The 114042-nt window shown below is 33.8% G+C and overlaps 5 protein-coding genes and 1 long non-coding RNA gene across 17 annotated transcripts; 5 read left to right on the top strand and 1 right to left on the bottom strand.

Moving 5' to 3' along the window:
• The first annotated feature begins 6636 nt into the window (after positions 1-6636).
• On the top strand, positions 6637-9404 carry LOC111429354 (zinc finger MYM-type protein 1-like). Its single transcript, XM_071197501.1, has 3 exons — positions 6637-7330; positions 9214-9304; positions 9365-9404. The coding sequence occupies exons 1-3, from the start codon at positions 6637-6639 to the stop codon at positions 9402-9404; spliced, it is 825 nt and encodes a 274-aa protein (XP_071053602.1).
• A 5163-nt stretch (positions 9405-14567) lies between these two features.
• Positions 14568-22140, top strand: LOC111419069 (protein Nazo-like). 3 transcript variants are annotated; one of them, XR_011641201.1, is made up of 4 exons: positions 14568-14688; positions 21343-21369; positions 21428-21612; positions 21688-22140. XR_011641201.1 is itself a non-coding variant. In XM_071198205.1 (4 exons), exons 1-4 carry the CDS (start codon positions 21237-21239, stop codon positions 21861-21863), a joined length of 393 nt encoding a protein of 130 aa, XP_071054306.1. In that variant the 5' UTR covers positions 20941-21236; the 3' UTR covers positions 21864-22140. The 3 variants fall into 3 exon arrangements, 1 of the variants encoding a protein (XP_071054306.1); XM_071198205.1 differs by lacking the exon at positions 14568-14688 and adding an exon at positions 20941-21241; XR_011641202.1 differs by lacking the exon at positions 14568-14688 and adding an exon at positions 21223-21241 and having other exon boundaries at positions 21297-21369.
• Positions 22141-37457: 15317 nt separating this feature from the next.
• On the bottom strand, positions 37458-86923 carry LOC111419067 (uncharacterized). 5 transcript variants are annotated; one of them, XM_071198154.1, is made up of 9 exons: positions 86812-86923; positions 86231-86762; positions 60718-60964; positions 59556-60014; positions 46502-47009; positions 46183-46256; positions 41360-41597; positions 41100-41205; positions 37458-37837 (listed from the first exon to the last, which is right to left on the bottom strand). In XM_071198154.1, exons 1-5 carry the CDS (start codon positions 86812-86814, stop codon positions 46943-46945), a joined length of 1308 nt encoding a protein of 435 aa, XP_071054255.1. In that variant the 5' UTR covers positions 86815-86923; the 3' UTR covers positions 37458-37837; positions 41100-41205; positions 41360-41597; positions 46183-46256; positions 46502-46942. The 5 variants fall into 5 exon arrangements, with proteins under 5 accessions (XP_071054255.1, XP_071054253.1, XP_022907587.1 ...); XM_071198152.1 differs by having other exon boundaries at positions 41272-41597; XM_023051819.2 differs by having other exon boundaries at positions 41096-41205; positions 41272-41597.
• On the top strand, positions 69657-73867 carry LOC111419068 (uncharacterized). Of its 6 annotated transcripts, none has more exons than XR_011641190.1 (5): positions 69657-70082; positions 70171-70342; positions 70403-70602; positions 70664-73465; positions 73627-73867. It is a non-coding gene; the product is annotated as an uncharacterized lncRNA (long non-coding RNA). The 6 variants fall into 6 exon arrangements; XR_011641194.1 differs by lacking the exon at positions 73627-73867 and having other exon boundaries at positions 69763-70082; positions 70664-70987; positions 71042-73618; XR_011641191.1 differs by having other exon boundaries at positions 69764-70082; positions 70664-71000; positions 73627-73852.
• A 219-nt stretch (positions 86924-87142) lies between the features above and the next one.
• On the top strand, positions 87143-99208 carry LOC111419070 (uncharacterized). The gene is made up of 7 exons (XM_071198156.1): positions 87143-87231; positions 87315-87452; positions 87540-87691; positions 87747-88049; positions 88109-88304; positions 98723-98926; positions 98994-99208. The coding sequence occupies exons 2-6, from the start codon at positions 87356-87358 to the stop codon at positions 98728-98730; spliced, it is 756 nt and encodes a 251-aa protein (XP_071054257.1). The 5' UTR covers positions 87143-87231; positions 87315-87355; the 3' UTR covers positions 98731-98926; positions 98994-99208.
• A 7000-nt stretch (positions 99209-106208) lies between these two features.
• Positions 106209-107526, top strand: LOC111416577 (mitochondrial GTPase 1). The gene has a single exon (XM_023048638.2). The coding sequence runs from the start codon at positions 106493-106495 to the stop codon at positions 107504-107506; it is 1014 nt and encodes a 337-aa protein (XP_022904406.2). The 5' UTR covers positions 106209-106492; the 3' UTR covers positions 107507-107526.
• The last annotated feature ends 6516 nt before the right edge of the window (positions 107527-114042 follow it).

Raw genomic sequence — 114042 nt, forward strand, 5'->3', positions numbered from 1 at the left:
TTGTAGTATAGAGATGTGAGGGATTTTTTTGTAAGCCACAATATAATAACAGTTCCATGTTTATATACAGGGTGTATCTGAATGACTGCAACAAACTTCAAGGGGTGATTCTTTAGTGAATTTTGGTTTAATTTTTTTTCTCAAAAACCATAAACGCTAGGAAAATGAAATTTGGGGAATATGTTTAACTCATAATAGGGCACGTTTTGACCCTATTTGTACTTTCAACCTACCCTTCTCAACTACTAAACGTAACCACCCCCTTTACATTTTTGCAAAATTTTTTTTTGTGCCGATGATAAATACATTAGAAAAATTTTATATAGATAGATGAAAGTATCCTAAAACCTTTTTGTCTTTCTAAAATTTTTCCAAAAACGACTAATTTTTGAGAAAAAAAATAATAAAGCAAACAGCCCGTTAAACTACGGGGTTGTCGATCAAAAGTTGGAATGAATTTTTAATGAAAAAATCTAGTAGGCTTTGTAATCTTTGTCAGAAATATTTTTGACGTTTAAATGTCAGTGTTTTTCTTACTATTATTATTGTTTTTCAAATTAATTGTTAAATAAAGTTCTATCGCATTTAGGCTCGTTCACTCGATGTTTCAAAATTTTAATATATGTATAACTCTTCTAACACTCGTAGTGGGGTCTCTGTCGAACTCACGCAAAATTCTTCTTCTAAAATTTCTTTGCAGTCTAACATTGTCATTAATAGGATCTACCCGATCATTATTCAGCCCTTGTTCAACTATTTGTCTATGCACTTTCACAAACACAGACGGATGGGGATGTCTTCTATTTGGATATGTATCTTCTCCTATACTCTCGGGCTGCTTCTGGTGAGTTTCCGTTTGCAAACCCATAAACAAAATGAATATCCGCTAACTCTTGGTTAGAAAAAATAAAGGGCATTTTATAAAGTTTTTATGCAAAAAACAAAAAGATTTAAAAATTAAAAAAAAAAGATAATTTTACACGTTAAGGAAAAAGAGTAATGAATTTAACACACTAATGAGCAAGAAAATTGAATTTAACACGTTAACGAATAAGAAAAATTAATTTAACACTCTGATGAACAACTACTGGTTATTTGACACTTGATACAATTAACTAAAACATTAGTGAACTTACTTTGTTTCCATGGCACAAATTATTATACCTATCGTTAAGTATCCGCTAATAAAATTGGTCTATATCGAATAATAAAAAGCGGACTATCTTGAAAATGAACAACTTTAGCGCATTTTGATAAGAGCACCTTTTTTGTTTAAAAAAGTAAACAGAATAAGAATTTTTAATCAAAAAGCCAAAAAGTATACCGTCAGAAAAGTTATTGTTATTTTAAAACGTAAAGCCCTCTGTCGGCTATAATAAAACGGACTCCATAGTCGTTTTTCTCATGCCAAAAAACCTCCGTATACCAAATTTGAAAAGAATTGGTTGAAATACACGAGTCAATCAATTTAAAAATTTAATTTGAACACCCTGTATCTCCAAAACAAAGCGTTTGTCGACCTATGTTTATATGAAGTTTTTGTGTTAATTTTAAAAGATCTATCGACTGTTAAAGTCCTGCTACAAAAACCTGAAACACCCTGTATTTAAAAAGTAATCTCTCAAGATACCAAACAGTTCAGAGTGTGCATAATCACGCCATACGATCGCACCAAAATATCTCCCTTTTACAAGAGTGGATAGAGGTCGAAATGCTGTCAACCATTTTAGGCCGTCACTTTATAATAAGTTGCCACAAGATGTAAAAGATCTTCCAGTGAAACATTTTAACACTAGAATAAAAGACTACTTGCTTAGACGTGCCTTTTATTCCGTAGAAGACTTTGACTTTACATAACTAATTAAGATGTGTTTAGCTTGTACAAACCCATTGTATTTTAATTTTAACTTTATTATACATATATGTATGTTACTGTTGTATATTTTGTTTGTATTTTATGTGACATGTGTAATGAATGTAATGTTCTGTGACACCAATAAATCTGAATCATTACTACGGTAACTGAGGATTTGTTGTGTGTGTGTTATGGTAACACGCGGATGATTTTGTGCTGGGTTTATCTGCTGCCAAATGATCCTGCCCTGTTCAATGCTTTTCTTTGGCAACTTCAGGATGTGCGCGATTGGTTTCTGGTCATCAATGATTTTAATAACCCAAGCGTTTCCAGGTCTATGGCTGCTGGGTAAGAGCTCATTCCTCTTGGGGAGTTGGATGCTTAGGTGAAGGAGTTCCTGCTTGTGTTCTATTATAATTTCTATTAATTCAATAACGTTTTAAATAGAAATGATAGAACATTAGATTTAATTGTATGTAATTCTGATGTAAGACATTCCGTAGTCTCCAGTGATAAACCGCTGGAGACTGTTAATTGGTGTGATCTGTTTAATTCCTTAAATGTTGATCAATGTGTTAATATTTTTTACTCTATTTTCAGCGGCTGCTTGGGCGAATTTATTCCGCGAGGCTCCCCTCGAAGCTGCCGCTTTCTCAACTAGTATTCTTTTTCTACCATAAAGCTATAAAAACTAAAATTTCACAAAAATGGAAGAAATGCAGAAATTTTAATGACTTTGTTTTTTAAATTATTACGTACGTGTACTAAGACCTGTGACCGTGTGGTCAGTGTTGACGTAATAAATAAGTCATTTGAGTCAGTCTGTTCCACGTTTGTTTGCTTTTTAATCGATATAGGATTATGGTTAAATGTAATTACGTGAAAAAGAGGAGAATAGATTAATTTCGAGATAAAGGGCAGCAGGCTAAGATACTGTCGAAGGGCAGTTAGATGCTGTTGTATTTGATTCAACCATCTTTTCTAAACGGCTGCCGTTTATTTCTAACTGTCCCATGCGAAATAAGCCGGTTTTCTTCGGTTTTTTGATAACTCTAAACAGGATATTTTATCAGAAAATGAAAATAAAATAGAATTCCAAATAGAACAAAATAGCATTCCATGTACAAAATCAAATCGTTTATATGACATTTACATTACAGTCTACATCCACTGCTGTACTTAATAAAGTACAGAGACTTGCGTGTTTGTATGTTACAGGAGCGCTGCGGATTACCCCTACTGCAGCCTGGAAAACATGTTGAACCTAACGCCACTTTATCTGTTCATCCAAGAGGTGGCATTAGTGACCATGATTCGACTGCGAGCAGCAAGAATTCTAATGGGTGACAAATATAGGACTACTCACCAATTCTGGAATGTGTAACGGATTTCACATCCCTACAACACATTTTCACGAAGAAATATCTCACTCACTCAAGTTCCACAGAAGTAGAGATAAAAAACAGCCTTAAAATTTACACTGATGGTTCAAGGAGACGTGAAGAAGCTGGAGCCAGAGTCTTCTCGTACGATCCCCGACTCTACGTATCTGAACCTCTAGGTAAAAGTACCACCGTCATACAGGCGGAGTTAATCGCCATACAACTTGCCGCTGGGGTTATTGTCAGATCCAACTTGGTAGGTAAGACTTTTACAATTTACACTGACAGTAGACAAGCCATTTTAGCCCTGAGTAGAATAACAATTACGTCAGGACTTGTAATGGATTGTCATCTGACATTGGAGAAGGCCGCAGTGCATAACTGTGTTATACTTCAATGGATAAAAGGACACTCGACTTGTTCAGGTAACAAGCACGCTGATAGGCTTGCCAAAAGGGCTGCCAAGCGAGCGCCATGTTCGCCTGAACCGATAATCGCTCCGCCCTTATCAACTCAGATTGAGATAATTAAAGATTTTATCCACAAAAAGTTTATGAACTGGTGGGATAGGGTTAAGGGCTGCCATCTGTCTAAGGAACTACTTCGTTATCCCTTAGCAGAGGTAGCCTTGTCTTTCGTAAAGCTTGGTAGAAACGCTCTACGAATTGTAACGGGACTCGTCACCGGTCACTGTAAGGATAACAAGCATCTTCATAACTTTAAGCTTGCTATTAGTCCTCTCTGTCGCTTTTGTGAAGAGAGTGAGGAGACTGTTAGACACATCTTGTGTGACCACTATGCAAGACCTCAGAATGAGAGACTTCGGAGAGGAATGGCCGAGCACGGATGGCATCAGGAACACACCTCTGAGCTGTATTCTAGCCCTCGGAAATTCCTTAGCCTGGTTGATATAGCCGGAGAAAGTGCAAGAGTATGTACAAGACTCTATCTGCTAAAAAAAAATTAAAAAAACCGATTTTTTAAAACCCACTTAGGTTCACAACGAGTTCTAAAGCTAAGCATGGTGATGACTCAATATTTTCTTAAGACTTCTATAGCCATATTCAATAATTTGTTACGTGGCTTTTTATCAAAACAAAAAAAAATCTAATTTACAATAAGCAAAATTCTATTCATGAAATTCTTAGTGTCTGGTGGTAAAATGTTTGCAAAATTGATGGCCGCTTGTGCAACAGTCGGCGGGGTATGAGTTCTTCAAAAAAAAATTTTATTGCCAATGAGCGCCACGTATATAGTTTCAGAATTAACATCAACCCGCAATAACTGAATAAAACTACGAAATTTTGACACCAAAATACTTTTAATGATAATAAAAAAATAATACTTGAAAGGTAAATGTAAAAAAATTATAATAATAAAGAGAAAAAAAAATAATATTTGAAAGGTAAGTTTATAAAAAAATAATAATGAGAAATAAGAAAATAATTACTAAATATGTTTCTTTCAGCGCGACGGCGTACAAGGAAGCGGTAAGTAAAATAAAGAAATTCAATAATCCGGAACCGAAATTTGGCCAAATATACGGTGAAAAAAAAAATGCGAGCTACTCTAAATTGAAAGTAAAAAAAATAATCCCGCTTCAGCGTGACAACCGGTACAAAAATATCGAATGTAAGTATAAAATAAAATTATAACCCTAAATTCTTTTCTTATGAACAAAATCCCTTTTTTTTTTTTAGAATCAACAAAGAAATAAAATTCAAATTCGAATCCAAATTCTTCTAACAAATCAGAGAAACCGGGCGTAAACGTAGATGTTATTTTATGAGGCAAACGAAATAATAAATTAAGAAATTGTTTAACCGACCTCTTTTCCTGTACTAGTTTTTTGTGTTTCGCGTCAATGTAGTTGAGATGACGCAGGATGAATATAGATGGCGAACGAAAGCGTGGTCAACATGGCTAAATAATTCGCTAATTATCTCCTCCTTCAATGAATCAATCCACCCATTTGAAACTAATTTCCAGATTTGAAATTTACTCAGGAAAAGTCGGCAACAAAAGGCAGGGCCGGCGCGACATAAGCGAAATTTAGGCGGTTGCCTAGGGCGCGCGAGTTTGGGGGGGCGCAAAATTTTGGCGCACGAGAAAAAAGCCAAAAGTTTTGCACTTTCTTAAATTAATCTTAATTGGGCTAAATTTTTAACAAAAGCGACCACTATATTAGGCAACCTTTAACAATTGTACGTATTACATACTCGACCGGACTATAAGGACTATGTATATTTTTAATTTTAACGTGGTTTTCAATTAGTGTATTGCCTGATCTTTTTTACATTCTCTAATGGTCTCTAATGTCTCTAAAGGAAGTAGACATAAATATAACCTTACTTCCTATTGCTTTCACGGGAACCCCGGAATACCAGTGTAATACGTCAATAATACCGTCAACGCAAGAAATGTCACTAGAATTAAATAGCTAACCTATAAAATTTAGCAGTAGTTTAGCGTGTAGTCGGATCGCATTTTTCCAAAAAACCTTTATTATTGTGTTGTGATTTAAAACATTTGGTAAGTGTGAAAATATTATGACGTTAAAATTAGTTAAAATATCGACGGATTTTTAAAACATCAGAACATCGTAAACAACACTGATAAAATTTCACAAAAATTGTTTTTTAATAACTGTCTTATTTCAATGAAAACTCATTAAACCTCTTGCCCACAAAAAAAACATGCTGTAAGATAAAGCAGTTAAAAAATCGATTCTTGCAAATTTTTCTCAATGTCGTTTCCGGTGTTCTGCGTTCTGTTAAAAACCTATCGATGTCTTCCTCCAAAAGTGTTCTATGAATATATAAGATGTTCGCTTTTCAAGAATAATCAAAATATTCTTTCAATAGAACTGTCATGGCTGATGCTAGTAAGCCTACGCGACCTTCTGGGTCGCAAAACCGAAAACGGAAAGCGAAAAAGAGAAAGAAAGTGCCAAATTAAAAAGATCTCTCCTTGTGTTTCTTCAAAGAGAAGGTAAAGAATATACGGATATTGAAAACTACGGAGCAGGGAACAGAAGCAGTACACGGTGAAAATTTAAAGGATGAAGGAGCATCAAATACATCGGCATACGTTTCCATTGATTATGACGATCCTGGCACCTGGCCTGATTCTATAAATGATCATTTGCGACAAATGATTGTCTCACGCGGCCCTCAACAAAATATTCCAAGTCAGTTTCCCAAAGATAAAAACAACCGTAGGTTTACCACGGTTCACTTCAATAGACAAATGTGTAATGGAGAAAAAATACCAAGGAAATGGTTAGTTTATTCTCCATCAAATAACACAGTTGTATGTTTTTGCTGCAAGTTATTCAAGAAAAAACAAAAATCTGCATATACCTCACTGTGCCGAGAAGGAAGTAACGACTGGAAAAACATGAGCACCATCCTCTTTTCCCATGAGCGCAATGTAAATCACATTGACAATTGTCAAGTTTGGCGAGAATTAGAAGTTCGTCTACGTGAAAATAAAACCATTGACGCCATGCACCAAAAGAAAATTAAACAACAGGAGAGCTATTGGAAACAAATTTTACATCGTTTAATAGCCTTGGTGAGAACTCTGGGTGGACAAAACTTGGCCTTTCGCGGTTCAAAGGATAAATTATATGACCATAATAACGGCAACTATTTAAAATTTATTGAATATCTTGCATTATTCGATCCAGTCATGAATGAACATTTGCAAAACGTTAAAGATGCTAAATTATTTGTTCATTATCTCGGCAAGGATATTCAGAATGAACTTATACAACTGCTATCACGAGCTATAAGAGCAAAAATTTTGAATAGTGCTAAATTAGCCAAATATTATTCAATCATATTGGATTGTACTCCTGACATCAGTCATACGGAACAAATGACAATTATAATAAGATTTGTTGATGTAATGGATGAAGAAACACAACAACCTGACGTGGTCATACGGGAGCATTTTCTTGGGTTTGTGCCACTACAAGAAACAACAGGTGCTTTTATATCAAAAACAATCGTGGATGAACTCGAACAAATGGGATTACAAATTGATAACTTACGAGGGCAAGGATACGATAACGGAAGCAACATGAAGGGCAAAATAAATGGAGTTCAACGAAAAATCATTGAAAAAAACCCACGCGCATTCTTTGTTCCATGCAATGCCCATTCCTTGAATTTAGTGGTGAATGATGCTGTGAGCTGTTCCCTAGAGGCTACAATTTTTTTTAACATTGTACAAAAAATTTATACTTTTTTCGCTGGTTCTACAAAACATTCTTCAAAAACATGCAGCAAATTTAACTATCAAACCCCTGAGTGATACACGTTGGGAAAGCCGTATCGATGCGTTGAAGCCGCTGCCATTTCAAATTTCGAAAATATATGACGCCGTTATGGATATTTATAATGACCCAAATCCAGCAGGTTACAGTGGAAACATCATGCGCGTAGAAGCAAAAGGAATTGCAGATGGTATAAATACAATAGATGGTATGGTACAATATTCTTTTCGAAATCAACATTACAAGCAAATTACTGCAAAATAAGAATGCAGACATATTTGTATGTACGAAACAGCTGGAAGTTACAGTTTGATTATGAAGCCGAAGGTGTATCAATACAAGATCCCAAACAAAACTATAAAATATCATTCTATTATATGATTATAGATAATGCAGTAAATGCAATACAGGAAAGATTTAATCAAATGCAAGAGTATTGTGCTTTATTTGAGTTTCTTTACGATATTATTAACTTAAAGGATAAAAACGAAGCTGATATTCTTATGCAATGCAAAAAGTTTGAAAGTGTCTTAACGCATAATTCCTGTAAAGACATGCTGGGAACTTCAAAGTGTGTCTCGAAGACTTCCAAAAGTAATGGGCCCATCTGAAGTTCTTTTCATTTTAAGGCATGATCTCCAGAATAGCGTTCCTAATATTTACGTCGCGTTAAGGATTTTATTAACTCTCCCTGTTTCTGTAGCAAGTGGAGAGCGCAGTTTTTCTAGATTGAAATTAATTAAAACGTACTTGCGCTTAACGATGACTGAAGAAAGATTAGTTGGATTAGCGACAATATCAATAGAGCAAGAACTGGCTTACAATCTGGACCTCTGTGAATTAATTTCATTATTTGCACAAGAGAAAGCACGAAAAGTAGCATTTTAATATTGTGGCCTGCCTTCAAAGGGAAATGTGCGGCATCTACAATGTTATGACGTAAATGTTAATATTGTTGGAAGTAACGATACGATTATGTTTTAGTATTAATAAAATATTAGACAATGTTATTCTTTATAAAGTTTTTAAATTTTTTTTCCTATTCATATTTTACCTATTCATTTATGCTATTAGTTCATTAAATTGGACTACATAGAAAATGATTCTGTATTCTGTGCTGTATATTGTACAAATCAAAGGGCGTGATAGGACAGTTTGGCCTAGGGCGTATAAAAGCCTCGCGCCGGCCCTGACAAAAGGAAAAGAAACTAAATAAAAATATAATTATCTGATTAGCGTCGAAATTCTATTAAAAAAAAAACTTGTTTCTTACGCCTAAGTTGTTGGGCGGCTTTAAATTTGTAAAACGAAGATTGGTGGCGTTTATACACCCCGAAGGTATTCCAAAAATTAATAAATCGGCTGATTAAAATCCACTAAATGTGTTTTTCCAAAATTTTAACCAAAATTACAAATTTCAAAAATAAACTCCAATATCATCCGATTCAATGCACTCACCAAACTCGACTGTTAACTCAACCCCGAAGATATTGTAAACGTCATCTAAATTGTAAATAAATTTATTTCAAAAATTCAACGCTGGTGTTAATCTTTATTCGCCTGATTTTATTTTAATTAAAAAATACAAACATTAAGTACAATCTCGCCGTAATAAATTCTAATACGTTTTTGCTTAAATCCCATTATTTACATTTACCATTCTTGAAATAAATTTTTAGTCTGAATATATGTAGGATTTGTCCTTGAAGGCTCTCAGGAGTGGGACGAGCCGACTTTCCTAGGCGGGAAGTCAGTAGTCGAAAAGCAATCGAACGAAAAAGATCGGTAAGATCAACGACGGGCGAAAAATTAAAACGCGAAAGTAAAAACTGTTTTCTATTGTAGATTCGATCAAAACGGTGACCAGTATAGTGAAATCAAATAATACCCTTATTTTGTTAAACTATTAAATAAAACTTAAGTTACAATTCCGATGTTTTGGTGAATAAATAAAAACATAACCCCTAGATTTAGAATAAAAGTGAGCACGAACCCACAAATTGGAGGCCCGTCCGGAATAAGAAAAACGGTAATGTGCGAATGTGTTAACAAACAGTAAAAGTGTATTGAAAATTGGAAAGCGAAGAGTAAAATTCCGAAGAAACAACAAAAACGGCAACGACGCGGGAGTTGTGAAGGTCGTGGGAGACACAGACAACGACGAAGCGACGCCATTACAGTAACGGCTTTCGAAGAGACGTGACACGCCAGAAGTCCACAAAAAAAAAAAAGATAAGTTGCATGCTTTTGTTCATCTACGAAAATTATTAAAAGAAATAAAATAAAAATGGATCGCTTAGCCGATAATTTAAATATTGAACGAAACATATCAAGAGCAAAAACGGCTGCTATAAGGGCATGTCATAAACTGGTTTTTGAAAATGACGGCGATCGTAACAATAGAAAAAGATTACGTGAGTTTACGGGTTTTGCTTTTGAAAATAATGACGAAAAACAAAAGAAGTTAGATTACGCGATAAAAAGTTTGACTTTGGGAGATTTAAACTCAATTTGTAACATCTTGGAAATTCCAAACGACGCGAATAATAAGGAGGATTTGGTGGGAGTTTTATGTACACGATTGTCGGATTTAAATTTGTTAACAAAAGACGACGAAGCAAATGACGACGAAAACCACAGCGACGAGGATAATTCCGACAATGACGTTAATAACGACGTAGAAAACGATGACGAAGGAAATGATGACGTACAAAAAATAGTTCCTGAATCGAAGAAGGCGCCACCAAAATTTGTACTAACGTTTAAGGACGTGGAGGACGCAGTTTCAACATTCAACGGACGTGATAATTGTTCGGTCGAGAAGTGGCTGGAAGAATTTGAAGAAACCGCAATATTGATGGGGTGGAACGACGTAGAAAAGTTGATTTACGGAAAAAGATTGCTTAAGGATGACGCACTTCTGTTTATCAAATCAGAACCGATGATTAAATCATGGAAAATATTGAAAAATAAGTTAAAAAAGGAATATGGTCAAACAATAAACAGCGCAGCATTACATAAAATGCTAACTACCAGAAAAAAACGAAAGGATGAGACGATTACGCAATACCTTTTAGAAATGCGACAAATTGCATCACGGGGTTACATAGAAGAAGACGCGTTGATCGACTATATTATTGACGGGATTACTGACGACGAAGTAAATAAAACCGTGCTATATGGTGCAAAATGTATGAACGATTTTAAAGCGAAATTAAAAATTTATGAGAAAATGAAATCCAAGCAATATAAAGATAAACGAGATTATAAAGAAAAAAATACCAAGGACACCGATTTGAGGCAGAAAAAGAATGAACGCGACGAAAAAGATTCTTTTCCAACATGTTTCAACTGTGGAAAGAAGGGTCACCTTTCGAAGAATTGCCGCGACAAGGCAAAAGGCATAAAATGTTTCAACTGCAATAACTTTGGTCATATTTCGAGGAATTGTCAGTCGCAAGAGAAAGAAAAGAGACAATCGTATGTGATAAGAGAGATTGAAGAAGTAATGCCCGGATACAAGCAATTGTACCTTAACAAAAGATTATTTAACGGATTTGTAGATACCGGAAGTGATCTTAACCTGATTAAGATTAGCAGTTATTTGAAGTTGGGTTCACCAAATTTTGAAAGCACATCGATTTCCCTGAAAGGACTAGGCAAAAACGCTGTTTCTACTTTAGGAAAATTTAACACTGATATAAGCATAGATAAGTGCGAATTTGAGACGACAATACATATTGTACCTGACGATGCCATTCCCATGGATTTGCTTATCGGAAAATCAATTTTAAAACAAGTTACCTTGATGATTTCCTCCGAAGAAATTAAAGTTTTTAGCCGTGGACAAAAAGAAGAACTAAATCTTTCCGAAGAAAATGATATATTGTTAATAAATACAGAAAATGTTTTAGATGTCGGAAGATATGAATATTATGACGAAGTTGAACGATTAATCGAAAATTACAAACCGGAAAAGTGTTCACCATCGGCAAACGTGCAAACTAAAATTATTTTACAGGACGAGATACCAGTTTACCAGACGCCGAGAAGATTGTCAATGCCAGAAAAACATGAGGTAAATAAACAAATCGAAGAATGGTTGAACAATGGAATAATTAGAGAAAGTACATCCGACTTTGCAAGCCCTATTGTACTCGTGAAGAAGAAGGATGGAAGTACTCGCATTTGCATCGATTACCGCAAATTGAATAGAAAAATAATAAAGGATCGTTATCCTCTTCCTGTGATAGAAGACCATATTGATTTATTGGTTGGTGCGACAATATTTACAACGTTAGATTTAAGAAATGGGTTCTTTCATGTTCCTGTCGCAGAAGAGAGCGTAAAGTATACATCTTTCGTAACGCCAAATGGACAATATGAGTTTTTGCGTACTCCGTTCGGCTTATGCAATTCACCTGCAGTTTTTCAACGTTATGTCAACAACGTGTTTAAAGATCTGATTCGAGAAAATGTAGTGATTTTATACATGGACGATATTATTATTCCTGCCAAAGACGTCAACGAAGCGTTTAAAAGGTTGAAAAGAGTTTTAATCACGGCAATGGAAAATGGATTAGAGTTTAAATGGTCGAAATGTCAGTTCCTTAAAGATTCTGTGGAATATTTGGGTCATGAAATAGAGAATGGCTTTGTCAAGCCAGCGAAACACAAAATCAAGGCCGTTATAAATTTTCCGAAACCAACGACGGTAAAGAAAGTTCAAAGTTTTCTGGGACTTACTGGATACTTTAGAAAATATATCGCTGATTACTCACTAATTGCGAAACCTTTAACGGATTTATTAAAACAAGGCAAAAGGTTTGTATTTGAAAAAGATGAAGAGCAAGCATTTGAACAGCTAAAAGAAAAATTAACTAGCGAACCAGTACTGAAAATTTTCAATTATGACAACGAAACGGAACTCCACGTAGATGCGAGTAAAGATGGCTTTGGAGCCGTATTATTGCAAACGAATCCAAATGACGGAAAATTATATCCAATCTATTACTGGAGTAGAAAAACTAGTGACGCTCAGAAAAAATATCATAGTTATGAGCTCGAGGTACTTGCCATAGTAGAGGCGTTGAAAAAATTTCGCGTTTATTTATTGGGCAACCATTTTAAAATCTTAACAGATTGTGCAGCTTTTGCAGCCACAATGCAAAAGAAAGATCTTTGCACAAGGGTCGCACGATGGGCGCTTTTGTTGGAAGAATTTGATTATACGATTGAGCATAGACCAGGACATAGAATGAAGCATTGCGATGCTCTAAGTCGAAATCCAATAACTATGATAATTGAATCCGGATTTTTGGAAAGGGTGGCGAAGGCGCAATCGGACGACGAACATCTACGAACAATTATGAAAATTTTGGAAAGTGGCGAGTATGAAAATTATGAGGTGGTGAAGAACATTTTGTATAAAAATATAGATGGGCAAAGACTCCTTGCGATTCCAATTAATATGCAACCGCACATAATACGAGAGGCGCATGAAAATGGCCACTTTGCTTTGAAAAAAACGAGTGAGTTGATCAAACGAGATTATTACATACCTAACTTAGACGAAAAAATTAAGAAGATTATACAAAATTGCATACGATGCATTTTAGTAGAAAGAAAATCAGGAAAAGCCGAAGGTTTATTAAATCCAATAGAGAAGGGTGATGTCCCCTTACACACATATCACATTGATCATCTGGGTCCGATGGCGAAAACCTGTAAAAGCTATAAATATTTGTTTGCTGTCATCGACGCCTTCACCAAATTTGTATGGATTTACCCTACAAAAACTACTTCAACAAAGGAAGTCTTAGACAAATTAGAAATACAAAAAACAACTTTTGGAAACCCAGCAGTAATAATTTCGGATCGAGGAACCGCTTTTACATCACGAGAATTCAATAATTATTGCACGCAAGAACGTATTAGACACGTAACAATTACAACGGGTGTTCCGCGTGGAAACGGACAAGTTGAGCGAATAAATCGAATAATCATCCCCGTACTCTCCAAATTAACGATTGAAAAACCAGAAAATTGGTACAAATACGTTAAGAAAGTACAAGAAGCTATAAATAGCACATTTCAAAGAAGTGTGAATAGCACACCTTTTCAGCTGATGTTTGGTGTACCAATGAAACGGCCTGAAGAACTCCGGTTAAGAGAGATAATTGAAGAGGAATACGTTCAGGAATTCAATGAGGAACGAGAGAATTTGAGAAGAGAGGCTAAAAAGCAGATCATTAAAATTCAACAAGAAAATCGACGAAATTATAATAAAAAAAGAAAACCTGCAAGAAACTATCGTATAGGCGATCTCGTGGCCATAAAGCGCACGCAATTTCAAAATGAATCTAAGTTGTTGCCAAAATTTCTAGGTCCGTATAGAGTAGTTAGAGGAACTGGTCTTGATCGCTACGAGGTGGAAAAAGTTGGTAACCACGAGGGTCCCGGAAAAACGTTCAGCAGCGCTGATTTCATGAAGCCCTGGTGTCTGGACAGTCCATTCGAGACGAATGCTTTGCAAGATGGCCGAGATGTAGGATTTGTCCTTGAAGGCTCTCAGGAGTGGGACGAGCCGACTTTCCTAGGCGGGAAGTCAGTAGTCGAAAAGCAATCGAACGAAAAAGATCGGTAAGATCAACGACGGGCGAAAAATTAAAACGCGAAAGTAAAAACTGTTTTCTATTGTAGATTCGATCAAAACGGTGACCAGTATAGTGAAATCAAATAATACCCTTATTTTGTTAAACTATTAAATAAAACTTAAGTTACAATTCCGATGTTTTGGTGAATAAATAAAAACATAACCCCTAGATTTAGAATAAAAGTGAGCACGAACCCACATATATGCAACTTACATTGGAGCGATTATTTGCTTCATAAATCCGTGTTTCCTCAAAGGCTGCATAGAATACTTTTTTGATTATTAGAAAATTGTTCTCATCTTTGAATTTATTCTTTTAATAAAAATGTAATAAATCAGAATTTGTTAAATTTTCTGGTTTTTGCGACATCTATCGATTTTTTAGATAGTTCTAGCTTTGACAGACCTCAAAGCAACGTTTCTTACCTTCGTATGGGCTTTTGTCCATATGAGACAAAATTAATTTATGAAATTAAACGACATTAAGGAATATTTATACCAAATTGCAAAAAAGGTGAGGGTAGACAATTTTTGAAACAACTCAAATAAATCATAAATTCGTTGCGTTTTTGGGGGGTTACCCATTGTTAGATTTTATATTACATTGGTTAATTTATATTAGATTTGATAGATTTATATTATATTAGTTCGTTCATATTAGATTTATTTGTATCGCCTCATTTGTTTAGTCTGGATTTGAAGTGTCTCCAGTCGCGAGATTAGGGTTTTTTATTGTATTATTTATTGGGTTGAGTTAAGTGTGGGAATGCGTTGAGGTGCATATTTCGGTGTTTAGGTAAGGGTTTTTAGTTATGACCTAAAATAAAGAAGGAGCCTGCGAGCTCAACTCGTATCAGTTATTCAGTCTTCGATTTAACACCCACCGAAACAGTACCCCTTCAATACACGCGGAGCAAGGCTCCCTATATAACTAATCGCAATTTATATGTATAGTTTAAGTGTAATTAATAATAAAGTTTATGGAAACGTAAAACCAAGATTTTGTTGTTAACCAGCGCCCACCAGATAAAAATAAATAATCAGAAATGGTCCTTCGAGCCGGATAGGGAAAATATAAGAAGATTTAAGTGTCTTCGGTTCCTTGATGCGGCGTGTAAAATTAAATTAAATTCGACAACGTTGGCCCGCCAGTTTCGCAGCTTTTTGGAGAACATTCGCCAGGAGTGTTCGAAGACCGAATTTCCACTTCATGCAACTCTCAACAAATTCGAGATAGAAGAAATTCGTCCATCACGTACTGGAAGCGACCAACGCCATTGAAACAAGTACCGTAAGTCCCTTTGCTTTCTCCTTTATCGTTCTCAATCTGAAACTTGTCAATCGCGATCATGAGTCAGTCAGAAAATTTAACTAAAAAACGAGGTATTGTCAAGGGCAAACTCACGAATTTTGCGAAATTTGTAATAAAATTTGAATCAAATATCAGAGAAAGCGGTATTAATCAGGAACTTTCGTTAGAGTTAGAACAAAGATACAATCGGGCAATTAATCTTATCGATGAGTTCGAGGAAATTCAGGGTGAAATAGATTTGTTAAGCGTTGATGGCGAGTCACAAAACGCGGAGAGGGAGACATTCGAGGCGAGTTTTTACGAGAATACGGCTAAAGCTAAGCGAATTTTGACAAATAGAAATATATGCGCCGATTCGTCGTTCATTGTAGGACCTTCCCCGGATCAACATGTAAAGCTACCGGTTATAGATTTACCAAAGTTTGACGGTGGTTACGACGCATGGCTAGGGTTTAGAGACATTTTCGAATCGTTAATTCATAACAACCCAATGATCAACGACATTCAAAAATTTCATTACTTACTGTCGGCACTGACCGGTAATGCTCGTCAGGTTATCGAAAGCTTAGAATTGACAAATTCTAACTATGAAGTCGCTTGGGGGTTGATTCGCGAGCGTTATGATAACCCGCGGATATTAATTCATAATCACGTTAAGGCATTGTTCGAAATTGAAGGGGTTTCGGGTGATAATCCACAGCAGATTCGAAGTTTTATTGACGACTTTCGTAAACATCTGCGCGCATTAGCTGCACTAAATGAACCTACGGATAATTGGGACACGCTACTTATTTATTTAGCCGTGTCGAAATTGGACGCTGATTCCAATCGGGAGTGGGAAAGAAAAAAGTCCGGTTTAAAGAAAGCGAATTTAGAAAATTTGTTAGGGTTTTTGAAAGAACGCGCTGATTTATTGGAAACTTTGGAAAACGGTTCGGGTAAGCGGATAATCGATAAATCAAAACCGAAATCAAAAATGTTTTTGGTTGCTAATTCGGGTGTTAAGCGTTGTGTAAACTGCAATGGGGAACATTACATACAGGAATGTTCAAATTTCACTAAACTTACAGTTCAGGGCCGTATAGACCGGGTCAAACAATTAAAGGTGTGTATGAATTGTCTTCGGTCGGGACATTTTGTTAAACAATGCCGTTCGAGCTCTTGTAAACGGTGTAATTCTCGTCATCATACCTTACTTCATTTGACGCACGATCGCTCAGATTCACCACCACAACCAACGACATCCACCCAAGCACACAGTCTAAATTTCGCACAGCATGCAAATCATTCAAACATCTTACTCTCCACCGTAACTGTTCACGCATTCGACAGACATAACAAAAAACATTCATTACGCGCACTCTTGGATCCGGGCAGTCAAAGTAGTTTTCTTTCGGTAGAAGCTTGCAAGCGGTTAAGATTGTCTAGAACAGCAACAAACGTTAATGTAGCAACAATAAATCAAACACAGTCAACAATAACGAGTTCTTGTTCATTGCGAATACATTCACACTGCACGGATTTTTCACTTAAGGTTAATTGTTTGGTTGTAACAACAATCGCGAATGATTTACCCAATTTTAAAATAAACGCAAACACTTTAAGAATACCTACACACATTCGCTTGGCGGATCCCTTGTTCAATAAATCCGATAAGATAGATATGCTGATCGGGGCTGATTATTTTTGGAATTTGTTATGCGTCGGGCAAATCAAACTTGCAAAAGGGCCTATCATGCAAAACACCCGTTTGGGGTGGATCGTTTCGGGGCCGATACAAGCGAGCGCGGCACATTCGGTGCGGTGCAATTTAATTTGTAAGGATGACAATTCCGTAATAAACAAGCAGTTGGCGCGGTTTTGGGAAATCGAGGAGATTGAAGGGTTAGTTCACTCATCGAAAAATGAAACATTTTGCGAAAATCATTTTAACAAAACCACTAAACGTGCAGAAGACGGACGATTCATTGTTTCGATACCGCTAAAGGAAAGTTTAGATCGGTTGGGCGAATCGTATAAAACCGCTGAAAATCGTTTAATGGGTATCGAGCGAAAATGCAAACGAAATCGCGAATTCGGTGAGCGATACCATGCATTTATGCGAGAGTATTTGGAGTTAGGTCATATGAAAAAGGTTGTCGACACGCGCGAGGGTTATTATATACCACACCACGGAGTATTAAATGAAAATAGTGCCACTACAAAGTTAAGGGTCGTCTTCGATGCATCATGTCCCACATCAACGGGATATTCACTTAATGATTGTCAGGTGGTGGGACCCATATTACAGCCTGACCTGTTTAGCGCCTTAATACGTTTTCGGAAGTACGCGTACGTGGTTACCGCGGATATTCAAAAAATGTACCGTGCCTGTCTAATCAATCCTGAGCAGACGAAATTTCAGCGCATATTATGGCGCGATTCGGAAGATTCACCCGTCGATACGTACGAGTTATTAACGATAACATATGGAACGTCTTCGGCTAGTTATCTAGCGACTCGGTGTTTAAAACAATTAAGTTCAGAATGCGCGGACCCGGTCATCGCGGATGTTATTAATTCACATTTTTACGTAGATGATTTGTTGACGGGAGCAAATTCGTTGACCGAAGTTACTCGTTTGGCGAAAATGTAAAAATTGTGTTGAACGGCGGAGGATTTAACTTACACAAGTGGATTTCGAACGATCCAGAGATATTACGCGATGTTCAGGGTACTCAGTCTACAGAGCTTTCAGAAGTGCTTGATTTGGGAAAAAATGAAAACACTCGGACGTTAGGTTTATTATGGGACCCCACTAAAGATTGTTTTCGTTATAAAATGAAGGAAAATTCAACCAGTCATATTACTAAGCGCACGGTTCTTTCGAAAATAGCCCAAATATTCGATCCGCTCGGTTTATTAAGCCCTGTGATTATTACGGCGAAAATAATCTTACAGGAAATTTGGGAGTCCGGGTTGGGGTGGGACGAAGCACTTCCCAATCACATTTACACAAGTTGGCTTCGGTTTAGCAACAGTTTGAAGGATTTACATTTAATCAATTGTCCGCGCCATATATCGCTGAAAAATCCCTCCACATTCGAAATGCACGGTTTCTCAGATTCGTCAACAAAGGCTTATGGAGCGTGCGTGTACCTTCGGACTATCGGAAACGACGGAGAGGTTTTGATAAGATTGACTTGTGCCAAATCCAGAGTGGCGCCGCTAAAACGGGTTACGGTTCCGCGTTTGGAATTAATGGGTGCATTGCTACTTACCGAATTGGTAGCTAAGGTAAAGACGGCATTGGGTATTGATATTACGCGAACAGTTTATTGGACCGACTCCAGTGTGGTCCTGGGGTGGTTGTCGACCGATTTAACCAAATTACAAATGTTCGTGGGTAACCGAATTTCGCGAATATTGGAGAAATCGCGAATTGGTGATTGGAGGTATGTACCCACGCGTGATAATCCCGCTGATCCGGTCTCGAGAGGGGTGAACGTCTCGGAATTGTCCGGTTTAGAATTGTATTGGACTGGGCCCCAATGGTTAAGAGAAACAGACAACGCGTGGCCTGTTAGAAATTTTCGTAACGAGTCGCTACCAGAAATGAGAAAACTGTTCTCAGCGGTTACGACGACGGATGATCATCTTTTATCCTTTTCTCGATTTTCATCGTTAATCCGTTTGCAGCGTGTGATCGCGTATGTATTTCGATTTGGTCATAATTGTTATAGGAAAGCAATACGTAACACGGAACCGCTAGATAAAACCGAATTGGAACAATCGCTTAAATTTATTGTTAAGATCAGTCAAAGAGACTCCTTCGCTGAGGAGATAAGGGCGTTAAAGAGTAATAAAGATATTCAAAAAAATAGTAAATTAGCGAAATTAAACGTATTTCTAGATAAAAATGAGATTATGCGTGTTGGCGGTAGATTGGGAAATGCGGATTACGAATTCGATAAGAAATTTCCCATGGTGATTTCTTGTAAACATGCGTTCGCAAGATTGCTATTTGAGATGGAACATAGACAGCTATTACATGTTGGTCCGCAGCATTTGTTGGCTTGCATTCGCGATCGGTTTTGGCCAATTGGGGGGCGTAATTTAGCCAAGTCGATAGTCCATAACTGTATACGTTGCTACAGGGCAAATCCGCGCGCCAAGCAACCGGTAATGGGGAACTTGCCACGTGAGCGAGTAACACCGGCGCCGCCCTTTTATACTACAGGCGTAGATTACGCGGGACCGTTCCTGCTAAAGGACAAAAAAGGGCGAGGAGCAAAATTATCCAAGGCGTATGTTTGTCTATTTGTTTGCTTTACCACACGCGCTATACACCTAGAATTGGTAACCGAACTTACTACAGAGTGTTTTATTGCCGCTCTTCGGCGGTTTTCAGCTAGGCGCGGGAAACCGAATCGAATGTTCTCCGATAACGGAACTAACTTCGTTGGTGGTAATCGTTAATTACAGGAGCTAAGTCAGTTTTTGATTGACAACTCTAGCGAACTCAAAACTCTGATTGAAAACGCTTCGATTGGTTGGTCGTTTATTCCACCTAACTCGCCACACTTTGGCGGATTATGGGAAGCCGGTGTTAAGTCGGTCAAATTTCATTTGCGGCGAGTTGCCGGCAATGCCTCGTTCACGTACGAAAATTTTTATACCTTGCTTGTTCAGATTGAGGCCATCCTAAATTCCCGGCCATTAACCCAATTATCCACCGATCCCAACGATACGACTCCTTTAACCCCGGCACACTTCCTAATTGGTAGAAAACTTACGTCGCCACCAGATCCGAGCTTGAGTCACATCAGTGAAAACCGCTTATCCCAATTCCAACGTGTACAGCAAATTCAACAACATTTTTGGACTGCAGAGTCGCCACAAGTGGTCAACGGGTGACGCTAACCTAAAGGTGGGCCAATTGGCATTAATAAAGGAAGATAATTTGCCTGTCTTAAAGTGGCTTACTGGCCGAATTATAGAATTGCACTGCGGTAAGGATGGAGTCGCACGAGTGGCCACGCTACGCACACAAAATGGGAGCGTCAAAAGGGCCACGGTCAGACTGTGTCCACTGCCAGTGGGATGGCAGTCTTGTGTTTCATTAATGTGATTGCTTGTGATTGCGTGAATTGTGTGTGCGCGATTAATCACTCACGATCAGTCGTGTAAATTTAATTTTTCCATTTTTTTTTTCATACATTTGATGTTGAGTCCTTATTGTGAATTTGTGTTATTATTTGTTGAAAGGTAGTTCTTTCAAGGCGGGGAGCATGTTAGATTTTATATTACATTGGTTAATTTATATTAGATTTGATAGATTTATATTATATTAGTTCGTTCATATTAGATTTATTTGTATCGCCTCATTTGTTTAGTCTGGATTTGAAGTGTCTCCAGTCGCGAGATTAGGGTTTTTTATTGTATTATTTATTGGGTTGAGTTAAGTGTGGGAATGCGTTGAGGTGCATATTTCGGTGTTTAGGTAAGGGTTTTTAGTTATGACCTAAAATAAAGAAGGAGCCTGCGAGCTCAACTCGTATCAGTTATTCAGTCTTCGATTTAACACCCACCGAAACAGTACCCCTTCAATACACGCGGAGCAAGGCTCCCTATATAACTAATCGCAATTTATATGTATAGTTTAAGTGTAATTAATAATAAAGTTTATGGAAACGTAAAACCAAGATTTTGTTGTTAACCAGCGCCCACCAGATAAAAATAAATAATCACCCATATTCATAAAATTTAAGATGACGTAAGTCCATTGTTTTATGAAACATCTGTACTTGCCTCTCTCACCCTATTTATAGATTGTAGCGTCGTAATACAGTTCTATAGCTTTCCTCTTTATTTTAGATCTAACGTTCTATCCAACAGGAGGCGGTAAGTTCTCATGCAAATATAATGTTAATGATTTAAAAATATTTTGTTTACTGTTTAGATCAACAACATTATTTTTCAAGATGAATTTACAAACTCCATCAATTCAAAATTTTTTAATGAAACTTTCATCTCAAGCAGCGGAATTCTTTGTAGCTGTGCTCAAAGCATTAAAAGAAGCAGCTTTGCCTGCAATTAGTGCACTCTTTGGGGGATTACTTGGTGGACCAATATGTTTAGCAATAGGTAATTAATCATTTTATTATCTTAATTATTTTTATTAAAAATTTATTTCCTAACTTCCCATTTCCTATTTTTTAGGTGGTATTGTTGGATCTTGTGCAGCAGCTGCTATAGGACTGGGATATTGTAAAGTTTTAGCTGACATTATTGAAAATTTAGCTTCAGCTGCAAAACATCTTGTTAAAAACATACGTATAGAAGATCTAAGGCCATTGCTAATTTTGTTATTAAATTTTCGTTCAATAACATATTAATGTAAACGCCTGACAATTATGTTTACTTATTTTCACATAAAATGTGTGAGTAATTATGAAAGTCTTTTTATTAAATATGTGTATATATCTGTACCTTAAAGGTAAAGGATTGTATCTCCATTAGTTTAGGTTTTATAGGTATATATTTTATGTGGTAAAAATGATATAAAAATGCATAGTTACGTTGTTAATTAATTATGGATTTTTTTTTCAATTTTTAAGATGAATAAATCACAAACATGTGGAAAGGCAAAAAATAAAACCACTTATAACTAAATATTAAAAGATTCATTAAACATAGATAATTATTATTATCATTAATGACTATAAATCTCGAATGCGGGAAGTTAGCCCCCCATTTTTTGATTTTTAAATTTTTTATTGTTCTAGATTGTTCTAGAGTTGTTCTACATTGTTCCAAAGCGGCAAATCGAAAAAATAAAAACTCCGCGAGAAAACCGAAAAAACAGGTTTTTTTACTAGCCCCCCATTTTTGGAAAAATCTAATTTTCTTTGTTGTTCTGGGTTGTTCTAGTTATTGTTCTAGAAAATCAAAATTATGGGATACAGCATTACGAAGTTATAACTAACAATAGGTTTGGCCGCCGAAATGTCTAGTTGATTGCTGTGACCGTAGTTTTTCTATTATCAATTCCATATTACAAATATATACTTATTATAGCTAACGCAATCTGGAACAGCTATTATTTTCACTTGAATAACTCTTTAAAGGGCACTTTACTCTTTGAAAATTAAAGTTTTTGGAAGTTTCAGTCAGTAATTCTTGTGTCAGCGGTTTTATATTACACAATAAGAATTAAAAAACATAGAACAATCTAAAATAACTCAAACTTTGCGGATTCCAATTGCTCCAGATGTGTTTTACGTTTAACACGGACATTAATTTTGCAAAATCACATATTTTTTGTTGCTCTAAATTGTTCTTGTTGTTCTAGGTGCTTTCATATTAAAAATTAGTACTTACAACAATTAAAACAATTCAGAACAGCTGTTATTTTCACTAGAAAAGCCTTAAATTTCAGTTGTTGTGATATCGGACAGGTTTTGTTGAATCAGTGAACCCAATCTTTAATATAATAATAGTTTTAAAAAACTAAAAAAATATGGAATAATCTGACCATCCTAATTTTCTAAAAATCACAAGTTTCACCTTTCTCTTTAAACTTATAATAGTAAAACATAAGATGCGATTTAAAGTGTATTTTATTTTGTATAAACTAAGTAATAAATTAATAAATAAACTAAACTAACAAATAAAACAATATCTATTCGATCAGTACAATAACTTATTCTAAGGTAAACTATAACTAAATAAACTAAATTATGTAAATAAACTAATATCATGGAATAACACGGTTACATACTTTGATCATTTATAAATATATATGCACATTTGTGCGTTTATTTAAGTAGCTTTTTCAACTTGTACGGATTTTTTTCGTAAGTCATTAAATAATATCCAATTGGCATTGTTGGGCACAAATGCCGGGTAGTGAGTGCCCTACCTCATTCAAACATTTCAAATTGACATGACAAAGACAAATTGCGTGCGTAATCACTCAATTTTGTTTTATTGTTCTCTCTATTCGTTGTTTCTATAAACAGACCACATTTTCTTGCAATTGTTGCTTAGAGTTTGCATGTAGTTTTCTATTACTTGCTTTAGCTGCGCATAGCCAAATATTGTTACGATGTCAATGTCGATTGATAAAATTATGTTTTTATGGAAAGTAACGTTTAAACAATTATTGGAGTTTTTAGTCCTACAATAACTAAATTCTTCTTTAAATAGTTGTGTGCAAAGAAACGCAATATTTGAAATAGCATTCACTATTATCACGCCAGCAATATTCTGGCTTCCAAAATAATTTATTCCTGTTAATAGTTCAGCTCTTTTTTTATATGTTACTTTACTAGAACCGGTTTTTAAAAATAATTTTAGGAAACAAAAGCAATCTGTGCAAATATTCTCAACATGATTTCTAAATGGTGTGTACGGGCAAATGCTATGAAAAATGCAATGCTAATGCTAACTATGAAATATACTATCGAATCCGCAATTTCATTTATTGAAATAGATTTTAATGAAACTTACTTATGAACTTATGAAAGAATTACTAACTGAAACTTCCAAAAATTTTAATTTTTAAAAAGTAAAGTGTTCTTTATAGAGTTGTTCTAGTGAAAATATTAGCAAAATACTACCAGATTGCTTAGGTATAATAAGTATATACAGGGTGATTTATAACATACGGAGCAGATTAAAAGAGCAAGTACTAGGGGCCAAACTGAAGATATTTTCTTAATAATGTTTTGACTACAACGTAATAATCACAAAGATATAGAGCATTAAAGTTGAATTAATTGCCCAGCATTTCTTACGATATACGGTATTACACTACGTTTAAATTCAAACTGCGAATATTTCGGGGTTACTTAAGCAATGCCTGATTAGCACCAATAATAAAATCTTTGTAATATGGCAGTTACGGCTATTTAAAAATTTGTTAAGTCACTCAAAAACTGGTGTTTGTTTTTTGAGAACCGCTGATAGCATGTTTTTATTGCTGTCAATCCAGTTGACTTCGTTACCTAGCAACGGACATGTCATTTAATTTTAATAATCAATGTCATTTAACGTCAAAATTAGAATTTTTACTAATCAAAAAATACAATGGTAATGTACAGTAACGAAGAATACGTAGATATGCTTATTATTTATGGAGCTGCTGGAGAAAACGCTGCACAGGCAAGACGTCTGTATTTAGAACGATATCCAAATCGACAGATCCCTTTTGAAAACACTTTTCTTCGGTTAATCCAGCGGGGAAGAGAGACAGGAAATTTGCAACCTAAGAAAGGTCTTGGTGGCGGTAGACTAAACAGACATGGAGTGAATGTGGAAGAAGAAATTCTAGAAATTGTGGAAGCGGATCGAAGCACGAGTCAAATTTCTCACCAACTCGAGGTATCCCAGAATTTTGTTGGCGTACGTTGAAAAGTAACCCTATCATTTTCAAAAAGTGCAAAGACTGACTCCCGCTGACTATCCTTTGCGGTTGCAATTTTGCGAGTGGCTACTAAATCGTACCAACAGAGAAGCAGATTTTGCGGACAGTATACTGGTAACGGATGAATGCTGTTTTACCAGAAATGGTGTTCTAAATGTTCACAATTCCCATGTGTGGTCGGACGAAAATCCACACGTTATTCGTCAGGGCTCTTTTCAACAACGATTCAGAGTGAATCTATGGGCGGGAATTGTGAACAATACGTTAATAGGACCTTTCGAATTACCAGGAACTCTTAATGGAACTTCTTATTTACAGTTTTTACAAGAAAATCTGCCAGTACTCCTGGAAGATATTCCGCTACTTATGCGACGTGAGATGTGGTTTATGCACGACAGTTGTCCTGCACATTTTAGTCGTAATGTACGAGATTTCCTCGATAATGCTTTTTGGCAAAAATGGATTGGTCGAGGTGGACTTATTCCATGGCCACCACGTAGTCCCGATCTTAACCCATTGGACTTTTTTTCATGGGGATTCATGAAGGATAGAGTATATGCCACCGAGGTTAATACAATCGACGAACTACGACATCGCATCACTGCCGCTACAGAGGACATACGTCCACGATTTCCACGATTATCGTTAAATTGGATTCGTCGTGCGCAGTTGTCCGTCGAAATGCAAGGACAGCACTTTGAACATATCTTATAAAGAGATTATTACTATTATTATTATGTTATTTTCTTGTTTTAGAGATTTTGTAATTTTGCATTTAAAACATTATTATTATCCGTTTCATAAATTAACATCTATTATTTCTTTTCATAAATTACGTATTAAAACTAAACAATTAAATTGTCTACTTTGACACCTCCTTCAAAAATGAGGATGGCGTTGACAAGTATTTTAATTGTTCTTTACTGAATATCAGCGGTTCTCAAAAGTTGACGCTAACTTATTTAAAAAATTAACATGCGATATCTATGTAACTATTAAGATTTTAACAAAACATTATTAAGAAAATCTCTTCAATTTGACCTCAAGTACCTACCCATTTAGTCTCCTCCGTATGTTATAAATCACCCTGTATATGTGATATGGAACTGAAAATAGAAAAACTATGGTCACAGCAATCAACTAGATATTTTGGCAGCCTAACCTACTTTTGTTAGTTTAGTTTATTTATTAATTTATTACTTTGTTTTACAAAATAAAATACACTTTAAATCGCAACTTATGTTTTATTATTATAAGTTTAAAGAGAAAGGTGATTTTTAGGATATTAGATGGCCAGATTATTCCATATTTTTTAATTTTTTAAAACTATTATTATATTAAAGGTTGGGTTCACTGATTCAACAAAACCTGTCGATTAAAAGAACTAAAGCCGCAGTGATTAAATAAACATTTTAAGTACCTAGAACAACAAGAACAATTTAGAGCAACAAAAAATATGTGATTTTGCAAAATTAATGTCCGTATTAAACGTAAAACACATCTAGAACAATTTGAATCGGCAAAGTTTGTGTTATTTTAGATTGGTCTATGTTTTTTAATTGTTATTGTGTAATATAAAACCGCTGGCACAAGAATTACTGACTAAAACTTCCAAAAACTTTAATTTTCAAAGAGTAAAGTGCCCTTTAGAGAGTTGTTCTAGTGAAAATATTAGCTGTTCCAGATTGCGTTAGCTATAATAAGTATATATTTGTAATATGGAATTGATAATAGAAAAACTATGGTCACAGCAATCAACTAGACATTTCGGCGGCCAAATCTATTTTTAGTTATAACTTCGTAATGCTGTATCCCATAATTTTGATTTTCTAGAACAATAACTAGAACAACCCAGAACAACAAAGAAAATTAGATTTTTCCAAAAATGGAGGGCTAGTCAAAAATCCTGTTTTTACGGTTTTCTCGCGGAGTTTTGATTTTTTCGATTTGCCGCTTTAGAACAATGTAGAACAACTCTAGAACAATCTAGAACAATAAAAAATTTAAAAATCAAAAAATGGGGGGCTAACTTCCCGCACTCATAAATCTCTTCTTCATGACTGATTCCAGATCACTTTTCTAAAAAACAAAATTATTTGTGTTTAAATGTAACACAGTACCTTTATGATGAAATTATTTATTGAAATAAGTGCAGCGACCGTTTCGTTTTAGTGAAAACAAAGACGTCGGGCATAACGTCAAATATTAAAGAATGAAAATGGTGTAACTCGACATTAAGATTTAAATAACAATCATAACAAATTAAAAAATCGATATATTTCATGAATTCACGCGTAAATACAAAGACATGGATTAGGACTGTCGCCCTGCAGTCACCTTGATTTCTTTGATTGATCCCCAGTCTATTTTTATTCATTTTTTGTAGCTATTGCGTTCCCTTGCTATTCTTATGTATATCTTATCACATTTATATACAGGGTGTTTCATAATATATGCGCAGGACTTCAGGATGTGATAGCTTGTCCAAAAAAGTGAAAAAGAGTTTCTATCAACTTACCCTCTAAAATGCACCATTTTCGAGATACAGGGTGTTGAAATTTAATAAAAAAAAATTTGTTTTTTGCGAATATCTCCGGAACCGTTTATCGTACAGAAAACAGCATTTTTGTAAACATTTTCTACTCATAATAAGCTAAGTTTTGTACAAGAAAATTTTTTTTTAAAGTCATAATTGGTGAAGATTTTGAAGGGGTAGTGGTTGTTTTTCTCCCTAACTTCTACGCCACTGGAAAAAGTACAGTTTTAAGACGCCCATTTGAGCCGCCAATGTTTTCTACACAAAAAAAGGAACTGAAGGTCATGAGCTCTAAAGTTGACCGTTTTCGAGAAAAATGTTATGTTGAATAACATGGTCAATTTTTTTAAATAAAAAATTTATTTTACTAAAACGTTAGAACAAGTAACAAAAGCAAACGTTAACTTTATAATTGCATAATTAAAAAAAATAATTACAAATCATACACAGTCAAATTAAATGTTGGAAATGTCCGCCGTTTCCATTGACTGTCTAACACGCAGGAAAATTCCCGGAGTGTTCCGAATAATGTCGCAAGATACAACAATTTTCAGATGGCCCCAAAAGAAAAAATCTAAACAATTAAGTTCGGGAGATTCGTGGTGGCCAAGGGTGCGGACCTCCTCGACCGATCCAACCGTCTGGGTATTCGTCGTCCAAGTATTGGCGAGCAACCAAACTAACGTAGGCCGGAGCTCCATCATGCATAAAGTATATGTTTTGTCTTACTTGAAGCGTTACATCTTCCAGCAGTTCTGGCAGTACTTCTTCTAGAAATTGTCGATAATCTGTTCGGTAAAAGATGAAGGCCTATCAAATGATCACCGACGATGGCAGCCCAAACATTTACGGAAAATTGTTGCTGATGATGGCCTTCTGCAATTTCATGTGGATTTTCTGCTGCCCATATGTGGTTATTGTGAAAATTGAAAATACCATCGTTCGAAAAAGATGCTTCATAAACAGAACTTCGGCTCCAAACTCAGGATTTTGAGCTATTTTGTCTTGCATCTATGTGCAAAAAGCGAATCTTGGCGGAAAATCTCTTGGCAATAAGGCTTGTACTCTTTGGATATGGTAGGGACACAAAAGTTGCCGTGGAGTGAGACAGGTTTAAGTTGTGAGCAATTTTTCTGGTACTTGTGGTCGAATTTTCATTAATTTCGTTGAGGACAGCGTCTTCTACTTGGGGATTTGCAACTTCCACAGGCCGCCCATTATCAGCAGTATTCCTTTTAAAACTTCCATTTTCCCGTAGTCGTTGTGAATACGTAGAAACAAGTTATGGTGTGGTTATGGAATTATTAATTAAGGTATCCTCTTTTTAATACAAAAAGCCGTTTTGAAAAATCACTTTTAGTTCTTTAGAAATACATTTTTGAAGTTTTTGAAGTTGAAGTTTTAAAAATTCGTATAAAATCCATTTCTTGGAATATGAGTATGATAAATTCCCAAAGTGTTAATAAAAGTGTCCTCTTTTCAATCAACCAACCGATTTGGAAAAATAACTTTTAGTTTTTGAGAAAACAATATTTGAAGTTTTGTAAAAATTTTCGATGCTGCAATTTTCATCGATAACTTTCAAAATTCGCTATAAAATTAATTTCTTGAAGGATCCTTGTGGAAATATCACCAATTATTAATTAAAATATCCTCTTTTTAATGCAACAAGCCGTTTTGAAAAATCACTTTCAGTTCTTGAGAAATAAATTTTTGAAATGATCGACAATTTTTTCGAATTTTGCAATTTTCGCCGATTAAGTTTTAAAAATTCGTATAAAATCCAGTTCTTGGAATATGAGTATGAAAATTTCTCAAAGTGTTAATAAAAGTGTCTTCTTTCCAATGAATCAACACGTTTTGAAAAATAGCTTTTAGTTTTTGAGAAACCAATATTTGAAGTTTTCATAAAATTTTCGATGTTGCAATTTTCATCGATAACTTTCAAAATTCGCTATAAAATTAATTTCTTGAAGGATTCTTGTGGAAATATCACCAATTATTAATTAAAGTATCCTCTTATTAATGCAGTAAGCCGTTTTGACAAATCACTTTTAGTTTTTGAGAAATAAATTTTTGAAATGATCGACAATTTTTTGAATTTTGCAATTTTCGCCGATTAAGTTTTAAAAATTCATATAAAATCGATTTCTTGAAATATGAGTATGAAAATTTCCCAAAGTGTTAATAAAAGTATGCTCTTTTCAATGAACTAACCCGTTTTGAAAAATAACCTTTAATTTTTGAGAAAACAATATTTGAGGTTTTGATAAAATTTTCGATGTTGCAATTTTCGTCGATAACTTTCAAAATTCGCTATAAAATTCATTTCTTGAAGGATCCTTGTGGAAATATCGTCAATTATTAATTAAAGTATCTTCTTTTTAGAGTTGCATCGTGGTTAAATCAGCATCAAAAAAGTTCATTTTGTATCTTAAATTCAAATAAGTTGACATATCTTATCAGCTTTCTTATTAATTTCATTTTTATTCAAATATCACATCAATGTGGCAATGTAGGGTATCACTTTAGAAATGCACCAGAAGTTATAACCATAATGGCCGGATATCCGGCCGAAGGGGATACCGCATATATGGTATCCGGCTTTTCGCAAAAAATCATTTTTTGATTTATTAATTATAACCATTGGTCATTACCAATAACCATTTGGTTCCCTGATTTTTTTTTTCTAAATAACCCTGGCTCAACAGAATTGAATACTTTACCTTATCTACAGGGTGTCCCGTTAAGCGTACGGAGCGGCTGTATCTCAATAACGGTAAGGCCTAGAGGTTTGGGAAAAAAATCGTTATAAGCAAAGTGGGCAAGAGAAATAGCTGGAAATTATTTTGAAGTTCGTAATTCGACCGCTAGGGGGCGTAACTGCCATAGAGAAACATAAAATTCCCGCTATCTCAGAAAGTTAGACGATGAGCTATAACTTTGACAACATCATTTAGTAGCTTGGATAATACCGCATCGCTTTTGTTTTGCAATATTTTTCATATCTGTCATAATAAGGGAGGGGGAGGCCAATGCGTTTTCAAATGTTTACATTTTAATATCTCCTGGACCATTCAACCGATTAGAATATTTTTGGTCTTTTTTGAAAGAGCATTTCATGCTCTTTTAAAAGATATTTTCAGAAAGACCGCTTGGTTTAAAACAAATAAGCTAGAGGGCGTTATCTGCAGTGGTTACATATTTTTGTGATTTTTGAAAAAAAGTTAAATGGAACGGTACTATTTACTTCAAAGACCGTTAATCACCATAAAATTTGCTAAATATTAGTGAAAACCGCATCTCGATATCTCCATCCGTTCTCGAATTATAAAAGAAAATGTTAAAAATTCGTATATCTTAATCGGATCAAGTTACCTTAAGAAACAAATAAGAGAGAACAATAATTTTATTATCTAGAACCTTCTAGAACACTTTATCCAAGCTTAGAACTGCTTCAAAACTACTTTTGAGGCGTGTTGAAAAGCCAACGGATCAATGAAACATCAACAATGATAATAAAACAAAATAAACCAAAACACTTAGAATAACTTAAATTTTTGGCAAAAATAACTCACTAATGTGCTAAATGCCTTTCATAAACCTCGATGCATTTATTTAATCTAGTTTCGACGAAAAAAAAAGCGCTGCTTAAGTCTCGGCCCTAGATACGTTTCTACTGGTATTTAGTGTTTTGTCATATTTTCCTTGGTTACTGGTTTTTCTTGAAAAGTCAGGTCGTTTAGTCTACCCAATAGATAAAGGGGTGAAAGCAATGTGGGTTTTTCTCGAACCAAGAATGCATATTATGCAAGTTTACATCAGCTTGTGGACAGATGCTTCATGCATCCATAGCATTTGTGATAAAAGGTTTGGATTTGCCCAAATCATATTTAAAAGTCAATGGTAATAGTTCAGTCTGTTATCATAATCGGTATCTGTTAAGGCCTGATGTAAAACAACGTGGTGGAGATATTATTCTCTTGAGAACTCTTGTGGACAATTGTTTTCGGAGTTCCCAGATTATGTGGGATCACATTGCGCACCAATATGATTTACGAATTCATAGAGATGTCTGAATGGGCTACACGTTGCCAGTTTTCCGTAATCGCTAAGTCAATCTTAAAAACACTTCTAGAGAAAAATGTCTTTCTTTGTCGTAATTGCATTGCACATTTTTGCCATGCAGTTGCATCGTATTCGAAACATTGAAAATAAATCATCATACGCTCTATCATACGCTTCTGCGTTAGTAAATGACATGTTTACAGTTACCATGGTAATGTGATTTGCTTTTCTCGATGAGGTAACTGAATCCGATTGATGGCACTCGAGTTTTTAACATTGTCTTCTATTACTCGAGAACGGGTGGCGATATCGAGATGCGGTTTTCACTAAAATTTAGCAAATTTTAAGGTGACTAAGGGTCTGTGAAGTAAATAGTATCGTTCCATTTAACTTTTCTTCAAAAATCACAAAAATATGTAATCGCTGCAGATAACGTCCTCTAGCTCATTTGTTTTAAAGCAGACGGTCTTACTGAAAATATCTTTAAAAAGAGCATAAAATGCTCTTTCAAACAACACCGAAAACATTCAAATCGGTTGAATGGTCTAGGAGATATTAAAATGTAAACATATGAAAACGCATTGGCCTCCCCCTCCCTTATTATGACAGATATGAGAAATATCGCAAAACAAAAGCGATGCGGTATTATCCAAGCTATTAAATGATGTTGTCAAAGTTATAGTTCATCGTCTAAGTTTCTGAGATAGCGGCAACTTTATGTTTCTCAATGGCAGTTACGCCCCCTAGCGGTCGAATTACGAACTTCAAAATAATTTCCAGCTATTTCTCTTGGTCACTTTGCTTATAAGGATTTTTTTCCCAAACCTCTTGGCCTTACCGTTCTAGAGATACAGCCGCTCCGTACGCTTAACGGGATACCCTGTATTAGTTGGCAAGAATTTTAACAAATATTGTTGAATATTTTTGCGCTGGATCTGTATAACCAGATTCACCTTTTAACTTTAAACTATGTAAAGAGTCTCTTGATTTGAATCATCCAAATCTATGAAAATAAGTTTCTTTTCAGATAAAGAAAAGGACGTTTTTGATATCGGTCCTTTATGCAATCCATTAACGCCTTCTCCATGTTTTTTAATACAATATCTCTAACCTGTAAAGTTGTACTCGTACTCTTAATAGTGTCAGCTGGCGCATTAATCTAATTGAGTTTTCAAGAGTAACTCATTAGAACTTTCTTTGTTGTTGATGTAAGTCTAAATGGACATTGTTGTAATTGTGTTAGACTTTTGGTAAATGGTTGATTTGAATAAAACATTGGGCGAGGTGGTAATATCGCAGGTGGAATGAATCAATATGGTTCTCTGGTTGGATAATAAGCGTTTTTTGTATGCTATCTGGTCCATCTCAATATTAACATGACCTCTTGTGCCACATTGTGCTTAGATATAATACGTGTAGTAAGAAGTAAAAACTGTTGTTTGAATGAATAAAAACAATAATTTTAATAATGCTTGATAAACTTTATTTTAAAATGGTAAAATTCACCAAATTCTATAAACACCTTACTAGATATATGTATAATAAGTAAAATGTAACAATACTACATTCAAAATGTTTACAATACACTCAACTGGCCCTATTTTTTAATTCTTAAACTACGTATAAAAACGGTGATATGGCACGATTTTTATTAAGAAATGCAACAAAGTAATTAAGTACGTTAAAAAGAATTTCCTACATAAAAAATGCAACAGTCCTTAATACCAATAAAACGTAATCACCTTACATTTTGACAATCATCAATTTGTGTTAAACATCGTCTTATTCCTTAAATTTAACTACATAACACCCGCCAACAATTTTAATTAATCGTGCTCAATTCAATTTAATAACACCTGAGGAGAACAATGGATAAAATACAATGTAATACTCAAGAAATAGTTCAAAAACATGAATAAAAATTGAGCCATATGAGTTCAAGTTAAAAGATAATTATACTCCAGTTGGTGTACCACCAAGACAAGTGCCATTTCAATTAATGGAACCTTTAAAAAATGAACTAAAAAAGATGATAAATGACGATATAATTATTAATATTAGTGAACCAACAGGATTCGTAAACCCCTTAGTATTAGTAAAGAAAAATATTGATAGTAATATTCGAATATGTTTAGACCCTAAAAATTTGAATCAGGCAATAAACAGAGAACTGAGAGATTTGAGGAACTGACACATAAATTAAATGGAGCAAAAATTTTCACAACACTTGATGCTAATAAAGGTTTTAGGCAGATTGCACTAAACGAGTCGGCATCTAAATTAACAACTTTCGCAACACCATATGGTAGATATTGATTTCTAAGACTACCATTCGGTTTAGCTTGTGCACCAGAAATTTTTCAAAAGACATTTACAGAAGTATTCAAAGACATTCAAGGTGTAAGCATTTACATAGATGATCTGATAATTTTTGCAAAAAATAAAGAAGAACATGATGAAATATTAAATAAAGTTTTAGAAAGAGCCAAAGAAAAGGGAGTAAAATTTAACAAAGGAAAATGTAAATTCGCGGTAACTGAAATAAAATATATTGGACATGTTCTAACACAAAAAGGTATTAAACCAGATATCCATAAAGTTGAAGCAATTAAAGAAATTCCAATTCCAACTAATAAACAAGAACTAAGCAGATTCTTAGGAATGGTGACTCATGTTTCTAAATTCATACCAAATTTATCTCAAACAACACACAATTTAAGACAATTGCTAAAGAAAAATATAATTTGGTATTGGACAAGGGTACATGATGAAGAATTTAACAAATTAAACAATTTATTAGTTACAGAACCAGTACTAGCGTACTTTGATGAAAAAGAATTGATCGCATTATCAGTTGATAGCTCTAAATCAGGGATGGGTGCAGTTATTTTACAAAAGGAACAACCAGTCAGTTATGTATCAAAATCTCTAACAGAAACACAGATGTAATATGCTCAAATTGAAAAAGAAGCTCTTGCAATTCTCTTTGGTTGCCAGTTGCCTTTATTTGTACGGGAAAAAGTTTTTAGTGGAGACTGATCATAAACCCTTAGAAATAATCTTCAAGAAACCATTAAACAATTGCCCACTCAGACTACAAAGAATATTAATAAATCTGCAAAACTATGAATTTGAAGTCAAATATAAACCGGGTAAACTGTTATATTTGGCAGATGCATAATCTAGAAGCAGTTACAATGATGAACAATTTGATCTAAAAGAAAAAGAAATTGAACTTCATTTAAACCTAATACAATATTCAAAGATAAGTCCACAAAGGTATGATAAAATCAAAGAAGGAACACAAAAAGATACTGAATTAATAGAGTTATTAAAAATTATAAAAGAGGGATGGCCAGAACAAAAAAAAGCTGTAAATATATTAGTTAAACCATATTGGTCAGTTCGAGCTGAAATTACAGAAATAAAAGGAATATTAAGGGTGATCAAGTAATAATACCAAGTTGTCTTCGTAAGGAAATACTAAATAAGTTACACTATGGACATATGGGCATAAATAAAACTATTTTAAAAGCAAGACAATTAATATATTGGCCAAACATTAATAATCAAATAATAGATGTGATAAAAAAATGTTATACTTGTGAGAAATTCCAAAACTCGAACATGAAAGAAACAATTATCAACCGAGAACTACCTAGTAGACCATGGGAAACATTAGCAGCAGATTTTCTTCATTTTGATGGAAAAGAATATTTAATAATAGTGGATGCTTTTTCCAAATTCCAGAAATAATTTGTCTCCAAAATAACACCACTAGTCAAAATGTAATAAAAAATTTCAAAGCAATATTAGCAAGAAATGGAATACCAGATATTTTATACACTGATAACGGACCTCAGTTTGTTAATCAACAATTTCAAACATTTTTGCAAGAGTGGGAGATTAGACACATAACCACCAGTACTCCTAATTATCCACAGTCTAATGATCTAAACGAAAGACATATACAAACGATCAAAAAACTAATGAAAAAGGCAAAGGAGGAAGGAAATGATATGTATTTAGTCATTTTAGAATATAGAGCGACACTTTTGGACAAATCAGTGCCTTCTCCAGCTGAAATTCTATTCAATAGAAAAATAAAAACTTTGATACCTATTTCTGAAAATCTTTTAAATAATAACCCTAAAAACGAAATATACAAGAACCACTATAGAAATACTCAAATTATTCAGAATACTTTCTACAACAAAAAATCAAAAGATCTTTATCACCTGAAGAAGGGAGAAAGAGTAGTCGTTCAACAAAAAGATAAAACTTGGAAACCGGGAAGAATAGTAGAAGTAGATAAGAACCGTCCAAGATCATACAAAATAACCTATGATGGAAAAGCAGATGTCTATGATAGAAATCGTAAATTCTTAAAGCAATTTAAAGATAACAAGCCGTATATAGATAGGGAAGTTTATGACAACGTTTTTGAACATTATTATAATCTTAATAAACCTTTGATTACTAACAATAACAATCCTGTCATTAACAATAACGATGTTTCGGAAACTCCTGATCTATCTTTACCCAAAAGTACTAATAATACCCAAAGTGAAAGTAGACCTGTTCGCATTCGAAAAACTCCTACTTATTTGAGCGACTATGTTAAATAAATTAATAAATTGTAAGTTTAGTTTAAGTATAATAACAGCAGTAGAATGTTTAGTTTATAGTAACATTGTTTAACTTTGTTCAGTCTTTCAAAAGAAGGGAGATGTTATATATTAAGATATAAAATAGTTTTATAAGTTGTCAGCACTGTCGCGTAACCATGAAGTGAGCACCAGTGCAAGTGTCATGGCGACATTGACATCAGTTTCAATCAGTTTCTTGCAATAGAGTTGTAACCAGTTGTAATGCCTGTAATGGTACAGTTTAATAAAGCAATTAAAATATAATAAAAACAGTTTATTAAATAACCAAAACGTAACAAGTATTACATTATCCCTCAGCAGAAGCAGCCTTATCTTTCGTAAGGCTTGGTAGAAACGCTCTACGAACTGTAACGGGACTTGTCACGGGTCACTGTAAGGTAAACAAGCATCGTTATAACCTTAAGTTTGCTGTTAGTCCTTTCTGTCGCCTCTGTGAAAAGAGCGAGGAGACGGTCCGACACATAAGAGACTTCGAAGAGGAATGGCCGACCGCGGATGGCAGCATCAGGAACACACCTCTGAGCTGTATCCTATCCTTCGGAAATTCCTTAGGCTGGTTAATGTAGCCGGAGAGAGTGCAGGAGGATGTACAAGGGGCCCGTTGGGGCCTAGGTGCTGTATGCGGAAGCATACCCTCCCCTTTCCTACATACATACATACATCACATTTACATAGTCTGTCTTTTAATAGTCATGTACCACAATCTCATTAACTTACCAAGATTAGTGAAGTTAATTTTCATATTTTTTACACTTTTATATACAACCCGCAAACACTAATATATTAATTCTCTTATTCATAAATCATCATATATGTATATAGGTGTCTCGTATCTTCCGCATCAGAACTTTATACGGTTGAAGGATACATTATTCTGAAGTGATTTTTCTAATAAAATATTTTCGAAATGTTGCAGCGGCGGACCGGCGGCGGCGATAGGTCGGGCCGATTTCCCGGGCCTGATTTACGATCTCCTATTGGACGACTTTAAACAGTTCCCGTGCGGTTATTATAAACATTTCGAAAAAAATTTATTAGTAAAATCGCTTCAGAATAATGTATCCTTTAACTATGTAATGCTTTGCTGCGGAAGATACGGAACACCTGTATACAAGACCTAATTAAACGCATGGTATTTCGGTTCGAATTTTAGAAAAGAATTTGTTAGTAAGTCACCAATATGGCACCAATTGCAAAATGCAATAACGCCTATTCAAATCGGCAGTAATTTATTTACATTTAGTAGTAATTTTCATTGGTGCTTTTCAAAAATGGAAACCAAACAATGTGTGTCTTGAAAATATTTTATTATAAATGCAACATTGAAATTTTTTGGATCAATTAAAGCATATGTTTAGGCTGTGACCATAAATGATAAGTATTGTTCATCAACAACTTTGTTCTTCTTCCTCCATATCATACTCTTCAGTACCAATAAAATTTTGGCAGTGAATACTAACAATCTTAAAGCTTTGATTTATCATCTGGAAACCGTTCTTCAGTAGCCGAAAATACAGCTCAATCAATGACTGGTATTTATATCACCATCATGGACAGCTACTATCCTCAACAAAAAAGCTGTTGAATCACGTGTTAAAGATCGATGGTCAATGGGGAGCCACATACTGTTTCTTCGTTTCATCCATGATATGTTCCGATAATAGCATCCTTAAAAGAAATAAATTTACTTATTAAAGTTTACTTATTAAAAACCTAAGAAAATCATTTTTTATGATTTTGTGAGCAAGTGAGTTTGATTAATTCAGCATCTATTTGCTAACATTATTTAAAGAAGAACAGCAGAAAATTCTATTATGGGCGCATTTGGGTGAGAAACAAGAAACGAAAGGTCTAAATTTTCTGGAAAAAGAAATAGGGATGTAATTTCCAGAAGACATTCTCTTATTTGAAAATTATAGTTAAACAATCAGATAAACGAGCTTTATAACGCTGGTATAAACATAAACCTGCAAAAGACCAAAATAATATCAAATACAGAAGAAATACCAATATGTATTAATAATTATATTGCTTATGTAGAAGATTATTTATATTCAGAGCACACAATTTCTTTTCGCTTAAAATAGCATTCAAAGTTAAATAAAACAGAAACAAAGAGAAAAGTGTTTGATATGTGTATAACTCCAGTGTTGACGTAAGAGTCACAAACATGGTCTCTAATGGTGCGTTTAAATTAGAGCGAACAGAAGCGAATGGTGAATTAGTTCGTTTACGCTAGCATAATTTGTATGAGGAACCAAACAGGAACGAACGAACTCGTTTGTGTTCGTGTATGTTCTAACGCTTCTCGGCAAATTAGCGAATTATCGAATATTAAGATACAAAATGAACTTTTTTGATGCTGATTTAACTAACGAAGCAACTCTAAAAAGAGGATACTTTAATTAATAATTGGCGATATTTCCACAAGGATCCTTCAAGAAATTAATATTATAGCGAATTTTGAAAGTTATTGATGAAAATTGGAACATCGAAAATTTATCAAAACTTCAAATATTATTTTCACAAAAACGAAAACTTATTTTTCAAAACATGTTGGTCCATTGGAAAGAGGACACTTTTATTAACATTTTGACAAAGTTTCAAACTCATATCCCAAGAAATGAATTTTATACGAATTTTTAAAACTTAATCGGCGCAAATTGCAAAATTCGAAAAAATTGTCGATCATTTAAAAAATTTTCTCTAAACTTCAAATATTGTATTCTCAAAATTAAAAGTTATTTTTCAAAACGTGTTGGTTCATTGGAAAGAGTACACTCTTATTAACACTTTGGGAAATTTTCAAATTCATATTCCAAGAAATGGATTTTATACGAATTTTTAAAACTAAATCGGCGCAAATTGCAGAATTCGGAACAATTGTCGACCATTTAAAAAATTTATTTCTCAAGAACTGAAAGTGATTTTTCAAAACGGCTTTTTGCAATAAAAATAGAATACTTTAATTAATAATTGGTGATATTTCCACAAGGATCCTTCAAGAAATTAATTTTAAGCGAACTTTGAAAATTATCGGTGAAGATTGCAACATCGAAAATGTCAAAACTTTAAATATTGTTTTCTCAAAAACTAAAAGTTATTTTTCAAAACGTGTTGATTCATTGGAAAGAGGACACTATTGTTAACATTTTGGCAAATTTTCAAACTCATATTCCAAGAAATGGATTTTATACGAATTTTTAAAACTTAATCGGCGCAAATTGCAAAATTCGGAACAATTGTCGACCATTTAAAAAATTTATTTCTCAAGAACTGAAAGTGATTTTTCAAAACGGCTTTTTGCATTAAAAATAGAATACTTTAATTAATAATCGAAAGTAATAACAGCGACAGGTCTGTTAGTAATGAATGTGATGATGAATTACAAGCGAAGAGAAAAAAACTAGACAAAAGTGCAACAAGAGATTTTATATATCGTATTGGGATTGTTATAATGAGGTTGCTAATGACAAACCTGATATAAATAAAATTGTATTCAATGAAAAAAGTCCTATTGGGGTTGAATTTGAGCATTATCTGCAGTGTCCAACACCTAAAAGAGATACTAATTCCTGTGAATAGTGGAGTACCAAGTGATAGGTTTTTAATATCCGGCCAAAGCCGGATATTTGGTAACTATCCGGTATCCGGCCGGATAGTTACCGGATATCCGTTCCACCAGTAATAACAAGAAAAATAGAGGATAGAATCATAACTACCCAGAATAAAACGCAGAGGAGTATACTAGGTAAAAAAATAAAGATAAGTTGCCAATCAAAAAGATAAAACATCATGACAACGATGCAAATATTAGAATGGAATTAAATGGGACATATTGTATGAGAAAATCGTTGGAAAATTGGACCCCAATGAACAAGACCAAGTAAAGAAGGAGATGGAAAATGCGATGGATTGGAAAATGCAATGGAAGCGACAAAATTAGATCTAAGAAAGAAGTAAAAACTAAATAAGGGAGGAATTTAATTTTTTAGTTATTGTTACGGAATAGTTAGGTTTAAGATGTATTATTACAACAAACAGAATAGTTTCATTCGTAATCTGTTATAGTAAATAAGGTCTCTATGGCTTTTTAATTTAAAAGAAACTTCATTTAATTACTTTTTGGGAAAATGTTACACATCTGGGATGGGGTGCAATAAATATTATCTTTGATAACTCCAAAGTACTCATTGTAGTCTATTGATGTATTTACATGTATGAAATTGTCTATTGTTAGAGATAAGGGTTTGAAGCAGGTTAAGTATAAAAGAATAAAGTAAGTTCTAGTAAGGTTCTAGTAAGAACTAAATAAGTTCAGTATGGTTACACATATTAATTTCTTTCCTGCCGCCATAGGTGTTATAGCAGAGAACGAAATTCAGATAGAAAATATCTACGCCCAGATTTGAACATATAAACAAGATATAAGATATACGTAAATATGTAAGATGTATCAAAGTACACTCTTAAAACGAGAATTCCTAGAAACTAATTAATTTTAGTTAATTTTCCTTCAGTCACTCTATGTTGCTAAATTCAACATACAAAAAGCATTTTTTTATCCAAAATTAGAATTCTAGATATTTAGATCAACATGCTAAATAACATTTGCTGAAGAGAGCTAGAATATTAAAGTAGTTACTACTTTTATGATCTCACAAGGAAAGGCACCCAGAAAAAATTTTAAATTTGATTTAAACATAGAGAAGGGTAATATTGATGTATACATATTCGATAACTATACACATCATACGTCAATAAATTAATTAAAGAAGAGAGATAAAGTTAATCTAAGATTACAAAAGCAAATTTCTATACAGTAGTGACCGTAGAAATAATGAAAAAATCACGCACTTATTTCTATAGTTATATAGTTATAACAAGAATACTATTATACGAAGATATTGAAAGTAACATCTATACTTGCCAAAAAAGTGGAATCAAATGGCTGTCACAGCTATTTTTCATTCCTCTTGTTAATGTACTGATAGTATTCTGCACTGGTAGTGTAACATATATCACCAGTGTTTTGTCTGTCCAAAAACAAACAACAAAAGTCATTAATATTAATAGTTTAAATGTAATAATTAAATAATTACCACGGTTTCGATATATTGCAGATATCTGGCTACATATGTGACATATAATATGCTTTGTTGCACTTCCCTGAAATACTTGCATACTCACCAAGAGGAGATTCATTTTCTTGTATCATCAAAAATCAGCGTACAACAATTCTCAAACATCCACCATTGTCTTTCCTCTCTTAACCTCTCTATTTCAATACTCATTTGAACACTTCTGACGCTGCCATTTCACCATCGCTTATACATATATAGCAGTTCAAATTTTGTGAAGCTTATCGTGTGGGTATAATACACCCTAAATATAACCTCCATAACCAAAAACACCATTTTGTTTTCACCTGTACAAAAAGAAGAGAATAACATTAGAATGCTTTCTAAGAAATAAGCAACACATTCCCCGTTCATTATTCATGACATAATTGATAATTAACATTTATCAAAGCCATTTTTAGAAAGTAGGTATAACAGATATTAGTGGATATATTTATATTCAATTAAAGAAAACTATTTTGGTATAAATGGTAAATATTGAAAATGGTTCAAAATCTATTCAAAGTGGTTCAGTTTTTAATCGGGAAACTTTGCTAGGACATAGTACTTGCCAAAATAACACAAATTTTTCTGTGAAAGTTGAGCCAAAAATTTACATTTTATCTTTTATTTCGGGTATAAGTAAACCGTAGAATTTGAAATTTTGTATGATGTACTACTGGTTAATACCTTATGTTCAACCATACTTTAAATTTCCCTAGCGCCCTCTAAGGGGATGAAGTTCGCAACCCCTTTGATTTTTTTATAACAACTTTTTAACGCCATAGAATATTAACATAAAAAAATATGGGTTGTAAAGCTTATTCATTATTAATTATTGGTACTTGTTTGTCTCTTTAGTTTTTTCCTTAAAGATAATAATTTTAGCGTAAAAAAATAAAATATGCTACATTGTACTGTAAAGCGCTGCTATTATTGAAAAAGAATTTTCTTTATAGCTGGCTATGGAAGTTGTGCACTTACTAGGATCTAGTGCATTGATGGAATAAGGACCTTGAAAAACAGCGAGTCATGGTTAGAAGACTATATAATAAAGTCAGGAATTCCAAACTCGAGCAAACATGGGACCTCTATAGGAAAGCCCTAACGGAATATAACTTGGCTATCCGCAAAGCCAAAAGAAAAGCCTGGCGCAGCTTCTGTGAAGGCATAGACAATACGCCTACAGTTGCTCGTCTGCATAAGATTTTGGCAAAAGATCACAACACTTATCTAGGCCACCTACGCAAACAAGATGGTAAATACACTGAGTATATACTGAGTACACACTTTCCTTCCTCAAAAGTCTGCCCCCACGCAGATGCCGACCCTGAAGTAATGGACATAACCCGTCCATCAGGTAGGGTTCGCAGCATAGCTGGGAACATTTTCACAACCAACAGAGTAAGTTGGGCTATTTCTAATTTCAAGCCCCTAAAATCGCCTGGAGGAGATGGAATTCTGGCTATTTTTCTGCAAAAAGGCTTGGGGTCCGCGTTTGAACGCCTACCACCTTTAGGTATGAAGACCACCTTTACTTTCCTCCATAGAGTGGGTATACAGCGTGTCCCGTATCTTCCGCATCAGAGCATTATACGGTTGTAGAATACATTATTCTGAAGCGATCTTTCTAATAAATTTTTTTCGAAATGTTTATAATAACCGCACGGGAACTGTTTAACGACGACCAATAACGGACGACTTTGATTCATCGAAAAAGTTTATTTCTCTTTCCATGACGAATCTATTGGTGAGTACACGTGGGAAACGAGTTATCATCGGCGTAGCGAACCGGCCGAGGGTGGCACCGATTACCTGAGTCTGATTTGCGATCTGCTGATTGGAGGAAAAACAGTTCCTTTAAACAGTTCCCGTGCGGTTATTATAAACATTTCGAAAAAATTTTATTAGAAAGATCGCTTCAGAATAATGTATCCTACAACCGTATAATGCTCTGATGCGGAAGATACGGGACACGCTGTATACCCACTCTATGGAGGAAAGTAAAGGTGGTCTTCATACCTAAAGGTGGTAGGCGTTCAAACGCGGACCCCAAGGCATACAGACCAATTAGCCTAACTTCATTTCTCCTCAAAGGGATGGAAAAGGTAATCGATCAATACCTTAGGAATGGAGTGCTTGTCACTAATCCACTCCACCCTAGCCAACATGCTTACCAGAAAGCAAAATCAACAATTACCGCTTTGAACGCCTCCATGCTTTGACTACCACATTAGAGGAGGCAATTGCAACCAAAGAGATAGCCCTATGTGCTTTCATAGACATAGAGGGTGCGTTTGATAGCACCTCAGCCAGTCGGGCCGCCTTAAAGGCAATTCAGGCCTACACGTGTGACTCCGCACTGATCAGAGAGTGTACCAGCAACCTGAGACAACTCGCTAGGGGTAATGATGTTACCCTATGGTGGGTTCCAGGTCACAGCAACATTGAGGGCAATGAGAAGGCGGACAAGCTGGTCAAAGAGGCAGCGAACTTCATTGGATCCCAACCTGGTTGTGGACTACAAAAAAGCCACCTAAAACAAATAATCAACTGGGAGGTTTCAAAAGTAGCCTTACGCTGGAAAGAACGTCCAGGTCACAGACAAGCGAAGTATGATAACTCCGTCGCAAAACAAAACCAAAGAGGTTTTATGCCTCAGCAAAGGGGATCTAAGGACGCTCTCAGGCTATCTGACCGGCCATGCGCCCCTAAAATACCACCTCTTCTACATTGGACAAGCTCAGGTTCAAACTTGTCGACTATGCAACGACGAGTCAGAAACTGCTGAACATATACTGTGCAATTGCGTAGCCAGAGGCCGTCTAAGACACAACATTTTCGGTAAAACTTCCTTGTTACCTACCGACATAAAGGTTCAAGACCTCAGGCCAATACTAAAAGCAAAGGGGATCTAAGGTCCTCATCTGAAGGTCCTCATTAAGGATTTTCATTTGCCCTAAACCTTTGGAGGGCTAAAGTTACAATAGATCTTATAGGTCGCGGTAACGAGAGGGGCCGCTCCCTTCAGCCCGGCAGCAATAATAATACTAGGATCTAGTACTAACTAAATAACACCAATTAATTGTGAATGTTTGAAGATGAATGTTTGCCTGAACAAATTACGTTGTTTTAAACAATATTAAAAAATTGATACTATTGCTTAATAATAGTCAAAAATTATTAATAATCATCAACAATTATGAGGATTCACAGTAAATGCTAAAAGCTAAACTTTTAGAATAATTTTAGCTAAACATGACGATAGAGCTTGCAATACCGGGATCCCGGAGAATTCTTGTCCAGTATTAAAAACCGGTATTGATGGCAAAATACCGGTATTTCGGTATTACTTTTATTTAGCGCCCTCGATGGCCGGGGGTGGCCGATATCTTCGAAAACGACCGTGCTAGTTTGAAGTTGTGCTGGAAAATGACGTAGAGGATTCGTGTTTGTTATCTATTTTCTGTCCGTTCTAAATTTACATTTTCAAGTGACATTTTTTGACGTTTCATTAAAAAAATACTAGCCGGATGCGACCGATTGAAAACGGCCGTGTTTGTTTAAAGCTGTGCTGGAAAATGATATTGACCAAACAGAAATTTGTTATCTATCTTATGTCCGTACTAACCTCATTTTTTCAAGTGACATTTTTTGATCAGTGTGAATACCATCTACAAGAAATATCATTTTGCACTCTGACAGAATGTTGAAGATAACGAAGACTCAACCTTTGATGACGACAACTTAATGTTCGTTTTCAATAAATTTGTCATACCTAGCCAACAATAAAATACTCTCTGCATACAACTATTTTTGGAGTATTTAGTCCATAATGGTCTTTCAGGTCAGTTTGATTCGTGTAGTGTCCCACCAAGTATAACAGTAGTATGATAAGTCTAAAGCAGGAATTCGAAAGACTTCCACAGAGCTTCGAATGATGAAGTGTAATTTCATTTTTTGACGCGGCGGTGAAGTTGAACCTTTGGACCAAGTGAAAGACAACAAAACAATAATGTTATCCAGACCTTTAAGTTTATTGGTACGTTGTACAGATTCCTAATATCTTTCAATTTTTTGATTATCTTCTCAGATTCTGTATCTTATGCTTTGTTGCCAATCTAAAAATATAGTAGGAATTAACCTGTTGTTAGTAGAGGTGACGCCGCAGAGGGGGAAAATTCTTACAAATAGATATATTTAGTGAGTAAACTTTTTTATATTAATACCGGATACCGCTATTGAGATTTTGATCCGGTATTGCAAGCCCTACATGACGGCACATAGCGGTACATGGCACGATATTTTATTTTTTTACACGGAAACTATTAGCCTTAAGGAAAATACTAAAGAGACAAAACAGTACCACTAAAGAATAAGCTTCACAACCCATTAAAAAGATCTCATAAAAAAATCAAGGGGGTGGTGAATTTCATCCCCTTAGAGAGCGCTAGGGAAGTTTAAGATTTTACTTACAGCCGAAATACATAACAAAATGTAAATTTTTGGCTCAACCTTGACAGCTCATAGCTCGAAAACAAACGAGCTGCGACCCTACGTTTATATAAAAAAACTTGTGTTATTTTGGCAAGTACTACATCCTAGTAAAGTTCCCCGATTAAAAACTGAGCCACCCTGTATTTTTAACTGTAAGAATATTTATTTGGCTATATCTGTTATCCAATACCAACAGCTAAAAGTACATACTGATTATAATTTTGATCATATTACATAAAAAGCTGCTTTCGAATTGTACCTAATTATTTATGAAATTAATTATAAAATAACAGTTTTTGCTTCATGAGGTGTAAAAGTTTATATATCAATAAGTCATGGAATTATTAGGCTTTATAGTGAGTCACTCTACTATACTATAATTGTTTATAAGCTTACCTTTTAATTGAATGGTTTTTATAATTCCAATAGCCAACATTGATGCCATACAAAACCATACGTTCAGTAATTACCTGAAAAATACGTACAATTAGTTCTTCTAATTAACTTTTCAAATGAATATCTATTTTTTTTTATTTATTTTACAAACATAATCCGCAAAAGCTACCCCATCGATAAAATTCCAGTTATCTTAAAAATATAAACAGGTAGCAACCGATATCTTCAAAAGTGAACTATTTACTCATTTAAATATTACCACGTTTTTTACATTAATTTCGCACAATGACAATTCGTGTTTTTTAGATAACGTTCTCACCTGAAATATGGCGATAAAGACGCTTAACGATGAACACTTTCGAACGGTTCGTATCTCCGAATCGATGATGATTTTTTTTCTAACAACCGATTCTTAAAAAACGCACTCTTCATATTTACACCTTCTTCACTTTACCCGCGAGTAACAACTACAGAGTATCACTTAAAATAAAACCGCTTTAAGCTTAGTTTTTATTGACGATTTAAACGTTCTTCTTAAATTGCCCACAGAATAAAGGTTTGGGTTTTTTGATAAAATGAAATATATCAAAGATATTCTACAAAGCATACACTTGACTACCCATACACATTTTATATGTATAATATTGTAATTGAATATTGAACATAAACCGCAATACTGCGATGACAATAATTAATAATAATGTTATATACGATTAATGTATGTTAAAACTAATGAATAAGCGGTTAAAAAACACCGCTTTTAATATCGACGCCCCGGACCTGGTGGCAAATCTCTACGTGAGGCTGGGCCACCGCCGCTCGCATAACTAAAAATAAGATAACACAAATCGTAAGTTTAAGCATAGACAACAGTTCGCCGCATTTCATTTGATATGGTTTTTGAGTTACTAATGATTGGTGAAATTACAGTTCATTAACTGCTATGTTTCCAAAATTTAGAAATCAATGGTTACATTTTGAATCATTTCATTAATGAGGAATAGTACATATATCCGCTCCCCATCCTTGATGCATTATACTGTATTTTACTATATTTTCTTTAATTACAAAAATTAAAACAATTACTCAAGGAAATTGGTATTGGGCTAATTAGCAACATAATATAAATAGTGAGGATGACTCGACAACATTCTTGTCAGTTGCACTTCTTAATGTACAAAAGGAAAATAAGTACGAATTCCCAAAAACTGAGTGAAACGTGAAAACAGCTACTATTTGCTAACATATTAATGATTAAGTTTGAGTTTCCAGATATTTGGTATGACATTGGTTTGAACAGTTTGAACACTGTCAAAATGTGTATTTTAACAAATTAAAATTAGATGCCGCCAGTAGAAATTTCGGCTTATTTGAAGTTCTATAGTTGGTGATTGACGTCATTGATCAACCTACTTTTATCTTTGTATAATACAGATATAAAGAGAGCAAAAACAGTGTATTACATAAAATATAAATTGATAATAAAACCAAGTTTGTCTGTCAAAGCAGCTTATTTCTAACGAATCTTAACACGACTTCTATTATCTAAAAAATATCAAATTATACTCATTCTTTATATTATTTTGCAAATTAGTCATATACAATACACAATAAAGTGTTACAGAATACATTTAATATGCAACAAATGGGAACACGGAATTTATTAAAAAACCGTTGCGGAAGGCTTAAATAAAGATTTAACCGGCGTTAACAACCGCTTAAGTTATTCTTAATCACATTTAAACAAGGTGACATTAAAAATCCGAACCGAGTTTGAGTACACAACTAAGAAACTTAAGTGTTCGGAAATATGTTTCGATACAGGCTAATATTACATAATAAGATTTTATACAGATATTCTCACGTAACTGGTTCGTTAGAACTTTTTCAGACTCCACTATTCGTAGAGGTTTGAAATTTTGGTAGCATGGATTGTTCATTCTGAACTTTTGATCTAAAATATTTTTAAGATAGCCGCAACTTCCAGTCTACCGAAAGTAGACCATAACTTTGTTACTTTAAATGGAATGCTATAGTTTTTATTACACCGTTTAATTGTACGTACAAAAATAGGGTGACTTTGATAAAAGTCATTGGTATCAGTGTTGCCGTTTTGGTACAATTGTACTGAATTCAGTACGATTTTATGGATAAAGTACGTGAAAATAGCAATTCAGTACAAAATTTTTAATCGGTACAATTGTAATGAAATCAGTACATTTTTAGGGAATGCTTTTTTTGACCGTTTCTGATCTTACCACAATTTATCCAGTCGTAATTTTCAGTACTTCTTGCAAGTTTTGTTTTACCTTATTACTAAAAAAAAAGTCTCCTCAATTTTCTCTGTCAATTTAGTACATTTTTTTCAGTTCCAGTACGAATTTTGGTACATTTATTTTCTTGCATGTGGCAACACTGGTTGGTACCTAACGTTTTTCGTTTTCAAGTTATTTTGGTTTTCAGCTATTTTTGGTAAATTTCACCATGCTCTTTATAACTCCATATCTCAGCCAACATTCATTCAAAAAAGATCTACATTGGCACAATTATGGCTGTATTTTACTATCTTATACAGCATGGTCAACAATTGAATTACCGTTTCTCCATATTCATTAGCGAGAAAGTAGAAAATTTTAAATAGAACGCCCCATATTTTTTTAGCCTGTCAGGAAGGTAGTTTAATTCCCAACAAATGATCTCCAAACAACCCCATACCTATTTATTGTAGTTTCCATCAGATTGGGAAATTTATCAAAACATGCACGGAATGCAAGCTTCTTTATTAGAGAGCCGTGGAATTTTGACAGTTTTTGGTCGACATTTTACATTTACATTTAACGATGGATGTAATGTTGAACATCATAGCAAATTATTCCAACGCCAATATTTGAAATTTATTTTGTATTGATGGCAAATGTAATAAACTTTTCTACAGGACGTGTCGAACACTTAATGAGAGATGCCTAAACAAACCTAACGCCCATCACGAAGAAAAAATTCCAAAAAATTGATACAGATTTTCTTAGTTGTGGACATATCGAGACCAAAAGAAACCGTATATTTCTGGTCATCAGTGATGAAGATAACGAAGTAAATATTTTATTGTATTTTATTGCATTTTCAAATTAAATTTAATAAAAAATTTATATTCTAAATTTATATTTTGTATCCAAAGCTAATTTTTGTCGTGGCTTTCTAATAAAAATACAAACGGTTACCGGCATTTCCTGCATGTTTTGATATATTTTCCAATATGAGAGAAACTATAATAAATAGGTATAGGAATGTTTATAGTCTATAGATAATTTGTAGAAAATTAAATTCTCTTTGTGGCAGGCTAATAAAATATGTGGGATTCTGTAATGCACAATGCGTAAATTGATTACAGATAAAAGGTTAGTGAACGCGAGTGAAATTGGAACATGTGCAAAAATGCAATGATTAAGCATTATAGGTAATAAGTTAGAATAGAATTAATAAGTAGCAGTTATGTATTGAGTATCGTAATGTTAACACGTAAATAAAAAAAAGTAATAAAACTGTCGACACCATATTATGTATTTTTCATTAAATAAATACAACAACTAAGAACCTTTTACAATTCCATTTAAAATTTTCGACTTTGACCCGGGAGAAACGGTAATTCAGTTTTTGACCATGCAGTATAAGATACTCTGATACAACAAATGACAGTCTATTTAACAGTATCTAAACAGTAATCGTGCCAATTTACAGCTTTTTTGAATGAACGTTTGCTAGGATATGGGGTTTTAAAGAGTATGGTGAAATTTGCCAAAAAAAAAATTTTAAATCAAACTCGAAAACAAAAGACGCTAGGTACGAATAACTTTTATAAAAGTGAACATATTTTTTTACTTGTAATTAAAAGGTGTAATAAAAACTATAGCAGTCCATTTAAAATAACGAAGTTATGGTCTACTTCCGGTAGGACTTACGGTCTACCGGAAGTAGGCAGCTATCTTGAAAATATTTTAGATCAAAAGTTCCGAATGAACAACTCATGCTGCTAAAATTTCAAAACTGTACGAATAGTGGAACCTAAAAAAAGTTCTAACGAACCAGTTACGTAAGACAGCCTGTATACTTGTCTTAAAAAAGGCGAAAAAAAACGAACCAAGCTTCTTTTATTTAAGATTATTACATTTGTGATAGTAACTGTACGTGTAGTGTAATGTTTTTGCCGCTCAGTAACCACAGAAACAACATAACTAGGCGCGGCGCTCAATTTTCAATGGGGTAATTGGATATTACTTTTTATTGATACAATTACAAAAAGTAATCCATGTACCCAGTTTAAGGGAGGGAGATACATTTGGACGCGAAAAAATAAATGCGTTTTCAAGATTTTTTTTCATTATGATGCAATTAATTTCAAACATTTTGTTCATTCACTACTATTTGCTCATGCTTTTTATATTATAAAAATATATATTCACAATTTCTAAAACTTTTCAAAATGGCCGGTAAATACCAATCGTCTTAGAGAAGGTTATTGCGTGAGTTGCTTCGCTTTGGACATTTGGCAATTAAGGTCTCCAGGTTTATCGTGGTGAAAGTTAATTGAAAAAGGATACAGGTCGGTCCACAATGATTGTTTATTGATTGTCTGTATGTCACAGGTGCGCTGTGATCAACTCCCACCGCGACCATGGAAGTCATGTTAAATTTACCACCACTTAACCTACACATTCAGGAAGTGGCGTTAGTAACCATAAGACTACAATCAGTAGGAACTATGAAGGATGGGGTCGCGGGCAGCAGTTCGACACTTTGGAAGGGAGCAATGTTAGACACAGCCTTACTCGAGTGCAAGACGATGCAGTCCGTCTTGCACTCGAGTAAGGGTGTGATTGCAAAAATAAATAAAAGATTTCATCGTTAACCTATATATCTTTTTACCTTTACCCATAACGATGAGCATGGCAACCATCATAGCCATAGATCTTGAAGGTTATGTGTATCTACTACTGTGGAACTGATGTAAGTGAGGTACTTCTTTGAAAGTACATATTTTGCTTAACCAACAATTACCGAAGAAGCGTATGTTATCGAAAAATAACACAAAAAAAAGGACCGGTTTTTTATCTGAGCCATCTTTATAACGGACAAACGACTCTATTTTTATTAATTAGAGAACTCTTTAAGAATTGTAAGTTTGTAGTGTTTTTTTACCTTTTTAATTCTATTTGTTTATATTCTAACTTATACAGGGTCATCCACGACGACCGTCCATTAGAACTTTACAGGGTTCTGGCCAATACAAAAATTTGAAAATTCAGATTTAAGTATTATTAATTGCGTTCTCTTCGACTAAAATATTTTCAGATTTCTAGCACTTCCGGTTATACCGGAGGTCGCCACCTACTTTATTTTTTGAAATGGAACACCCTATATATTTTTACATATTTGGATTTATCTGTTTTCAAGGTTTATGAATAACTTTACTTTTTGCAATTTGATTCGGCCGTTCTCGAGTTATTCAAATTTTTCTAGAAAAATCTGCTCCAACAGACATTTGTTCAAAAAATCAGAGAACACTCGATTTTTGGGATATTAATTTAGGATTCAGAACGTGCTCATAGGGCTTGGTAAAAGTGGCCTCCGCATTGCCACAGGTCTCCTCACGGGACACTATAAGGTAAATGATCGCCTCCATAACATGAAGCTTGTTGACTCCCCCTCTCTGTCGAGCCTATGAACAGGCGCCGAAACGGTCGAACAGAGCTTGTGTGATTACCCCTCTCTGACCGACCTCAGAAGGAGGACCTTCGGGGAGAAACGGCCAACCGCAGATGTTATCGGGAACACACCTCTGAGAGTTGTCCTAGTCTTTGGCAAATTCCTAGGCTGGTTGATATGACCAGTGTGTGATGCTAGCATGCACTAGGGGTCCAATGGGGTCTAGATGTGGTGTGTGGTAACGTACGCACTTCCATATCCATACAAACATGCAGAAGGCAAGCTTAAAACTGTAAAAGCTAAAGGCGGTGTGATACTAAGAATTTTGTGTGTTATAAATCGAAAAAGTTGAACCATGTGCAGACGGCAACAGTTTACATCGGACAGTCCAATGTCCGTCATAAGGTATTTTCCACATGACTGCTTTTCACCTTTTAACTTCTTAACCTACAACTACGTATACAACTACGATGATCAGACCAAACGTAAATATTATGCTAGTTTACGTTTTCGGCCCAAAATTCTTGAACGTAAATCGTAGGTTAAGTGGTTAACATTTTTTCTTAGTTTTGACGTGGTACCTGAAGACGCTCATGCTATGAGCGAAACACTAGTACCGAATTAAACCAATAAACAATCATCGTAGATCGACCTGTGTCCTTTTTCAATTCGCTTTGGACAGTCTAGGATTCGTTAGAGTGGTTAGAATTGCTTGAGAATACATTTAAATTGGTCAAATACATTCATATCTTCTATGTGAACATAAAAAATTTTAAGAAAATTAATAATTAAAGAAAATACAATGTTTTAAAAAAAATATATTCTTATTTTTTAAGAACATTTTTAATGAATTATTCACCAACAAAAGCACTTCTTTTAAATAATTTATATAATTTTTTAGGTTCAAATAGAAAACAACATTACTATTTATATCCATAACAAGTTTCAGGAATATTCGTCGAGTAGTTTTTGAGATATCCTGTCCAACAGTTGTAAAAACGTAGTTTTGAGAAAATTGCGTTTAAAGTTTCAAGTAGTAAAAACTGATTTTTTTACATTTTCCAATGACTTGCCTGCTAGTCTGCAATAAACCTTCCTTTTCTTCATAAAATGAACTTTCCATCGGCAGCTGGTTTTTCCGTGCTCTCTGAATTCTCCTCTGGACAGAAATTCGTTACATCGCTCTTACCAAATAATTCGGTGTTAAACTAACCTTACTCAACAATCCTTCACGATATAACATGGGTATAACTCACATTACAAAAGAAAACTAACTTTGCATAATATTCTTTAGCTGTAAACCAAACTAACCATACACACTATGTGTTTCAATTAAGTTTTTATTAATTTTTGTTAATTAACACAATAAAAACTAATTTACCAAAGAAATTGTATATAAAGGGCGGTCCATTACTAATGGGACACAGAGCAACAGTGAATTCCTTACATTAAATTATTACGATTTAACCCAATTTATTAGTCCAATTGTTAATAATAACGGAGATACAAAAGGGTAAAGTTAATACTTTATTTTTGTTTTTCTTTAATAATTTCGTTTTTGCTTAACTTATGAACATGAAAGTTAGTACATTATCATTTTTTGAGACGATAGATAATAATTTGGTATTAGTTTTTATCTATCTTTCAGAGGGCGCTGCCTACCCTAAAAAACTTCCTAAAAGTAATCATATCTTTTTCATTGTTAAAATTTTTACAACTCACACAACTTGAAACAGTTTCTCAGACTGTTTTACATAAAGTTAGTATTCCTAACAATCTTCTCTAAAATTCTCCGTTTTCAAGATAATCAAATAATAATTTCAATTAGCATTAATACTCTAGCATTAATTCCAATTGACAGTGTTACTCTAGTGTTTGACCAAATAAAATCATTTTCAACGCCAACTAATGTTTACTAAGCATAGTTAAATTTTGCAAAGTGCCCTTAAACAGTGATTATCTTGGAAAGGGAGAACTTTAGATAAGATTGGTAGGTATACCAAATTTATGTAAAAATGTCTGAGAAACTGTTTCAGGTTGTATGAGTTGTACAAATTTTAACGATGAAAAAGATGACTACTTTAAATCAGTCTTTTAAGGCAGGCTGCGCCATCTGAGAAATCAAAACTAATACCAAATTATTATTTATCGTCTTAAAAAATGATAATGCACCAATTTTCATGTTCATAATGTAAGAGAAAAAGAAATTATTAAATAAAAACGAAAATAAAGTATTAACTTTAACCATGTATATCTTGGTTATTATTAACAATTAGACTAACATAAATTGGGTTAAATCGCAATAATTTAATGTAAGGAATTCACTGTTGCTCTGTGTCCCATCAGTAACGGACCACTCTGTATATTATAAGCCATAACATGTAGTTTTCTTTTTAGAGCGTTTGTAAATTTTCCTTTCTCACCAAGCTTGTGTGTTTTTCTTATGTTTCAGAGTAAATTCATTTATAATTACTCGAAGGAATTCTAGGAATATTTTGACGGAAAAAATTTTTTTTTCAAAGAATTAGCGAAGAATGCACTTCAGGGAAAGCAGCTATTACTCTGAAAATATTTGAAATACTTGGAACCTTTTTATGAAAAATTTGTTTAGGTATTTTTAAGGTTCTAAATGTATTTCCCCCTTAAGATTAACGTTCGTTTAATGTTATGAGAGCCAAAAGTAAAAGTCTTATATTTTTTCGTGAAATTTAATGTTAATTCAAAATGTTTACACGAGAAAACATTTTATGCCATATTAACATTTTCTCTCCGATTTTTATCAATATGTAGATAGTACCAATTCAAATTACTTATTCCCCATTAAATTTCATACATAAACCGAACCAACACGATTTCTATACAATTAGTTAATAACCTTATAGTAACAGCCATTTCCTTTCTAAAGCTATCATATGCATATTATTTAACTTGATAACAATAGTTTATTTTATTTTGATACACTAAATAAGAAATTGTGGTGCAGCAAGGACCCAGAAAAACGGGAAATTTTGTTTTGAAACTTAATGCTCGCTCATTGGCCATCTTCAAACTGCTCTAGCTCTCATAGATGAAATCAATGTTAAATCGCCTTTGCTATATATAAAGAATCGGCTACGAGCGCGACAAACATACCTAATATTTTTTACTACCACAGCATAAATAAAGCGATTTTTGATAACGATATATCGTTCCTTAAGATACTTGATAATACATGAAATAATCGAACCACAGTATAACTGTTATTCTGTGGATCGAACGGATCGAACCGTCGACACAGTTGCCTTGAGGTCCCGAAGAGCGACAGTCCGTTTTTTAAAACGATTGTATTAATATTCTTTTATTACAAATTACAAATTGTTAAAGTGTACCCCTAGAAACGATTTAAATAAACATTCTTTTATTATAAAGTGCAAGTTTTATAATAACACCCTTAGAAATAAATTAAATAAAACGTGAACCCTACATATATGTAAACACATACTCATAAACACAGCCCCAATAAATCCCAATGCATATTTACACAAGTTAAAATAATGTATCTGCGGGGTGCCGATCACGAACATTTTTAGAAGACCCCGTGTCTCTGCCGCGTTATGTCTGTTATGCTGTTTGTTGTTAGATCCATATATTTCATTTTATAAACTGATTGCCTCTTCTTTAAGTTTTCATAAAGAGGCTGCCAAGTCATAAAAATGACTAAGCATTTTAAATAACGTCTTCATTACACTGCTGTTCATCTGTGAGGTCGATGCATGTGCATGATGCTAGCATTCGAGATGGCCATCGCCAATGTAAAGATTCAACTTAAACTCACTCAATCAATATGATTAGTAACGACAGTTCTAGTCTGTTCCTTTAGTACTGATTAGTATTATCAGGAGTTAATTAAGGAGTTTAACATACGAACAGTTTTTCGACTTTATTGAGACCTATTCTGGATATCTTTAGCAGATGTTTCTTCCTAGAAAATTGCTTTGTCATTTTCTATTACTATACAGGTCGCTGATATGTATGGAAATGGTGAGTTATCTCCTAAAGTAAGATAGCTAGCGAAAAATGTTAAGATGCAAAAGTTTTAGTGTTTTTTTAAATCTATTAGAATAAAGACAAATTAAGTATACAGGGTCAGTCAAAAAGTTATGAAGAAACAAAGTTACGTCTTCTTTAATGGAACATTCTGTATATTATTGCATATTTCAGTTCATCTCGAAATTTTAAACAAAATTTACGAATTTATCTAATTACTGACGTAAGTTATCTTTGGGGGCAAATTATTCAAACAATTTCTATATTTTTTTGCGTTTTTTTGCAGAAAAACAGGCAATAATATTTAATGGCAAGTGTTGTACCATTTTGGAATCTTGACTAAATAGGCCATCTTTTAAAATAACTCGCCAAGGGTGTTGTACTACCCCTTTTTTTAGATAGTGATTTTTTAGAATCGTGTGTCAAACTTACACACAAAAAATCGTTTTTTTTGCTTAAAAGTGTTCTTTATACTGTCTAGAATGAGAATCCATTGACAGAAAACATTTGCGGAATGTTTTTCTGTCTAAAATTGATTTTTGTAATACACCTCACCGTAAATTCTAAGATTTCTGTAACCACTTTTTGTTTCATTTTTTATCCATTGTAATGCAGGTATTTTGACCTTGTTGTACAAAAAAGTTTAAAAAAACATAAAATATCATTTTTCAAAAACGCTATTGAAATAGGCTTTTGGGTACCTGAATAAACAATAGCACCACAAAAACTCATTTTCGTAGAAAACTTTACCCGACTTCTATCGAACAAAGGGGTAATTCCAAATATAAAGTCAAAAATTTGTAAAAAGTGTAGTTACTGGAAAGGTAAAGAAGATACTGTGGAATTTCAAGATTGGGTCAAAGATCATAAAGAAATATGTGATATAAACCATGTCGGATCTTCAAGAAAAATGGAAGTGGACTCCGTCATAGAGATGTTTCAACGATCCGAAGAAAAACATAATTTGAAGTACTGTTTTTACGTAGGAGACGGAGACAGCAAAACCTTCAAAGGTATTATGGACGCTCAGCCCTATGACAGTATAATAGTAACCAAAAAAGAATGCGTCGATCACGTTCAGAAACGAATGGTCAGACGGTTACGAAATCTAAAAACAAACACCCGCACCAGCATGACAATTGTCCATTTGGTGCTGACTCGTGGTGTTCCTGGAAAAAAGCGTACGCTTTGTCAAAAATCGATGAGTACACTCACAAGCCAGCAATCAGTAATGATGTTTTCACAAGATGTTTAGTTAGGATTATGGAAATAATGCAAGCACTGAAATTAACAATTGGAAGATCGTGCTTCGACTTTTGTCATGAGACGGATTTAAATCGCATTGCTCGCGCTGACCATGCCTGCTGAGGCTAAAGAAGCTCGTAGAAGCCTACTGTCAGACAGAAAAGCTGCAGAAGATGAAAATAAGCTTCAGGAAGGACAGCTTTATAGTGCAGGAATCGCTGATTAGATGAATCTAGAAAAAATATACATTTTTTTTACATTCGAAAACTTTAAACGCGTTTTTCTGGAAACTCAATTTTTCAAATCTGTGCACACGATGTGGAAGTTACATTTTTCAACGGATTTTCAAGATTTTTTTTCAAAAGTTTGTATTATCTTATTCTAGGTAAGTACGTAGCCGTTTTCGATATGTCTCAGATTCTCTGTTTTACAACCATTTTTATGTACGTTTTTATCGATAAATACGACATTTCTTGTAAAATCGTCACCATTTCGTCAAAAATGAATATTTTTTAAAAATCCTACGTAGTTCCCTAGTTTTTGAGTTTTCTAAAGTAATCGTATTCAAGTTTTAATTATTCGACTTACGCGTTAGGAGAAATCCTGCACACAGTTTGACCCTGCACAATTTGCAAGCCTAACATTCCCGACATCTAGCGGGTGCAATTTTAATAACTGTTAATAAATAAAATGTGTATTTAAAACTACAAAAGTGGCTTATTCACACCCTGCAACCCGTTTTTAGAAAACTTCTTTCGTCTGATTGCAAAAAAAAGTTTCAAAATACCTATTATTTTCGGGTCTTCAAGGTGGCATACCCCCTTAATAGACATAAATTCTTTCAACCGTAACTCAATCAAACTAATATTTTGTTTTGCAAAACTAACGACTTTTGTTATTTGATTTGTGACTTCTATAGCAGTATGGCTCATAAGGAATACATTATTAAAAAAATCACCATTAAATTGCGAACATTTCTAACTGTAGTACCTAAAGATATGATGTACGGGACGATTTTTAACATTTTCAAAAATATGTCTATTACCACTTAACTAAGAAACATGGAATTTTTTTCATGTTTTTTCCAGAACATGTATTGGTTGGCCTCTCATCCGGTGCCCGCTTGTCGTTCAGTTTCGGCACACCTGTATACAGTCCAAAAATGTACCTGTTCACTTTGAAAATTATAGTATAGGAGTCGTAAAAACTGACCACAAAAACTGGCACCTTATTATGTTAGGAATCCATCTCAATCAACACATAGAACAATTGTGCCTTTAACATATTTATCTCTTACCTTTAACATATTTCGCCACACCTGATCCGCCAGGAAAATAAATCAGTGCGGTAATTTCACCAAAATAATTAAGCAATCAAGTTTCAAAATTTTAAATAAGTATTGAAACAGCTGATAATGGTCGCTTGAGTTCCATGATGACACCCACAATTTAATACTTATAGCCAAAATAAAATAAACATTAAAATTGATTGTGAACATTAATAAAAAAATCAAATTACGTTAAAGTACAGTCAACTCATTTATAAGTTAAGCCATTTATAATCCTCGAAGCATTAATTTCAGACTTGACTATACTATTTAAAGACGATGAGAACTTACGCTTGTATGATACGTTGATAAATGCGATTTCCGATTGATAGTAATTGCTAGCATTAATTAATTTTTCTCTTAGCGGCGACGACGAAAGTTTATTTTTATAAAATTTGTATGTTTGTAACTAACATTTTTAACAAAGCGTCTTATCGTTATATATAAAGATAAACGAGTATTCGAGTCGCATTATTAATTAAATAAATCGTTGATTGACGTGCCACGAAATCCAATTGTAAAGGATAGAACGGATCTGCCGATTTACGTGTTTGCATTGTGTTCGCGTTGAAAACTTGTTCTTCCTCGCGGTGGGTAGATGTGCGTTCCAGACTAGATGCAGGATTCCTTTTCGTAGTAGTTTGGCGATCTGCGCCCTTTATAAAACAACTGAAACGCATTGTTGTCGTCGTTACATTTAGTCTGTTGCATCGCTTACAACATATTTTATATCAAAAAATTTCGTACGATCTACACGTGTTCATCGAATTTAATGAGCAAGATGTTTTTTCAGATATTTCTTTTATACGGAATAATTTAATATCAATTTTCATTAATTTTTTTTATCGTTAAGTTTTTCGAATAGTTTATGTTCGACGATTTTGTGTGCACTTATAACTAATACATGTCAACAAGAAAATAGAAAGGAAATAGCGCTACTAATCCAATCATTAGTAACTCATTACAATAAAACACCGCAAACATCTTTACATTCATAAACGATCCAAAACCGTTTCAAATTTGTTACGTTCGTAAAGAATTATTTCTTCATAGCTCAATAGAATTTCTAACTTACCCTCTTTGCGGCGGTAATGGCGGATAAGAAGCTTCATAACTTCCTCCTCCTCCTCCCATTCCTCCACCACCACCTCCATTCCTTGGCATACCATACCCACTTTCGTAACCAGAACCCGTAACGTTGACATAATTTGCTGGCGTTCCATAAGTAATTGGAGACGCAGTATTGTAAGAGTTTATCAATGGAGTCACTGGATGATTACCAATCGATCTCCCATCCGCGTACAGAGAATTATTATCGCCGTAGACTCCCGGGTCAACAGGTGCGTTCCTTGAATCAACATAACTAGTATTAGCAACGCCCATGGTAGACGTGGATCCACGACCATCGCTGTAATCCATGGAAGATACGCCGCCACCACTCCAATTAGATGAGGTTTGGCCATAAACGGATGTTGCTGCAACGCCACCGTAATTGACGTTAGGATTGGTCGAGTACCCCATTGATTGACGATCGCTAAGAAAAGTGGACAATAATTAATTAGAAAAAACAATAGTATTCATAAAGCTGAACTATATGTTTAGAGTTGTACATATATGTATAAATACAAATTAGATTAATCATAAGTTTTTGTATTATTCGTAACTTATTTATGTACTCGTGACTTAATGTAAGTCAAAAATCTACGAAATTAAAAAAAAAACTTGACAAATTAGCAAAACGTCCACTATCCAATGACAAAAAATTAAATTATGAAAAGGACGATTATTTCAAAATATGTACTTTTATGAACAATAATTATTTATGTCTAGATGGTCTAGCTGCACGTTCTGTTAATGCTTCATCAGATAAGCTGCTACGATAAGATCAACAACACGCGAGTTCCATATTCAGCAAATACGCATCCAAACAGAGAGAACAGACCGAATTTTTTTCCGACTAACATCGGTAAAATTACTTTAAACAAAAAAATTCACTTTTAACCATATTCCGTTAGTGTTCGTATACTCGACTTATGACCATTGCTATGGTCTCTGAACAAGAACAAACTCCTTCGTCGCACTTGTTGATCTAATTTGCGATGTTTGTAACCAACTCAAACGCGTGGCCAAACTATAAATGCGATAACTGGATAACGTCCCTATTAACATAATTTAGGTCAAGATTGAATACCCATCACATTTGTTATTGACTATAAAATTTGATATAAAAAACTCACATTAATTTATTCATAGCATCACGTCGGCCATAACTATCAGGCTGACTGTGATCATAACCACTCGCCATCGGTTTAGGTTGGGCACCTGGTTGATCCATTATGCCCCGTCTGTTATCCATTGTTCCCATGGATCCATATCTTTGACTCATATCGTCGTAATCGCCAGTAGGTGCTAAAGGTGCCATTCCCATCCTTCGATCGTCGTAACCACTTTGGGGAATATCCACGTACGATCTATCATCATACCCTTAACAAAAATACATTACAATAATTAAATTAATTTTATATAAACTTGTTTGCTTTTCAATAGAACCTACTATTACATTCATTTCAGTAATCAATGTTATTATAGATTCCTCACATATACGAAGCATTTAACGACTCAATACAAAACCCCTAAGAGATTGAATTTTGGAATTTTGGGTGTAGCTCCTTAGGGGATCCGAAGTGACCCATGGTTCATATATTAAAGTACCCTTAAAATTCACTAAAGAATCACCCCTTGAAGTTTGTTGCAGTCATTATATATATATATATATACGACGTGTATAAGACCGATAATAATATACGGAATAGAAATGAGAGTAGAAGCAAACAAAACCTAATAATGAGAAAACAAGAATAGACAGAGTAAGAAACTGGAATATTGGAGATCAATGTAGCGTTCCATACACAATAAGAATAAGAACAATAAATTAAGTAGATGCCTTTACTCGGTTTATGTAGAAGAGTAACGTTATTCTGAGTATTAGGGTACGTTTACGTTGGAGTTGCGATAAGCTATAATAGCGACGATACTAGCAAAGCAAAGAAAATGTTGTCATTATTTTATATGCAGGTGTTTATATTGGTGCAACGCGATGTCACACGATTGACAGCCGAGTAACGATAGCGGCCCTCACACGATCAATAGTATTGACAATACAACCATCAATCCTTGTGGTAACCAGTCTCAATACTTCACTACCGTACACGATCAATATTATTGTCAATACTTTTTATAATACGAACAGAAATAATCTACGTAGTTTTTTTACTCGGTTATTTGCCGGTTTTTCCTTTCCAAATAAGGTAAATCGTACAAAAGCTTGCGTTGCTATTATTTTGGCGCTTGGAACCACTCTTCGAGTGAAACGCAAACACTGGATGAAAGAATGGTTGGAGAAGAGAGATGAACATTCTTATCTAGTACTGTTGACAGAAATCAACCTCTGCGATGTTGATGATTTCAAGAACGATTTTTGAATGGATGAAAGTTCCTTTAACAAACTGTTACAGATGGTTGAACCATTTTTGAAAGGACAGTATAGCAATATGAGAGAAAGTACAAGTGTAAGGGAAAGATTAGCCTTAACCCTGAGGTACATGGCCACAGAAAGAAATTTTGAAGACTTGAAGTTTTCTGTTATAATGTACCCAGCAACTATCAGCTGTGAAACCTTTATAAATGTCCTACAAGACATGAACCAACAGTATCTTCACCGTGTTGAACGCCAACAACGTCAGTTAATGGGTCGGTCATTTTCACCACTTCTTCACAGGCGCGCGACTTGAACTGAACTGAGTGTAATGTAGAAAATAAGAACTAAACCTGTTTTCAAATCATCTGGGTTAACACTTTAACGGCAAGTGGCTTCTATAGAGACCACTTATCAATAAGGACAAATAGCTGCGTTACCACAACTAAATCGTTTCTAAAAACGAAAAAATAATTTGCCTGTTAAAGGGTTAAAATAAGTGTGTTGATAGACATGTTTTGTTATTGTTACAATTAAATAAAAGTAGGTATTTAATTTTGAATGTTGAGTTTATTACAGTGAAAACCCCAATATTCGGGTTTTTATCAATACTCCACCAATATTTACCGTCAATAAAATTTTTCACCTTACACTGTCAATATTATTGTCAATATTATTGATCGTGTTAGGGCCGCTTAAGAGCGACGCTAATTGTATTCCCTATTTTCTTTGCTATTATCAGGTGTGGTCGTCATGGATATCTACTGTTTAATTAATGAAGTTTTTGTTGGATCCCCCCAGTATTACTTGGTGTGATATTTCTAGGTTTGGTTGTGCTTGTTTCTTGAACGTGATGCAGCAAATGGATACACTTAACAATATCATCAGCTACATCTGTAGATGTTTGTATCACTATTCCTAAAATTCTCAACTTAGTATACAGTATTCCAAAAGCACATTCAACAGTTCTTCGTGCTCTTGATAATCCAGCATTAAAATATTCTTTATCTGCTTCAATTTATTGTCTTCTAAGGTTTCAATAGATGAAGGAGAAGTGGATAGGCTTCATCATCTATGAAAACATGGGGTACAGTGATGTGTATTCCATAAATGTTGCAGAATGTTGCCTTAATGTGTTTATAAAGGTGATGAAACTCTCCAAACGTACACCTGTGTATACTTTTTGGTATTTATAGGGTGTGTTTTGAATGTGAGCTTTTTATTTGCAATGTTAACAATATAATACTTTACAGCATTTGAAATATTTCTTCAGAATCACTCATTTAAAAAAATACATTTTTGATTAATTGCTTTGATGTAATATAATAAATGAAACATCACATACAAAGCAGAGATCGTCGCTAGTATCATAGAAATGCTCCACTATAAAGTGCATATCATAGAAATGAATTATCCTTAGTCATGATTATAAATCAACATATCGTCACCTAAGAATTATTTTGAACCATGTCCACTTTTGTATTGTACGCAGTTACACCCACCACCGTTTTTATTGTATTATATTGTGCCATATCTAGCTAATAGGGAACGTAAGCTAATAGAGCCAGAATTATAGGAATTACCTTCTACCATTCCAACAAACCCTAACTATGTGTATACAATCATATTGTAGCAAGTCCCCTCCCAATGATAACCGAGTACGCAACCACGTGACATAGGAATTGGTTCAAAATAATAGTTTCAATCAGTTAAAGTTAAAATCTCTCTTGTTAGCACGACTTAATGATTGTGTTTTAGTGGTATTTAGTGGAAAAAGTGTAATTAAACAACCAATACTGGACCTTAAAATAGCACCCTTAAAATAAGAAAACGTATTGCGCTGTTTGGCATGAAATGATATCCGGAAATCACATTTATAGCAGTCTACTAAAAATTGTGGACTAAATTGTTACAGATTTTCCGGAATTAAAAAAAAGTGTTCATTTATTATAATTGCTGTATTCCCCAGAATAGGAATAGCATTATGTCTCTTGGACTGTAGTATTTCATCAAAAATCATCCACAAATAGATAGAGATAAATGTTCTGTTATTATAGAAATAATTTCGGTTGCATCTTCACTTGAAATTAATGGAAACATATCAACTGTCCTTTTTCTAATATTCGATTATTCCGAAATTAAATTTTGTTCTGGAATGTTAACAATTTATCAGTGCAAGTTAAAATGTCTTCGTTTCTTCCTTGCATACATACGCAAGTCTAGCACATTCTTACATTCCTTTTGAAAAAAAGTCAAGAGCTCATTTCTGAGTTCGTAAACCCGAGTCAGCACTTTACCTCTTGATAACCATCTTACTTCGGTGTGTAAAAGTAAGCATTCATATTTCGATTCCATGGAATTGCAAAGGTGTTTAAATAGACGGGCTTCAATGGTCTCGATTTAATGTAAATAACTACAGATACCACTTGCTCTTACACTAACTTTAGATTTGTTTGATTGTTTCTCTACGTAAGAAACAATGCATGTATACAATGTTAGCATTTCTATTCTTAACGAGGCGATAAGTTCTACGACAAGTTATATCTTAGCCTGTATGCGTGCAGTTAGTTCTCTGTAGCATAAAAACTGATTTATTATTACATATTCATCAATGAAACGAACAAATCCTATTAACTGATCTTTGCCACTTGTATAACTAAATTTGTAAATCTACAACCCAAAACTTCTTCCGGATGCTAATTTAGTAGAAACTTGTTTGCGATATCTTGTGAGATAGAGAAATTTTTGCAATTTCTTTCTGTGCCTCAGGGCCAAACATAATCTTTACAATTTCCAAAGAGGCAGGTAAAATAAAAGTTTCTGCTGAATTATGCGGTTTCTGCTTGAGCCTGATTAGTTCCACTACTTTATACGACGCTATTTGGGCCTTATCGGAAACGGCAACTGACTTCTGAAAATGTTTTGTTTGATCTTTATTTGCTTCTTATAATCCTTTAAAATACTCCTTATTTTTAGATGATAAATTATTATGTTTTGAAAAAAAATGACGAATTTCGCAGGAACCATTGCACTATTTGCAAGTTGTTCTCCACATACAATACATTTTGGAATCTGGGAGTCGTTACTTCCAGACCAGGTAAATCCAAAATTTAAATATTTATCCAAATATTGTCGTGTCGTGTCGTCGATTTTTTTGTACGTTTTGATTCATTCATTGGTTGGATGTTTCCATCACTACAGCTTGAACTTGATTCTTCATTAGTTTTACCAAATTTTTGTTTATGTTAATATAGACTACCTTAATAATAATGTAGAAAAGCCATCGTTGGATGTAAAGAAAAAGGGAGACTATAGGGAGATATTAAATCAATGCTTAAATACATGCCACAAATTGACTAAATATTTCATCAAATATACATGTAATAATACCTCTTATTGTTAATTGACTATCTAATATGTAGGTGTGATAACAAAGAAACACTGTGTGATATCTTGTCCACAATACATTAAATAATGTTTTATTTTATTAACGATTTACACAATTATTTGTTGGTATTAACACCGACAGTTGAATGCATCAAGTGCGTTCCCGTGGATGTGCATTAAATTTATTATCATGAAACGTATTACGTGTACTTTTCCCACTAGCAATCTCGTATGATGAAATTGCATTCATGGTTACAAGTATCGTAAGGTTGCAGAACTTAATTCATTATATTCCTAGGAAAATAATAGGTTAAGAACTCTCGACTTTTTCGAAGTATATCCATGATTTTTCTTCTTTAAATACCCTATTAATTTGTGGAATTTTGTTATCCGTATTTTCTTCGTATCAGAAACAGGTCGTCAACATTGAATGTTTACACCGTAGACTAGCAGGTGATTGCAGTTTTCCGGAGCGTTCAACCATGTACGCCAACAGTACAGTTTCCGTCACCTTTGTTGCGTTTTTTCTTAGCATCCAATAAATTCTCACAAGCAACGTTCGCAATTTCTTCCATATTCATCTTCTTTTTACCGTAACACGTAACAACTTTTACAACTTTTATTTGTTTATGAAAACAAAATGTGACTTACGATTTCTCAATTTTCTGAGTTTACGAACTAGTATCTGTCAAGGAAACTTTGGATATTTGCAGGATATTGACTTCTGCTAGTTGGAAAAACGTAATAAGCCATGCGGAACGAAAGAAATAGCATTCCTCGGAAGAATCACGAGACCCATACAATTCTTCCTCGAACGTTATAGTGTCCTTATAACTTTAAAAACTATTATGCAATTGGTCGTAGTTTTTAAGCACAGTTGTTACCGAACCGTTGTCACGTAAATTTAATTTTATACAACAAAAAAAAAGGGAAGTTTTTTTAAATAAAAAGGCTACTATAAAAATAAACCTAATCTGTTTTATTTGAAAACACTTGGGTCAAATTGTCCGATTCCTCCGGAAATCCTCCGAAAAAAAACTCGCGTTTTTTTTCACATGAACATGGCTTAAACATGGAACAAATTTTTGTGGTTAATGTATTTTGAAAACTTTTGATAACGGACATTGAACCATGTCCGTTCTACATATAAACATCAAAGTGCCGTTTATTTCTAACAAACTTTTAATACCGTTAATTTTTACCTTTAATAATATTTTACCATGAATTAAACATAGGTTTATTTATTTTTGTGAGGCAATAAAGCCGTTATTATTATTATAGCCTCTAGTTACAACCGCGAAAGAAAAACGATTTACTAACTTTTAAATCCAAATTACTGCATTGTAGACATAAGGGGCTTGGTTCAAAATAATTCTGTTATGATATATCTACCAAAATTGGAGTTATGCTTGTGTTGGTGTTCTTTGATTCTTGTTCCTATAGATCTACCAATACATATAGTAATTAGAAAACACCATTTTAATACAGGAAACTAATTTCATCTTTGGCATAAACATTTTTTTTCTCAAGAGTTTATCACATAATGCAAAAGTAACTATATTTCATAATCTTCTTATTTATAAGCTACAAATTGAAAAGGGATATGGATTTTATTAACAAACGAAAGTAAGAAATTAATAAATTAAAATAAGCGGACGAGAATATTAATACAAAAATTGAATGAAGTGAACGTTATTACTCGTTTAATGCACACATTCTTCATGTAGATGTACAGTGACACAGTATAATACAAAGAAATTATAGTAAAAAGTTAGAAAGATAGAGTACGTGTTGTTAACTGTGTTAACAATCACTATGGGTTTTAATAAGTTTATGAAAACGACACAGCCCTAGATTTTTTAATTGGCGATTTTGCAACTATAAGAAGTTAAAAACACCATCTATCAACAATATCTCCTGTATACTTAATAGAAGAAATATTGTTATCAGTTTGAAGTGGAAACCGATTCAACTTTGGAGATTTACATCCATTTAAACCACAGTCTAGAAAATTTAATCTTCAAGAGTATTTACAACAAGAGACGGTTTACAGGGTGTACCATCGCTTATGGTCTATGATTTTTCGATGTCTAAATTTCAAGATAGAAACTCCAAATGCGATATGTATTAAGCCACCCTACTTGGCCAGGTGGTGATCATGTCAAATAAATTTTGTATTGCACGATTTGCAAAAATGTTAGAAATGACGAAATTTATGATTTTATGTTTTAACGATTCTTATACCATATGACGTGGGAGTCATAGTAAAGTAAATTCACACCAAAAAATTTGCGATTTACTCATTATTTAAGAAAAAAATTAAGAAAACTGAAGTGACAGTTAAATTTATGGTACCGTGGACCGAGACTACTACCTTTACTAGGTTTATTGCGGGTTGGGTAATAAATAACCGACCAGCTCACTGGTGTGCAGTGATAGGCGCTGGATAAATACCCGGTGGGTAGGTATTTCTAAAATGGGTATTTATCCGCGTATTTACCCCAGCCCAGGGTAAATACCCAAACAGTGAGTATTTTTATACCCACTGTGATACCAGTAAAAATACATCAGATTTCAAAAAAATTAAGAGGAAAATGATGAGGACCTTGAAGACGAGGAATTGTCAACAATCAAAGACGCATTATCATTAGACGAATCTGTCGTAATTTAGATTAGATCAAGTTATTATGATTATTATCATGAAGCAGCCCTCTGCGTCCATTGTTACATAAACCTCCCTTATTCTGTTCCATTCGATTCTATACTGTGCTGTCTGAATCCAATTCTTGGTCATTCTTTTAACGTCTACTTCGTCTGTTCGCTCACGGTCTCCACTCAAGCAACCGTTTTGTCCACTGCTCATTCTTCATTCTCGCGACATGATCCGCCCAGTTCCACTTAAGCTTTGCCACAATGTTGACCACATCAGTTACGCCAGTTCTTCTTCAGAGGTCTTCATTTCGTATGTAGTCCCTCAGAGTACGACCCAGGATCGATCTCTCAATCTATCTTTGCGTTACTTGGACCCTCCTGGCAGTGGCTACTGTTAATGTTAAAGTTTCGGAGCCTTATGTCATAACCGAAAACACGCATTGATTGAAAGCCTTTCTTGGCCTTTTCACTTGAAGATGTCTCTAAGTTTCCCGTAGGCTGCCCATACGAGTGTAATACTTCTGTTTAGTTCGCTTGTTTGATTATCTCTCGATACACGAACCTCAAGCCAAGATATACATAGGTACACTGTCAACCCTCTCAATCTCATTATCCCCAATGTTGATGCTAGATCTGGGAACGCGATTTATCACAAATTTTGATTTCTCCTCGTTGATATTTAGCCCGACTCTTGCACACACCTCCTTTAAGTCGTTCAGCATTAGTTTAATCTCTCCAAGGCTATCCGATATAAGAACTATATCGTCCGCGTAGCGCAAATTACTTAAGCATTTGCAATCAATGTTTATACCTTTTTGGGTCCAATCCAGTTGTTTAAATGCACTCTGAGGACTGTGATGAACAATTTTGGTTCAATAATGTATCGCCTTGTTTTACTCACTTTACTACTTCTACTCTCTTCAGTACTTTCATGCAATTTTACCATAATTGTAGCATTATTGTAGATGTTATAAATAAGTATGGTATATCGATAATCGACTCTGCATTCTTGAAGTTCTTGCAAAACTGCCCTCAACTCAATTTAAATTAAATTTTATGAATACCTCTAAATACCCCTGGGTATATATCTAGGAAATTTACCCTTGAAAATAAATACCCGGGTATTTAACAACACTGCTGGTGTATATGATTTTTTCACTTAATCTGGTGAGGCTTAATATTGAACTTATTTTAAAATAAAGATAGTTTTTTAATTTAATACACCCATACCTTGCTTTACGGCCTAGATACGTTCCACGAAACTTGGCCGCATAGTGAAAAGCCGTATAAGGAATCAATTATACTAATCGAAAAAATGTTTTTTTTTGTAGTTATAGCGAAACATTTTAGGCCGTAAATCGAAAACGTGCCTTAATAGAAGAGGGCCGTTATAGCGAAATGCCGTATAAAGATAAAGTTATAAAAAAAACTTTCTTATTATAAAGATTTGTTTGCCGTTTTTGCATGAACGAAATTTTACCTAATTTGTAGAAAAGCAAATAACAATGTTAATAAGAAAACAATTACGAAATGTTTGTCAGTTCAACACAAAAATTTTTCGCAAATCATAAGCTCATGTCACACTATTCTAAACTGAAACTTTCCAGAAGAATAAAAAGTATAAGTGGTAAAATACCCAGTAACAGAATTATCTTTATCTATAATCTTTTTCAAGTGTATTTGCATTATTTTATCTTTCAATTTTTGCCTTTTGCTTGTTAGTTATGTGGTTAAGAGGCAGCCCAGCTTGTTATTTTAGGAATGTTAAAGATAACATACACACTTTACTTTGTTTCTTATAACTCAATATCAGACTAGACAGAAAACTTGCTATAAAACCCAAAAGTCGAAAAATACTTACCGTTATGAGTTAATACAACTGTTTAAAATTTCATAAATAAAACAGATAAGAGCATTTCATTCGTTATCTGATGATGAGAACTTTTATTCAACATTCATCGTACTAGTACATGCACTAGTATACATTGCATCAAATTGTTTACTTGAAAAATTCTTCAAATTATAAATTGTATCTGTGTTATTACAGCCAATCTCGTCCATAACATCGATCGATCGCCATTAATTAAGGTAGTATTTTTATCGTTGTTTGTAAAAGCTGTTAACTTTTTAATCTATTCATTCAATAATTAATGTCTAGTTCAAATTTTTTTTTTAGGTCAACACCAGCTCTAAATACACATTAATTGAAAGAAACGAATCTATAAAGACTGTAAAAATTAATATTTTTTTTACATTTCTTGTAAATAATTGAGTAATGTTACGATCAACGACAAGTTGCTTATTTATTTTCGTATTTTTTTGTGGGCAAAAAAACTGCATCTTTTGTGGTAAGCCAAACGGCTTTGATTTATAATTCATATTATTTTAACGCGTATTTTAACTTTCAGATGCTGATGTATATTGGAGAGATTACAATGGATCAATCCCTTCGGACGCATTTCCTACATATCACGGAAACTACATTGCTCAAGTCGTATACTATGTTAGAGAAGAATTAGGAGTGGTTCCCGGAACTTTATATCCCGAATCGAAAATAGTTATTTCAGAATCAGCACATGGAAAAATTACATTCAAAGATAATATTAAAGTTATTAATTCGTTGATATTTGCATAGACAATTTATTTTATTTGTTCATCACTATTTTTAGATATTATGTACGACAGAACCTACGGCTTTTGAATGGATGTACGTAAACGTAGAACAATTGAAGCCAACATTTTTGCAAAACTGTGTTATCGGCGGTGGAGCATATTATTATAATCGGGGAGTCAAAGTTTACATCGGCAAAATTTTCCATGAGGGCCAATGGAAAATAGGAAAAGTTTTTGGGTTGGACGTGAAACAGCCAGGTTTAAAAGTTTGGTGGAACAATGGACGTACTTACTGGGCGAAAGATTTTCAAATATTAAGAAAACTGTATTAACATTTTTAAACAACTTGTTAAAAAGGCAAAAGCTATGAGGGATACTAAGTGAGTTACTAAGGTACATTTGTGAATTACAGACAGATTACTTTATTTATACAGGGTGTTCCGGTGACTCGGGGCATAAAATTAACCTCATATACTAGAGCAGAAATGATGACAATTCGTGAAAAAAAATTACTATAAAAGTCTTCAAATGGTCAAGATATGGGCCATCAAAGTTCAGAAGTTTTAACACATTTTTCTAAATATTTTCAATACCATTTATGGTAGAGCGTTGAAATTTGGTACAGGGTAAACAAATATCAAGCAAAATCATTGAACCAATTTTGATCAGGCGGCGGCAACCATGCTATACAGGCTGTCCCTAAAATTTGTTTGCTCAAAACTTTTTTGTTCGCTCGTAACCCTACATTTATTTTTGTACTTTTTAATAGAAATTTTATTTTAGAGACTTTTATCACTCTTTGAAAATTTTGATAACATTGACCGTTTTCGAGTTATACCCGAAAATATTAAGCTTCGATTTCAATGGTAACACTAAAAAATAAAAATCTTCGAAAAAGTCAAGGTTGGCCATGGCAATTAAAAAAACAAATTGAGCTGTCAACTTGCTTATGTCGTTTAAACACAAATGATAGTTTTTTGTTAGTTAAGTTTTTATTAATTTTAAGTGTTCAAAATGGAGAGTTACACATTTAGTGAACAAACTGAAATGATTTTGATATTAGGGGAATGTCATGGAAACGCCGTAGCAGCCGCTAAGCGTTATTGGGAGAAATTTCCGAATTGCAGAGCGCTCAATCGAAAAACATTTTTAAGAATTGAAACCCGTTTAAGGGAGAATGGGACGTTTAAGCCGAAATTTACTAACAACAGTAACGTAAGATCAGTCCGAACACCCGAACTAGAAGGAGATATTCTAGACTACGTAGAAGAAAATACTACAGCTAGTACTTTGGATATGGCGAGGCACTTTTTAATTTCAAAAACAACTATCTGGAGTGTTCTTCACGAGCAACAGCTTTATCCATTTCATTGTTACGAAGTTCAGGAAGTTCGACTGGCTGATTACCCACTGCGACTGCAATATTGCCAAATAATGCAGCACAAAATCCAAATTGATGATCAGTTTTAAGAAAAAGTGCTTTTTACAGATAAATCTACTTTTTCTAAAGATAGAATCTTCAATTTAAGAAATCTACATAGTTGGGCGGACGAAAACCCAAGATTTAAGAAAACTTGGAAATCACAATGGAGATTTTCTCTTAACGTTTGGGCTGGCATTGTGGGCGATGTAATCATTGGACCCGTTTTCTTGCCATCAAGGCTGGCAAGGATGGACATACATACAGGCGACATTTAGAGGAATTAGATGATTTTTTAGATGACGGTCCTTTAAACACAAGGCAAGCAATGTGGTATATGCATAATGGTGCTCCTGCGCATAGCACACAAGCTGTCCAAGAATTTCTGAGGGAACGTTTTTAGGGACGGTGGATTGGACTAGGAGTAGGTGCACCGATAAGTTGGCCCCCCGATCGCCGGATCTTACACCTGTAGATTTTTATTTATGGGGACGCGTTAAATTGCTAATTTACTGCGTTTAAATCAGTTGATCGAAAATGAGTTGATCAACTGAGGTTGCGAATTGTTGTTTCATTTGATCAACTTCGAACTGAGATCGATGTTCTCCGCAGAGTGCGCTTTAATTTAAGACGGCGATATCAGGCGTGCATTGATGCCGGCGGGAGTGTTTTTGAACATCTGCTTTAGTATCTTTTTGTTCTTTTTTATTTATTACTATTTGTTTATAATTTTATTGTTCTTGTTAATATTTTTGTTAGAATTTTTGTTATTTTCTTGTTTGATGTAACCGTGAAAATTAAATTTATTGTTTTGGAAATTACATTCCTTTATTCAACTAAAATAAATTAACACTGAATTTAACTAAGTCTGCACTTAGAAATGTATGCAAATAATGGTTATTAAGTCAGTTCGTTTTTGAATTGTCATCGCCAACTCAGATCTTGCGGAATATGTTTCCTTTTTTTGTTTGTTACGATTGAAATCAAAGCTTAACATTTTCGCGTATAACTCGAAAACGGTAAATGTTATAAAAATTTTCAAAGAGTGATAATAGTTTCTAAAATAAATTTTCTATTAAAAAGTACAAAAATAAATGTAGGGTTACGAGCGAACAAAAAAGTTCTGAGCAAACAAATTTTAGGGACAGCCTGTATAGCATGGTTGCCGCCGCCCGATCAAAGTCAAAATTGGTTCAATGATTTTGCTTGATATTTGTTTACCCTGTACCAAATTTCAACGCTCTACCATAAATGGTATTGAAAATATTTAGAAAAATGTGTTAAAATTTCTGAACTTTGATGACCCATATCTTAGCCATTTGAAGACTTTTATAATAATTTTTTTTCACGAATCGTCATCATTTTTGCTCTAGTATATGAGGTTAATTTTATGCCCCGAGTCACCGGAACACCTGTAGAAATCAAACATATACTAATTGTAAGTATAAGCGTGAAATGTTAGCTATTTTTGGAAGTAAATTTTCTAAAAAATTGAATTGACACAATGATAAGTTTTCATTACCAATCGTAACTTTACAAAAATTGCGTAATATCAATCTTTTTTAACTCCATCAATTTTTTTTTTTTTTTTTTTTTTAGAGGAACTTAAACGATATAACATTTTTTTATATGAAAGTAATTTAGAATTAAATTATGCACCCAACTGGTAAATAAACTTTTAGAATTCTCTCCAAAACAGTGAATTACTAACCATTTCTGAAATAACGTAAAATGATGGAAACATAATAACCTGCTTAAAAGATAAATGTTTTTGGCTTGTATTGAGATTTTAGTATTTTGTATAATATTTCAAGTATTTTATAATTATTTTCTTATTAGTTAGAAATAAATCTTTATGGTCAAACAGTTTAATTAATCATTCAATAATACCTTTATCTGTATTTGTTCTTGAAATATATTTTATTCAACAAAAAAAGTTGCGACGCGCAAATATGAGATGAGGCGATTTGAAAATGAGTTTTCAATATTTATTTCCATTTTGTTACACCCAACCATTTCTCGCGTCATCGTGGTTACATGACTGTGCATGGCCCGTCCCTCGAGCTTAATCTCCTCACATGGGTTGGGTTCCATTCCATTGGAGTCTTTGCAACCTGACGAATTCTGAGATTCCTTGAACAGATGGTCAAATTATACGTTGTAGCTCTTTATATCCCATTCTCCTTTATTGTACCAAAAATTATTTTCAGTATTTTTTTTCAATCCATTTTGTATTTTGGATTCCTCCGATCGTTCTGTATTGAGTTTGACTCCCAGGTACGTATGTCACTTCTTCAACATTCTCCTCGACTGTTGTGGTTTACATTCCTTCTTATTTCCTTTGCGTTAGTATCTTCGTCTTTTATTTATTTATTTCAAGACCGATCCCGCGTCATCTATCCTGTCCTAGAAGACATGACGGATATCGTCAGCACAGGCTGCAATTTGTACGGATTTATTTATTAGTGAGTTTGTTAAACAATGTTGGAACCAGCCCGTCCTCCTGTTTTAGTCCTTTATTTATATCAAATATGTCGGTTAAATCTATTGTAGCCCAAATTGGATATATTTGGAAGGAATGCGGAAGCTGTATAACATTTGGTAGAGTTGTTTCCTATTGATAAAGTCATATGCCTACTTGAAATTTACGAAAACATTGTATACATCTGTCCTGCTCAGAATTAGTTTCAAAGAAAAGCTGATCGTATGTTCTATAATATACAGGGTGATTTATTAGCTCACCATCAAACTTTAATATATGATATATAAATATATGATGATTTTTCTGCAGCGAATTTATTAATAGTCAGTAAAATCAAACATTCAACAAAAACAAAGTTGTCATTGTAATATGTCCGTTTGCTGTAAGGTTTAATTATTATATACAAGAAGAAACTCAAAATGTACGCTTATAGCACTGAAGAGAATGCTGATTGATAATTTTCCTGTATGGTTTTTGCAATGGAAATGCTCGACAATCAATACGAGAATACCAAGAAAGATTTCCACAGCGTCATTTGCCATATTACAGTGAGCGGGTGAGCGCTCACTTAACGTACACAATGCGTTCCTGAGTTACCGTACGTATAACGAATGTACGTTAAACGAACACGAAATATCCATAAGAATACGTATATTTGTTTAATTTGTTCCAAGATGATCTTTGTTCGCACGAATGTACAAACTTGTTCGTACGAACGTACACTTACGGCCGACTGGGGACTTTCCTACTTTGCTCGTTACACTACTCTATTTTACCACATTTTGCATAGGGGATTTACCGAAAGAGACCGGACGAAAAAATATCTTTGTGAATTCAATCGATACACGTCCTGAGTTCGCTTTAGATCGTTTCAGACATCGTCCGCATCAATACATTTCGATCAAACGGGATTTTAGAAATAAAAAGTTGAAAATGAATAAAAGAAAAGGTGGCCGCGAGATAGAACAAGGTTCGAAAAGAAGAAAAACGATTACTTTTGCTGAAAAACTGAAAATTATTGAAATGGCAGAGAAGGGTGAAAAACTAGCGGAAATAGGAAGACATTTAGGATACAGTAGATCAACAGTTAACACAATAGTAAAATCAAAAGAATGTTTGAAGTGTTATGTTAAAGATGGGGTAAATCTTCAACAAACTTCAGGTATACTCGTATACGTTCTAATGTGATGGAAGAAATGGAGGGGATTTTGAAAGTTTGGTTAGACTCTCAATTACACAGAAATATTCCTTTAAGTCTTTCTGCTATCCAACAAAAAGCTAAGGAAATTTATTCAGAATTAAGAAAAAAAAATGGATGAGAACTCAACTGATACGTTTAATGCAAGTTGGGGATGGTTTGATTGACGTTGATTGACACGAGAAGCAGCGAGTGCAGACTCTAACGCTGCTAGTGAATTTATAGCAACACTAAAAGCTATTGTCCATGATGGAAATTACAGTCCACATCAAATCTTTAATGTTGACGAAACGGGATTGTTTTGGAAGAAGATGCCTTCCAACATATATATCACTAAAGATGAGAAACGTATGCCGGGATATAAAGCTGCCACAGATCGTCTAACTTTATTACTAGGTGGAAACGCGGCAGGTGATTTTAAATTGAAGCCTATGTTGGTTTACCATAGTGAAAATCCGAGAGCGCTTAAAGGTGTATCAAAGTCATCAATGCCAGTGATTTGGAAATCAAATCGTAAAGCTTGGGTCACGAAATCTGTATTTGAAGATTGGTATAGAAACAACTTTATTCCAGAAGTGAAAGATTACTGCTCTAAAAACAACTTAGCGTTTAAAGCATTACTACTTCTTGATAATGCCCCAGGGCATCCAATAACGTTAAATGAGTTATGTCCCAATATAAAAGTGATTATAATATAAAAGAATAATTACCATAATGAACATATCTGGGCATTACAAAACCGCATACGATTAGACCAAGGAAATTTCAACAACGTTTCAGCATCAACGTTTGGGGTGGAATATTTAACAACAATTTACTAGGTTTGCATGTACTTGATAGAAGTTTGAACGCTGTAAATTACAGATTTTTTTTTAACAATACACGTTTTGACTTACTTGAAGATATACCTCTTAATGTAATTCAAAATATGTGGTACCAGCACGATGGTGCCCCACCTCATCGCGGAAGAGTAGTTGTCGAGTGGTTAAACCAATATTTTCCAAACAAGTGGATTGGTAATAATGGTCCATTTGCTTGGCCACCTAGATTCCCCGACCTTAATCCATTGGATTTCTACTTATGGGGTCAAATGAAACAAATTGTGTATAAAGTGGAAATTAACACACGAGAACAGTTTATAAAACAGAATACAACTGGCTGCTACTGAAATAAGAAATCAACCAGACATTTGAATTCGGTTGAAGAACTCTTTAATTCGTCGTTGTGAAGCATGTATTCTAGCAGGAGGCTATTTTGAACAATATTTGTAATATTTATGTGTTTCAAAAAAAACGTTGCAGTTAATTATGATATAAAAATTAGAACTTTAAAGTGTTATAATTTCGTAAATAATTGAAATAGGACATATGTCCATTAAAATTTTTTTTTGATAATTGGATTAGCTATCATATGTCAAAGTTTGATGGTGAGCTAATAAATCACCATGTATAACATCAAATATTATTCTCTATCTTAAATCAATGTTTTTCACGATGAAAATTTTGTGATCTTGATTGGCTAAGGCTAAACGATTATTCGAGAAGAAGTAGTTATATCCGAAGATTTCATTGCTCCGCCATAGTCAAGAAGCAGTTAAATTTGTATAGCAACGCTTGGACGATACTTTTGGTATGACTATAATTTACGTGCTTAATACTGGTGCGGACTACGTTATCTGCAATGTAAGTGATTTGAGTGCGGACTTTGGACGAATTGAGTGTGTGGTTATTATGGCTGAACACTATAAACGATGCAAAGAACTTTATAACATAAAAGTTTTTTACAATATCTTACCTAGCCTAAATGCTAAATATACAGGTGTCCCAAAATTCTACGTTCGTAGATATTGAGTGGCATATTCTAACAAAGTTAAGAGGAAATAAAGAGTAAATACAAATAGCATACGAAAGCATGAATTTTTTAAATAACGCGTTTTTTGTAGGAAAACAAGCAATAATATTTTTTAGGAAAAGAAAATTGGCAAGTGTTATACCATTTTGGAATCTTGACTAAACAGCCCATCTTTTAAGATAACTTGCCAAGGATGTTGTACTATTGTTTTAAAATCCTGTGTCAAACATAATAGACATAAATTGTTTCAACCTTAACTCAATCAAACTAATATTTTTTGCAAAACTAACAACTTAACACGGTTCATAAAGAATACATTATTAAGAAAATCACTATTAAATTGCAAACATTTCTGACCACAGTACCTAAAGATATGATGTAACGGGAACGATTTTTAACATTTTCAAAATGTCTATTACCATTTAACTAAGAGACCTGGAATTTTTTTCTTATTTTTACCGGTGCCCGCTTGATGTTGAGTTTTGGAACACCTGTATATTATGCTATAAGAATTGAATATAATTCATATTGGTTAATTGTTACTTAAGTATAAATTTTATTTAAATAATATCTTGCAAATTCATTTGATTACGCCTATAGCGCCTCGACGCTATGGGATGGGTTTACATTAAATCATCCACAATCAGATACGTATCTGAAATAATAGGTGGAAGCATATTCCACCCATTAGTTTAGTTAATTGTTTATTATTATACATTTAATACTTCCCGTTTAAACACCATTTTCTAATAATAATTAGATTGTTACTTCTGAATTGTGTTTTTTTATTCCTTTTAATGCAGGTTTGAGAGCTTAATAACAAATAACTAGTAATTATGAGTCGGGTTATTAAAATTCGAAAATTTGCCTTCGTAGATACCTGCATAAAGGTTCAAGGTTTCTAATGATACCAATTTCTTTGATATAAAGTCGGTAACATTACAGTGATGGGTGCCAGGTAAATACCCGACGGGTAGGTTATTTATAAAATGGGTATTTATTCGGGTATTTACCCTGGTCCAGGGGAAATACCCAAACAAAGTGATACAAGTAAAAATGTAACAAATTCGGAAAAAAATTAAAAAATAATAAAATGGACGTTGAAGACGAGGAATTGTCAATGATCGAAGACATGTTATCATCAGACGAATCTGTCGTAATTTAGATTACATCAAGTTATTAAGATTATAACTTAATATATTATTTAGCGTTTATTGTTTTATTTTTATGAGTTTTTGTATAAATAACCATTGTTATTGTTTTTTTTTATTAAAGAAGAACTTGTATTTTTGAATCAAACTTATTTATTTTTTTAGTGGTCTTTGTAGTTTATAAATTTTATAAATGTACCCTTGACAATAAATACCCGCGTAGCTAACAACACTGGTTACACTTGATTACACTACAATAATCGAGTAATCTTTACAAATGAAGGATAAAATGGTGGAGAACGCACAACCACTTATGAGCGTCAGCTGAAATAGAGTAGCTGTTGATCGGCAGATCGGAGGCAAAAGATAAAGGAGGACAAGGCCCAATTTAGACTGTAGCGCCATTGAAAAGAGAGATATTATAGAATATACAGTAGATGTCGCTTTATTGGACCACTACATAAACCGACCAGCCGTTTATATGGACCAAATCGCCAAAAAGTTTATCCACTTAATCGGTCCAACATTCCGCTTAATTGGACCGCACGGTTTTGCTTGTCCCCACCATTTTGTTAGTGAACGGACAAGTTTATACGTGTTAATGTGCACGAGGAGTAAGAAAGCGGTTACTACTTTAAGTCGTTCGCACATCAGTAGAATGTGCGTAGAAAGTGTAAAAAGAAGTGTGGACAACGAGAGTTGGCTCAGATAACTGGAGTGTCAACAACAACTCATTTACGGTTTATGTAGGAAAAAAATAAGATTGCTGATGAATGGGAAAATACAAATAAAAATTTCACGCGAAAACGAAAGCGTGGAGGCAAAAATTCTGACATAGACGAAGCGTTTATCGATGGTTCGCAACGGTTACTAGTCGAGGTGTCAGAGTGAATGGTACCATACTAAAAGAAAAAGCAGACAATTTTGATAAAATGCTACCAGGTCATGAGAATTTTAAAGCAACTGATGGGTGGTTATCTCGATGGAAGGTCCGACATGGAATTAAAATTAAAAAGGCGCACGGCGAAAAGAGCAGTTCTAATGTTGAGGCGGCAGACAATTGGAAAGAAGATCTATAACGCAGGTTAGAAACAGGTTTGTTTTATCGTGCAACACCTGGCGATTCTCCTGTGTACAAACATACAATATCAGCTGGTCATAAAAAAGCGTTAGACCGAATAACATTGGTTATGTTGTTCCAACATGTCCGGTAGTGATACGCGGAAACTATTAGTAATTGGTAAAGCAACAAAGCCGCGTTGCTTTAAAGGATTACGGATGAATTCGTTGCCTGTGCAATACGAATCCAACCCAAATGCATGGATGACCGCGAAGACTTTTAAACGTTACCTAGAAACTTGGTATAAAAAATTGACGAAAACATCAAGATAGTCGACAATTGCGCAACACACCCTCTGATCCCATATTTGCCAGGCTATTCACTTTATAGCTGACAGTTGGAATGAAGCCAAGAACGATAGAATACGTAATTGCTTTGGGCATTGCGGATTTAAATTGTATTCTGACAATAACGATGACGCTCTGGAAGGTGATAAAATTGCTGACAGTGCCGATCTTGGAAATTTACATAAAATTCAAAACTTTATTAAGATACGCTAGAGTGTGTCAATCAAGACGAAAGTAATTATGAAGACGAGATTATTAGAGAATTCGTAGATACGTCAGTTCTAGAAGTCGTTGAAAGAAACAAAGTCCTAAATTTATGCAAAGACTTTATTTACAAAAATGCTTTAAAATGTATTCGTCAAACAACTCTAGACGAATATAGAAAATTAGACCAGTAACATTTTAGTAGACTGCAATAATGAATCTTGTTAATTAATTTTATTTCTTATTTCTACGTAATTTGTTATTTATTTTCCTATTATGCAAAAGAATGCTACCTTCGTTTATATTTTAATAAATAAAGTTATTATTATCAGAGTATTCAACTGGTAACACTAATTATTTATCAATTTGTGCACTTATTTATTTATTTATAATTTAATGAAATAAATCGAACATTTTGCGTATAGTATGTATAAAAGTTCGAACCGTTTAGATGGGGTTTGATTAAGAGGAATTTACTGTCGATAAATATACCCGAGTACCTTTTTTTTGTAGTATATTTAATTTAATTCTGCAAAAAAAATTTTGGCTCGGGCTATCAAAGAGCTTGTCCACCCCTGGTAATGTAAGAGATTGATTGTGAATTGTTCTGATCTCAACATAAGCGGAAATTCTTGAAAGAACTCAACTTGCTTTTAAAACTATTCAAGAACATTTAAAATAGTACTATTAATTTAAATAGTACTTAATTATTGTAACAAGTACATATTTAGCATAGCACCCAGGTGCTAGATACTATTAGTTCTCTTAGACCAGGCAATTTTTTCCTCATTAATGCTTTAAGGAGGGAAGTACATTTAGACGAGCTAAAATAAGCGCAAGTTTTTTTTGCGTGAAGTTGAAATTAGTTTCAAACCTTTTTGATACCCACTACTATTTAGTGATGATTTGTACTATAAAAATATGTATTCACATATTCTAAAACTTTTATAGGCGAACGGCAAATAGTGATCAGATAGGGGAACGTTATGGAGTGGGCGTTTCCGTTTTAAACATTCTACCATTCGCTAGAGTGGTTAGAATTACTTGCGAATGCATTTAAATTGTTCCCAACATTCATATCTTCTATGTGAACCAAAAAAAAGTTAAAAAAACTAAGCATTTAAAAAATACAGGTGTTTTAATATAATGTTAAAACTTTTTAAGAAAATATTGATATATGTATAAATGAATAAAACTTATTTATACTTAGAGGTTCAAATAGAAGGCGATATTACTATTTATAAGTGTAACAAATTTAATGCAAAATCGGTCAAGTAGTTTATTATTTATCGTGCTCATAAGGTGTAAATACATTGATTTGAGAAAAAAATGCGTTAAAGTTTCAAGTAGTAAAAACAAATTTTTTTCAATCACAAATAACTTGTTGGCTAGTCTGCAATACCCGAACCATATAACAGACCTACAGCTTCTTCATAAAATTCACTTTCGATCGCTAACTTGTCTTTTTGTGCTTTTCGAGCTTCTTTAAACACAGATTCGTTACGTCGTTCCTGCCGAGTAATTCGATGTTCGTCCATTTGTTCAGCGTATATTTTGGCTTGTCTCCCAATAATTAGATTTAATTTACTCATTATTTCCAATATACTACTGTGTCCTTCATTAAATAAACTAGGCGCAATATATATACTAATTTCCACTATTTTTAAGCCAGAATTCAGGTGCTTTGGAGCCAAGCGCTAAATAGTAGAGTTGAAACTTTCATTGGCATTTTGAGTGTGCCCCCCCAAACATCTTATTAATAAATTTTCTCTGGATAAATCTTCATAAATTGAATATATGTGTTTCTGAACATCTGGATGCAATGGCGCTGGATGCTTCATCAAGGAATCCGACCCATTTGATTTAGCTTTTTGCCACTCGCGCCAGCTCTCGGATCCTGACAGACAATATTGGTGATTTGGATGTTCATCTGTAGAGCACATGTGGTAATAAGTAGCCATTATCGCTTTTTTCATGTCCTCTGTACTGATATTTCTACGGATAGCAAGACCGTAGTATGTGGTAAGTTTTCTGAGTAGAGTATCTGTCAATTTTCCTTTTCCGCCAAGTTTGTAGTTTTTTTTTATGTTTCGTAGTCGGGAGCCCATCCTCTTTTCAACATGTCCAATGCATTCATTTTTAATTACTGAAAAATCGTCACCATATGGATTTTGTTGTAAATTTGCTTTGAACGTTTTGGAATCTCCGTCCTCTATACAGTTGCCGTATTTTACACCAAACTTTTCTTCGGATCTCAAAAACATCTCTACAATTGCATCGACTTCCATTTTACCGGCAGACCCTTCGTGAGTTTTCATGCAATTTTCTTTATGTTCTTCATACCAATCAATATATTCTTCTGTATTTTCTTTATTTTTATAAAATGTACAGGCTTGACAATAACTGCTTTTTACAGCTACATCGATAACTTTACCAGAATAGTACTCAATAAGCGATGTTACGGCGTATAATGCTTAAACAAAAAAACATTACCACAAATTATCTAGACGAACCAATAACTCCTTTTATCGAATAAGATATGTCCATCTCCGCCGGGACTGTAAAACACATATGCGTGAGGACCGTCGAGAATACGTAAGATCTTTGGAGCAAAAAATAAAGAAAGATCCAAAGAGTTTTTGGAGATTTGTTAATTTGACCAGAAACAGTGCTGTCTCACCAAATATTCTCAAACACGATGGTGAAACTTTTTCCGATCTGCAGACTGTGATTAATTTGTTCGCCGATCATTTTGAGAATATGTATCTTCCGGCTCCTGATGTCAGTCCTAACGGTGCCCAAGTTGCTGATGGATGGGATGGCGTTTCTTTCGGCATCTCAGAAGTAAGTCCTGATGAGATTGTGGAAGCTTTTAAAAAATTTAAGGCAAAATCTACGACTGGTCCAGATGGTATCCCCGCATATATAGTCAAAGACTGTGCGCCTGTATTATTACAGCCTCTTCAGCATATTTTCAATTTAATGATCAAAAATTCTGAATTCCCAAAAATTTGGAAATCGAGCAGAGTTTGCCCTGTTTTTAAGAAAGGTGATAGATACTGCGTAACAAATTATCGACCTATAGCCATCATAAATAATTTTTCCAAGCTTTTTGAGCAGATTGTAACACGCAAAATCGAATTTCACACTAAGGCCCGTATATCTGACCAACAACAAGGGTTTTGCAAAGGTAGATCCACAGCCACCAACCTACTCAGTTTCACTCAGTATGTATCGAATACATTAGATTGTCGAGAGCAGGTGGATGTGATATACACCGACTTTTCTCGGGCTTTTGATTGCTTGGATCATGATTTGTTGGCCGAAAAGTTGTGGAGATTTGGATGTGATCACTTTCTCACACGACTCCTAGTATCGTATGTATCCAATCGCAGACAATATGTTGAGTTAAGTGGTATGAAGTCAAGACAGATTCATGTTACTAGTGGCGTACCCCAGGGATCTATACTTGGCCCTTTGCTGTTCAACATCTATATAAATGATTTACCTGCGATTTTCAACACGAATTCACTCTTATACGCAGACGACCTGAAACTATTTAGATCTATTAGTTGTGAGCAGCACTGTGAATCACTCCAGTTAGATTTAGATAAACTTTATTCATGGTGTTCTGAGAACAAATTAACTTTAAATAAATGTGAGGTAATGACATACAGTCAAAAACGTAATACCATACTTTTCGATTATGTGCTTGGAGTGGATCACTTGTTGCGTATCTCAACAGTAAAGGATCTTGGAGTGTGGTTTGATGGCACTTTGTCCTTCAATGGACATATCGACAGAACATCGGTTGGTGCCCTCAGAACGTTGGGGTTTATCACTAGAAATACGTTGGAGTTTACGAATTTAAAAACAATAATAGATCTTTATTCTACGCTGTTACGGAGTAAACTTGAATATTGCTGCATTGTGTGGACCCCATCTTATTTAACGCACATTGCCACCATCAAGAAAGTACAGAGGAAGTTCATTAGGTTTATCCACTACCTCGATTCTGGGTATTATCCACCTAGAGGAGAACTAAACTATATAAATCTGCTACAATCTGCTACAAGATTATTGTCTGCGAGGTTTGTGCGCGGTGTGATGTCGGGTGCGCTAGTTGCATCGGAAATACTAACTCAATTGAATGTGAAGGTGCCGCGGATAAATGCGCGAGTTTATAGTGCCTATATGCCAAATCGTGCTAACACCAATGTTGGGCTAAACTCTCCAATAAACAAACTAATGCGTGCAGCAAATTCGGTTGAGTGACAGCTTGTTCTTGATTTTCTTTTTTTGTTTATCTTTTTTGTTTTTGTTTTTTATTGTTTGTCTTATTTCATCTTTTCTTTTAGAATTGATTATTGTTGATTTATATAATATTATCTCTTTATTGGATTGTAATCCGTTGGGATAATAAAGAATATTATTATTATTATTATAATGATTTGAATCCGCGCTTTCTCCAAGAACCATCACCAGATACTTTTAAATTCAAGATTGACCTTTCTTGCCTTTCGTTTTCTTTCTTTTCTTCTTCAACAGCTTTTCCGCTGAAATATTCGAACACCGATTTGGTGGCTGAACGCTGATGTTTAACAATATTATTGTATGCACTATTACTCAAATCGTCGCATATATCCATAAAATTGCAAAATAAATTTATTCCTTGCCTCCCAATGCCCAGCAGACGCATAACAAAAACAATTCTACGATTTACTTCATAACCAGTTTGAATTAACGGTCCTGAATTTATGTCTCTTCGGCCACAACGACAAAGCAAAACGAGCTTGAACCCAAGACCTCTCATTCTATCTACCTGAAATTGTATGGTATCTTTACATTTGCAACAAATAACAACTTTAGCCAAAACACGGTAAAAAACTCTATCAAACGATACGAATGTTGACAATTCGGTGCAATATGTTCAGTTCTTCCAGTGGACAGTTTTTTTGCACTTGCACTCTGTCCTGCAACTTCTTCTTCTTCTTTTTTAGTGTGCTGATTCCCATGAAAATGGCGTTTTCGCGCCCTAGACGCATTACTACATTTCGGATAGGAAGACATTTTGAATATTAAGAGTTATATCTCACATTCAAGACTAAAGAAACTCAAATTTGGTGTTTTGAATTAATACTATCAGCGTAATATCCGATTAGTGGAAGGGATGAAAATAAAAGCAATAATAGATTTTTCCCAGCGATAATTATTGCCAGTACTATTTCTCAGGGTCGTAAAAACCATGAGAAATATCGGAAACTATACGACAATTTAAAACAACATCGATTTTTACCATCATAAATAAAAGTCGGCCAGACAAAAACAGGATCGAATTTAAATTCGTTGAAACTAAAATTATTTTAAACCTATTATTTCTCTACAATTTGCAATAAAGGTGTGTACCTTAATGCGGCCCTTAGTGAATAATCCCATTTTTGTCCGTTTTCTTCCCACAGAAGTAAAGAGACGGTGTTAGAAAAACCGGGAAGACTTGTAGATTGTTATCTATAATGTACGTGTTAAAGGTTTATAACTTCTACAATTTAAATCGTTTTAAATTAAAACTTCATAGAATCAAGAGCTTAAACAAGATATTGCTATAAAAATAATCGACTTTTTGATCATGTGATCATGCGTGAGTCACATAGTTTATATGTATGATATTCACAAAGAACGCGCACCGGAAAAATACGCTGTTTTAACGGAAGTACTTAGAATTTCGCTTTAAAATTTTGCTATCACATTCTTAAGATGTTTCCCCCCTTAAGCTTTTTGGGTGCTAAAAGTAACTCATATTTTTAATAGTTTAGCACTTTTTTTCTTAGAAAGGATGTCCACTTATTCTAAGAATACTGTATATCATAATCAACTTCATTTTAAGTTCTTATACAAATTTCTTATACTTACCATAACCATTAGGATAATTTCGCCCATATACATCGCCTGTTCGTCTATCATCATATGCATATCCCCTTGAATCACCTCCATAATCATCATTATATCGTCCACCATTTCTATTAAAGCCATAATCATCGCCATAAACCCCATAATCACCATCACCGCCATAACCACCACCGTAACCACCACCCCCAATTCTAGGTGGTCGACCCAAGTTATCCCGAGAATAGGGCCCTGAACGTTCTCTTCCACCTCCATGAAGTGGTCCTGAACCGCCGCCACCTCTATTTCGTCGCCCAAACGGTTTGACACGTCCTTTTTCCACAGAAATCCTCACCCCCATAAATGTAGAATTGTTTAATTCTTCTATTGCTTTCATAGCCATGTCAGAATCTTCCAAGTGAAGAAATCCGCATCGAATTGCGATATCGCATTCAGCAATCGCGCCATATGGGGCAAACAATTCTCGTAGGTCTTTTGTAGTCGCATTTGCCGGTAGGTTACCAACAAAAACTTTTGTTGTTGTGGAAGAGCGTCGACTCTAAAAGAACAATTATAAGATTAAATACGAATGTTTAAATGATATTTACCATTGTTTGTAGTGTTCTCTATCTGTTTAGAATATCAAACAATATATATAATAAACTGTTATGTCGAAGCTGAAGAATACTTGGAACTGTCAAAAAGTTTGTTTACTTGAGGTACCAACATCTAAAAGAAAATTATTCAATACTTGATACAGATATTTGAAAGGATTATTAAATCGTATTTCTAATTATTTAATTTGAATAAATGTTGAATAGTTAATTATTGAATGATAAATTATTGATAATGATGATTATATGAAGTAACAACCAATTAAAATTAAAATTGCCATAATGTTATTGCGCAGTTGAAAAATAGTGTTCCAACTTCCAACCGTTCCAACCAACCGTATTTTAGCGGTGGCTCATTTTTAATTGGGCAGTCGGTCTGTCAGTGTCTATTAAGGTTATGTTTACTGTCAAAGGGTATGTTTGGATTCATTTGGATTTTTCTCTATTTATTTAAGTTTTGGGTGTTTTATTTAACAAATCTCAATTATGTATTTTAGGTTTTTTGTACATATATATTAATAATAAGGACATAAAGACAATGAGTGATGATAGTGATGCATCAAATATTTCCTCAGACTCTTCAGATAGCAATTTCTTCATGGACAAACCCAAAATAAATAATACAAACTTCCTTGGTAAAATATTTATATATTACAGCTAATGAAAATCTATATGAAGAGTATTTATAAGTAGAAAAAGTATTAATTTAGTTTATTTATTAGAGGAAATTGTTCCAAGTTATGATGATGATAAATTTTTCCATCATTTTCGCTTGAGTAGAGAATCTGTAGATATTATTGTAGAGAATTTTGAAGCCAGCGAACACTATAAAGATTCATCTGGTCAATATGGAAACATTTCATCAAGAAATCAAGTATATTTTTGTTGATTTATAAAGATTTCATCAATAACCATGTATTTTAATTAAGGTATTAATAGTACTATGGTATATTGGCCACATGTCTAGTTTTAGAGATGTGGCAAATAGGTTTGATATTACCATAAGTTCGGTCCACAGGATATTACGCAGAGTAGTATTCACTATAAGCAATTTGGCACCAAGTATTATTACCTGGCCAACAAATGAAGAAAAAATTGAGAGTGAGAGATATTTTTGTCAAAATGGTTTTCCTATGGTGATTGGAGCTATAGATGGAATCCATATTAAAATAGACAAGCCTTTAGAGGATAGTGATTGCTACAAAAATAAGAAAGGATACTATTCTATCCAAGTAGGCTTATTTAAGAGTTAAAACTAAATTGTAAATGTAATATGCTTATTCTGGTTTAGATGCAAGCTGTGTGTAATCATAACAGAAAAATTATAGACCTTTTTGTTGGTTATCCAGGTTCAGTTAATGATAGCAGAGTATTCCGAAATTCGTCGTTATTTAATAAATTAGAAGAAAAATGTGGAAATTACTTTATTCTAGCGGACAGAGGTTACCCCTTAAAACCGAACGTTTTAACTCCATTTAAAGACAAAGGTAATTTAACTGATCGACAAAAAAACTACAATAAACAACTAAGTAAAAGTCGTTATGTAATTGAACACTGCTTCGAATTGCTAAAGAAAAAGTTCAAGCAGCTATACCATTTAAAATCACGTAGTGTAACTTTTATAGTTCATTTCATACGAGCAGCTTGCGTTTTACATAATATTGCGCTAGGTGACGTGATCCATATAGAAGAAAATGAAAATGCTAATGAAGCAATAGAGAATCATGATGAAAATGGTAGTGATGATGAAGATGATGGTGATATAAATGCGCAAAATATACGCAATAGAATTGTAAATATGTTAACATAAATGTATTAGACACTTTGTATTAGATTTGCTTGTAAATAACAAACCGGCGTTAAAAATAAAATAAATAAAAAAGAAACTAATATTATTATTACAAATACTCAGGTGCAAAAAAACGCAACAAGCTAATATTTGATAAAGTTTGAAATGTGATAACTCGTTCAATTTTCATGATTTTTTCAGCAAACTATAGATAAAAATGTCTAATTTCATGTTCAATATCCAGCCTTTATTAAATGCTGGTCATTTAGTCGGTATACAGGGTTAATTGAAACATCGTTCTAGGATCCTAATTTTAAAACACCTGTGGAATAATATAGTGCATAAATGGTTTCAAAATTATAAGTTTTGTTAAGAACCATTCGTTCCCTACTTTTTGTTTTTGTGGTTCCTGTCTCTAAGTGCATTCGTTCACTTTTAAGAGGAAAATGAATTTGTCACTAACAATTTACTTAAGATACGTTACTTTTTAATAAGGTGGCCTTGTTCATTGTTATTCTAATGACAGTTTGATAGCATCAGTTTGTGAGACAACCAATGAAAAGAAAAAGGTAAGAAAAGCAAACAAGAAAAAAAAAGAAAAATTTAAAAAGACAGAAAATAAGAAAATTTATTAGTTTAATTAAATTTATTAGTTTGTCAAGATGTTGAAAGAAAGAAGTATATGTGCGATTTGAAAAAATGAAAATGACGTCAGAAGGTCCTTTAGGCAACCCTGAAAAAAAATCTGCTCATGTTGCGACGTCCTATCCTGGTTCGGTCCTAAGAAAAGGGGTCTTGGTGCCCTGTTATGTGTTCGGAATGTTAACGGTCTCGGGCGCCACCTTATGTTTAGAGAGTTAAGGAACTCTTTCGCCTCCAAGTAGCTTTTGGGGGTTACAGTCGGAGATTCAGGGTGTTTAAGAGAGGGTTAAAAAAAATAAAAACATGCGGTTCATAAATTAAGAAATAAAATCAAAGTTTATCAATAATAATAAAAATAAAATAAAAAAAAATCAACATAGGAGTTTACGGAGGAAGGTAAAAAAAGATCTTTATTTAAATATATAATCGGTAAATGTAAATAACCTCAGACGTAATTGAAATAATTGTTCATAAGGGAAAAATTGGTCTGGATGAAGTGCTACGGAAAACTCGCGATAGCATCAGGTCGGGAAGATGTTGCGGAAAACTCGCAGCAACACCAGGTCGGGAGAGTGTTGCGGAAAACTCGCAGCAACACGAGGTCGGGGAAAGTATTGCGGAAAACTCGCAGCAATACCAGGTCGGGAGAATGTTGTGGAAAACTCGCAGCAACACCAGGTCGGGGAAAGTATTGCGGAAAACTCGCAGCAATACTAGGTCGGGAGAGTGTTGCGGAAAACTCGCAGCAACACCAGGTCGGGGAAAGTATTGTGGAAAACTCGCAGCAATACTAGGTCGGGAGAGTGTTGCGGAAAACTCGCAGCAACACCAGGTCGGGGAAAGTATTGCGGAAAACTCGCAGCAATACTAGGGCGGGAGAGTGTTGCGGAAAACTCGCAGCAACACCAGGTCGGGGAAAGTATTGCGGAAAACTCGCAGCAATACTAGGTCGGGAGAGTGTTGCGGAAATTTCGAAGTCTTATTGTTCAAATTCCTGAGATGTAAATCGAAAAAATTAAGAGATTTGTTTTCTTCTATTTCTAAAGTAAAATTCAGATTAGAGTGAAGCTAATTATTGATGTAGCAAAAAAAAAGCATCCCATATGCAAAAAATATCGGATAAAAGTCCTGACAATGACATACTCATGGGAAGGCCTTTAGTAATCTTATAGTAGTTTAGTAATCTTAGTTTTTCACCATTGGGATCTCAGAAACCATAAGAGATACAGAAATGGTTAAATGGGGGCAAAGGTGCGTATCTTAGACCTCATCATTTTTCAACAAAGATTTTGGATCTAGCCGTTTTAGTTTTTAAAATATGGCCCAACATGAAAAAAAATGACTTTCGTTTTTTGCCTATAACTTCTTTATTTTTTGTTTGTTGGTGAATCTGAAAAAACATTCTTAAGACAACTTTTTATGAAAACTGTCATGATACAACTAGAAATTTTCTCCGACGTTTCGTTTTCGTGAAACTATTATCAGGTTTATTTTTTTTTTGAATAACTGAATGTGTTTGATTGAAATTAGAATTATTAATTATCCTATTTTTTGGTGTGAAAATCAAATATGGCGTTCATAAGAAAAAATAAACCTGATGATAGTTTCACGAAAACGAAACGTCTGAGAAAATTTATAGTTGTATCTAGTTGTGTCATGACATTTTGCATAAAAAGTTGCCTTAAGAATGTTTTTTCAGATTCACGAAAAAACGAAAAATAAAGAAGTTATAGGCAAAAACTGATAAAGTCATTTTGTTGTTTTTCGGCCATATTTTAAAAACTAAAACGGCTAGATCCATAAACTTAGTTGAAAAATGATAAGTTCTAAGATACGCAACTTTGCCCCCATTTAACCATTTCTGTATCTCTTACGGTTTCTGAGATCCCAATGGTGAAAAACTAAGAACACGGTTGGAAAGTTTGGTCTTTTCTATATCTTAAACCGTGTCTTCGTCCGCCGATATGTTGATAATAAGAGCAGAATAAAATAAGAAACGACACACTACATTTAAATCACCTCCAAATTGCCCAACTTTAAGGCCTTGTGGAGCCGTTACCAGACGGAAAAAACACAAACAGTTTACACATTCGAAAAGAGTTAACCATGGCCTATCTTATTCCGAGTTTTCGTCCGCAATATCTACCGGCGTCTGTAAAAAAAAAGGCTCCTGGAAAAGAACCTATAGGGGGCAACTTGTAGATACTTCTTGCCATATTAACTTTATTATTTAAATCATCTTATAGCATCTTATAGGTATATCATATCAAATTTTCTGCTCTTTCTAAGATGTATGACACACTTGAATCACGCGTTTGTACAAACGGTTTCTTTGCCAAAATTTACCTAAAACCACGAATTTTCGCCGGGACCAAACCATGTTGGGGTCAACAACTTTCTTATTTGAACGGGGAGAAAACTTTAAGACTATGTTCGTCTTATGGGAAATTTTCTGCTCTTTCCAACGGTGTGTGACGCACTTCGCTTACGCGTTTGCATACGCGTTTGTTAAATTGATAAACTGAGTTAAAATGCAAAGATTGGTAACGTTACCAGATTCAAAACCATCAAAACACAATTCAAGAATTCGAGTTTAAAATCGCTCAAAATCTTCCAGATTCGGATAAAATAGGTGAAATAATCTTTCCGTTTTGAACAGTTTACCATGTTTTAAACGTAAAACTAGAACTAACACTATCACTAGTGTAATGGAAAGTAAAGTATTTGTAGATGGCGAATATTGCACAATAATTAATCAAGGTGTTACTTACAATTAGTTATTTTTTTTATCCAGAAAAGTAGGCGTGACAAAGTCAATAAACTCAAAAAAACGCACGAGAAGGCATACTTGTGCGACGAGTGCGATATTCGCCAATTTAACAAATAAATTGTGTTTGATTTTATATTGGTAATTAGAAGTAAGTTAAACTTAGAACTGTAATGTAGTCGTCGTAAGATTAAATAAAGAAAGTAAAGAAAAAAGTTATTTTAAATAAATTACACTCCAAACCCATAAAGAAATCATACAGAAAATGAAAAGAAGAGTTTAAACATTACACTAGAACTAACACTAGACCTAGAACTAGACTCTTTCGGGTTCGCTTCGAACTTATCAACATGAAAAGAGGTTAGGGTTCTCTCTTGGGTAAAACTTTGTCCCAGTTTTTCCTTCATCAAATAAGAAAGTTAGGGTAAAAAGTGATTGCGTTTTGCTACCTGTAGGTTGTCTTTCAGGTGCGTTTCTTTTACAGACGCCGCACAAAAGCGAATTAGTTAAAAATCTTGGCCAAAAAGATATTTTTGTCAATTTTTTACTTCAAAATTGGTGGAAATTAAAAAATATCTATAATTAACAAGGATAAAGTATTTTATGATATACTGCGATTTTAGTTAATTGTATCTACCTATATTTTTATATACAGGTCCATTACTAATGGGACACAGAGGAACAGGGAATTCCTTACATTAAATTGTCACGATTTAACCCAATTTATGTTAATCCAATTGTTAATAATAACGAAAATACAGATGATTAAAGTAAATACTTTATTTTCGCTTTTCTTTAATAATTTCGTTTTCTCTTGCATTATGACCATGAAAATTAGTACATTACCATTTTTTAAGACGATAAATAATAATTTGGTATTAGTTTTGATTTATCTTTCAGATGGCGCTGCCTGCCTTAAAAAACTCCTTTAAACTAGACATATGTTTTTCATCGTTAAAATTTTTGCAACTCACACAACTTCAAACAGTTTCTCGGACATTTTTACATAAATTTGGTATACCTACCAATCTTCTTTAAAGTTTAAGGGCACTTTGCAAAATTTAATTATGCTCAGTAAACATTAGTTGGCGTTAAAAATGATTTTATTTGGTCAAACACTAGACTAACACCGTCAATTGGCATTAATACTAGAGTATTAATGCTAATTGACAGTGAAAATTATTAAAGAAAAACGAAAATAAAGTACAGGGTGCGGCAAAACTCCCTCCCTAATTTGAAAGTTGAATAAAAATCATATGATAAAAATTAACGAAACTGTATTAACATGAATGGAATCTGCAGAATGGGAAGTTACGTTATTATGTTTCACAAGTTCCTCTTTTTGAACAGTATATCGCTCAAGTGTTTTCCTTCGTTATCAATGCATTGCCGAATGCGAGTTCGGAAGTTCGCCATTACTCTAATCAACATTTCTTGAGGAATACGAGCAACCTCTTCTTGAAACGTTTGTCGTTGGGCTGGTAGAGTCCTCGGATGATGTTTGTAAACTTCGGTCTTAAGAAACCCCATACAAAAAAATCACAGGGAATAAGGTCTGGAGATCGTACTGGCTAGTGGATGTTCGCGCAAAGACATCAATTCTTTCTGGAAACAGCTGTCTCAGTTCTTGAAGAGATCTCCTGCTTGTGTGAGCAGTGACCCCGTCGTGCTAAAGCCGCACATCCTGTTGAATCTGTATCGCATTGAATAGTGGTGCCAAAAGTTTGCCATAAAAGGTTGCCATAAAACTCCTCCTTATTCAAAAAAGTACGGGCCGATGATCCCGACACTGTTTATCACTCACCACACGGTAAAACGTCTATGCAGACGCTTTTCATGGAGTTCCCGAGGATTTTGTGCACTCCAATAATGGTAACTTCCGAACTCGCATTCGGCAATGCATTGATAACGAAGGAAAACACTTGACCGATATACTGTTCAAAAAAAGAAACTTGTAAAACATAAGATTCCATTCGTGTTAATACAGTTTCGTTAATTTGTACCATCTGTTTTTTTATTCAACCTTCAAATTAGAGAGGGAGTTTTGCCGCACCCTGTATAAACTTTACCCATCTGTATCTTCGTTATTATTAACAAGTGGACTAAGATAAATTGGGTTAAATCGTAATGATTTAATGTAAGGAATTCACTGTTGCTCTGTGTCCCATTAGTAACGGACCATCCCTGTATAAGACTTATGATTAATAATTTTCAAGAAAAAAATCTTGCAAATAATAAATTGAATTGACACAATAACAACTTTTAATATTTTACCGAAAACTCAGTGTCAATTCAATTTTTTTAATTTCTTTCTAGAAAATTATTAACTTTAGAACGCTAACATCTCATACTAAAATTAATTAGTGTTTCAGAAAATAAATTGTAATTTTGGTTAGAAACTTTTTTGTGGACACCCTATATTATCAATTTAATGGTGAAAAAGTATCCCTTTATGTTTATTTTCTAACTGCAAATGCGCTCCCCAAACAAACAGCACATAGCAGAATTATGATTTTTTTCCGAACTTTATACACAACTATAATAAAAATTTATTTTAAGGTAAAACCGCAAAATACCGCAAGAATTTCTAGCAAAATCTACAATAGTAGGCCTTATACTACAACACGTATACAATATTACTTTTGAACAATGTTAACAATTTGCCCTTTTAAATATCGTAAAAATAAATTATTTTCTCAATTTAAACATATGATGTAATCAAACAATATTACAAAAAAACTAATAACCGAATTGTTGCTTTCTGTATATTATACAATTCTACTTACCGCCAGCAATAGGATCTATGATAAATTTTCGAAATATATAAAAAAGTGTAAAGGAAAAAATTAATTAAGAACCACAATTTTTACCGATGTTTTATCTAGGTGATAACTGTTTACTAAGCAATCAATTGACAACTAAAATATTTTGGCGGCGATAATTATAAAGAAGGTTTTTCTAGGCACCTTGCGGTTTACTTAATCAAATAGCAATAATTGCATTTTCAATCTTATTCCTTAAATTTTTCCAATTTTGGCCAAAATTATTTAAAAATTCGCCTGTGTGCGCCGGCAGATATTAAAGGACGAAAACTCGAAATAAAAGGCCAAGGTTAGCTCTTTGCGAATATGTAAACCGTTTGTTGAATTTCTTTCTGATAACAACTGCAAAAGGTCTTAAAGTTGGGCAATTTTGAGGTGATTTAAATGCAGTGTGTCGTTTCTTATTTTTTTCTGCTCTTATTATCAACATATCGGCGGAAGAAAACACGGTTTAAGATATAGAAAAGACCAAACTTTCCAACCGTGTTCTTTGTTTTTCGCTATCTTTCTACATAACGAAAATATTGACCGGAAAAGTAAACGGAAATACAAGAGAAAAGTTTGTTGCTGGGCTGAAAAACTATTGTGCAAACGTGTGATTGAGATGTGTTATATACCGTTGAAAAAAGCAGAAACTTTCCCATAAAATGAATATAGTTCTAGAGTTTTCTCCCTGTCAAATAGGAAAGTTATTAGTGCAAGAAATATTTACGTGTTTTCATCGGTAGGGGCTTTTCAGGTACGTTTTTCTTACAGACGCTGATAGATATTGGCGGACGAAAACTCGGAATAAGATAGTCCAAGGTCAGCTCTTTCCGAATATGAAAACCATTTGTTGAATTTCCATCTGATAACGGCTACACATCGCAGTAAAGTTTGGTAATTTTGAGGTAATTTGAATGCAGTGCGACTCTTCTTATTTTTTTTTTGCTCTCATTATCAACCTATCGACGGAAAAGTGGGTTTAAGATAGAGAAAAGACCAAACTTTCCAACCGTGTGCTTAGTTTTTCGCTATCTTTCTAGATAACGAAGATATGGCCCCCAGAAATAGGCGGAAATATAAAGGAAAAAGTTTGTTGCTGGGCGATTTATAGTAATACCTATAGTCGAGCCGTCGAATTTGTGCAGTGATAAATCACCGTGATAGGTAGGTAAATTTCTCACATCGAAGGTCGCCCTGTCCGGATTCGTCAAAGTAAGTGACCACACCCCTCCTGGGGGTAGCACACTGAGCGCGTTACTGGGGACAAAAAAATAATAAAAGCCGCCGACGCACTGTGAACAGTATTCATAACTTCTTATCTGACTGTAAAGGAAGGTTTATTCTCGTATAGTGTAGCTGCGCCTTATAGACCCTGGCTGGAGTAGGCGGTTACATAACGAAGGAACCGACTACCCCTTTTTTTGTAAGTACCTGTCACGGTGATTTACCACTGCACAAATTCGACGGCTCGACTATAGTTTAATGGAGTTTCTATTCCACCAATAATCTTTACTATTACTTGTTCCCGGCATCTATAGATTTAAAATTATGTATTCGCCTAATTCTCCATTTACATGTACTAAATTATTATACTAATTAAACTGAATTTTATAGATTGTTATTTATGAGCATAATAATATTCCATATTATAATGAAAAACCATTTGATTTTGAGTATAATTCATTTATTTACAAAGAAAATGTTATTAACAATAAAACATGTTATTATACGAGCCCTAACAACTATATATTGGGACAAAATAAAATGTGTATATAATTAACAATAATTAAACAGTTTAATTTCTTTTAATAATTTTTTCAGATTAATATCATTTGATTATATAATTAACAACAATTTTGTCTAATGAACAACACAAAAAACAAAATAAATACCCTATTGCATCTAATTAAACTAGAAAAATGTATATTTTACCTGACAACTTAATATTGGGACAATGCAAAGTAACTTCCATAAAAATGGAACAAATTAAGATAAGTAAACTGTGGAAATAACGCAAAATGAAATGTTAAATTGCCGGTTTGTTTTAAAGCTTGTAACATTGTTGCAGTTGAGTAAATCTGTATTTATCAATTAAAATGGTGCGTGGTATCTATACAGAGTCAAAAATCCGTGAATTAGTGATTAAAAATTATTGCCACAATAAAACAATACGTGAAAAAGCAGACGAAGTTAATATTCCTAAAAGCACAGCGTGGAAAGTAATTAAATATTATGGAAAAACTGGGCAAATTTTAGAAAAAAAGAGTAAAAGTTCAGTTCGTCCGAAGTTAGTTTCTGATAGACGTAAAAGAATACTTGTAAAAATCTGTAAAAAAGGACGAAGAAATATTTTAAGACAAGTTACCGCTGAATGGAATAATGAAACTGGATTAAATATATCAAGGGAATGCTGTCGCAAATGGATTCTTAAAAATGGATTAAAGGTTTACGAGGTTTACTTACAAGCAATAATTAAAAAATGTCGCTTTTAGAAAGTTGAAGATAATTGTTGTTTTATAAGCAAAAGAAAAACCACTGTTAACAGAAAAACAACAGAAAGCTAGGCTCACATGGGCAAAATCTAAACTGTCTTGGTCAGCAGAAGACTTTTCCAGGATAATATTCAGCGATGAATCGAAATTTGCAATAAACAAGAGGCACTTCATAAAGATTGTTTAAAACGTTGTGTAAAATTTCCGAAGGGAGTAATCATTTGGGGCTGTATGACAGCTTCAGGATAAGGATGCTTTGAATTTATTGATGGCACCGTGAACGCCGCAAAATATCAACAAATACTACAAAACAGCATACTACCATTGACTATTTTATACCAGACTGCTAACCGCTACGTAAAAATTGGTAACGCGAGAAAGTGTTATTTTTGGATTTGTCCGCTATGGGGGCGCTGGTGGATTTTATAATAATAATGGATATGATTAAGAGATGGCAGCACTATTTTTGATTTATATTCCCCCTCTTATATTTTCTTGTACTAATAATAAAAATTGTTTAATATTTCTTTTTTAATTAATAAATAAAATTTTATTGTAAGAAAACATTATACGTTTTCCGTAAAAACCATACGTTTCTACCAGTTTATTTTCATTAAAAAATAATATTAATTTTTAGAGAAATTTTTTCAATACTTTGAACAATTTTAAGAGTTGTTCTATCTGGTTTTAAGTTAAGTACTTGGGGAAATCCCGAGATAACTGACAAGTTGTTTCCACCAGTTTCTACGGAAAAACTTGGTAAAGGCGGGCTTAACGTCGCAGGCGGAGTTTATTTTAGTTTATTTGCTTTAAATATCTATAATTATTATTTAAAACTAGTTATTAAACCTAAAATTATTGGTCTTTAATTGTAAACAAGCTTTATCTTTTATTAATATTTTGAAATAATATAGTAATTAGACAAGGGGTTAAAAGGCACGGAAACAAAATATATTAAAAGGTCGAGCTTGAGCGGAGAGTAGAGGATTTCCATTAAAGTCCATCCTAAATAAAATATTGAAACATTTATTATAGTACTTGAGGTAGAGGTACTTCAGATAGAGATACTTGAGGTAGTGATAGAGGTACTTGAGATAGAGATAGAGGTACTTGAGGTAGGGGTACTTGGCTAGAGATACTTCAATGAAGTGGCGAACCAGTTCGCGTATCGTGTAGATCTAGCTTTATACAAGCATATGTTGTTTCTTCTAAGAAGAAAACCTTTCGGAAGAAGAACGCATCCCTGGAAGAGCTAGAGGTTGAGCTAGAGAGATAAAGATAAATAAATAAATAAACAAACAAAGATAAAATTATTCTTAATTTTTAAAATGTTATTTTCTTTGAAGAAAATTAATGTCTTTTTTATGTATGACTCTTTACGATTTTCTATTTTAATTTTATGTTTCAGATTTTTAATGATGCGAAGAATTAATTTAGTATGGAAAGATTTTATGTTGACGTTCTTATTCCCACTCGTTATCCCTCACTCTTTCACCTTTATCATCTGGCGAACGTTCCTTATGACCTTCAGTCCAATTTCATCCCTCATCATGTTGACTCAAGTTATTTAATTTTAAAGGAAATTTAAACGAGGATTTTAAACGTGTTAATTGTAAGTTTAAAAATTTTCTTTCTTTTTTAATTTCTTATATTTAGTTATTATGGTTCTTTCTCTACAGGTTTGGTAATTTGTTTTGTCGTTAATTTTTAACATTTATTTTTAAACACTTTGAAAAACGAGATTTACGATGAATAGAAAAACGCCATTTTAATTTTTTGGATTTTTCAATTTACTCTTCAAGTTTTTTACATTTGAATTTTTCGTAAACGGAATCTTTTTGAAGAAATACTCTGAAACAATACTCTCTTCACTCTCGATGCTCCTACACCGACGGTAATTATATATATTTTTTATCTGTGTTTTTGTTATATCTGAATGTTCCTTAGTCCTGCCTGAAGAAGAACGATAATTGTTCGAAATCTTCGAAGATAGCACCGAAATAAAATATTTTCATCGTTTATACGACTTTTAATTTTTTTTAGCAGCAAAAAACCATACAACTTACCTGGAAAAAAACCACCAAATCGATAATAGAGGCATCTCCAATAGGCCCCGAGATCAAGAAAACCTTAATTCCTCGGGAAAAATCAAGCAGGTGCCCCAACCTCTATGGTCTGCCCAAAATCCCCTCCCTCAGGAAGGCTGCTCCGGATCGGGGACGGTGTAGGACCGTTTTCCAAGTGGCTGACAAGTGCAGGGCGTCATCTCTCTTGTTGAAGGTACCGTTCTTCTCTATTTCGATGGACTCGCGGATGAGTCTGGTGCTTCAATGTGGAACGTTGGCTATTTCCATATCTGAAGCTTCTAGTTTTCCATATATACATATACATAGAATAATCATGCAAAATAATTTGATATTAAAATAGTATTATTTAAGTGTTTGCCTAACCTATTCTTTGATATGGACTCCCCTGCTGATAGAATGAGAGTCATTCAGCTTGCGCATACTACATATCAATCCTATTATTCCACGTGGAAAATAACCATGATGCTCTGATCTCAATGAGAGTTAGTACTTTCATAGAGGCATTGTCGTTAGCGAGGCTTCCAAACCCTCCAGCATGCCTATGAAGTGGGTATAGTTGCATCATGGTTATTTTCCACGTGGAATAATAGGATTGATATGCTGTATGTCCAAGCCGAATGAGTCTCATTCTGTCAGCGGAAGGAGTCGATATCAAAGGATAGGTTCGGCAAACACTTAAATAATACTATTTTAATATTCAATTATTTTGCACGAATTTTCTATTTATATGTACATATGGTACACTGGCTCAAGATATAGAAGTATTCAACATATTTTCCACGAGGAATTATAATAAAAATTGCATATATACGTATAACTAAAATATTCGTGCAAAATAATTTGATATTAAAATACTATTATTTAAGTATTTGCCTAACCTACCATTTAAATGACTCCACGTATCTATCGACTAGAAGTCTGGCCCCTAGTTAGAAAAAAAATAATTTTGATTAAATTCACTATAACTAAAGAACGGTTTGACCGATTTTAATGTTCTATATCTCAAACGAAAGCTTGCGTCTGGCTGCATAATTATGTGTAAAGCATATTGAACACTTCCATATCTGAAGCTGCTAGTTTTCCATATGTATATGTAAATAGAATAATCATGCAAAATAATTTGATATTAAAATAGTATTATTTAAGTGTTTGCCTAACCTATTCTTTGATATGGACTCCCCTGCTGATAGAATGAGAGTCATTCAGCTTGCGCATACTACATATCAATCCTATTATTCCACGTGGAATATAACCATGATGCTCTGATCTCAATGACAGTTAGTACTTTCATGGAGGCATTGTCGTTAGCGAGGCTTCCAAACCCTCCAGCATGCCTATGAAGTGGGTATAGTTGCATCATGGTTATTTTGCACGTGGAATAATAGGATTGATATGCTGTATGCCCAAGCCGAATGACTCTCATTCTGTCAGCGGAAGGAGTCGATATCAAAGGATAGGTTCGGCAAACACTTAAATAATACTATTTTAATATTAAGTTATTTTACACGAATTTTCTATTTATATGTACATATGGTACACTGACTCAAGATATAGAATTATTCAATATATTTTCCACGAGGAATTATACTAAAAATTGCATATACAGCGTGTCCCGTATCTTCCGCATCAGAGCATTATACGGTTGTAGAATACATTATTCTGAAGCGATCTTTCTAATAAATTTTTTTCGAAATGTTTATAATAACCGCACGGGAACTGTTTAACAACCACCAATAACGGACGACTTTGATTCACCGAAAAAGTTTATTTCTCTTTCCGTGACGAATCTATTGGTGAGTACACATGGGAAACGAGTTATCATCGGCGTAGCGGACCGGCCGAAGGAGGCACCGACTACCTGAGGCTGATTTGCGATCTGCTGATTGGACGAAAAACAGTTCGTTTAAACAGTTCCCGTGCGGTTATTATAAACATTTCGAAAAAATTTTATTAGAAAGATCGCTTCAGAATAATGTATCGTACAATCGTATAATGCTCTGATGCGGAAGATACGGGACAAGCTGTATACGTATAACTAAAATATTCGTGCAAAATAATTTGATATTAAAATACTATTATTTAAGTATTTGTCTAACCTACCATTTAAATGACTCCACGTATCTATCGACTGAAAGTCTGGCCCCTAGTTAGAAAAAAAATAATTTTGATTAAATTCGCTATAACTAAAGAACGGTTTGACCGATTTTAATGTTCTATATCTTAAACGAAAGCTTGCGTCTGGCTGAATAATTATGTGTAAAGTATATTGAACACTTCCATATCTGAATCTGCTAGTTTTACATATGTATATGTAAATAGAATAATCATGCAAAATAATTTGATATTAAAATAGTATTATTTAAGTGTATGCCTAACCTATTCTTTGGTATGGACTCCCTCTGCTGATAGAATGAGAGTCATTCGGCTTGCGCATACTATATATCAATCCTATTATTCCACGTGGAAAATAACCATAATGCTCTGATCTCAATGAGAGGTAGTACTTTCATGGAGGCATTGTCGTTAGCGAGGCTTACAAACCCTCCAGCATGCCTATGAAGTGGGTATATCTGCATCATGATTATTTTCCACGTGGAATAATAGGATTGATATGTAGTATGCGCAAGCCGAATGACTCTCATTCTGTCAGCGGAAGGAGTCGATATCAAAGGATAGGTTCGGCAAACACTTAAATAATACTATTTTAATATTAAATAATTTTGCACGAATGTTCAATTCATATGTACATATGGTACACTAGCTCAAGATATGGAAGTATTCAATATATTTTCCACAAGGAATAATATTTTTAATATTTTAATAATAATATTTTATTTCTCCATTTTACAAAAAAGCATAGAGTGCGTCAATTTAACAATAATTACATTGTGATATAATACAAATTGAATTCAAACATTAAATTGGAAAAACATGTCAATGGTATATATCGGATTTTCCGTGACAATAGCTTTCAGTCTCCTCCGGAATCTTGGAACTGGCAGATTCTTTAAACATGATTCTTCTCTCGTTTGTGCCCATAGTTTAAGCTAGATTTACGCTAAGTTTTCTTTATTTATTCTCGTTTTCCTCACCATTACCACTAATAAGAATTTTTTATTTTTATTTTAGTACCTAAATTAGTTTATGTAAGTAGTCGTTATTAGACTATATGCGATAAGATAATTTATAATAATTAGTATTGTAGCGTCTATGTTCGAATATATGCCTTAAATATTGTATTTTTTCTTTAATTTATTTAAATAGATTATATTTATTTATTTCTTTCATAATTTGTTTCAATAGTTGATCCCACGGTTAGGCACGGAGGCCCTAGCGTTTGCTTTACATAACTTTTATTTTATTTAATTTTTTTTTCTTTAATAGATGCGTGCGCCAATTCACGCCATCAAATCACTAAACAAGATACACTAAAAGACATTTCCACATTTAAAGATTGTTATTATTTTCTTCAGTAAAATGTTTATTAGTCCTACTTCATTTTGGTGCGTTTTTAAGATTCTTTCTAAGGAGAATTTTAAATAGTAACGATTGTATCTAAGTAACACCAATGAACTTTATGTATTAATTGTTAGCTATCGACCCTTAAACATTAAACCCTTGAGCAAAGTGAAAGCATTTTATTCCTCGGATAATGAGAGAGATGAAGAAAACTTTTTCAGATGCTAGTTCTTTGATGTCATTTAGATACAGTGTATATATATATATAGGTGACGTCCTTTGAGGTCGGGGCTAATTGATCGTCTCTTTTCTTATTATGACTCTATCTCACTTATCTACATTTATTCTCTTTTTGAGAATAAACAGTGCGTGATGCAACCCAACATATACAGTTGCCGATTTTATACATATGGTTAGCAATCTGGAGTAGTATAATCAATGATACTACCAAGTATCGTGGAGTTAAATGTTGGCGAAAATTACATTTTTCAGCAGGATGGAGCGGCTTGTCATACGGCCAAAACTACAAAAAAGTGGTTTGCGATCAAAATATTAATGTTCTGTATTGGCCTAGCAACAGTCCAGATCTGAATGTAATTGAAACAGTGTGGCACAAAATGAAACAAACTTTGAGGAACAACCCACAACGGACATTGCCAGAACTTAAAGCCAAAATAAAGCAAATTTGGGATGGATTTACTCCTGAACAGTGTAGAACCTTTGTGAATTCAATGCCCAACCGAATTCAAGCGGTTATAAAATCTAAGGGCGATGTTACTCCATATTAGAAATACAAATCGTGCAGTGTCCCAATATTTAGTTGTCAGGCAAAATTTAAATTTTTCTAGTTTAATTAGAAGTAATAGGATATGTATTTTGTTTTTGTGTAGTTCATTAGATAAAATGTTGTTAATTGTCTAGTTAAATGATATTAATTTGAAAAATGTATTAAAACAAAATAATCTGTTCAATTGTTGTTAATAAATTAATCGTTATATAAATTCTATTATGTCCCAATATATAGTTGTTAGGGCTCGTATATATATTTTCCTTTTTTTTTTTTGCGCAGAGGGGGGGGAAAATGCCTTACGCACCCCAGCCTACTGATGGCCCTATAGTTCGTGGGTCGGAAAAATCGTATTTCGGCCGGGAGTGTGGGACTACAATTAATTAGCCCCTGCTAACCACTAAAAACCCCCCCTCTCTTCTCCCGGGCCACCCTTCAGGGTATTTCTACGGAAGTCAACTCTATTGTTTACGTCTCATAGTAGAGCCGCCGTTATATCCAGGATTCAATTGCAAAAAAAAAAAATATTGATGGTTACTATTAATTTTATTAAGGTTGTCTTTATTAAGGTTTATTAAGGTAGTTTCCACAGAAATTTTATATTACCTTATGTGAATAAGGTAACAAATTTTTTAACATTACTAAAGTGTACAAAAAATAAAAAGTTTATTGTTAACCCATTTACGATGAAGGTGTGAAATTATTGTAAAATTTCAAGACTTATTACAAAAAAACATATCAACTCAAGAAAAAAAAATCGCAAAAGCCTTATGTTAAAAAAAAGGGAAAAAAATGTGAAGAAATGGTGCGTAAACGCATTAATGGTCGTAAATGGCTTGAAATTATTGAGACTTTCTATAATATTAAACGGTCAAATTAATAATTAAATAATAATTAAATGAGATTAGAAAAAAATATTACTAATGGAAATTAAGAGATGATTTTTACATCGAATTTTAACTAAATTCTTTAACTTTACGAAGATATACAGTACAGAAACGTATTTTAAAATTAAGAAACATTTTTTTTCACTTATTAAAGTTCAATTATTTTATTTTAATGAATATATTTCACTATTTTTGTTCGAATCCAAGGCGCGCTCAACATTAAGCTGGTGTCGGGCGCCCGGCACTTCAGTGTTGAAGAGACCGAAGAGACCACAAGGCTAGAGCACAGGTTCGAGAGAAAATGAGTACGCCCCTCCAGTCTCCGATTCTTCGGCCGTACTCGGCAAAGCGACCGTGCGGGGGATTTGTTTTCTGTCTTTTACGCCATGTAGCAAATAAGGCTGGGGCGATAGTACAAAAATTAATAATGTTTTAGTAATTATAGTAGTAATTTTAATAAATAACGATATTTTCTTAACAGTTTATAAACACTGAATATTTTCTTTTAGCAAATTTTTTGTATGCAAAAATGTGCGGAGTACTCCCTACAACCATAGAAAAATATAACACAATTTTATTGAAATCTTTGCTAACTTATTATATGTATTGTCATTTATTACCTTTCCACACTAGTAAAAACTAAACAAATATTCCATTTATAATAATTAACGATATTAATATTAATTTTTCGAAAACTGCTATTAAAAGTTGATTTTTGCGTAGTACTTAGCGACCGTCCAAACGATAGTTTTTTGTCAACAGGACGTAATAGTATATTAAAACACAAGTTTCGTAAGACACGCTTGAAATGCACGAATTCAAGTTGAAAAACGAGTGGCGAAGCCACGAGTTTTTTAATGAATGAGTGCTTTAAGTCTTATGAAACGTGTTTTTTTATGCTATTTTTTGTAATTCGCGTTTTTATACTTTTAAAAAAAAAAATAAAGTAAATTTTGGCAATGTTGGGAAATAGGTATGTAGCAGTTGATAACACCGGAACACTTGAAAATAGAAACTTTGAATTGACAATTAGAAACTGTCAAAATACAAAATATATTCACCTGAAAAAAAAAGTTAAGAAGTAGATTTTTTTTTTTTTTTTTTCTTTTTTCTTCTTCTTCTCTTAATTAATGACCCAATGTTACCAACTTGAACTGGTTCCATAAAATGTTACTAAAATCTCATTACAGCATCGGATGCTGTAAGGAGTCTCATTACAGCACCCGTTTGAGTACTGTTATAGCTTCCATTACCGTAGCGAATTACAAAAAGACTTTTACGTTCAGCTACGACAAGTCAATCAAAGAATTTGATACTATTAATTGTTAATTTATTGTTATGAACAAATTATAAACACAAAACAATCAACATTTAATTGTTTTATCATTTCATTTCATGTTTAAATGCAAATTTATAATAGTACATTTTTGTTCAATATGTGAGGTTAAATCGATGTGACGTTAAGTTTTTGACATACATACATATGTATACATATGTATGTCACATTAAATGAATTCTAAATGTTATTATACAGAATTTGGTCTTTTTATTAATTTAAAACTTTAGAATACTCAGTTTTCGAAAAAATATTGTTTAATACACGACAGTGAAATTCTTTTGCATTCGAGAAAGAAAGTTTTTTTTGCGAGCTTTAGCGAGCAAAAAAAATCGTTCGAGAAGTGTCATTTCGCTATCTTGTATCAAAAATAACTATTTTATACCTAACACATTTTTGCAAATACGTTTTTAGAAACTGGTTTGTATACGTTTGTCAAAATCGAATATTTTGGTTGTAAATTTTATAATTATTAAGTAATTTCGTTGATTGCTTAACGTATTGAAAAAAATTTAAATAAAAATTATTATACTTATAATTTTCAGATATTTACCAATAAGTATTTAAATTACGAGGGTTGAAATTAAATTTTAGAAAAGATTATCAAACATTCGAATGACATATGAACATAACCTCACATAACCTAACTTTTTATTGTCAATCACTAAATATCAGAAAAATGGTACAAAAATTAGTATCCGAAACGTTTAGAAGTACTTTTAGAGTAATAGATCAAGAAGTATTGCGATGGTTTCCTGGTCATATGGGAAGAGGTTTAAAGCAAATGCAACAAAAATTAAAATCTGTGGATTGTGTATTAGAAGTGCACGATGCAAGAATTCCAATATCTGGACGAAATAATGATTTTAAAACGATAATATTCGGTGTTAAGCCTCACATATTAGTGTTAAATAAAGTGGATTTAATTGATAGCAAGCACATAATTAACATTAAGAATTACTTTAAAGATAAAAACCAACAAATTGTGTTAACAAACTGCAAGAACCAACACTGTAAAGGAATACAGAAATTGTTACCAATGACATGTGACTTAATCTCAAAATCTGATAGATTTAATAGGAATAATTTGAATGAATTTTGTGTAATGATAATCGGGGTGCCAAATGTGGGTAAATCTTCATTAATAAATGCTTTAAGAAATCGGTATTTACACAAAAGTAAAGCTTCACCAGTTGGAGCTAATCCTGGGATCACTAAAAGTGTTTTAACTCGAATTAAAATATCTGAAAATCCTTTGATTTACACACTAGATACTCCGGGAATATTAACACCAAACGTACCAAATACAGAAATAGGTTTAAAGTTGGCACTTTGTAATTTAACTCAAAACCATCTAATTGGCGAAAGTATAATCGCAGATTATTTGTTGTATTGGCTTAACAAACATGAAAATTTTAATTATTTAAAAACTTTTAATTTAACCGAAAAGTCTGATGATATACTAACCATTTTAGCACAAATAGCACTAGCAAAACAAAAAATAATAAAATGTAAAGATGTTGCAACTGGTAGTTATGTCTATAAACCGGACTTAAACACAGCTGCAAAAATCATGTTAGAACACTTTTCAAATGGTTCTTTAGGAAAAATTATGTTAGATGTTGATTTAATTTAATAAATGGTTTTTTAAATTAACTTTTATTTTTTTAATCACAAACTCTTTTCTTTTGAGATTGTACAGTGTGTCCCAGGATAGATGTTACAAGAGGTATAATGACTGAAAAAATTTTGAAATTTATTTTGAGGCTAAGGAATTAAGCCCTGCTTGGTGTGAAGAGAATTTTAAGAATATTTTCATATTTTGAAAACAAAGGCGGCCTTGACAATGAATCGAAAACTATTTTTAGTTTAGGTAAAGTAATCTTTTTGATCATGATACGGAAAAATTTTATTAAGAAAAGTTTTTCAAAATGAGAAATTATGGTCTTATACAATATTTCAGAAGGATCTATCTACTTTGGTTGAACCATCACATTTTAGTTTAAATAACATAAATATTGTATAATATTTGAAATTTGAACTAAAACTGAGGGAAAATACAATTTATTTGTGAATATTTGCGACTACTTAAGTCATTTTTTTTCATGGCATTTTTCATTGCTTTTTTTAATCAATGTAGGTAGATCTTTCTGAAATTTTGCATAGTTGCATAATTTTTCATTCTGAACAACTTTTCTTAATGATATTTTGCTGTATCATGAACAAAAAGCTTACTTTACCAGAACTCAAAATAGTTTTCGCTTCAGTATCAACGCCGAGGTGATTTACAAAATATGAAAATATACTTATAATTCTCTCCACACTAAGCAGGGCTTAATTCCTCAGCCTTAAAATAAAATTAAAAAAATTTTAAATCATTATACCTCTTGTAACATCTATCTTGGGACACACTGTATATTTATGTATGTATGTAATTTCATGTGGGGGTGAATTCCTTCACAGCACTTAGGCCTCAGCGAACCCTTTGTGGATCCCCACAATTTACAGTTCATTCAGGGGTCTGAAAACCAGCCCAAGGTTTTAATGGGCGTTAATATAGAACAGAAGGGTATGTTCTAGGGATGTTACGGAGGTGAGTCTTTAATCAATACTTAAAATATTAATTAGATATTACACACATACTCGCAATGTTTGAAATTTTGTATTTACTCTCCACCATAACAAGGGATCGTCACTGACAGGAATACGTTTTTCTTTGTTGTACTCATTAAGTAAGGTCTTCCATATGATGAATTTGTCAACTGATTGGCTATCCTTTGCGGTGTTATCATCATCATCATCGCTACTCATCAATATATTTGATAAAATTGAGTGAACATTATTGTTAGGTACATCCGCTGATGGCGATTCGAACCTTGCTCGTTTCTATGCAGGAGCATCAGCATTGTTGTCTCGCGCTTGATTTGCTGCAGAGTTATCCATGCTGTCTAACAAACTCATCAATTCAGACTCAATATTTTTTTTAGTCACTTTATAAAAAATTTTGGTTTGGAACGAGGATCTAAATATGTTGCTATTGCAAAGAAGTTATTAAAGGAAAGGTCTTCAAATCTTAAATTCAATTGTTCGATGGTACATTTTATTGCGGACTTAAATGTTGTAGAGGTATCTGGTTCACAGTCTTCCAGTTTCAATGTATGTTTTAGAATGTGTATAAGTGGAATTACCGATGAAATGCCAGTATTACTATCACTCATGTTTCTGGTAACCTCTTCAAATGGTTGAAGAATAGACACTTTTTGTTGAGATACAGCCATTCTGCAGAAGATATTTGTGGGATACTATGTTTACCAGGATGTGTACCAAGGGTTCGTTGTGCCCTTTATTTTAATCATTCGTTCCAGCATGTAGAAAGTGCTATTCTACCCGTAAATAAAAGTAAAAGAATATGAAATTTAATTCTCAATTAAATTAAATTATGTAAGCTTTTTACCGCGTACTATACTCCTGTACAACGCCTAAAGCAGTTTGGTCGAGTTGTTCTGTTTGTTCTGTTTAGTTCCGTTTGGGCAATTTGAGAATGATTAAAATGCGTACAATTTTTTTTGCATTTCGCTATCAAATTTTGATTTCTTCATCAGAATCTAACATAGTTTTCACACAAAGTTGTAATTAATGTACGGTACAACTGACATCAGGGATATCAGCTAGCCTCATTGCACGTATTATATTTGACCCACAATCACGAATGAAACAATGGATTTTGTCAGACGTTATTTGCTATTTCTGAGGCTTCTTATTAAATTTTTTCTGAATTACATCTCCTGTATGTCGGCCATCAAAAGGGTGGCATTTCAAAACCAGTTTTATTCTCTTAAAATCTTCAGTTATACCATGCGCTGTCAAACTCAATAAGGAAACGTTGGAACTGGGTTCAGTCCAAACATCGGTGGTAAATGAAATTTTTGTAAAAGTTTTCAGCAAATCCACTACTTTACTGGCCAGCTTAGGATACCACTCATCACAAATAAATGACGTAAAAAACTGTCTTCCCCTTAACTGATAATTCGGCACGATGAATTGCAACTGTCGTCGAAATCCGACACCTTCTACAAAATTGAATGAAAGGATTTTTGATTTTTCATCAAAGCGTCTAGGAGAGTTATTTGTTTTTTAGCTTCTTGAAGTGGGGATGCAATCGAGGGCTGCTTTTTTTCAGTTTCAATCTTAATGCATTCTAATGTATTCAGTAATATGCAACGACTTTAAATGACCTTTTAACGAAGTAGTTGTACCACCTTTTCTTGAATAGGTTTTCTTACATATCTTACACATTGCCGAATTTGCGTCTACTTCATTGAAGTAGTTCCATACAACACTCGTTTTAGGCTTCATTATTCAGTCTATAAAAAACTATCACATCAACAATACTTAACTCACAAGTTATTATTTAGAATCTTTAAAGGGTCGATGCGCGACGAGCTTAGACTAACACACAAATGAAAAAGCAAAATACAACTAAACAATACACGCGACCGGGATTCCCCGAAATCGACCGAAAAAGAAAACGAAATAACAAACAAACGTTAACGTAGACGCACAGTGCTGCCAAAGAGTTTATAACATAATCAAAATTACTTTACGTTAAAGCATTTTTTTTAGTAAAAAAAAATATATATTTTTTTTTATTTCGTTAATTTAGTTTTATTGGTAATGAAGGTTCTACCTGCCTATAAAGCATTTGCTTGCATCGGGGAACCCCGCTAGCGTGCGAGACACGTCGAATTTTATACACTGCTACATTTCCATCTTCGTTATAACTCCGATTCAAAATTATCGGAGCCGAAGTCGGAGTCGGAGGTGTAAAATCAATCGGAATGCATTTGACGCCCGTCTTCAGGCTGCGTTACACGCCGGAGGAACTTCAGAGAGTACGCTCGACAAGCTGCAGCAAGACTTTAATGATTTTAGTCAATACACTGCAGATTGCATGAATGAGGTAAAAGCCATGTTATCTAATCTTGACGAACGTGTTGATGACTTGGAGGCGTACTCCAGAAGAAATTGCCTCCTCATTCACGGTATTCCTGAGGCAGCTGGTGAGGATACGGATGCATTGGTAAGTCAGTTTTTAATGGTAATCTTGAAGCGAAGGATTTTGAGTGTAAAGCTGTATGCTGGATCCACGACCTATAATAATCAAGCTTCTTTCCTATAATGTGAGGCAGTTGATTTGGATCAACAAAGGGCAACATTTTTTTTTTAATTTCAGAGTCCCTAACAACACGGCGACTTAATTTATACAATCAATCTAGAGCTATTGTTGGTACACAGAATACTTGGACATTGGATAGTCGTGTTTATATTGCTATATCTAAAGGGAAGAAGGAAGTAGTTCGGGGGAAGGCTGATCTTGAGGATTGTCCGCGTCTCCAGTCATCCCGTAGGATTGGTACAAGGAACCAGAAGGCTGATCGCTAAACGTTACTATTGAGATATTTGCGTAACCCTTCATTTTTTTTCTTTCTTTTGTTTATTACCAGCAATTACCTATTTTTCACTTTTTCTCGAGTGCGTAACTATTGTTTTATTCGTTTAATAATAATATTTTTCGTTTCCACTTAATAATAAAGGGTTAACCATTTCCAGCATCAGTATTGTAGTTAAGATTTGTAATATTTTGTTGGGAGCAATCTCTTCATACTACTTATTTTCTTTATGTTTTTCTTACTATCATTCATGTGGTATCAATTCTCATTTTTAATAGTTTTGGATGAGGCGGATTCTTACACGGGAATACCTCCGACTAATCTTTTTTGTGGATTTGCGAGCCATATTTCTGTATGTCATATTAATGCCCAGAGTCTTTATGCTCATTTTGATGAGTTCTTATACAGGCTGTCCGGTATCTTCCGCATCAGAGCATTATACGGTTGTAGGATACATTATTCTAAAGCGATCTTTGTAATAAATTTTTTTCGAAATGTTTATGATAACCGCAAGGGAGCTGTTTAAAGTCACTTTGATTCACCGAAAAAGTTTATTTCTCTTCCCGTGTCAACATTTCGAAAAAAATTTATTAGAAAGATCGCTTCAGAATAATGTATCCTACAACCATATAATGTTCTGATGCGGAAGATACCGGACACCCTATATACTTTTGAGTCAAACATATTTGATGTAATCTTGGTTAGTGAAACTTGGTTTAGGCCTTCATTGCCCTCTTCCATGTTTGTCCAAATGGAATTCTTATTGATTGAGGTTAAGTGTCATTGTGATCGGTTACTACTGGGTGTGTTCTATTTCCGTGCCCCCTGGCTAAATGATGAGATTAGAGACCTTATGCGTGAACGAAACAGATCTAAAATGCTTCTTAAACGCAATTCATGGAATATTAACTATGAAAGGTATCGTGTACTGCGTACTCGCTGTAATCATAGATGTAAAAATGCGAAGAGAGCACATTTTTACCAGAAATTGACTGGGACTACTCCTTACATAAGACGTTCTGGAAAACTTTAAAGTCTCTTGGTGTCATTAATTCTGCTCCTACACAAGGTGTTGTGGACGGAAATTCTTTAGCGAGCCATTTCGCTAAACCCCCAGTAACTCTTAATACTGCTTCCAAAATCACCTTAATTCAAACTATTGAGGCATCTAATCTTATTCTAGCTTTTCGCTCACTGTGATTGATGGGGACGAGGTGTACAAGGCAGTTACCTATTCTAGTTCTAACAGCGCCGGTGCAGACGGTATTAGCTTGAAACAGATTTTACCGATTCTTCATATTATTATGTCTCCGTTAACTCATATCTATAACTTTTTCATTGAAACATCATCCTTTCCGTCCATGTGGAAGATTTCCTCATGTAGATTATGCTGATACAGTCTGCACCGATTTATCGATTACACTGTGTAAAAAGTTGCAAAGATTACAAGACAATTGTGTACGTTTCATATTTGATCTGGATCGCTACTATCTCTCCGTATCGTAATAATTAAAAACGTATGAGAACCGACGATCCTTTCGTGTATTATTAAATTTGTATAAAATTCTTCATAATCAAACCCCCAGATATTTGTTTAACAAATTCAATTTCTTTTTGTCAGCTCATAACAGATCCACACGATCGCAATCCGATTCGTTACTCATGTTCCCAATACATCACACCAATCAGTGTTGCTGCACCGAAGAAAATAAATGTACATTTTTATGTAAAATTTATTTTTTTCCTAAATTAAAAATTTTTCAAGTTCAATTTATGATATGTAACCATAGAAACATAAAAGTTATAACTTATGTTGGTGAGATTAAGTCTTTTCATGCGATGTTAACCGTGAAAGAGAGAATTTATTTAGTACTGTGCTATGGTACTAGTGAATCATGTTTTCGTGTGGTTATACAAAAATTCCAGCTAAAATATCTGGACACAAGAAAATCTCATGTTAGGGCTCGCAAACTTATGAAAAAATTTTTGTAGACAAAGAGACTAAATGAGGAAAACGCTGCTTTTCAGATAGCTTTTCAACAAATGACATTGTTTCTTCCCAGCATTGTCGTTATTGGAGCGATGTAAATCCAATTACCTTTAAATTTTATACGGTCAATATACTTTCAGCAAGACAGTTGCCCAGTTTACCATTCACACATTGTGCCAAATGGTTAAATTTACATTTTCGTCAAAAATGGATTGAACGAAATGGTCCTATTTGATGCCCAGCATGTAGTCCGATCTTACAATTATGGATTTTTATTTTTGGTGACAATTGAAACAAATTGTTTACAGTGAACCATTACAAAAGATGATGCAGAACTATTAAAACTAAGAATAATTAAAGCGATAGAATCTCTACCAATGGCGGAAATTCGTACTTCTTATAAAGAATTTAGAACTCATCTTCAAATGTGTGCCGAATTGGGAGGAAATTTGTTTGAATGAGGATTTGCAAATGGCCAAATTCCTAACTTTCCATCAAAATACGCTTTTCTATGAAAATACCAACGTGGACGAGCAACTGCCGCCATAAACATTACCTTTGTAATAAATCTTTTACTCTTACAAGGTCTATAAGGCTGTTTTTCCTCGGGAGTTATATAAAAGCTTCTTTTAGTTTTGGTTATATAGAACCATTTTTCGTCAATATGTATATAATTCAGCAAATCTTCGAAATAACCTGACGGTAATAAAAACTTTAAACAAAATTCAATTC

Source organism: Onthophagus taurus, chromosome 7 (assembly GCF_036711975.1).
Source record: "Onthophagus taurus isolate NC chromosome 7, IU_Otau_3.0, whole genome shotgun sequence".
Lineage (NCBI taxonomy): Eukaryota > Metazoa > Arthropoda > Insecta > Coleoptera > Scarabaeidae > Onthophagus > Onthophagus taurus.

Bases quoted from the DNA above. Each gene is read 5' to 3' on its own strand.
- LOC111429354 (XM_071197501.1), top strand. From the start codon at position 6,637: ATGAGCACCATCCTCTTTTCCCATGAGCGCAATGTAAATCACATTGAC. The intron at 7,331-9,213 runs GCAAAATAAATG...GAATATATGTAG, and splicing joins TAACGGAAGCAACATGAAGG to GATTTGTCCTTGAAGGCTCT. The intron at 9,305-9,364 runs GTAAGATCAACG...TTTCTATTGTAG, and splicing joins CAATCGAACGAAAAAGATCG to ATTCGATCAAAACGGTGACC.
- LOC111419069 (XM_071198205.1), top strand. The intron at 21,370-21,427 runs GTAAGTTCTCAT...TTTACTGTTTAG, and splicing joins GTTCTATCCAACAGGAGGCG to ATCAACAACATTATTTTTCA. The intron at 21,613-21,687 runs GTAATTAATCAT...CCTATTTTTTAG, and splicing joins ACCAATATGTTTAGCAATAG to GTGGTATTGTTGGATCTTGT.
- LOC111419067 (XM_023051821.2), bottom strand. The intron at 60,965-86,230 runs GTAAGTATAAGA...ATTTTTGTTAAG, and splicing joins AAATTATCCTAATGGTTATG to GGTATGATGATAGATCGTAC. The intron at 47,010-59,555 runs GTAAGTTAGAAA...TCTTATTTTTAG, and splicing joins CCATTACCGCCGCAAAGAGG to TTATGCGAGCGGCGGTGGCC.
- LOC111419070 (XM_071198156.1), top strand. From the start codon at position 87,356: ATGAGTGATGATAGTGATGCATCAAATATTTCCTCAGACTCTTCAGAT. The intron at 87,453-87,539 runs GTAAAATATTTA...TTTATTTATTAG, and splicing joins AAATAATACAAACTTCCTTG to AGGAAATTGTTCCAAGTTAT. The intron at 88,050-88,108 runs GTAGGCTTATTT...ATTCTGGTTTAG, and splicing joins AAGGATACTATTCTATCCAA to ATGCAAGCTGTGTGTAATCA.
- LOC111416577 (XM_023048638.2), top strand. From the start codon at position 106,493: ATGAACATAACCTCACATAACCTAACTTTTTATTGTCAATCACTAAAT.